This window comes from Anopheles stephensi, chromosome 3 (assembly GCF_013141755.1).
Source record: "Anopheles stephensi strain Indian chromosome 3, UCI_ANSTEP_V1.0, whole genome shotgun sequence".
Lineage (NCBI taxonomy): Eukaryota > Metazoa > Arthropoda > Insecta > Diptera > Culicidae > Anopheles > Anopheles stephensi.
Genome location: NC_050203.1, coordinates 13,156,813 through 13,271,485, shown reverse-complemented (window position 1 = coordinate 13,271,485; position 114,673 = coordinate 13,156,813). Strand labels below are relative to the sequence as shown.

General features: G+C 45.7%; 1 protein-coding gene across 1 annotated transcript; it reads left to right on the top strand.

Annotated features, from left to right (window-relative positions):
• Window positions 1-20,281: 20,281 nt before the first annotated feature.
• On the top strand, window positions 20,282-107,067 carry LOC118514331. The gene is made up of 6 exons (XM_036061138.1): window positions 20,282-21,616; window positions 66,322-66,895; window positions 100,161-100,370; window positions 100,460-100,689; window positions 104,960-106,440; window positions 106,540-107,067. Exons 1-6 carry the CDS (start codon window positions 21,539-21,541, stop codon window positions 106,754-106,756), a joined length of 2,790 nt encoding a protein of 929 aa, XP_035917031.1. The 5' UTR covers window positions 20,282-21,538; the 3' UTR covers window positions 106,757-107,067.
• Window positions 107,068-114,673: the final 7,606 nt, after the last annotated feature.

The window sequence follows — 114,673 nt, the reverse complement described above, 5'->3', positions numbered from 1 at the left end:
CATAATTTGCCAGAGTCGTCATGCTAGAGGCTCATCAACAGCCCTTCTTTGCACACCAGAATCCTTCTCAGCATCTTCCTCTCGAACGTGGCTTTGAAGAATTCGTCATTTTTAGCAGAGTCCATGTCTCACGGGCTTATTATGATGAATATAAGCTGCCCATATAGCTGAAGTTTTGGACGGTTTTTTTGGTACATTTTTAGATGAACGATACAATCACTTATATGTACATAACCCCTGCGGTAGTCCTTTTTTTTTGTAAGCAAGGATGATCGCGGCTCCAAGGAGCACCGGGGTTCAAATCCCATTCGGACCGTCCCTCGTAGTGAGAACTGACTATCCAACTATGTGGTATCTCATTGAATCTAGTAAGCCAGAAAAAGCAGGTTGACCTGAAGAGGCGAAGAAGCGACAGAATAAAATATTGCTTCAGTTAAGACAACACGTAAGAATTCAGCCAAGGCCTTTTAAAATTCCACAAGCTTCATGCCAGTTTTTTCCAGCAATTATAAAATTCAAGTGTGAACAAACATTCTCAAGCATAGCTTTTGTTTTAATTACATGAGCTTGAAACCTAGGTTGAAACGGCTTCAGAAAAACCTTAATCATAATTAAAATAAATTTTTCTTCATTTTCTACTCCCCAACCATCACCCAACAGCGACTAATGATAAGCTTGGACAAAACATCTTTCCCAAATCCGATCAAAACACAATGTTTTCCGTTTGCTATGCTGGCTGAGAACAACAACAAAAAATGAACTACACGAAACGTCCCCTTGTTTCCAATTTGTCAACTACCAAACGCTAAATGGCCGTGTAGCATGGCCCATTTTCCACCAGCTTTTCATGTTTTTTTTTTCGCTCTCTTCTCCTTCATCTGTGTAAAAGGGGAAGCCAGCCGAATGGGAGAAAAGGAGGAAAACCGACAAACGGAAACACCACCAGCCAACGTTAAGCCCGATAACAAGCATAATATAGCTATAAATTATACATCATAAAGTCATCTGTCATATATCCTGTGAGTTATTTGCTGCCAGGATGCTCCTTAGCCTCTTATATCGTATTCATTGCGTTTTCCGACTGCCGGATTGCTCGATGGCAGCAATGGCTTTATGCTCCCGTTTGGCCAGTTTTTTTTTTTTTGGGAGTACAGTCCAGCTGACACGCTTAAGATCGCGGCTCATTTTTGTATCTTGTCTTTTCGCAAACTACACTTTCCACGAAACTCTCTGGGATGGTGCTGCTTCGGCTTTTTTTCTTTTTCCCTCAATTTATACGCTCCGACCGCACACGACAACAGCTCAGCCTCAGATCAACTCGACGACCCGGTTATTTATCGTTTGCTAATAGAAAATAAATCGAAAGATAAAAAATAAATACCAAAGTCAGTTTGGCTGCTGAGATCCGAGTCGTTGCCGATGACGTCCAACGTCCTAAGCTGCCGCACCGATGGCGAACAAGACGGTGAGCAAATAAGATTGCTGCAGAACGGCAAACAAATAATAGGCAAGGCTGAAGGCAGGACAGTGACCTGCAATTCACCAGCTCAGCAGCATCCATTTGTATCGGGCCCAAGGGATCATGGATGGTCAGTTTTCTCCGAACGGTTGGAAGCAGGGAGGAAAAGGCTCTTGATTCTGACGTCGGAAGGTTTTTTTTTACCGGGGCATTTGTTCCGGTTTTCATCGTTTCTGTAACGGTTGCAATTTTGTGTAGTATGGCATTGGTAGCAGGTCACCGAACGAACCGAAGGTAATTGGCCACCGATGGTCGGATAAAGGAGATGGTTAGGTCTTCTCGGTTCATTCTTGTAAGCCGATTTGCTTAAACTGACCCACCAGACTGTCCTTGCCGGGGAAAAGCATTTCAAGAGGCAAGCAGTTTTGGCATGACCGATGACCAAGATGGATAATAAAACATGTGAAAAGATGAGGTTGCCTGTCGGCTTGGTGTTCAAGTGGAGCTCAAGGATATTTGAATCAAGGCAAAAATAAAGATACTTTAGTTGAAGAAAGATTCTTCTCTAATGTATGGTGTGGGATATTTTCTTCAAAAGTCGTCCAAAGATTGTCCTTAACGTACCTTCTCAACATCTTCTGTACTTTATCCGAGGCGTGGACATAGAAAGAAACTCAGCTTCCCAACCCCCCGAGCAATCCTACCAATTGTACAACTGCCAAGTGGATCTAAATATTTGCTCAACTGCCCCGAAACGGGCTACCGTGTTGGGAAAGCTAACTGACGCTTCAAATTCGACTAACGGGGGATCAAGTTTACCCTTCATCACGGATCGTCTTGAGCCATACAAATTGGTATACAGCGTTCGTCCACGGACCTTAATCATCGGAAGAAGCTCGGAGGCCACCGTGATGAAAGGGAAAAAAAGGAACCCAAACTCCCAAACTCTACTCTCCACACACCGAGTGCAAGGTAAATCCCACCCGACGGAGTCCACTCGACTCGGTCTCCGAAACTTCGGCAGGAAATCAAAACAAACATCCACAGCCTCCGACGGTGAGCGCAAACACGAATCGGCTTGTCGCATTCCGGATTTAGGACCGAATGCATTTTTCTCTCTTGACACTCCAGGTTCAGTCCAGGCTACCGTTGGTGCTGATCCCAGAGCCCTTCCGGAGCGAGTCAATCTGTACAAACAGATTCCTGGCCGGTGTGCGTGTGTATGTTTTCGTGGTCTGTTTGTTGAAGCTAATGACCCATTCGGTAGTCGGTCCGCGTGGTCTCGACACCCATGCATGAAGTGCATTCTTGGCGTTGCAGTTGGGTTGTCTGCGGTGTGTGTGTGTGGAATGAAAATTTGTCGAAAAAGAACACTTTTTGAAGGTAATTTGAAACGGAACAAACAACGATGCATCTTTGGTGTCTTTCTCATCCAAATGTTGTCTTGCGCATATGAAGTAGCCCTAATTTGACCGTTACAAAGATTTTTTTTCTTGTGAGATAATTAGCTACATCCAATAATGAACAACTTTGATGGTATAGCCTTTTTGCTTGTATCAGAGTTAAAAAACAAACGCAAGTAACAGATGTTAATGCAATATTATTAAATTTGATGACTAACCAGTTTAAATCCAGTTTGAGTTTGATTTAAATTGTCCTGTGATATCAGGCGGATTTCGTTATAATGAGTAGTGCGCTCGAGTTCTCATTGACTCTTGTTCATTTAATGGTCCTTTAATATTTAACAAGTTCGTTCGTAAGAGTTGATTTTGATAAAAAAAAGTAATACGGCCAGGCTGTCAATAAATAAAAAATAAAAAAATCTATCAAATGTGTAATAGTAATATTAAAAATAATACTTAAACCGGGACGGTCCAGTGCGGTTAAACCGGGGCGGTCCGGTGGCCGAGGCGATTCACACGGCAAGACTGGGATTCTAATCCGATCCAGACCGCCTCCGCCCCAGACCGCCCTTACGTAGGGCTGACTACTTAGCTAGGGATAAAATTAAATCACAGAAAGCTATAAATGGTAAACCGAGACCTCTTGAGGTTTTGGTGCCAAGGAAGAAGAAGAAAATTATCTTCTAATTATTCTTCTTTATTGAAATAATCTTTTCTTTTTCCTTCGTGGAACTACAAACTCGTATGGTCTCGGTCTACCAATTTTTGCTGCCTGTGCCTCAATTTTACCCTCAGCATGATAGTCAGTCCAGCTTACACAGAGAGGGTTCGGATGGGATTTGGATGCTCCGTGTGAAGACAAAATTGCCAACTCAAGTTAAAAAAATTGTTATATTGTTTAAAAAGCGCACAGAATTGTGAAATTTTCGTAAATCATATAAAACTCAAATACATTTATCTCGCCTCGAAATACTCCAACTTCAGAAATTGTAAAGTAGATAAAAAGATATGCGTGATTTATACGGCTCTACAAATAGCACACTTGATACTTCTAATAATAGCTTCTTTAGTAAAATCTTTATTACCTCCCCACTACAAACTATGATTTATACAGCTCGGCCTATTGCCCATCCGATAATGCTTCTTCGATTGCATTTAACGACAGCCTGTGCTTCTTCAGAAGTTGCGTCAATATCGCGATGGAATCGTCTTCCTCGTGTTGTCTTCGGCCACCATCGCCCGCGCTATCAGGTAAGTGTTCGATTGTATTTAATCACTCTATCTCTCGGCATTGAACAGGAACCGACCCGGACCGCCAAAAGACGCGACTTCTACTGCCACTCGAGCCAAACCACAACACACTATACTACACAACCTGGCCGCCCCCTGGATGAAGCTGGAGGGGGAGGTGAGGGTGGGCATATGTCCATCAAAAAGGATAAAAGCGTGCCGCTTTGCGCTTTTCATTATCTTCTTCTGGACCCAACCCAACCCCCTTTCACACACCGCCATCCGCCAAGGCAAACCGGAACCAAGGTAGGGGGGGTAGTCAGCCGTTTGCTAACAATAGTGGGAATGTGTAGAGACGCGTTAAAAGGGGTGGGTAAGCTGTGAAGTAGCGAAACGGAACGAAGCAACAAAAAAAAACCACCTGCCCATACCAAGAAGTGCGCCTTACCGCCAAGAGGTTGTAGTGGAAAATTTTGATTAATTTCTAAAACATGTTCACCTTTACAGCGGGTCCTGATACTACTTAGCGCTTCCCCAGGGCGTTTGGAAAGACGACAAGATAAGATTTACACGAGATGATAAGTATTGGTGATTTGATTTTCGTTTTAATTTAGCCAAACACCTTATCGCCCCACTCAGCACGATTTTTGGGACAGACAAGTGTGTGTGTGTGCGGCCTCGTTAGGCCTTATCGATAGTCTGGGATCAGAGATGATGATTGTTTTAGAGTAGGTTTCGGTGTCATCCAACGATGTCTTCTCGAATAATTTCCATCATATTCGCCAAAACGACCACAAATGCTATGGTCTTTTCCCATTTTCTAATCACTTTGTTTGTAACTCAAAAAGCGTTTAAACAGCTCGTAGCGAGTCATCAATAATTGCAGCTCTTCAGTCTCGGAATGGTAAACAGACCTTGCCGCTGGCATGGCTACGAAACCGTTGGCAAACGGAATCGAGTTGAAACTAGTAAATGGATCACTTAACACGATAAGCAGCGCGCCATCGTGACGCAGGTTGGCCGCACCGATAGATCGCCCGCGTCAAGAACACTTTGCCGCCCAAAAACGCCGCCGTTTGTCGATTTCTCGTCAGGTTGATAATGTTAACACGCTGCCCCACGACTCTTTGCGCTCTCTCGCACACTGCTGTTGCCTTCCCTGTTGCACTTTCTGCTGGTGGCGATCGTTACTCTTGTTGAGCTTTTTATTATTACTTTTGCTCATCCACGTCTCAGGCAAACATTTTCTAATTTCTGTTGCTCCTATCACACTCCGCCGACCGACCGACACAGCCAGTTCCGTTAAAATCTTATATCAATGAAACACTTAAAAGGTGGAAAGTACGACAGTGAAACACTGGGCTAGATAAAGGTGTAGATTGCTATCGGGAATGCATTCTTCACATTTGGATGCGGCAATGTGTCAGTTTTTCTTTTCCTGTGAAGCTATATCAGCGTCACCTTTATCGGTTGGGAGGTTTTCATCGGGCGTAAGATATACACGGTGTCGGAATAGACGGGGGCTACACGATGGGGTATAAGTCACTCAACCAGCGTCAACGTGGTGGTCCAAAAGCGCCACTTCAAGCTTGACTTCAAACTGATTGTGGATCAAACGGATGCGGTGCACCGAGGGGGGGGCTACTGGGGGACATTTGGTGGACTTTTACTTCAATAATATATTATCGATCAAATCGAATCATCTTAGTCCAAAATGGTTAACATCAGGTAAACAGATATTTCTAGAATCTGTCGAAGAATAAGTGGACAAACTAGACTCAGTCGTACTTGAAGGTCCACGTAGTAAAGTACCTGAGTGAGTCCAGATCACTACCATATCGTCCAGAAAACCTTCTAATAATCTTCAGAAACTAGTCGATAAAGGCGCATCTTCAACTAGAACTCTAAATCTAGACTCCTGCACAAACATCTTCGCTCATGTTTCTTGTCCATCTACTCACACAAACCCCTGTTTATAAAAAAGCTGAAGAACTCCACTATAATGCCGAGCTGTTTGAGCTATTCAGTGACCAAAACGTTCTACTGTGCGTCATACCGTAACTGAAAGATCAAGCTTTTTAAGTCTTTTAAGGACATCAAATAATGAAATTAAACACGGAAGGCTTTTGAAATTGGCATTTAGAGCCAAGATCAAGAATTGCGAGAAGATGACGCACAAAAACAGTAGTTATCTTGGGCTCCTTCCATATCTGAGATCGACATTATAAGGACTGTACTGATCGTACTAAAAAAAACCCTTGTGGCAACAACACTCTGATATGTTTTGCAAATAACTCATCCCAGTAATATCGCTGATACAAAATTACAGTGAATTTTGCGAAAATTATATTTATTGTAGCATTTTCTCAGGATCATTCGCCCTTAGCAGCAATCCGCAAGTCTGTCTATCGCCATGCATCACTTTCAATGTACTTGCTCTAACCGTTGCTCCTCCGACGAAGACAACCTACGGACGTCTTTCCCGGACACGTCTCCCAAAGGGCAAAAAGCCACCACCAACCTGCTGCCGATAAAAATACTTCCCAGCGTCCGGAAACCCAACCAAACGACACCCATACTAGGCCGACGACTTCAATGCAAACAATCATTCATAGCACTCCGTTTACGTTTCTGTTGACTTTGAATGGCGCGTACCATTTTCTCCCCCAAAAGCAGCAGTTCAGGCGTTCAGCGCTTCCACGCGCTGGGTCTATTTTGGGTCGCCGATTCAACGCAATTCGGACTGATGGAAACCGTGTGCGGACTACCGCTGTTGTCCTTCAACTTGTGAATCATTTCGAAAGGACAGTGCCACAACTCAGCGCGGCAATCGATACCGGACCGGGTTGCAACGGACAATCCTGCCTGCCTGGTGAAAAAATCAATACCATTTCCATCGGAGGTCTCTTACTTTAATGCCAAAAGCACACACGTGGAATTACTTTCCCGTAAGGTTTGGGGCTTTTTAGGCTGAGCCGTTCATTGGTTGTTGCAACCGTCCAACCCGCATTCCTAGTGTATGTGGCTTGTCGATTTATCTCCACCAGGGATTCGGCATCCAGGGGGGATCGGGAAAAGCTAACCCAAAAGGCAAATTCCAATCGGGTTTTCGGCTAGAATTCAGGGCGGTGCCTAAAATCGTACCGTAAGCGCCTTTTCTTCACAACTCAGCAGTTAGGCGAAGGAACGAAGGCGAAGCCATGGGTGGGTGCAAGGTCGGGCGCACGAATGCTATATGCCACCGTGCACGTCCGTTCGGTGTGTTGGTATTTTTCGGGCTTTCCCAACGAAATGCCAAATCCGCGCATGCTCCCCAGCAACGAAGCGAAGGAACAGGGCTGCCTTAGCACGCTCGAAGACAAGGAGATATGCAAGCAGATAAACGCGCTAGCAAGAGATGATAGCGTTCAGTGGCTCAGCGCTGCCTCTTATGTACTACGCGCGAATCTCCTGATTCCATTTTTATTTTTCCACGCGTTCCATCCTTCCGAGATGGGGTGGCTTATGCTACTTTTTTACCCCGTAGCATCATGCTTGCATTATCTATTGGTTCTTCTGGCGGAGGGTTTTTTTTTCTTGTCTTCTCTTGGTCCAATTCGCTCATCTACACGATCCGAGTGTGGATCATTCTTTCTCCCTCGCATACTTATATCGCCTGCCCGATCGAGCTGTTCGCGTCATTATGTACACTCGTGCAAAACCCCCCCACATTTTACGAAGCGAAAGAACAACGTTAAACATAAGGATGGCTTTATGAGGAGCGAGAGAAGACACAACGAACCAGCAAGAAGGAAGTAAAGACCGGAAAATATCCTGCCAGCTCAGTAAAAGCGGCAGGGCTCAAATGCAGCCGTTTTTTCCGTTGCAAGTGAAACCTCCCGACAAAGTATTTTATCAAAAAGCTCGCGCAATTTTCCGTTTTTTTTCACCTCTACGATACTCATAATGGGGAAGCTTACTCCGAGCAAGATAGCAAGGACACGGCGCTGGCAGCCGGGTGACAGGGAAATAAAACAGAATGGCCGCCCTTACCGAGATTGTTGGCGACTTTGGGGCAAGGTCCTTGGCTGGCTAGGGGGGGTTTTGTATCCTCTATCCTTCATTGGCAGCCCGGAGCATTGTTTTTTTTTTTTTGCTCCTGCTTCTTGAGTGCAAGTACAGGCACATAGAGTTAGAAGAAAAAGGCAGCTGAATGAGAAAAAAAGGCACGAAAACACCGCATCATCCCTACATAATAGGAAAATGGAAGCAATTTTTCTTTGAGTTTTTTTTCCCATTTTCACTGCACTGCTGATGATGATTTTCGCTCACTGCAGACTCCACCCCCAAGCGTGTGGGGCGTGCGACATCAGCAGCTAGCCCCTTTACTACTGCTACTAAGCACACTTTTATTCATTGTAATCTTTCACGGTAAAGCTCCTTGATGGAGCATTTCCTAAAACGCACCATTTTTCTGACGGGACTTTTATTTTTCTTTCGTTACGTACATTTCCATCCTTTTTCTCCATCTCTCTCTGTCTTTCTCTGGATGCCTAAACTAAGCACAGCTTTATTCATTTTGAGCTACAACCTGTTTTTTCCTGGAGCTTGTGATTAGGAAAAAAAGCAAAACGGTGGATACCTTTCGTGCTTCGCTGAAAGGGACAAAAGCTGTTGGCAACGATGTCATCTATTTTTAATGCCTCCGGCCATGTTATGGAGGGAGGATGAAAGTTTTAAGACGTTTTTCGTACGGTACCATAAAGGCTGCAGGAGGATGGCGAGGACTTTATGAGCTTTTTTCTCCTTCTTGTTTATGGGAAAAGGTTTATGGGACTGACCAGCGATTAATGGTGGTGGACGGCTTAGTTTTTTTCTCAAAGTAATGTTTTAAAATTGTAGAAATAAAAAAAGGTTCGATAGCAAATGTTTATTCTATGCCGTGTTTAGATCAATACGTCTGATTGGGAACGTTAAAGCAACTTGAAAGAGTCCGTACAATACTTTTCATACATCTTCTTAAACGCCATTGTGAAGGACTGTCTCAAATGTTGCTTAATCTTCTCCAATAGTACTAAAACCTCGAAAGACCTTTTTAACCGCAGTTAGGACAGTCATTCGTTCTTACGTATCTACGGTATATTTATTTATTATATGTCCAGCCGAAGCTAGGGCTATCTACGGTATATTATAAAAATCAAATTATATTTTAGAGAATTTTAGTTTTGAATAAATTTTTTAACTTGTCTTTTGATCTTAATTATAAAAAATGGTTCTTGATTCTCTTCTGGATGAATTGTGATCAATTGAACTGCTTCTTCAAAATGTTCTTTGCAAAGAGAAATCTTAATACAGTTTATTTACCAGACATTTGTACAAAAAGTGTTGGTTTTCTCGACTTATAACATCAATATTCTATATTTATGGCGCCGTATGTGTGCCGCTACAATGACGAGCTCTACGAGCGGTACGATGATCTCACCATCGTGCAGCGAATTAGACTCGCCTGGCTACGGTGGGTTGGTCACGTCATGGGAATGACACCGGACGATCCAGCCCGTAAAGTCCTTTTAGGCCGTCCACACGGACAGAGGAGGCGTGGTAGGTGCAAATTGAGATGGAGTGATGGCGTTGATGCTTCCGCCAGAACGGCCGAGGCAACGGAATGGCAGACGACGGTGCTAAACCGAGAGCGATATCGAGGATTGTTGCAGCAGGCCAAGACCGCAAAGCGGTTGTAGCGCCTGATAAGTAAGTAAGTAACATCAATATTCAGTAGAAAATGGTTGTATTATACCTAGCGAGTAATTTTATTTTTATAGTTAAAAATCAATATCTTTATGACAATACTCTTCTTCTTTGGCCTAACGACCTCTTAAGTCATCCTGGCTTTCTATACTTAATGAGAGACCACATAGTTGGATAGGCAGAGATCACTATGGGGGGACGATCCAGATGGGATTTGAACCCCGGTCCTTACGTATGAAGACGTTGTCACATAATTTTTTTTTAAATAAAGTAAGACCGACTAATGTTTTAAAAACGTAAAATTAAGATTATGATGCCGATTCTAATCTTTTAAAAACTTTATTTATTTTATTTTAATACAAATAGATTCAATTCTGAGAATCTTTAGGTCCTTGTCAGAAAAATATGACCACCAGATATTTTACAACTATGCATCATATTGAAAATTCGTACAATTTTCTTTATAGTTTTGGCCCTCTTCTTTGTTCATCATCTAATTTAAACACTGTCTAGATTTGTTATTTAAAAAGATAGATTTTCGTCACATTTTTTCATATATTTATTTTTACTCTATGATTTCCTAATTATTAAACGAAATTGAAATTGAACGTTCATATGTTGAGAATGCGCAGTAAACCCAGTAAAAGTATCAAAACCAATAGTTAGAAAAATGGATTTAAATGCGGCCTCTATCTCTATGGATTTTAAATTCCTCTATCTCAAACCACTACTTGAACGTTCAGAGTGATTCAAAGCAAACTTCCGCTCCAGTTTGTTTTCTTGTTATAAAAAATCACACACCACACCCGGGGGCTTAAAGCAATATCCACTGCTAGGCTCATGCTTATACCGAGGAAAAAAAGGCAAGTCTGACTAGATAAGAAGATCCACCGTGATTTACCTAACCAACAATCGAGTGCCGTCTAAATGGCTTCGATAAGGATATCGAACAACACCGGTTCCATCGAGCGATGGTCAATCTCGCAAACCCAAAACCATATGGTGTTACGAAATAGCCGATTCGATTACACTATTGGGAATCGAGTTTGACAATCGATTTGTTTGATTTTCGGTACTTTCTTCCGTTGCCATACCCGACTCCTCCTGCTGTAGCTGTTTGTGAAGAAATCCAAATGCCGGAAGGAAAGGCAGGGTTGCAGGGGAGGGGAGGAGGGACTCGCTCACAAATTAATTTTAGTCTAATGTCGACGTGGAGGCGCTTGGCCGCTGTACAGTACGCAACGTTGTTAATGTGTCGTTTAGCGCACGGCAATGATAAAGACGCACGGTGTGTTCCTCCAGCGCGCCAACCCACCGTCCAACGAGTCCAACACTAACCGAACATGGATTGACAATTAAACTTATTGAAAAGTCAACCGCACCCCGTCTGTTGGATTGAAGCTTCGAAGGAAGGTGCACGATCCTATACCCGGATAGAACATGGCAGCGTAGAGTTTCGACACGAAACAGCCCGTCCCGGCCCGACCGAAGAAGCGTTCCCTGTACTCACTCACCCCACTCTTTTGGTCCCCCACCACTGCACCAGCAGCACACACCACGTTTCAAAGGCTTCGCGTCGCGATGGATGATAACAGCTAACAACAACTCACTCGATAGTACTCGGGGCTCGGGATGTTCTTCGATGGGCGACCCCAAACAGCAGAAAGGTGTCAAAACCGCAAGAGCCGAGATTCCGAGATAGACACAAGACACTGCGCAGCTTATCAGGACTCATCGAGGGGAGGGGGGGGGGGGGTACCAGGTCACCATCAACACACGGTGGGGGACCACTCATCAAAATTGGTATAGCGAAGCAATGTTGTCGGCTGTTGGGTTATTTTTCCACTTTTTTTCATTCCCTTTTCCCTGAACACTTTGACATTAATCGGCAACACCTTTAGACGGGTTGTTGATGTTTGCACCCCTCTGGTAGGGTGCTGGACGGCAGAAGACGATAAACAAGGCTGCAGCTTAGCTCGGCACCGCTTGTAGTGACTGTAGTGCTATATCCAACACGCTTATCCAGCGGCGCATTATCAACAGCCTGTTGTTATCCAGCGTGGTTAGGGTAGGGTTGTTGCTAAAGACGCTTTATCGGTAGGGGTTGATTGCTTATTCCGATTGCACCACTTGTTTGCATTTCGCGATACGACGAACTTGGGCAGGGAGTCGTACGTTTGGCCAACGTTCGGATATAGGATAGTGCACGACACAGGCCCCAGTTGATGGAGCACGTGACGTTTGAATCATGCAATCTTGCGCTTATTGCAGGAATTTTTCGTCCAACGGGAAACTCCCTAGACAACTCTTCTTAAAGTTGAGTAGTACAAAACTGTATGCTAAAGCTCAATACAATTCTCAGGCTGGACAAACCCCATCTACGATTTTGGTAGATGTTATTCCCGATGACAAAACCGGACATGACCTCAGCAAAGGCGGGAAGTCCATTTGAAGTTGGTCTGAAATTGAATTCAGCAATGATAAGATGCAAGTGAAACATATCCTATCCCTATGGTTTAAGTATATTACTTGTTGGTTATTCCATTGCTAAATCATTCCGGTCGTTTTTGATATCTTACTAGTTTATCAATGTTCGCGAGGCTTCATTTTTAGCCTGATCACAGTGCGTCAGTGGCAAATGATTCATGCAACAAATTATCTTAAGCCCACCAGCTATTATGAATCAATTGGGTGATAGACATAAGTTGCACTTGACGACTCGTAGTTCTTATCGATATAAGAGTAATATGTAATTAGTTGATGCAGCGGCGGATTAACATAGAAGCAGAAGAAGCGGCCACTCGGGGCCACATCGGTTAGGAGGGCCTCGTCGCCCAGGGAAATCCTGTTGTTTCACACTAATTTCTCAATTAGAGGGGCCACAACTACTATCCCGCTCGGGGCCTCCAAATATCTTGACCCACCACTTAGTTAATGTCATCCTTGGAGCACTTTTTAAAAAGAGCCAACAAGACATACTGCTATGATTTATCAGTTGATTATGAATATTATTCAGCGAACAAGGTGCTTCAGTGATAAATATATATGAAATCAGAAGTAGATAAAGGCAGAGACATTAGCATAAGAGCATTAATATCAATTTGACTGAGCTCCTGAGGACATTCGAAACAAGAAGTTAAAGCAACAGATTTTACCTCACATTTCTCGTTCACTATTTCGCTGCTGAGATACCTTGCGAGGTGGCTGATTAGGCCAACTAAATTGTGCCTTTTTACATCACTCTCCAAAAGAACTTGGATATTAAATCAAATAAAGATGCTTTGCCGTCCAAATCTCATGAACTGCTAACTAGAATATCTCAACAGTGGTATAATGATTTGATCAATTTATTCATTCAATATTTACTACACCCTGAACATCACCAATATCAAGCACTATTTCTGACCCGGATCCATTTACCACTCGTCGCTCATGTTTCGTAAGCTCCGGTGATAGGCAGTATTCTTCTGCATCTTCATCAAAACAACACACCTATGATGACCAACCATTCAAATCATTCAAATTCTTGTCACAATCCGACGCTGCCTTTCTCAAACCTCCTCCCCCCGGCATAATCAATAGACTTCCTCACATTCGTTAATGTGATTAAGTTTTCAATGGACTCAGCCCTGATTAAGCTTGCATCAATCACCAAGGCTCGTTGGCTCGGCAGACGCACCTGAAGCTCATGTGGACAGCCCATGGCAATCGAAGCGCGCTAGACGACCACGATATCTCGCATTCGAAAAATCCGCACTCTCTGCTGGCATCCAACGGCACGCAACGAGGCAGAGGATGAGGTACCCGATAAGACACCCGGTCTGGACTGATAACGATTATTGGATGAGGAGCTCATCGTCACTCTAATTTGTACGGGAGCTTGAACCCGGGCCGGTAGTGCAACTGCCGGGCCGTGATTGAATTAACATACCGCAAGAGTAACTGATTGACTCGGCGAGTGGGACAAGATAAGCAGCGATAGTAGCGACGTGTGATTGTGGTCCCCAATCTTGCGACCGTAAAGCCCACACTGTATTCCACGATTTTACCATTGGCCTCGTTACAATTGAACCCACTGCTAATTAAAGCATCGATTTACATACTCCCTCGTTCCGTTTCTTTCCCTTGCCCCCTTCAGGGCAAGCCGGTGTCCCGCGCTAATGCAGATTAGATTAGGTAACGCGCATATGTCGACTTCGATCAACTTGACGATCGATCGACCGATTCGATGAAGCAATACAGCAAGAATTATTATGCAGCCGATGAGGAGACAAATATTTGTTAAACTGATAGTCTACACACGTCAACACACCAACACACACACACACACACATGGAGAACCTACCTTCGCGGGCAGCCAAGTTGATCCATCATATGTACACAGAGTCAGCGCGATTGGACAACGCGACGCGACGATCAATCAGACCGATGACGTCCGAAGCAAGGATTGAGAGTTTATTGGGGATTACATACACAAAAAACATTGTTGTTTATGATTTCGGATGAAAACTCGTGATGGCCCAATGCTTCACCCTCTCCTCTCACCCACTCCACACTTCAATCCCTTCGCTTTTGCTTCCTACTGTCGACTGATAAAAAAACCTGGTGGCTCCTAGTGCTTCTTATCGATGACAACTTCTTGTAATAGCTGTTAAATGCCCACCACGCCACAACCACATCTCATCGTCCCGGTTGTCAGGATCACATCGCTGTCGTACATCTTCCTTACAGTTTTTTGGTTAGTAGCGGAAACACGACCCAACCATTTTTGTCCCTTCCTTCGCACGCTAAACGGCTGTCCATACGCCTTTTTGCGGCGAAGCAAGAGCGTCAGCGAGATGGGTCGTTTCAGCCCATTTCGGGCCCGTTTGTACTACGTTCTTACCAGCCAACCCCTGGGTTAATGGGAAATGGTTGGAAAACCCCCGGTCGAAGGGAGGGCAGGATTTTTCATCTTCAAAGCAAAGAAAGTATGGGAGTACGAAATCACCTTGTGCTTGCGGTACTTTGCTGCCCGGTGAAGAAGGAAACGTTTTTGGGAGGATTTCGATGACGTGACATGCCTTATGGTTTATGATGTGATTGCTCATTTGGAACGAAAGGTGCGGTGGACTTTCGCAATTCCTTTGGTAAGGGATGTATTGATTTTGTTGCATGGTTTTGGGTTTGAAATGGTTTTGAAGCATGGAAAAAGAAATCCAATCGATCGAATAGATGCCTCAGGAGGTCTTGCTTAGTTTTATCATGATCAAAAACTTTGGAGAGGTTGCTCATTTATTTTTAAAGGATGAGAGTGTAAGGTAGATGATTTATGAACAAGAATAATGTTCAAGAAATCAGTTCAGTGTAGTTTAAATACAAGAAGAATAGACATCGTGACTCTCACTTTTCCAGCACTATCCGTTTAGTGCTTCTATCCACAATATTGACTTCAGGCAGAAGCATCAGAACAAATTTTAATTGACAGCTCCTGGTACCATCCTGGCCGAGCAAATCCTCAAACTTATAGATCTTGAAAAATTTTAATAGCACGTCCCACAACCGTCCCCATCGAGGGAGGGGTGGGTCCAAAACTTTCCCCATTAAGAACTCACGGGCGTTTGAAGTTTGCAGCGCCTCTTTGTCGCTTTCGGAAAGTGGCAACTATTTTTAATGGATCTGCCGGTGCCAATTAGTCCGGATTGGTTTTTGTATCGAACGCAACGCAAACGTGTGAAGGGAAAACTCCATGCAACATGAAAGAAAGCTCCACCACACAGTACAGCCGAAAAGTCTTTTGTAACAATTTTCTTAACTACCACACTACTTGCTACTTAAAACCCATCTCCTTCTTTGCTGGCCATCAACCGACAACTGGAGCCAATCTGGTTATCGTTTCGCTCGATCCTGTCGGTGTGTTGCCTATCATCGAGGACGAGGCAGCAGCAGTATCATCACCACAGTGACCATTTTCGTTGTAATTTTAATTGAGACAAATACTGGCCATATATCACGCGTTGGTGAGAATTACGTTCCCTACAGCCCCACCGGTCGGCCGCCGTCGAACCAACGTAATAACTCCCAGAACTTCGGATTCCCCGTGTAGTAGCAGCGGACTCCCTCCATCGAGGAAAAGTTCATCTGAAACCATCGTACAAGAAACAAGTTCGCGGGGAAAGGGGACCGAGATTCTTACATCAATTTTCCCACCCGAAAGAAGATCCTTTAAAACTTGCACCCAGCACCAGTTACCGATGAGAAACGCTTATTTCTGTAGAGTAATATTTTCCGCATATTTCCACCAGAAGGAACCTGTTTTTCGTGGCCCGGTCGACATAACGTTCCCGCAGACTGGGTTCCAACGACTGTGAACGACGAACGGCTTCACGCAGGATCCGTCTGTGCTCAGCTCACGTGTCGTGTTGGACGGTGGTCGGCTTTTGGATGGTGGGAGTACCGTTCTCACCCGTAAAGCATATTTATACGCCAGGTGAACTTATTTTCGTTGGTGGTGGAGAAGGTGGTTTTTGCTTAGGGTGATGCTTTGTTGGAGTTTTGCGATGAATTTCTTCTATGAAATGTTTTTTCAGAGAGTTCGCTCTAAGAGCTAAGAACTATTTCTTTAATCATTTTTATTCCTAGTAAAGAACTAAATTAGTTGTCAAATTGCTTCAGTAGAGGTAAGCTTTTGTTTTTTTTTCCTGTGGCATTCTAGAGAACCTTCAGTTCAGTTCAGGCAAATCCGATAGACTCGTTTTCCTTGGCAAGAATAAATTCTCTAGAAGCCCTTAAGGAGTGAGTTATTTAGACACAAAAGACAAAGAAGGTAGTTTAAGTTAAAAAAAAACTTATCGAAATGAAACAGAAACCAGAAGATGACGTAGGTTTAAAAAATATGTAAAAAAATAATTCTTAAAAATTTAAAATATTAACTAGCATTACAGGAAGAAAAGCGATAATGACATTGAACAAAATCAAAGGGTACTATGAAATTAAATATTGAATAAAGAAGATAAAAAGAGTGAAAAGGGAAAGGAAATCTATCATAGTTTAAAATCCTTTCATCACTATCATTTAATGACGTGCTGTTATTTAGCATCCAAATTAATTTTCAACCAAAAAAACTTGACGCTGTCTTGAACATCTGACTTGAAAGGAATATAAAACCAATTGTATAGCCGCCTTTCATTAATTGATCCTTTCTAACTACTTCTCTATACGTCTGATAAAATTAATAATTAAGTATCTAAAACGATACCATAACTAAGTAAATATATTTCATCAAATCGTTTTCCACTTAATAGCTTCAGCGTACTGCAACCTCAGCTCCAGTTGGCTTTTTAAACCCTTAGAAATACATTTTACCATCCGCAAACGTACGACACGAAACACTAATTTCTGCCGCATAGTTTCGTACTAAGCGCATGCAAAGTTTTCACTACCGATCGAGCTTGATTTTGAACTGAAGCACCCCAAAAGCCTTCCCTTCCTGCACCTGAGTCTCACCGACCCACTCACCGCCTGCCATGAGATCGCTTGGCGTGCACCAGGTCGCACGGCTCAATTGCAGTGGCATACACGAAGCGAGTCGCAACCGCTCGCCGGGAAAGTCTGCACATTAAAGAAGATATGAAAATTTACAATGTCATTATATGCGCTGATATAAAACTTTGATTGTAAATAATTAAATTTTATCCCGCTCTGAATTAGATCGCAACGCACCAACGAACGACCGGTACCCTGGGAACATTGGGGAGCTACAGCTCGTCGTGAAGGTGTACTGTGCGGAGCATGGGAAGCTGGTGGTAGTGTGGTTGAAAAGGACATTTATCCTTTTGCCGAACGGTGTCTCGGTGGTTGGAGCCAACGCATAAGGTGGGTACGGGCGGTGTTGGACAGGTGCTTATTAGAAGTTTTGCCACTGTCCTGTGCCGGTTTGAAATTGCTTTTAAGAAAATGTGGTAATTTTACGATGGGAAACCGATGACACAACCGGCATGGCATGAGGATTTTATTTCATTTCGGTGCTAAACAATGAAAAGTGGGAGTTTTACTGGTATCACTTCACGATTTGATGAGAGTCTAAGAAAAGCTACAATATTCAGTAAATTGTACTTCATCAAAGAAGAAATAATTGTAGAACTTACCACTGGCTTACCCGAGAGCATAAAAATGCATAAACCTCTGAGAGCAATAGCGTCATGACCAGGTTTTAATAATTCAAACAAATCTTAGACAAATCTTCTGTGTAAAAAGCACAGTGAAAATAGAATAAATCGACACAAAAATATTTTTCATAATATATAAATGTCCTTTACTTGTCATCCCTTAACACCTACCCTTGTAGCGAAGGATAAGCATAAGAATGTTAAGGCGAAAAAGAGATGCTACAAATGTAAGAAAAAATATATGTACTTCTCGATCTATATCCATCGCAAAGAGAAAAAAAACAGGAAAAAAAATGCATGTAAAACGCCTCACCAAAGAAAGAAGTACATGAAGCAAAGGGAGTATGTGTTCCTAGGAAGTGCTTATTTCTGCCAAAGCAGATAAAACAAAAAACGAAAACCCGGGCATGGGGTTTATCAGACCAAGGACACCCACTACAAGATCCTCCGAAGATGCGACAAAGCTTAGCCGAGAAAGCGTACCGTCAACCAATTGGGGAGCTGGCAGAGTGAGACAATCGGGATAGCGCTGCGTCTGAGCGGTTCCACCGGAAGAACGCCGCGTATTATCCATGCTGCATTACATGGGATGCTGGGTGCTGAGATTTCGGGACCACGAGATGAAAAGTGCGGGAAGGTGGAGCCAGCGTTTAAGGCACGAGACCCTTCCAAATACAGATCCCGATGCAGAAGGTACACTAGCGGACAAATTATTACATACAACACAGTGAAAAGAACTATTTGAGAGATATTTATGCTTAATCAATTTGTAACCAAAGTGGATGGAAATATTGACGTAAAAAGTAAGTCTATGCTAACATTCCTTAACGAGTGTGTTTTTGGGTTCAATTTCGTAAATACGGTGACACATAATTACAATACGCCAACGAACCCTGCACTGGGCAATAAAACACGAATGCACGAATGCACCCAGCATCACTCACGCACACCAACAAGCACCGTTGGGCACGCCCACTTTTCGCGCTGAGCACATGCGTCAACAATTGTGACAGTATGTGTGAGTTCCCCAAGAAATGCATGTGGCCGCAAAAAAGTGCAGCAAAAAAAAGTGCGAACATTCACGATTGTCGAGAACGAATTAAATTACAAAACGGAAGGAATGTTGTCAACCTGAAAGGCGAGCTTCTTTTCATGCGATAAGCACAAAAATCTGCTCGGAACATGGCTTTTGAAAGTAGCCTGATATTTGAAGGAAAAGTTTGAAATAATTATATTCTTTCCAAAATTATCATTAAATACATTGCTTTTCAACGTTCTCTGTGAGCTGTGTTAAAGTAAATAAATACGCAAAATTATTCTGCCTTGAATGAAACCTACAACTCCAAAACATGTATCCCTGTAACATTTTGTAAAACGATTCATTCAGTATACATTTAAATTTATTAAACAATGTCATCCACCATCATGGCGCCTACATTGTTAGCAATTTACAATAACAAATGGCATCGATTATCCCTTCGATTGGAGATCTGCATCCGAATCGGCATTCAAATTTTTGTCGTGAATCCTCGGAACGGCAGCGCCGCTATGGTTGGCTTGCTTCCCCGGTCATGCTATCTCCTTCTCGGCATGTCAAATGCAGTCAGTCACGAAAATGTGCGAATCAAACTGGCTTCGTGCGATAACATTCCGTAAATACAGTGCGGTACGGCAGTGAGTGCTGATGGGATTAGATATATTATGCTAAACTTCTAATGCAATGTGGTTTAGAATATGAACTTTTGTGTTCAAAATCACACATCGGAATAAGAATAGAATATTCATATGAACCACATTTAAATTCAGAAGCTCGCACTCACTGAAGAAACTAAGAAAAATTAACATCGGTCAAAACCTTTTAAGAAGTTCATTACATATATTCTGAATGATGCAGTCGGATTGAAATCATATTTTAAATTCTTGGATTGCTCTAAATCAACAGACTATGACCTTATTTTTTACTCGAAGACATAAAAAATAACGATTTTACAAAAAAATATATCAAATTTGTCTACAGCTTTAAATACTTTAGCAAATTCATACTCAAAAAAGATATTTCTGTGTTTCTTTTCAGAAATTGTTTATATTTCAATCAAATCCAAATGTAACGTGGTAACAATATCCGTCCGTCACTGTTGCATCGAACGAAACGAGTTCGTACGCGCGTCGTGTTCCAAACCTGACCGCCGCTAGCGAGAGCGAGCGCGCACCAACACACCCATCCGCTCATCTCGCTCGGACCCATGCTAGACGAACCCTGCATATGCGTGAAATCTTCCGGATCCGGCATCAGCGTGCGAGTGGAGCGTACATTTTTTTAGTTCCTTGTTTTTCCCGGACCAGAGTGGATCGCTGCGCGACGACCGCTCCGTGTGTTCTTTTGTCGTACGACACGGTACGCCTGTGGCATCCAGACACGCACGGTGCGTACATTTTGCGTGAAGCAGAACATCGGCAAATGTTGCCGTGAGATCGTTCATTGAATCTAGCGAAAATCTCGTAAAAGTTTGTGCGTGCGTGAGTGTGATTTTGTGACAAGTGTCCGATTTGAAGCCTAACCAGAGATTCACGAGGAAAAATGAATTTTAAAAATAAAGAAAAAGGACGAAGATTCTAGAGCCTAGCTAATCCAGCTATTCGTGACAGATCACAATTTGATCTTCGCTTTCGGTGCCGATCCGTTGCACATTAGTTCCTTCCCAAGTACCGATCGAAACCCATCCGTCAGTCAACGAAGGAGGTAGCTTCCCAGGGGGGTGACGATTACATTCCACCCCCATTCCGCCAGTGTGAGAGTGGGATGCACGGGACACACCAATAAGGACGAAACGAGCGTACGAGCGAGCGAGCGAGTCAGCGAGGAGGGCAAGGAGCTGATCCGATCGAGCGAACCGAGCGTTTGGTCGAGGCGAGGCGCGCAAATCGGCAGCTTCCGGGGCGACGATTATGTGCCAACCCCCAACCCCAACATCCTTTCCCTCTCAATCTCACCCCACCGTCCCCAGCCTTATCGCACCCCTCGTGCCGGAGGAATCGTGAGGCTCACTCTTCATGGGTTCGGCACGGGCGAATCGGTTAGCATTTAATCCTTAGCCGTCGAGTCGAACGCAACGCGCAACTGACGTCGGTGGTTGATCGGTTGCTGCGAGCCGATAGAGCAGTTTGGTGTAACATCCCCAAATGTTGATGCCAACAGTGTTTGCCACATTTTAAATCTTTTTGAGGCCGTTTTTTTGTGAGTGCGTGTGTTGAACAACCAAGAATAATGCTTCGGTGAAAATAGTGGGCGAATGTGAGTGCTGTGATCGTAGATGTGATGCCCGTGTGATGACATTTAGCAAGTGCGTTTGCTGCAAGTGTGGCCGGTTTTCGCGTGGAAAACACTGACTTGCCCCGGCACAGATCGTGCCACCAGCACGATCACGACTGTGTGTGCGTATGTGTGATTAGTGTGTGAGGTGAGTGTACAGGTGAAGAAGCAATACGGGGTGCAAAAAGAAAAACAGGCCACAACACACACACACCCACCCTTGCACACCGATAACAGTGACCCTGCAAAAACGGCGTGGTGCATGTTGTTTAGCATGGATTTTCAGAGTGCAATGGAAACCTTCGCTGAAGCTTGGGTCGCCGCCAGCACTGGAGAACAGGTGAGTGTAGTGCGAGGGTTAATTAATGGACGGACCGAACCGGAACCGGCTGGGCGGTCTCGGTACGGTCGAAGGACGAGTGATCCTGCTGCTGTACGTACCTGCACTGCTGTATGTGTGTGTGTAGGAAAAATGCTTCTTGAGGTGTGCAAGGTTTGTCTTTTCGAGTCCATTACCATTTCTGTACCGAAACCCGGCCAGGGATCATCTTCCTGTGGGTAGGCATGGGCAAGGATCAATGGTAATGAGCTCGTAAGTCCGACACTCGGTGCTTGACTTTTGGCAGCTTCTGGGTCATTTGCAAATTTAGCCGTTCATGTTCAAAGCACAGCAGCTTATCGTATAATCCTGTTAACGCTTCGGATTAGCTTGTGTGATCTTGCCCGGGAAGAAGCTTCCATCTTTCCCTTTGGTATCTTCAAGTGTCTAGCAGGATAAGCTGCAACTTTATGCATAAGTGCATCTCTAAAACAATGGGATATTTGGTGCTGCATGCAGGATTATTGAAGATCAGTAGGAAAACACGACTTCAAGAATGAGTTCCCGTGTCTCTTTGGGACTTAAATTCTTAACTCGAAAACAGAAAGGCCTCCATGTTTGCTTATCATCGCATTATGCTGCAACTGAGTTCCAAAAATGCTATCCCTCCGAATTGTGGTCTTGGGCATGCCTCCAGATAAGCTGCCGGGTCAGTTCCATTTCGCAGATCAGATTAGCACTTCCGGTTCTTAAGCGGACCACAACACAGAACAAACAAGCAACAACAAAAAAGCGAATCCGAGACCCACTGCTCTCTTCAACGCACACACGCGCGCCCTCGAAGGGAAGGCCTAATGGACGGATGGGCTCGCCATAATCAGAAACGGTCACTTTCTCCACTATCGGATCGGGTCGGTGCGTTATGCTAAGGATACACACTCGCCGCTCGATGTGTGCGTGTGTGGGTGGAACGCATACCGGGGGCACTGCATACGCTGTTGCGGAACGTTACAGAGCGCTGATTATGCCGCCAAACCGACAGACGGCAGACGGGTCGCTATCTCGGTGCCCCGCAAGGGCACCGCATATTATTCATCGGAAGCGTCTGAGCGGCTGACCTTCGTGTTTTAGTGGTGGACGAATGTGATAAACACACACACACGCACACACACATTACGCTACCGGGAAGAAGAGCGGATCGTGATGCATTGGCGATGATTCAACGCTGTCGTATGATTCTAAGTTCCTAGAACATCACGGCGGGTGAACTAGGGGGATCCAACAAAAAAAAAGACTATAATCCTGCCAGTAGAGAAATCTGCCTCATTAGCTAACAATCGATTAATTGCCATAAATCGAATTAATGCTTCCGTCTTTCCATAATCCCGGGTGTCCCCCGTGCAGTGAAGATCCAACCAACGCGTCGCCGGTTTGGAAGAGACACACACACACACAGACACACAGCAGTTATCCCAAAAGGCTAAAGAATAGGATGGGAATATTTAATCCGTTTTTATACCCGAACGGACGAGAGCTGCCTGCATCACGGTTGATCTTGAAGCGAGCGAAGGGATAACCAGCAGGGTGGCTCAAGGTGAGTGAATGTGTCTAACCCCAGAGCACACAAACGCACACACGGAACAGATCACGGATTATAATCCGATATTCAACCCCGAAAACCGAAGACGACAAACAAGACGGATGTCCGGGATCCGGCACATTCTGATGGGCCGGAGGGCTTTCGGCAGACGCTACCGATCGTGTTCGATCGTGCGTGTCGCGTTAATCGAGATTAATGAACCTACCGGTTCACGAAAACAAGGGACCGAACGTTAAGACGTTGATTTATGGCAGGACACAACACCCTGCGATCCTTGATCGGTGATGTGAAACGCAAACTATTTTTGCCGTCCTAATCGTACCTTCGCTCGAGGTGCGCCGCGCGGACCATGCGAGATTCCTGAATGCTTGGCTTACGCTTTTTTTTCTCTCTCTCTTGATGTTTGTTATTCCGTCTCTAATTCGTCCCAATTCTAGACCTCGTCTTATCCTGGGTTCCAACCGAAAGGACCCATGTTCCATGTACCATGGGTTGGGTCCTAGACTTCCTAGACCTCGTGTGTTTACACTGATAGTTTTATCTTGTGCATCGGTTCGGCTTCGGTTGCTTTTTTCCCTTTATCGGCGCGGTAGAACACGGGAAGGACAAGGTGGCAAAGAGAACACCTTTTTTGGTAGGCACGTAACGAATTACGGTTTTATTACACCGAAAGCAACACACTCGCAGCCCTGTTTAGGGGGCCAATTGTTTTACCGCTGGGCTCGTCCCGTTTTGCAAGGACACTCGGAGCTCACCTTTTCGCACCTTTCGCCTGTTCGGTGTTGGTTCCCGTTGGTTCAGTCCAAGACTTTGTGTTTTTTTTTGTTTCGCTCACCTTAAAGCAGCCCTTTAGAGAGTGTCGAAGGACTCAAAGAATCCTTACAATCCTAATCCATCGGCCGGGTTTTGTTTGGAAGCTGTGTGATACCTTTCTTTGTGTGTATGTCCGTTCTTGATCTGTGCTGTGACCCGATACGTGGCATCCTGTCATGCGGGTACGTACCGAGGTGCAATATCGCAACATCTTTGACTCTCCTCTTAGCTCATTCATCCACCGCGCCGATGTGTCTCTATTTTTGTACATTTCTATATCAAGTCCCGTTGTAAAAATGGCATCCTTCTTCTGTTGTTGGATGGTGTTGCTTACCCTAACAAAAAGGGTTTATTTTCTTTTTTGTTCTACGGATGCTATCCATTTTTCTCCCTTCGGTGTTGGTGGGAAAACCCCCGCAGGGTTCAGTGCACTTTCCATTGATCGGATCCGAAGATGCAAGGGAGGAAGTAGGCGGCAAGCTGATCCTCTAATTGGACGAGTGGTGTGCCGAGTTGCTACGAATTTATTTTTACTTTACATTTTATCACCGATTGAAGTGTTTATGGCCAGCAAAGAGGTATTGTTAGCGAAGGATAAAAATGCAGGTGCAATGGTAGATTGAATCTCGTAACCAGGTTATCAAAGTGCAAGTGTACAGGATTAAGATAGACAACATCGAGGAGTTAGAGCTGAAAATTTGCAATCTTTTAATAAAGATTGATTCAGAGAAAAGTTCCTGATAGGAAAGAATTATCCTTGTTCAACATTTGCTTCAAAAATTGTGGAGACGATTAAGCTTAAAGTGTCTTGTTTTTAATATTCTTTAAGGATTTACACTGATCGTGATTGGGAAGGGCCTTGTAATATTTACGCTGATTTAGTGAAATTTGGGTTGTGTTGTTCACATATTTTACTTGCCAGAGTTCGTTCGATCAGTCATTCTTATTCATGGAAGGGAACCTTACGTTGCTATAAAATACAAAACCCCTAGCCATAATTACACATGCAACGCTTAACCATAAATTCATCCCAATTTTCCCAGCAAAGATCTTCAACTATAATCACAAATGTTTTATAAAAATATTCAGACCTTTAATTTACTGCTTTGAAGTGCGTCACATTTAAAGATAATCTATCCCGATAGCTAATTGTCTCTAATTTTATAACTTATTTTAAAATAATCTTACATTCATGCAGAATTCTCTTTCGCTCAAAAATTGTGTGTTTCGTATCTCCTCTAAACCTTGATAACAACATAAGAGCATTACATGCCAGTAATCCTGCTCGCTTATCGGCCCGTCCCGATTATGCTGTATCGGTAACATTTCGTGACAGGTTCACGCAACCCACCGAATTAACGACAAATTCCTTACCTCTGACATACGGAAAAGCGGGAAAACCTCCGAACGTGACATCAATTACCACGAGGATGTGTGTGTGTTCCCGCCGCCCTCAAGCGGTTAGCGGGAATCAGTGCCCGTGGGTGGTGATGGTGAAGATTTGTGTAGTAAATAAAAACGCACTTACTAACATCGTTGACCCGTAATAGCGCTTCCCCCCACAGTGGAGTGTAAATGATTTTTGATGGGGAAAACATGGAGAATGGGGAAGGTGACCGGGTGACCTCCCAGAGGTTACGGTGCGATGATGTAATCCGTTCCCTCGCGTACAACAATGCAAGCTGATCCATTCGCTTGTGCCCGCCCTTACACCATTTGCCCACCAAACGGTCACAAATCTTAAGAGGATCGCTCACGGTGCACTAAACATCGCGCTTGATCCTTACCGATCCCCACGCACGACACACGAATTGATTTACACCCGCAGTCACACGTATCAATTTTCAGCCACGGAAAAACCCCCTGCCCGGCTCAAGGGTGGAAAACCAAGCCCGACTGTGGTTGGCACAGTGAACGATTTCTGCCTTCCTGTTGCCTGCCGAAGGCAGCTAAAGTTACCACCACCTGCAGTCCGTCCGTGGTTGACTCATTTTTCTCAACGCAACTCTGCCCACAACAGCACTAATCCGCCCGATGGCGGACGGCATTTGGCCGGGTGACCCCCGGGATTAAGATCGTAAAATTGCGCGCCAGTGTCGGGGTCGCCAACGTTTCTTGGTGCTTCCGCGCGATGGTTAATCACTTTTGATATTTTTATGTGGCAGGTTACCCATACCGTTGCAGCACGCCGTGCCCGGCCATATCGGAATGCAATCAATTGCCGGATGGTCGTATATGTCTTGTCTTGACTTTGTGCTCGGACATGGGAAGTAGCAATCCGAAGAAAAAAAACTTCCGATAAGCTGAGGGTTTTTAGAGCCCGATCGAGAGCATTCTTTACCAAGAGATTGAGCGTTCCTGTGAGCGATGATGAATTTTTCACACCGTAAATCTCATTCTACCAACGCCGAGCCGATCTCAGTAGCTTTACCCCACGAATGGAGCTGGTAGTCAGCTCCGAAACCGTGCGCGCCTTAATCCGCTTAATCCTTTTGCTCGCGCCGACGGATCAGGGCCGGCTCCACCGGGTTACCAACGGTACCGGGGACCGTATACCACCACCATCGTTCAAGATGGTCGCTGCCGTTCACCTCGCTTAGAACGCTTACTTTGTGTCCAGCTCGCCATCCGGACTGCACTGCACCACGGCCGCTTGCTGTCAAGAGATTTGATCTGCACGTTACGATTCTTGGTGCGCGCATTAAGCTGGCGCTGGTGTGCTGGAAGCCGTACGTGGATTTAAATCCGCAGCATTAAAGGCTGCAAAACAAAAGGTGACTAGAGAGAATATGAATCTGTTTTTGTGTGTGTTTTTTTTAGTCTGCGGCTTGACATTCTCCGGTGGGTACGTACGTACGAATCGGGAAATTATTGCATCAAAAAGATTAACTCAAAAGAGACGGCTGCAGAAGTTTCACCGCTTCTGGCAAAGACCACATCACATGCCGAGCATCTTTGGGTGTAGTGTTTGTTTTTTGTTCTATTTGGATTGAAATGTATTTTTCAGACCGAAACAGCATATAATTCCTCATCATTCACAACCGCTGCTGCTAACCTCCCGCCAAGCTGCGGTAGCCGCGGACGGTTGAGATAGTGAAAATCGGTTCTGGGATATTGGAGGTTCTCTTTTTTCTGTATAATCCTCCACCGGCTGACCGGTCTGTACGGTGAGGGTTACGGCTTGGAACGCCCGTCGGACGCTTGGGAGGATCGGATTTTGGGTGGGTAAGGCGGGTTGGGATGGGAGAGACCAAGCAGACAGGCCCTCCAGAGGCAGAGATTATTGAATATCTTATTCATTGCCGTTGAAGGAACCGGAACATATGGATACGGTTTGTGACTGCTTGCCTCCTCCCTCACTCTCACATACACACACACACACACATACGGACACCCATACACAGACACGTATGATAAATTATGCAAAGCAAAAGCAAATGGTTCTTGATTTTCTACCGGCGAGCGAGCAATCGCGCCGAGTTGTAATGAGTGCGCTCGGGCACCTCGAACACCTTGGCTTTTGGACCATCTTCTCCGCACTGGGATTGAGTCCCCAGAGGTGAGAGGGGAGAGTACAAAAAAAAGGTGTAAATGACTGAGGAGGAAAGGGTGGGAGGGTCGGTGAGTGTAGAGTAAAAATTAAAGCCGGTTCTAGTGGCGGTGAGTACTAGTGTGTAGTGTACCTCACTGTAATTACAACGCCCCATGCCGATGCCGTTGATGATGGTGGTCGCCATTGCCGTCGTCGTTGGGCACACAGGGCGAGAAGAGCATTTTAATGATGAATGCAATGCATACAGCGATTAGTGATGGGCAGAACGGGAACGGGACGGGTAAAAAGCACATATAAATCCCACATCCAATGCATGTGGGACGAATAATAACAAATTAATGCAGTGATTTGGCGCTTTATGCAAAACAGCAGGAATGGCACCTGTTGTGCATTGGGACATAAGGGAAAATAAGCTCAGAATGTTTGAGGGCTGCTAGTAATCGTTATTATTTTATATCTAAATGTTGAATTCTAGCTCAGAAATATAAAACTGTTACATCAACTTCAAACCTATCTTCAAGGACAACGGCAAAACATTCCGGTAGCTATCCGCCTCGCTGCTACGGTTCGTGAACGCAACGTGCGGCAAAGCAAACACCGAACACCGAACTCACTGTTTATTTCAATCGTCCAAAGCTATAGCTCACTCACTGAGAATAAATATAATCCCGGATTAAGGCAGCGCGCTTGGCGCGGTTTGGCGAAGCTCTCGTGTCGGTTGCCGCGTGTAGCTCTCCAATACGCCGACATTGCGGTTGAGGAATGCTTCATAGCTCGCTTGGGCAGTCCCAAGGTGCGTGCTCGTAGTCTCTTCTTGTAGGGAGTGTAGCGATGTAAACTACTAGCAGTAAGAGTAACTTTCACCTCCAGAAGGTCCTACCAGAAGGTTCTCACGAGCAACTTAAAATCCTTCAACTACCTGCTTTCTGGGTGGCAAGAAGAAAATAATTACAAAATTTTAAGAATGTCTTTTTATGGAGCTCTAGCACACACAACTACCTTGTGGAGGTCAAAACAAAAAAACTTCAGCGAACAGTAATTAGTGGTTCAAACAGCGTTTTATCCGGTCGGAGTTACCACCTTTCAAAGTGCCGTTGTCTCATAAGGTTGATTTGTAGTCACCGTGAGGATTTGTCCAAGAAATCTTCCCGCAAAGGAGGTGATGTGTGTGTGCGTAGTTGCTCGGTTCTTGTTGTGCGATTTACCCGAAAAAAGCACTCACTGTCGCGCAACCAGATGCAATCCCACCACACTGCTACACGCTCGGTATGGGAATAAATAATATACAAAATAAATTAATTATTTAAATCCGATTGGATTATTTTAATTTATTGTATGATTAATATATGTGGGATTAAAATTTTCACGGTCTGCGCTGCTGTCTCTCTTTCTTTCCTGTGTCACGGCGTACTCGGTGGGTCTTAACTCGAAGTTCCCCATTGAACCCCAAGCGAAGCCGGTCGTTGCCGATATTTTGCGTGTCTGCCCGAGTTGCGACACTTTCTTGCGATTGCACGCGAGATTTCCTAACACGATTCCGTGCCGGGTGGTGTTGGAGTTGGGCCGAGGTTGGAGCAAGACCTCAGTGGGAACAGATTATCCGTCCGTCAACATTCGTCTTCGGCTCGCAAACGCAGGAAGCATGTGTACACGCAGCGAAGTGGGAAGAAATGGGAAGCAAGCAGGCGGATAACATTATTTTCCACCCCAAAACCAACAACAAAAAAAAAACCTCCAAGAGTGAGAGAATTATTTATAGGAGCAATGGCTCTACAGTGGCAGAAACTTTAGAACCCTTGGCGTATGCATACTCGGCTTAAAACTCGCTCAATCATACTCAAACGCACAGTGCGGTGAGGAAGTAGAGTTCGTGTCAACGTTGTACTTCGCTGTACATTGATTGTGTACTGATCAATTGTGGAGCAGGAATAATTTTACTCCAAATAGTGCCTCATTCTAGACGAATGTTACTTTAAAACTATCAGAATGCTGGCCAAAATCACACTTCTTCGCCGGTTCGCCCATTGACGCTAATACCGATGGAGCGGACGGGAAGAATTATGATGCTCTTTTTTTAATCCAAGATTATTCAAAATATTCCGAAACCGTTCCTCATCGCGCTGTGGGATTAATTTTATTTCTACCTTACCATCCAAAACTCTTCATCCCTCTCTCTCTCTTTCCCTGCTTTATCTATCACTCATTCTTGCTTCTTAATAAACACGGCAACAAGCTCCCATTCGCACAAGTCGGCGGATTTGGGGTGATTAGTGAAAACGCTAAATCTTTTGACGGATTTTCATACATTAACTACGACTCCGCGGTGCGTAGCTGCTCACGAATGCTTCACGTCCCAAATTCATCTCGTGGTCTCTTACTGACACAGCCGTCGATGCTAAGCTAAGCCGGAATGTGAAGCTATAAGACACGCATACACACACACACACCCAAACACCCAGTAAGCATCCTTCCGTTTGGTTTCGTTTCGGTTGTTTTGCAACGCACTTTAAAACTACAAACATACAAAATCGGAAAACCTCTAGACCTCCTCGTTGAATCATCGCCGAAAGGTTCACGATCACCACCGCGCGAACGTGCGTGAAGATGTTACAGATTAAATGCGGCACTGGTTTCTTCGCAAAAAAAAAGAAAAACATCGAACCCCACTCTAAAGCCTTCCTTCAGGGAGGATCAAAGAGGTTGGCTAATATTTATTGCGATATTAAAGGCCTCGATCAATAAGGCGTAAGGGGAGGGAGGAGGGTAGGGAAGGGTGCGCGCCAGGTGGGGAGGAAAATAAATACAGCTTGGTGAGATTATAATTCGTGTGTCCCCTGTTCGTGCTCTTTATGTGCGCGGTGAGCTACTGCAGTGGACGATCATTCCAGGGGGCGTTAGTTCGCGGTAAGGAAATCGGTAATATATGCGATCGGATCAGGGCCTCCACGTTCCGCCAATGGAACGTTGTGTCGCATCTTTCCCTTCCCCCCGGAAAACGAAATCCAACGCCACCATCGGCAGCAAACGCAACGGCCGCAACCATCGGGCGATCTGTGAAATTAGGTGAGAATTTAAATCCATCCGAAAAGCCGAATGTCCTGCTGATTGTTGGCCGGTTCTTTGACCAGCCAACGTTCCAATCGGATCCGAATCGTCCAAATCCTACCGCCCCATCCCATGGCGGTATTAACTTTACGATCGTGCTTTTGCTTAATGCTCCGGCTGGGCTGAGTTTTGTTGTGCTGTTTTATTTGCAACACTCACACAACAACAAAAAAATGGCTCGACTCAATCATCATCCTCATCATCGATCGAACCGGGAGCTACCGTTCGAGTGGACCGTTTTTTGTTTTTGTTGCTTTTGCCCCTTTGCAACTTGATTGGGTGATTCCGATGAGCTTAATGGAACTCGACTCACTCGCACGATCAATGTCCTACCGGTTCTGGTGGTTTCATCTCTCTTGGTAGGAAAGTGCCTTTCGCCTGATAAGACAGATACTTTCTTCCCGATTAACGTAATGCTTCACCACCGGCCTGGACCCGGGCAGCCGGAGCTAAAATGTTAATCCCACCTTTTGTGGACCAATTACCTGTAGGACGGGGGTTCTCGAGATGTATCGGTTCAGGGAAGAATCCAGTGATGGAGCGAGTTGAAAAGAAAAAAAAAATCGTTGAAGGATTAGCGAAAACCTTCTCCAGCTCGATCGAACGTGGGGAGCAACCTGTGGTAGGCCGCTTCTGATCATGTCCGTGAATGATTTAATCCATAAAGCTTCCAGCTTTTTAAGCCGCATCTGTCGCTCTTGCGTTGGGCAGCTCGCTATAACCTTCCCCGGTGCGTCTGTTTAAATGGTAGTGCAGGGGTGAGCAACTTGCAGCTTTTTTTGGTTCGGATATGGTTCTGTACAGCCGTACAGAACAGTGTACAGTGTATTTGCTAAAGTAAGACAACCATCAACAAAATTTAAAATTAGTATAAACGTTGATGTGAGAGGGACCTTGTTCTCTCAGGGTCTCTAAGGGAGAAAATTCGTTAGTGGCTGTAAAGGATAGCGATACGGCCAAACATGCATCCAGAGTCAAGTTTCAAGTACCGTCTCTGGGTACGCAGGGTCCTTTTTTTTAAGTCATGGACGACATTTGCATTTAAATTCATTTATTTTTTCAAATGCTCGACACTTTACTACAAGCAGTTTGCCGACCACTGCACTTTACGCGGTGAAAAGAAAACGACCAAGTGGCATATAAAATGAAATACATTTTAATAACTAAGCCCCTTTGAACGTGCCTGTATCTCGGTGTGTGAGCGTGTGTGTGTTTTATGGCTGAAAACGCGGTATATCCACGGAGCTAAGAAAAAAAACACACGAAAAAAAAATCCAGGAGACAACGGCTCTCCGGTCAGTTAATGATTAAGATTTGCGATTGAATTTATGTTAATTCCACCCGTGCGCGGAAGATGAGGCTGAGCATGACGATGATGATGATGGAGTGAGAAAGAAACAACGCTCGAACAGTGAGCTGAGCAAGATGAAGCAGACAAAAAACGGAACAGCAAACGTAAAGCTCGTAAATCGTATCACCGCTGTGCAAAGCTTAAAAGCGCAAGTCCGAAGCCTTGCCGTCACTGCCTCCTTGCGTGTCACACTAATCCATCGCGAAGGTCAGTTAAAAAAGGACTTTTCCCGCGTCGGAGCTGGTCGCCACTATTTGCGATCGAGATTGATTCCAGGTATCGCGAGCCGGCATGACGAGAGTTATGATTTGTGGCGAAAGTGTGCTGTTGCTGTTCGAATCTGGTTGACTTCTGGATGATGCTGGTGGTGAGGTTCCCATTTGTCAGCACTTAGCGTGTCGTCGCTAAAGAAAAAAAAAAAGGTGGAGGGGTTTAATTTGCTCGGGCCAAAGCAAAAATATGCACTCGATCTTGTTTCCGGATGTTTTCTAGTTTTTGTTTCGGGTCCGGTTCCGGTGAGTTTGAAGGCACAACACACTATTTGCGCCTGTTTCCGAAGTGGCTGCGTTAAGAGCTTTCCCGCCCGAACCGGGACATTACAACGTTTGCAACAATGCAGTCAATGGGATGGGTCACCAAGCATCGATACGATTCCGCTGGCGGTTGGTCGGTTGGCAGCAAGGTGCACCTAAAATCCTTCATCCTAACAAACACACGCATAAGGGTGAACGGGGAAAAAAAATACAACATGAACACACAAACTAACCTAACCGGCGAACCTCGCGACCACCACCACGCAAACCAGTCGAATGGCATGTCCGTATTTTCCGCGGATTAGCTTCCGTTCTTTCATTGCAACCGGTCGGGCACAGTCGGGTTCGACTCTGAGGTGACTCTTTTTTGTCGCGGCCGTGCGCTGTCCAGCACATCCCACGTGGTAGTCGCGCTGTAGCGCCCATTTATCCATTGAACTAACTGTGCTAAGCTTCTAAAAACGGCACGAGAAAAAGGTGTTTTCGGACAAATAGTGTGAGAGTATTAGAGCCGCGGAAGAATTATGGACACGATTAGGAAGTCGGAATTGAAGTGTACCAAGAATCATATGGGAGGGAAAATGAAGTTGACGCATTGATAGGACTAAAAATTGGAAACAAGACATTAGGAATTAGATGTCAAAATTTTAACTTTAACTATCTTTTCTGATTACACAGATTTTCAAAACACAAAGTTTAAAATTTCAAAACACAAAGTTTGGGGCGGTCCGGTGGCCGAGGCGACAGCGGCGCCGGTCTTCACACGGCAGGGCCGGGGTTCAAATCCCATCCAGACCGCCTCCCCGTACGAAAGGCTGACTACTTTTCTACGGGTAAAATTAAGTCACAGAAAGCCAGAAATGGCAGGCCGAGACCTCTCGAGGTTGTAGTGCCACAGAAGAAGAAGAAGAAGAAAGTTTAAAATGAAAATCTAAAAGAGTTGGCAGCTTCGTCCCAATCCGTCCAATGCAGCCGATGACACCGAATTACAGCGTATTCGCTTTGCTGAGGTTCAATCCGAGTCGGCCTGGTAGAGTCACCATATGGTGCTTAGTTCTCACCCTTTTCGAGCGGTGGCCCCAATAAAGTGACTGCTGCATGTAAACTCATTTCCACGTACACACACACACGCGTCCATACATAGGCTCCCCGATTTTAGCCGTCGTTGTACGCGATGCATAATCCTTTAATACATAGAAACGCGGATTTTATCAGTTTTGGGATTTTAATTTATGACCTACCGGGGTTTCGTGCAGATGCGTTGTTCGCATCGATTCGGCCGGATTCCTATCGGTGGAAGAATTTTTGGTCGGCCGGTCGGTCGGTTGTAAATGTTTGGGATTGTGATTAACAGTAACCGGGACTGGCCAGCTGCAGCTTGCCCATGCAACAACACGATCTGTTTCGCTTGGATCCGTGGATGAGCACCCGGAGGCCTCCCCTGATCTTGACCGGAAGTCCTTCGCCGCCCCTCGCTTCGCGCCCCGTGCATGAAAAACACGAAACGTACGCGTACGAACGCGTACAAAACAATGACAGGAAGCTAAATTGACAGATGTCACTTCGCTGATGAGCCCACGGCATGCATGGTTTGCTGCGATGGAACGCGTTGCATCAATTGACGAACTGATCCGTTTAATGTAAGGGAATTTTCCGGAAGGGGCAAAACAACGGCAGGGCCCATTAGTTCATCCTGTTTCTTCCGACGACGATGCGTGTATGCATAGGCAGGGTAGAGGATCTTGCTTTCTTACCACATTACCGGACGTCGAAGTAGAAGTCTCGCCCGAAAGAACCGCCCCGAAGTGTGTGTTGCAATTTCTGAGTGGGATTCTCGTTCCTTCATGCAAATAGGGGCGATAGGGGCGCGAACTACTCGCCCAACCGAAAGGATACAGTCTCATTCTCAAGCACAGTCTAATGGGAAACTTTCCAAGCCACCTAGACGAGAGAGAGAGAGAGAGAGAGAGGGAGCGAGAGGTCATTATCTCGGGGTGTGCAACAGTTTGGTTGGTCCCTTCGTACGTTGGAAATTAACTTCCTGCTAGGGTGGGTGAGTTTCTACGATGGATGATGAACAATCGGCCCAGTGCTGGACGCAGGATACCGAACTGTGCGTCGTTCCGTCACATTCGATTAAGCACCAGGGCATGGATGGGCGATGCGCATCCCCACCAGGGTTTTGGATAGATCTGTACCCCAACAGACACACGCGGGAGAGGGTGTTCCTTTAATTCGTAAATTTTATTTCGACTCAAACCCCAACTCTGGGAATGAATTATCGAACAGTTCTGTTTTTTTTTGTTGGTCTCCTTCTTCATAGTTCAAGAATCGATCAGCAAAAAACAAAGGTGCGTCAGTGTCCTGGGCTTGTGGACGATTCGGTAACGATTTATAGCGCATTTGCGTCAACCTTTCGGTGGGAAGTTGATGCGCTTGGAAGCGTGCGTATTATGCAACTGTTGGATTTTAGATCCGGTCTTACGGGAACGAACCAACCCATCCCGTGGGCAACGAACCGGAGCGCAGGGAGATGCGTTGGCAGAAGGATGATCAATCGGTAATTAAGGTCAGGAAGTATGGAAAAAAGCTAATTTTTCGGAAACCAAATGACTACGGTGAGTTATTAAGCGAAGGGCGGACAAGGTGCAGTGTTTGGTGCATGGGAAAATGAGCTCGAACCTTTCTTTCTTTTCATTTACGGTTGGAGAGTTCTCGTGTGGGTTAGATGAGGAGCTGAGTAGTATAAATTCAAATGATCGATAGTGGAGGCTATACGAAGAGCTCATCAACATTAATATAACAGTCCAAGGCTTTGCGACTGGTGATTTGGACAAATATCTGCTCCTCTGTTTCAACCAAGGCGTAGTGATGTTCTAATAGATTAAACCTTGTAGTCGGACTCGAACGTATCGGCCTCTTCAGGATTCTCGTCCATAGTTCGGTTCACAATCAACTGACAACAGAGTCAAATATCACCTGCGCACAATAACCTACATTCAAACGACCCATCAGATTAAATAGTCATTCCATCTCTCATAAATAGCTACCGATTTACTCTCGCTTCAATATCCTGAACTCTTCAACTAGCACACGGTCAGACATCAATCCTCGCGCTATCCGATTACAATCATCTCACATTTTCTCACATACACAAACCATCCATAAATGAATACATCGCCTCCCTGGTTAGCCAACGCGCCTGGGCATCCAACTGTCTCGATGGTACTGGCTTCCGTCTTTCGAATTAGCAAGCCCGCAAGAAGCTTAACATCATCATCCCTTACGATCAGCAGCGGTGAGGTAGCCATTGAACGGGTCACTGAACTGGATAGGCTAGGAAAGGATCAGTTCGCTTCTTGTATTTGTTGTTTGTTTTTTTACAACTTCCGACTTAAATTAGTCACCGTCCAAACTGGCCCATCCCTATCCTTCAGGAGTAGACACCCTACCACACGTTGTGCAAAAAGGAGGTCAGCAAGAGAGAGAGAGCGTGAGAGAGATTCGTGCGTATGCAAACAAAGGCGCAACGCAACCGACTGCCCAACTGGCACTCACCGTTTCGCGCAATGAGACAGAAAACTATTTATATGGCGCAATATATAATCATAATGATAATCACCATCATCATCAAGACCCAGCCCGAACCTTTTGCTACCTTTTGCGTCCTACCTGTAATTAACATAATCTATTTCGATATCTATTTAACTGCATCAACCCCTTTCTTTGTTGGTGAGCTGGTGGTGATGGTGAGGACCGTTGAGGTGGACTTTGCTTTCGATGATTTCGGTGCACGTTTGGCATTGCACTGTCGCGATGCACTTGGAACCTTGGTGGGCTGCTGCAATTTGTAACCTTAGCTCTTGACGATGTGTCCCTGCATTTTGTGGAACGTTTCAACGGAGAACTCTTTGTGGATATAGTGCGAGGGTTTGCGTCTGTCAGGATATGGTGGTGCGTAGTGGTCGCGTAAGCCATGCGTGAAAAGCGTCTTCCTGTGAGTGGGTTCTTCTAGGTTGGACTCAGGATTGCTGGAACTGTTCTGTTCCAACAGGGGAACCCGCTCACCGTGCTCAGTGAGATGGAACGCATGGAAGAACATTCTGCTGGCTTTTCTCCCCCCTAGCAAGTAATAATCACCGTACGGCATATGTTGGTGCCTTCCACTCACACACCAAAGGGTCCTCTTTCAATTAAGGGAAAGTGCAATTAAGTACAATTTTTACATGAGCATTACAGCAGCTCAAATGCGAGCTGATCTCTTGATCGTGCGCAACAGAACAGGGCTGAAGGAAAACACCCCGGACAGGTACTTGCTAATTGTCATCTAAGACACATTCGTTCGTTGGTATCGCCTTCTTCGTAATTGTTGTTATATATTTCGTTTTGTCGTTGGATAATCTTTGTCCCAAACCGACAAAAGCAGCCACTGTGTGTGTGGGACGACTGATGAGTAATTATAAGGTGACTGATGACCGTTTTCAACTTGCTCGAGCGCGATACGCGGCGTGGAAGGGCTGCGTGCGCGACGCTGCGTGGCGGTGGTTTGTTTACATTTTTTAAGTGTTTTCCCACCCATCACAAACACACACTCACGCTGTCGTGTGCAGCCATGAGTGTACTGTGTGACATTGATAAGCGACCGCAGTAATGTGTTGGTAGATGACGAGACGCATTTTTGTAGTTCTCGATTTTTTTTATAGTAGGGTGGAAAATTAAGTTCAACTTGATAATGTGGAACCCCTGTTTCAGGTACGCTTATCAACTTGAGGGAAAATTTATTGATGGCTTAAGATTAACGTCCAAAAACGGGGATAATCCAACGGCGTGCTACTTTAACCCCTTGATTTTATTTTATTGCACGATTTCCTTCCATCGTGACGCTACAGAATTTCAAACTCCAAGCTCCTGTACCTTTGATGGATGCGCTTTAGACTCCAAAGCCGATCGGTGGGAAATCAGTCACCACACGGGCTAATTTTAGAACCCACTCACACCTTCAACAAACTTCTGCACAGCGCGTCTGCCGAACAGGTAATCGATTGGCTCGAACAGAGCTAGGTTTCGTTCGTTTAAAGCGTACCGCTGATTATGTCCCGATTAGCGCTTATCAGTACCGAGCAAGCTTATTCGATTCTGTCGCTGTCGGTCTCACCTACAAACAGCCAACCCAAACCGCGTCCCCATCACAAGGTTCCAGCCCTTCTCCCCTATCGATAAGCATGCACCGTTCCAGTTCGCTTTTTTTTCCCTTCCCTACTTTGCGGAAGTGCACAACTCTGGATACGCAAATAGGGCTCCTAACACACACACACACTCAGGCACACGGTTAAAAAAGAGAAATAAATATATAAACACACTTTCGGGGCATGAAAGTGAAACTGAAGCATACTTCTGGCATAATTTTTTTATTTTTCGGGGGCAACACCTTCCGAAGTAAGGCAGCAATAGCAACACGGGAACGCCAAACAGTAATAGGGGGTTTTGAGAAACGAGGAAGCAGGAATAAAAAAGAGAGCCGTCAATCGAATCGATCGTCTGTCCGTTAGTTTTTTTTCCGCTTGAACAGAGCCGATAACGAAAATCCATTACCCAATCAACCCTGACAGCGTGGGTATGGGTCGAGTGCCTCACACCCATCGTATCGCATTGGGCGGTAGCGTCATCACCTGGCCATTCGGCTTCACACATATGCACGATTAATCGATCCTCCCCGGCAGGAACTTCAGTGCGCGCCTTTTCCCCATGCCGTTTGACAAATATTCGTTTGCAAGACGAGCTGCACAAAACAAAAGGCTTCACGACCCTTTCGGCAGGACGGAAAAGACTTGTCAACCAGTGAGGTGATCGAGCTGGGCCGTGCGCCACCACTGATGCACTGACAGGTTTTCGGAGGTTTTTTTGTATTTTCCGAATTGCTGTTAAAATAATTAACAAACAATTAACAGCTCAACACATCACAATAAAACACCCTCCCCCGGGAACCTCTTGTTACTTGCAAGCAGTTGCATTAGCGTTAGAACCTATGCTGGGCGCCCAGCCATTGCACTCGCTGTTAAACGAGAAGGCTTTTTAGCGAAACACGTGCTACGCTCACAGGGAACGAACTCAAGACACTTTCATACCTTCCAAATCACAAAACTTCCCCAGTTTATAACTCTACCATTGACTCACTTTCCATACAACCCAATTCCCTGACAAGCTATTAATAAAACACCCATATCTGTCACGTCGGAAACTGTTTAAAAACTCTTTAATTGCATAAATAATCGCTAACACCGTCGCCCAGTTCCCACTCCCGTTTGCGCTTCCCCGTTCCCACTCGCTAGAAGCGTCTTGCCATTTTGACTGACGCTATCACCGTCAAGACATCGAAGCACTCGCGCATCGAAGATGAAGACTTTAAGCGGTGCGCCGGTATCTGGCACGGGATCTGGGGGCTATCTTCTAATCGGCACAAAACTTTAGCCGACTGACTAATTTATACTCAAATCACATCTAATAAATTTATTAACCTATAAATCAATCCAACCAGCCGGAGGAACTAAGGGACCGTGCCGCTCCGAGGCTGGCTCGGTTAATCATCATCGGCGTCGTCGATGGGGCCTGGACGTGCCTTTTACGAGTGATTATCTCGAAGCAAGCGGGCCGGATTTTTTCGGACCAACCGGTTCGTGGATTGGATTGAGGTGTTTTGTGCGGTGTATAGCCGTGGTGAGCAGTCAAACGTTAGCGGTTGGATGGGCAGACAAATGAAGGGTGACAAATTTTTGTGTGTTAGATAAAGCATTATGACAGTTTGCTACGTGCATTTTTACGTGCTCGTTAGGAATTTTACTCACCCAACGAGGCCACTCTTTCTTTGAAGTGAGCTAACCGGGACAAGGGCTCACTCGTACGGTAAATAGTGTACTGGTTTTTACGCCCCCTCTACATCATGTAAGGCCCGCCAACACCCGTGCAGGTGATGATCACCACCGGCGGCTGCCTTGACGATGCGGAGGTTTCGCTAATCTGGCTGACAATAATTATTGTGGCTTTATTGTACCGCACTCGGGGTGTTAGCTGCTACGAGGGGTTCTGGAGCCGCGAGATCTACATTTAGCGTTATCTTTACCACGCGTTAGTGTGTATTAAGACAAATAAACACGTTTAAAACCCTCAATATCGCTTCGCCCGTTTGATGTTAATTCGCTCCGCTCGACGGCCCGGACGGTTTATCTCTGCGCCCGTCGTGGGCTGTACACACGGCGTATGTGAAAACCCTTCCCAGCTCGAATGGTTTGAATCGTAATACACGAGCAAAGCAGTGTGTCTGTGTGCTGTATTGCGCATTCAATTCATCGCGAAACCTAACGTGACGATCCAGGCCAGGTGTGTTGCGGTGCGTTAATCGCAACGATCCAGCAAAAAAACCCTTCGCGTACGACCCATTTTACGTTCGGTTATCCTACGGTGGGAACCTCCCCATTTCGGTGTACACATTGCCACACGAGTCATTGTTGGTATCCCGTCGCGTTTTGCAAATGGCCGCCAAAAACGGTGAAGTAGTTCGCGCCGGGTGAATCGCGCCACGGATGAGTGAAAGCTGCTGCTTCCTGTCACCCGCGGAGTCGTTGAAGGGCTGCGCATGTTTTGCGCGAATCGTAGCGCAGCTCGTATCGTGGCGCCAACCGGCGAAACTTGCGAAAGAATGTTCTGCGAGGTGAAGTTCATGTATCGGGAGGGATGAGCTGGAAGAGTCGTCTTCCTCTGGTTGAGAGTTGTCTTGTTCTGCTTTTCGGAATCCGCCTGTTACATCGGTACAGCTGCGTTGTAATCCTTGGGTGTGGTTTCGCTGGACCGCAATAATACTGTCAGCAGCTTGTATTGTGTGTACGCTGAGGAAGGAAATAGGCTGGCAGCGGGGATTGGCTATGGGAAGAATAGTAGAATGTGTTATGGAACCAGTAGAAAACTGCTTATCCTGTGTAAAGAATGAAGGTTTTTTTGGAGCAGAACTCATCTTAGAGGCCTTAAGATCCTTAGGATATAAGGTTGAACTGTTCTTTAGATTTTTTATTCGTCTGTGAAAAAAACTTTGTTAGAATACAATCGATTCAAACATTCTATTCAACGCTTGAAGTTGAAAATAACTGCAAAGCGTTACTGAGCGTTACAATCAAGCTATTTCCACAAATTAAAATTTGTCTATTTTCTGAGAGCGAAACAGCACTATCCTTTCTTAAATTATTATCAAAATTATAAATTCTATAAAATTTCTTTCTCAATAAAATACACGCTACAGAAATACCCAAATAATAAAAAAATCCTCTCTCGTAAATCACATTCTTTGCGCAAAAGTTAATCAAACCTCCAATAAGCTACGCCATTCACATTTCATCCACATTCTGATCGTTCGGATGATATAAAGATTTGCCATAATGCCTGTGATAGCGGCAGCCAGCTCATTCCGGAGCTCATCACCAGCAGTTGCGACATTATCGTGCGAGGTGCAAAATTACCTTTCAGTCCTCCAATGTTTTCCCCCCTCCACACACACATATACGATTCCTTAGATCCTTGTACGGTGCTGTGGAGATGGAAAAATTTATTATGGAACAATAAATAATCCCAAAACCTCCGCCGCTAGGTGCAAGCGCCGGTAGGCATTAGTTTAAATTGCTTATGATGATTTTTTTCTTCTTTCGGCTGTCTCGTCTTCTCCACCCGGCGATACGACACTCCTAATGGGGTGTGAAATGGGTGTCTGACGATGGAAAAAGTGGCGAAAAGCCGCAACTAAGCGGCCGTTTAAGTAGCAGCAGCAGCAGCATTTTTTCATCCGTATTGCCTTATTTATTAATAAGCGCTTGGATAGCGGAGGGTGTGTGAAAATCGAATCAGATAACCAACTCGATATGATTATAACGATTATAAACTAATCAACTGGCAGCACATGCAACGCTCCAGTCCCGAGGTCCAATTGGCAAAATCTGTGCCACGACTGATAGGCAAAGAAAGACACATCAAACAACCGAAACTCCTCGAAGAAAAACGGGGGGAAAGAAATATTGAGGTCGCCCTCACCACGAGCGTTTCACGAAAACCGACGACGGCATTTATGATGCCTCATTATGTCTTGGCGTGAGCATTCGAAATCCGAGCGTTAACAATTTAGTTCTTTTTTCGCATGGTTCCTGCTTGGAAGAAGCTCGCGCTGTACCACTCAGCACTCATCAAACAGTCAGCTCTATTTACCTTTGGAAGGGTTTTCACAACTTTAGAGCAAAAAAAATGCAAGATCGCAAAAAAGTTCAACTCTCACCGGTACTGCACACACACTCCGGGGACCCGGAATGAAGCATGCATACACCGTTATCAAACGTACGAGTCATCCATTCGTCCAAACTGTCAGCAGTGTCGTCTGATGATTCCCTGACGTACGTTCGTTCTTGTTCGTCTTAAGCAGGACGAATCCTTCGTCGGAGATTGACGATCGAAATTTGTGCAAATTGAATTCATAAATCGCGTCGTTTGGCAGGCTCGATCAATCCGGACGGATTCGTGTGTCCAAAAGAAGTCATGAAGATCGTATCAGCCAGTCGTCGTGGGGCTTCCTGAGCATATGTGTGTACTTCTCTTGTACAAGGGAGGACCCACCAAAAAGAAAAAAAACTACACCAAGCAACTACAGCACAAAATGGTCCAGCATTCCCTCAATACCATTTCGATGGGCCGAATGTCTCTTCAAAATTCGTCCAAAACCCCCCGATTTCCCCCGAGCTGGTGCGCTCCACAACCCTGGCTCATATCCCTAATGTGACATTTTAACAAGATTTACACAACAAGCACGACCAGCGAATGACACAACAGTGTCATCGTGTTTTAAATCTTCTTCAAACTCCAATGCCTCCGAGATTCGCCAACTAACGTATCCCGGAATCCCCGGAAGATGACAGAACCGCAAATCGACAGAACGGGTAAGGGAGCAAAAAAAAAAAAATGGGGAGAAAATGCGAATCGCTGATGTGATTTCGAGGTCGTTCGGGACAACGGGATGGAGCGAAAAACAAGGGAAAGATGATGTGTGCTTGTTTTTCATCCGTACACCGTTTTCATCATCATCAGCAGCGAGCAGCATCCCCAAAAAGCGTTGGCAGCGAACAAGCGAGGATTGCGGATAACATAATGATCTTCTCCCGATCGGCTCGACTCATTCGGTTGATCATTTAAGCAACCGACCGACCAACCAGCCAGCCACCAGTCTTCGCAATAATTTATCGTACGACATTCGTCGCAGCAAGTGCATTTTCGACCCGCGGTCTGGACAGGGAGGGGGGCATGGAATGTTCCACCGGAGAGGGTTGACGGACCTGGTAACCGAAAAAATGTGGCAGAATGACGAAAAACCGATTTCCAATCATGCTCCACTGGGAGGAGATTCTTGCCAATGGGGGTTTGGCAGAAACCAGCAAACCGGACAAACGCAGCAAGTGTTCGCCGGAACACCCCACACGGGTGACGGGGAGAAGGGGGGTGAAGGGACCAGAGCCCTCTGGAGAATGCAGTAGCTGAAAAATATTTTCGCCCAAGATCAATGATCGATTAAATATACACTTTGCCACCGTTTGTGTGTCCTCCCTTTACCAGCACAATGTCCCTTTTGGCAGGCCTGTATGTCTACGTGTGTGAGTGTGTTTCGGTTTTTTTTTCTTCTGCTGCTCTCAGCCCCGTCCTAGCGTCCCGACAAAAAGCGCGAAAAGAGGATAAGATCATGTATCAAACGTCAAATTATATCAAATTATTTTCGGTCCCTCCACGCGATCGTGCCTTCCCTATTTGCTGTCGAACGCATTGCGAGCTGCAGTGCGACAGATTCCAGGAGGGGTGGAGAGCGATAAAAGAGGGTGGTTGCCGGGTTGCGAAAGGGAAGCCAACGCACTCTCCTTACACACCGGACTGCGTGTCTGTGTGTGTGCGAGTCCGCGAATGATCACATCGTAGGGGGTTGGCCGCGTGTTGATGGGATAGGACGAAGATCGGTGTATGTTTTGTCCGGCGAGCATGTTTTTTGTTGTTGTATGGTGAGCAAGGGGGTGTTCTACTTTGAGTGCTCGCTCTCTCTCTCTCTCCCTCGGTGCGTGTGTATGTGATTTAGGGTGTTGTGTTTTGTTGGGTGCCTGCTGCCAGCCGCTGGAAAGTGTTTTTGCTAACGAATTATTATGTTGATGCGCCAACTCCGCATCTTGATGTAGTACTTATAATAATACGTATCATTGTAAAGTAAAATCGAATTAAACAATCGTTTGAGCCTGATGATGTTGGGGAGTGGTACAAAAAGTGTGTGTGTGTGTTTTTTTTATATTCTTGGCGGGTTATCAAGCTACACACGAATGGGTGAACAGGCGTGCGATGGTCACCGGTTTTTTTTTTTCTCGGTCCGGATAAAGACATTCCGTGTGGCTTCACTCTCTCTTTCTATCGATGGTTGGTTTTTTTTATTCGGTTTTATTCCCCAAAATGCGTAAGTATGTCGCATTAATGTGAGCCTCCCATTTTGCGATCCTTATTAACTGCTTAATAGTGTTCGTGGAGGTCAAAGGAGTGCGATCATTAGCCGGGCAAAATTGATGTGTTGGTAGCAGTTGCGCACTTTAAACATATCGCTTCCTATTAACGGAAACCGTTCATTTTGCTAAAATTAATTAACGAAATATGCTAAAACATTACGATGGGTGGTTTTTACCTTCCTTGAAAGCTTTTTTGATTGCTGAAAAAATATATTCTTGGGCTTTAGTTGAATTATTTTTACTGTATTTTCTTTACTCGTTGCTTGCGTTGCTTTTGTCCTTTGTTTACTTTTTTATTGTTGTTTTTTGTTTTATTTTTGTAGCATTTTTTATCCTAAAAAGCATGTGATGTGTTTTTTTTTTAATTTATCATCATTTTCGTTCTCAAACTTGTTTTGAACTTTATTTTTATCTTTAAGTTTTTCTAAGTTTTATTTTATGTCATTATTTCCTAGTCGATTGGAACGCTTCTTTTTATGTTGTTTATGATCTTTTGTATATTTTCAAATTATGTGAATTTACCATTGCATACTTAAGCAAAACATTTTCTTTAAATTCAATTATTTTTCTATTTTTTTGGATGGAACTTTTATTTTAAATTTATTATTGTATTACAAAAAATATGACTGCTTACTTATCTGTTTCTATAAACAAATTTAAAGCAAATATTTTGCAAACGAACATTCGCATTAGAACACCACCTGCCACCGACTGTCCGTCTGTCTGTGAAAGGGGCGTCCTACTGTCATGTTGTACAAATGTTACGACATCGTCGTCATCGTCGAAACGCTCATCACCGCGAGCCGGACCTAAACGGCCGGAACAAGGTCTGAGAATGTGGTCTGAGCGACAGCCGACCGGCCGACACTCACGCTAACCCGCGGAACGCACACCAACGAAGCGATCCGTTAAAAAATTTGCCAAAAAAAACATTATTCGAACGACATTTATTTTCATTTAGCCGGAATTATGCTCTTGGGAAACAATTCCAGCTTGGATTTTTTTTTTGTTATGTCTTGGTGAATTCGAGTCCGTTTTTCCTCTCCATTCGATTCGATATTTGCCGTCGATCACGATAATCTCGGGTTTCGTTGCGCCCGAAGTTTTTCCGAAACCAGCCCCATCATCCCATTCCCCATGTGGGACAAATTCCTTTTAACGGCGCTGCGGGAAATGTTAAACCGTCGTTCCGTTCCGTTTCGTATTCTTGCTGACTGCCGGTTTTGCTACACACTGCTGTGCGTTCCATTAGCATCGAGCACGCTCTCTTATCTCCCCCGAGGCTGGTGACGATGGCTGGACGATCGTAAAACTTGGGCTCCCTTTTGATGGACGCGTACGACGAAAATGGCGAAAATACAGAAGCGATCATCGCAACTGCATCTCGCCAACGGTTCGCTCTCGGTATTTGTCCAATGCTTCATGTATGTGTTTTTTTTTTGTGCTGCTGTTGTAACTTCCACCTTTACGTCTGATCCCCTTTCCCTTCAACCACCACCATCGCGTCCCACCATGTGCGTGTGTGTGTGTGTGCGTTGATCGAACATTTGCGATTCCGCAAAACCGCGGGGCATTAGCCAAAGCGACAGAGGTGAATGATAATGATGATAAAAGATGCGATACGATGCCTGTCCTGGCCGTGATTGCAGCCAGGTACAGTGATCGTGGTCATCCTCGCCGTCGCCGTCACCGTTGTTGTCCGTTCCGTTCTTTCGCTTCGGTTCGCGGTTGCGGTTGACGCGATCTTGGCTTTACATACACGAAGCGTCAGGATCAGGTAAACGGGACGGGACGGGACAATCGTCGACCGAGGGGTATCGGTCGGTATCGGCAGTTTTGGAAAGCGGCTGATGGAATGTCGCAAGAATGACGGCTGGCCACGGGTCCTCGGCAGGTTGCGTCGATCGTTGTCGATCCGGGGCTCTCGCCAACCTGACAATGCGTCGAACGATCCTGGCTACTGTTTTTATTTGCTGGAATGAGCGCAAAAATGTAGATACTGTATCGGGCGAAAATCGGAAGATTATAGATGGATGTTTGCAGGAATTCTAGGGCTAGGTATTTACGATTTCGCGATCAAGGGGATTTTTTAAGGAGATTTGTTTGTAAAATTTGGATTTTTAAAATGTTGATCGTTTAAAGATAATGGGATAATTGAAAGGATTTGTCAGCAACTATTGTGGAATTGCAAACTTTCTTGAGGACAAAATCAATGTCGTCTGAATACTTGGTAGAGATATCAAGACTGTTGAAATAGGTATTACATGTTAAAATTTTCTATTTCTTTGAAAAACAGAGAGGACCTAAAATTAAGGAGAAATTTCTTTTCAAAAATTTAATACAACAATCCTGATGTAGTTAAAACCTGACCGGGCAATCAATCAGCAATCATCCTCCCAACGCCCAACAACAGATATCCTTTTCGTTACAATCGATCTTCAACGCTACAGTCCTTGTCTCTCTCTCTCTTTCTCTCTTTCTCTCTCTCAATTCCCTCCATCATTTCACGCATTGTTCCTGGGTTCCCCGACTATGATGGACATTTTTATCGGAGCTTCAAATACTTCGCCCATACCGCACTGATAAAAACGGTCCCCCTACCCGTCCCAGCTACCCTCAGCTGCACGCCACCAAGCAGCAGAACTTCTTGGCACTCGTGTAAACACGTAGCGTGTCTGTTGCACGATCAGCACGATCGGTGCCGCACAACCGAACAAGGCAAAAATTACTTCGCACCTTCGCAACTATGCGCCCGGCGTGGTAAACTGCGGTACGTTTACCGCAGCGACAAAGCCGAGTCGCCCTCGCCCGGTAGATAATTGCACCGTCGGCTGACGAGGGGCCGGTTTAATTGGCCACCATCGGCCACCGGAACGTGCATTGTTACCGTGGGGACCGTGAATTCCACCAATCTGTGAAATTTAATCACAGCACATTTTTCGGCGCGTCGGAGTAGTATCCGGACGACGGAGTAATGCGAACCAATTGCTGGCACACACACACACACACACACAGACGTTCGATCGGGTTGGATCGATTGGTGTGATGGGTTTTTGAAATGCAACGCATCGTTCACATACGCAGTACACGCGCGTGAAATGCGCATAGCTGTGACCAAATATTGAGCCAGTTGACAACGCTCGAACGGGCAATCATCCCTTAAGTAGTAAGCAGGTAGGGCCTTGGGTGAGTGTGTTCAGGATTATTACGCTTTGCGATAGGAAAAGTGCATTCCGGTAAAGGTGATTATCAGGTTAATCAGATATTTCGAGCGGATAGCTTCAATGTGTAACTCGATTCGACTGACGATGATATCTAGTAGTAATAATTATATTTAATTCCTTTATTTGAGACATCCATTTTCTGTGTTCAATCAACGTAGAATTTATTGTTAATAAAAAATTTCTATCCTCTTTCCATTGCAGGTATGAACTAGGCTGGGACCAACCTTGCTACAAACTTACTTTGGTTCAAGGTAAACTGGTATTTTAAGTCTAAGTGCTTTACAACATCAATATCGCAATCCTCACTAAGAGACGGACTATGCCTAATGATCGCTAATCATAATGTCTTACAATGGACTCAAGCAGTCCTTATGCTTTCACAACATCAAACTCCCTTTATACTAGCCAATCAAGAATCCTTATGTCTTCAGAGAGCTTCCTTATGTCTAAAGAAGCATTAGTGGTTTAATGCTATCTTCTTCTTCCTTGGCACTACAACCTCGAAAGGTCTCGGCCAGCCATTTCTGGCTTTCTCTGACTTAATTTTACCCGTAGTAAAGTAGTCAGCCTTACGTACGGGGAGGCGGTCTGGATGGGATTTGAACCCCGGCCCTGCCGTGTGAAGACCAGCGCCGCTGTCGCCTCGACCACCGGACCGCCTCGGTTTAAAGCAATAATATGATTTAATTTTAGAAAACTGCGTCTTACTTAGGTATAGTTGTTGATGATGATGATGATATGGGTGGAATAGTTGTAGTTGTTGAACGTGGCAGACTACACACCAAGGTACCACGATAAATTCCTTCCATGGGCTTCTCTCTATGAGCTGGACTTCCTATCCAGCAACGGATAACTTAAGGTGAGGACTTCAGAACGAGCGTCCCAAGACCTCTAGGCGATATAAAGCTAAGGGATAATACAAAGAAAGAAGAAGAAAAAGAAGACAAATGTTAAAGGATATTTGCTTGGTTTCTATGTAATAAATTGAAAAATAATAATGCATTATAGCAAGAAATTAGTTTAAATGCGAAAAATATACCATCCCCGTCGAGCGAAATGTAGCTAAAGCAGATGCCGTTGTGCAAAGTGCATTGCCTCAGCGCAACCTTAAAATCCCTCCGTACGAAACCGCATACAATCTATCCGCTACAATCATTTATCAGCGCAAAGTTCATCAGCTCGACTCTTCCAAAAAAAGCAGGCAAGAAGCGAAAAAACGAAACTTGAAATAATCAACACAAAAGCTGCAACCCGAAAACCAGCTCTAGAACCAGAATCCACTACAATGCACAAGGGTTGCCAGGGTTGCCCCGGTGAAAACGGAAGGCCAGGAAAGGTGCAAGCGAGAGACTTGCACTTGCCGCATCAACTTTTACGCACTCGCACAGTAGCACCCGAAATTGACAGTTGACGAGATTGATTTATAAAGAGTCTGTCTGTCTCATTTTGTCGCTCGTCCGGTTCGGGTGGGTTCGGTGCGGGTTTCGCGAGACTCCAGCAACAATTTCTTCTGACTGGCAAGAAAAACCACGGGCTTGATAAATGAACCACTTCCAGCGGCTATCTCCCATCGCTGTCCTGCCTTTTGCTCGCCCGGGTCATCGTGGCAATTTTTTGGGGCAAGAATAAAGCGAACGAAAAGCTGTATTGAAATGAGCCACAAACATGAACAGGAGAGGTACTAATAATAATTTTACCCTGCTCCTCTACTACTCTCGAAGCTCACCCGGATTGTTCCTCCCGAGGTTTGTGGACACAAAATCAATGCACCAAAGTTGAGGTTTGGTTCCGAGGGCTGTTTTTGGCCCCGGTCAAAAAAACCTGCTGTACTAGCATTCTCAGAATGAATGGCGGCTGTCCACGAAACCCGAAACGGGCAATCAGGTGGGTTTGACCCCGGGATTGCATCGTAGATGAGCGTATTTCAATTAAAAAGACTCGCAAACACATACTCCAGAAGTCTGTGCCTTTCGCTCTGATGGACTGTGCAAAAAACAAAGGATAAAAGAAGTTACGAGGAACTGTTGCGAATCTTCTCGAGAAGGTTAGGAGCGATTGGGGAGCGGGAAAAATTAAACGTTCATTAAGCTTCTCCGGTTCCTTTGCAGCAGAAGAGCGAAACCGGGCAGCGGGAACTGTCAGCCTCGAAAATGGTTAGAACACATGAACGCCTGTGCGGTTGCTCGGCCAGGTACGGGTATCGGGTGACGATCGAATCTAATTCTGATGGCCCCGGGGGATGCATCCCAACTCCCGAACCGCGCCCCAACCGATACGACCGATCATTGCACCGGCAGTTCGGCAGCACACGTAATGATGCCCGGAAGCGCTTCAGGAAGCTCGATCAGTGAGCCCGATTCCGCGTCAGCAGTTCGTCAGCTCGCTCGATCGATCGACGAAGAGCACCCCTATAATCATCGTGCTGCAGGGCCGAAAGGACAGCAGGACAAAATTAACCCTCCCGCTTCACCTCTCCTTCCCCATGCTCCCCCTCCTAACCGGGGATGAAAACCCTGGGTGGGGTTTTGCAATTGCAACCTTGGCCGCACTCGAAGGGATAATAGAAATTTGAATTGAGAATGAATTAAAATTCTCCTTCTTTGCTGTCCCGAGGTTTTTTTTCTTCATCTCTTGCTGCTATGGTCCCTGTAACAGTTGCCACTCTCGAAAACTCTCCAGGCCAATGGCCCCTTGCCAAATCAAGGTTAGGTTAGTATAGGTAAGGGCGGTATGTAGCCGCTTTTCCGTGCTTTTCTTTTGCGCGATCGCACGCCCCTTAGGCGATCCTGGTCGCGACGAATCCATCACGCAATCGACGGAATCAAGAGAGTGCTAGAGAGAGAGAGAGAGAGCGCGAGGAGTGTGAGTGAAATCGGTACACATTTTTAATGGATTTTTCGGGTGCAACGAGACTGCTGCGCACACGTGCATTGGTGAATGCGAAACCATTTGAATGAAGCTGTAGCAGTGGATGGTAAACTGAAATTCAAAAACGAATTGACGATAACGATGATATGAAAACGCGGCGCTGATATGACGAGCTGAGCCTGTCTGACAAAAGCGGTGGAGGGCCTTTTTGTTGTTGTTCTGGTTGCCTTCCGTGTCCCATCCCGATAATCGTCCCGAGGGCTTAAATCGCGCGCATCACAAGAATGCGCGATCCACGGCGGTGCATCGATCGTCGGGACGGTTGTGCGGTAAGGTTTTTGCTCGGAATCGGATGGTAATCATAGCCCTTTAATGCGAAGTCGCCCCAAAAATCGACCAAAGAAAAAAGGCAACCTCCCCAATGTAACGATGAACGCTGACGAACAAAATTTAATAATATGATTAATTTCTTTCTACCCTCTTGCTTTTTGAATCCGCATCTTATCCGCATTCTACCAAACCGTTTTGTTTCCTGGATTTATTTTTTCTTTTTGCTGCTGCTTAGCTACCATTCTTGATTCAATGCACCGTTCCGTTTAATGCATCGTCAAACAAATGCCCAGCTGATGATCCCGACGATCACGATTATCGCCGGTACCGGGGGAATACGCTGCGCCGGATTAAGACTCGGACGCTATCGACCAGCGCAACCGGTTGATTTGTGTAACGAGCTCATGTCTGCCGAAAGATCGAACGTAAGCGCACACGGGGGCTCTCACCTGCCAAGTTGAAATAAATTCGATTAACCGTTTGGCTCGCACTTCATATTTCAGTTGCGGCTGAAGCGATCTGGTTTTTATGGCTACTCAAAACACTTCCAGAGAATATCCAAGGTGTTCGGTTGAGCTTCCACACCTTTTTTTGTTGTTTACGAATGCGTTAATCTTTGTCAGTTTTTTGTAAGGTGTTTGCTTGAAGTATCGGTCGATCGGTTCGGTTTATTGATCGTCATCAATCTTAAACGCAGCTCGAACTGAAAATTACGATTGCTTTTATTTTCTTTTCACACTTTAAAATGCAACAATGTGACGTTTTGTTTGAAGAAGCGGACTATTCTCAGGAGTCTTCGATATCCCTCACGGCTGTTATTTGAATATCTCTTATAATGGAGGTTCATGTGGATGGCCTGTAAAAAAAATTATGGGTTGGGTTGTTCGGCGCCATTCTCATGACATGATCACCCCTCCAGAGCTTAGTTACTTACATATCAGGCGCTAGAACTGCTTCGCTGTCTTAGCCTGTTGCAACACTCCTCAATACTGCTCTCGGTTTAGTGCCGTCGTCTGCTTTTTCATTATCCCGGCCGTGCTGGCGGACAAATCAATCCCATCACTCCATCTCCATTTGGCCCTACCACGCCTCGTCTGTCCGTGTGGACGAGCTAAAAAGTAAGCTAAAAAGGGCTGGGTCGTCTGTTGCCATTCTCATGTAATGATCAGTCCACCAGAGCTTAGCGAGTCTACTTCACTCACAGTGATATCAACGTTTGCGCTTCGCGCATACTACGAATTTTTGAGAATTTTTTGCTGCAGAAAATGTATTTACGATGTCTTACGATTCTAGTTGAATAAGTACAGAAATTTCCGTTTCTTTCTAAAACTAAGTGGTCTTACAATTTATGAGTCCACAGCAACACTCCCATGCCCAATCCAAATCCATACTTTCCACCCTAGACATCAGACACTGGACGCGACCTAATGTGCGCCGGCAAACAACGGGCCCAAACCCCAAAAACCTCAAACATGTTGCAACCGCTTCTTCTTCCTCTTCTTCTCGACAACACCAACATTCCGCCCGAAAATCCAATGAGACGGAAAGGCGCAAACCCGAAAGATCACCATAAAATAAAATACTTCAAAACCGAACATAATCACTCGGGCCCCCGTTTCGTAAAAGGTGATTGCTACTGAAATTTATTTCTCCCCATTTTTATGTGCGTCCCCTTGGTGGAGTACGAGGTGGACCTTCTTGTCTCTGCGATGGGGGTGGAATGCACAGAGGGGGGGGGGGGGTAAGGGTAGCATCCATGTACGCTTTGTTCTCTCGCTCTCGCCGTTGCACTTGCACCGGACAAGTGAAGAAATATTTTTATTTGTTTGATATTTCGATCCACCGTTCGGGCAGGGCAGTAGGGACCGCGTGTGAGGAGCGAAAGAAAATGTGTGTTACGAACAGGTACACACATCGTGCTCGTCATCAGCTTCGTCATCTTCATCACTGTCAAAAGCACACGCGGTGGTAGGCAAGAGTTGTTCGCGATCGTCTTCGCGACCGTGTGTGTGCGTTCGAATGTTGCTTCAGCAAAACATGACGACGCAATGTACATGATCCTGGGCGCGCTCTCAGCTTTACGAGACAAATCGAGAGCGTATGCAATTTTTAATGCATTCTAAATACACACACACACACACACACAACAAGTTTTTCTGCCCGCCCGGCCTGCCAAGCGACCACCGAAAGAAAACATTTTGTCCTTTTCATCCATCAAAACTCCGTCAACGGCTGCACCGTCAGCAGCACCAGAACACGGCGATCGATCGAGTGACGATCGTTGGATGATTTCTCTGCACTCTCTGTCTCGCTCGCCCTCGTTGCCATTCCTTATCCCACTGCTGTCGCATGCGTACAACCTTTATCCCTGTTTCCTTATCCATCGCGCTTGTCCCTTTGGCGCGTTTTGGCGGCAACGGCAAGCGAGGGAAACGGGTCGCTTTAGCACTATCAATCTTGCTCCCCGTGTTTCCTTATGCCATCATCAAATGCCATCGTCAAGCCCTTTCTTATCTGGTGCGTTCGTTCTTTAGCCTGTTTTATACGTGGCCTGGTCTGCGTTTTTTTTTTTGTTGTTGTCGCTGCTTTATACATTTTGTAGCATTTTTTCTCTGCATTCCCGTCGGTCGGCTGCTACGGGGAGCCGTGCTGCGGGTAAGTGTTCCCAATTTACACATGTTCGCTCATTCCATTCTACCCTTCCCGTTTTCCTTCCCCACTTTTCCCCCACCGAGAAACGCATCACAACAGTCCATCATTCTTGGTGGTGGTGCGTTCGAATGGATCGAGTTGGCTTCAAGTTTTTCGAGTGAGGGTTCGTCACTTGAATTTCATACAAAAGACTTCGATCAACGGCTTGCAGCAGAATGTTTCCCGTGCCTTCCAGACCTCGTGTGCGATTTCGTTTATCTCTCCACGAAGCTTCTACGGCCTGATACGGGAAGGGGTTTCGGGGGGACGGCAAAGGGTGTACCACCCCGCGGTTGCCCTTGCGCCCAGTGGGATTGCGGTGATAGTGCGTATCGCGCGAAAAACGGAACAGTCACCGGGTATGGATAAGGAAACCGGAGGGTGACCGTGGATGGGGAGGAGGAACCCCAGGCAGACAAGATTAAGAAGAACGAAAAACACGACCCAGCGAGCAGAAAATAATTACAAATACGACCGACTATTAACTGGATTTCGTTAAATTAAATGCGAATACCCAGTCCGCGACGTTGCATTCGCGCCGTCGACGGTGGGCTGCTTATGCTGAGCCGAATGGCTAGAAGATTGCAGCTACATAGATTTCATCGCGTGTCCATTATGCAGAGATAGAGAGAGAGAGAGAGAGAACCAAAGCGAGAAAGAGAGTAAGAGGAGCGAAGTATCGGTGGATCGGTTTAAGTATTCGCGGCACCGCCACCCGGTTTGAGTGACAGCTTTTGCTACTGACTGACAGCCCGCGGACATCCACCATCTTTTGCGTGGCATCGGATCGGCAAATGGGTCTGTTTGTTCTGCTGCTACCGGTATTAATTAACAGCCCGGTAGTTCGCTCCTGATACGTTCGATAAAGACGGCCAGACGCAGACGTGTTCGTGGGTAATAATTGAGTGTATGATTTTTCGTGCGCTCGATGCTATTTACATGTGGGTATAATGTCCTTAATCAGGAAGACGGTGAGGTAGAAGAGTGAGTTTAACGTTCAACTTTCAATAGCATACCGGTTTAAGCGAATCTGTGCAGATGCAATTATTTCAATCGGATTTTTCCTATTTGTTAGGCAAAGCACATTACACAATAATTGGGATTTATAGCAAATTGATCAAAGCACAAGCAAATAGCACCTTTGCAGTCGCCCAGAATTTCAGCGTTCTATGGTCAAAAGTCAACAGATACGCGTAAGAATTATGTCCGTCAGCCTGTCGTACTTCAGCCTGAGGAAACTTCTCCACTCGAAAAACATATTTTGAGAGTCGAATCAGTGACTGCATGGATTAAGAGTAGTCCAAGTACACGCATAAGCTTCTGGGATAATAAACTTTTGTGTAGTGTCCTAACTTTAGGATAGGCTTTTTAAGATATCACCAAATCACCAAAGGTATTTGTACACTATAGAAATCTCACTATACAGAAGTTAAATCAACAAAGCCAGACAAAGACATTCAATTTATTGCAAACAAACTCACGATCGTTCGTCGATTCTCCAATTTCTGACTCTATCCGCCGTCGATTGTCGCCTGGTATTACCACTTCAGCAACCGTATTCCGATAAGCGTAAACAGTATGACGTTGAACGTCAGATTTCACATCTGCCAGCGTTAACGGATGCCGGCCGTGATGGTTTGAATGCAAAAACAAAATCATTCCCTTGAACCCTAACCCACATGCCGTCTATAGTAAGAAACTTGAGCCTACCGATGAGACGCCAGCTTCCGTTTGCGCAGGAGATAAGCAGAGCAGCAACGTAGACGCTGACTAGGCTCCCGGATACCAGGAAATGTAAAACCGATTCCTCTTCCGTTTGCTGTGCAAAATTGGGTGGAAACGACCGTTGCAGTTTTGGTTGTTGCAGCGGTTTTCGTTTGTTTTTTGTTCTTTTGAAAAGTAGGCCGAACATGATAAGAATTCTGTTGTGCCTCTCGATTGTTGCCCTACCACAAGGTGCAGCAAATGCAGCAAACTACGATCCCACGCTTGCAGTCGTGGATCCACGAATCCCAGAGCGGCGAAAATCCTTCGGCAGATAGTGCTAAAACCCCTTCCGAGGAAGGGTGACGCGTTGTGTTTATCGCACTCCAGTGACAAGTAGTTCCGGTGTTCCGGGTATTGTTCGCGTTTCGTTTTCTCCCTCATTCCAAAGTTCGATCGACGATGGTTGACGATGCATGCACATTAGCGCAACATAACCAGCATAACCGGCCAGAACAGTGGGTAGAAAACGGCAAACGGCACGGATCAGTTCTTGCGAAGGGCACTAGTGTAGCGATATGGAATGGGAAAGGAAGTGGGCATGCAAAGTGCGCAAGATAAACATAGTAAAAAGCGATACACGAGGGAAAGCAGCATTGAAACAATACAGCAACGCATGCACACCCTCCCCCTTTCGGACGTCAGTATCATCGGCTTACTAGATCATCAAGAACAAAACAAAAAAACCGGGAAGAAATGGGTGATCAGCAACGATCAAACTGTGCCTAGGGGTGTTGTAATGGGGTTCGCAGTTACTTCAGTCCCCAAAAAAGGGAGAGTAAAACAACGTGTAACCAGCTAATGTGACAGCATTGTTGAACAAAAGCCCCAAGAATGAAAGCAATCAGCGAGTAACAAATGAACTCTTGCGAGGGTAAGAAAGAAAGATAGTAAAATGTAAAGAACACACACACGCAGAACATAAACAAAACGTTAAAATACGCACTCGGCAGAAGTTAACAAATGTGAAGAAACACAAGGTAGTAACATCAGTTTGAAGACAACAGGAAAATACGTCGAAAACTTGGAAGACAATTAAATGATTATACGTGTGTGTGTGCGAGAGAGTGTGTTTGTGGGGGGGTTAACGATTCTTTTCTTTTTTTTTTGCTTCACTATCGCCTTTTTTTCATGTTGAGCAAGTTGAGGGAGACATCGAAGTGAGAAGGTGCAGCAAAGAATAAAAAAAGAGACATTTGTACAACCGAATGCAATAAACTGCACGCGAAGGGGATGGTTTCGTGTTGCAAACAAAGAAGTAGTCGTTTTTCCTTTTTCACCTCACCGGTGCCTTTATCACCTGAAGAAAACGATCGTTTAGAACATTTTACGTGTTTAGCAATCAATCAGTGGAGAGTGTAGCAAATTAAATAAATAAAGCCATTGTGCTGCTAAAGCTCTTCAACGAGTTTAAGTATCTTACCCTGTTTGGAGATTTTGCTGAGGTACTTTAGGCTAATAATTGAGGATTTAGGTGAGAAGAGGTTCTATTTCTGAAAATGTCATGAGCTTGACCTCATCTCATCTCTTCGCATTAATTCCTCACTTAGGAGATCTTAAAAGGCTCTCGGTATATCGCAACGTGTGGTAGGGAAGGCTTTATTTTGCTCAGCGATCTGGTCAAATTGGTGAGGAACTTGATGTTCTAATCCCCGTCGGCTTGGTGTAGAGGTTCTCCCTATCAGGAAAATATTTGGTGATAGTTACTAAGCTCTGCTCTGCTACAAGGAGAGATGTGCGTTTATCCGTATTTGTTGATTAGACGCTGCAAAGCACTATTCTTGACGATATTACAACTAGATCTCCAACAGCTACAGTGAGCTAACAAAAAACCAAAGAATATTCCTCATACTTTGTTGGACGTCTAGGTCTAGGTTGATGGAGTAACGCTTGGTGATGTGGTCTTTGCCGGCCAAACTCTACATCAATCTATCAAGCGGGTGCAAAGGTCCTTTACCAACTTTGCTATGCAGAAATTCCTTGGTGATCGTTCCTCTGCTCTGCGCTGTTAAAAGGACAGATGTCACATGCTTGGTTTTGCGTCTTTCGAAGATCACGGATTCAATGACCACTTCCAGCTTGTTGACTAGACACTCCAAGCACTTGTCTTGACGTGTGTTCCATACAACTAGATCTCCAACAGTCCAGCGATGCATCAAACGCAAGGAATCTTCCTTCATGTGATAAATCATTGCACACAACCATTCGTGCTACATACTTCAACTACAAATCCCGCTCTCGCAACCAACACCAACCTCACCCGACCAACAAATCGCTTAATTAGCGAGACGAAAAAAACACAGTGTAACGCCTCAGATTACCAGCTCACTTACAGGCGTCTTACGCAGAGCGTCCAGCCAGGGTTAGCACAAGTTCAAAATAAATCACTCGTCCACTTAAGCGGTCCAACGGTCCATTTGCGCAATCGGCGCGCGCGCGCGACGATGCCGCCTGTTCTATTGTTCGAAGGTTCGAACACGGTTTTAGATGACGGTCAAACCACCAACATCCGAACCGTCAGCAGCCGCTAATTCTTGCGTCAGCCCGCGACCGATTTCCTAGTTGCCCGGGGTTCCCATAAGCACGGGTATCATTTGCGGCGGGTTCGGTCGGTGCTGGATTCGAGATTGGTTTTGATTAAAATTGATATCAATCGATTGATAAATTTCAATTGAAGGCAAATGGCGATCGCACGCCGGATCAGATCGCTCGCATCGGATGCTCACACGCGAATGTCAACGACGCACAACAAGGGACAGACAGCGCTGCGGGTAAGAAGATGTTGCAATGTGCACTTGCAAGATGATGCACGGTACGTAAATAGATTGAACATTGAACAAGTTTTAAGCAATAACTAAGCGCGATATGTGGCGCTTCCGTGTGGCGTTTTTTTGTTTTCGCTGATGCACGCGCGCTTTCTGGGAGATGGCTGCAAGGCCGGAGGAATGCGATGGGGACTAGACAATTGGGAACAGGATTCTGGCATGTTCAAGTACGGTAGTTGGCTGGTAGGCTCAATAAATCACGGAAGATCGAACCGCGCAAGCTTGTCACGGTGACGTTGCAGAAAAAGTGTTCCCGCAGCAACTACCTTTCCCAACGGGTGGTAGAAACCAGTAGCAGTTGGGAAGTTGTTCTTCGCTTATCAAAAACCGCTGATCGGGATTCCTACGCTCCGGTGCCGGGGTACAGAGCAACACGGCGAAGCTTACCAACTTCACTTATCACAACAGGTAGCGTTTGAAAAAGTCCTGTGCGACAACAACAAAAAAGAGACGCTCACAAGTTCCTCCAACAATCGCCGAGAGGATGAGTTCATGATGTTCAGCTTCGCTCATCGGCTGAGCGTGCAACGACGAGCGAAGGGTGAAACTTTTATTATTATTCATTACAATAAATCATTTGTCATTAAGATGTTGCTCCTGGTTTTAATTTTTTGCCCTTATCATCCGTTTTGGTCGCCGTGCTCCGGGATGCTCTCCGATTCAGGAGTCCTGCCGTGACGTGTCTTGGTAACTTCAAACTTATTCTCCGTCCGCCAAGTGTCTGGTAGTCGCCAAAGAAGGGGATGAAGAACATTTTCGACGGGAGGAAGGGCCTTCCACCGAATGTCTATCGCCCAGGACACAAAAGGATGCGATAGCTCCACGTCAAAAGCCATCCACCGAAGAGTACGCAAACGCTTCATTAGGGTTACGGTTGGCACCACGAACCACGGTAACAGCCTCCACATCGCTCCACCATTCCAGGGAGGGACAGCGAGCGGCCGGTGTAACGAACGAGCGAGAAGATGCGGATGAAAAAAAGTATGATTATTCATAATTTCATCTACCCATGCGTTCGTTCCCGGCCGACTCGCTCGTTCGCCGTTGTTAACACAGAAATTTTCATAATATTTTAACAAAGATTAGCCTCCAAGGTGTTCCGCGTGCGCGTCCTTTCGCGGTCCCGGTCGCGGGCTGGCAAGCAAACAACGCCCCAAACGTACCCCTCCACCCCATTCGCGAACGTCTCAGCATGGTTCATTAATTAAGCGCATAATAATAATGGCGACTGTTCTGTTCGGGGTTGGCTTCTGTTCGGTAGCTCGGTACGCCAGTTTTTGTTATTGCTTTTGAGTGTCAATTTTGTGATTGATTCGTTTTTTTTGTTGCTGTTCTGGTTTTTCATCTCGTTCCTCCTTTTTTGTGTTCCTGTTTTGGGTTGGAAGAATGAAAAAAGGTGCATCAGCAGCAAGGCGACGGTTCTACAGCAGATCGTTCGGTAGGATTAAATTGTGTAAATTAGTTGGAAGGCGATTTGCGGTTTTGGTCGTGGCCGATTGTCAGAAGAAAAAAAACAGACGCTGGATGCATATTTGGGGTGTTCGATGCATAAAATTAATGATCAATTGGTTGTGGTGGATTATCAATAAAAAAATGCTAAGGTATTGCAAAGCCTAACGGTGAATGGATTAACAATGCTTTGAAGATATCGCAAAGCAATAAATCTTATATTGCACAGCAAAAAATATTTGTGTTGCATTGGCACAACGAATGTGGATCTGATTATTGTGCAAGTTTATTGTGAACTGAATCGAATTTAATGAAAGACAGTTTAAAAGAATCCAGCATAAAATAAGGTCACAAGTATTATACCGCTGATGTAATGTTGAGTTTGTTAGACTTCAAGTCGAAACAATGAAGTGTGCAGAATCAGAATCACTTTTCTTCGTTTTACCCAAAGTAGATTGCATGATTCATTCAAATCCGATTGATTTTTCCTCCTCAAACTTCAAGTAGAACATTTATTTTCACGCGTGAAGCTTACATTCCTTTTAACTGTCTGATTTTATTTTGTTTTTAAAGCTTTTGATGTTTGATGAAGATATAATTTTTTTTTCTTGAATTCTATTACCTTTTAGACTGATTTTTCTAATTTTTGTAAAGAATTTTACTCATAAATATTGGATTTATCTTGTGATTTAAAATGAGAACAGTCTACATTGTTATGGTTACAGAATTCTTTTTTAAACTTCTTTGAAATTTTAGAGAAAATCTTCACGGTCTTGATTATTATTTTGGGCTCACTTTTTTTTTTTTTTTATTCATAAAGAACGGCCTGGCCGTATTGGCCGTATTTTTTTTTTTTTGGGCTCACTTATAACTAAAAGAATGTGGTCCAGTTATCTTTATTGAATTTTAAATAGCATTCATTCGTTCGAAGTATATCTTATCTAAAATTTATTACTGAATAATCTATCAACGCATATACATTCAAGTAGATTCACTTATGAGAAGAAAAACAGGGACAAAGAGCATAATACACCCTTACAACATTTACACACCGTTAACACCTTTTTTTCCGGTGCAATTAAGAAAACCCATGCAGCAAAGCAAAACAAAAAAAAAAACGAAACACAAATCCAACCTTGCACTCCATGCGGACGGATAATGATCCACGGGAGGAAATATGAAATGCATTCACACAAAAAAACCCCTTCAACCAATCTCACCCCGTACCACCCGATCGGTCGATGTTGGCACCCAATAAATGGCCACGATGCGAAGGTTTCCTCTGCTGCTGATTCCGCTCTGCATTACGGGCTATGGGAAGCCGCAAAAAAGTACTCGATTAAGGACCGAGCAAAGCGCAGAAACAAACAGAATTGAGTTGGGCGAGAAGAGAGAGAGAGAGAGAGAGTACACAATGACCCACGAAACCCGTGCCACTTGACTGTATTTATTCAGTTTGTGGTGTGTGCAAAAAGTGAGTGTGGTTGCTCACGAAAAGGCCAGGCAGAGGGAGAGAAAAAAACACACGGTAGCATATGATCGGTGGATGAAAAACAGGAGGTATACTTCATCTCAAATTATGTTTCACAGTATGTTCCGAAGAGGAAATGCAATTGGAAGGAAGCAAACAGTGGACACCAGCAACAAAAAACACACCTTCATACACACACAGGAACTGCAAAAACGTCCGAATCAAACGATATTACAGATCGAGGTGAGCTGGCAACAAAAAAAAACCTCACAGGGCAAACCATCCAACTCCAATCTTTCTCCAGATGAGCGCGCTTTAATGCTGTCCCTGCTCATCCTCCACCGGTGCTGGGTGGAGGCGCCACACAGGTTCACCCGAAAGAACAAACCCCATACGCGGGGTACACACGAACAAAAGGAAGCAGATGAAGACGAAAAAAAACGGCCCAGCCCGGCAAGCATGATCACTCCATCCCCCACCCGAACGCCGAAACGCGAGCGCGACACCACAGTTGACGACGAATTTATGATGCCACTTTTATGCTTCAGCGCCAATGCAGCGCGGCGGAAGGGGCGGGGGGTAGGTTTCCAACCGTCATCACCCAGCGCAGCTCCGAAGGGAGTGAGTCGAATTGCCAGTCGCTTATATTTAAATTAAATAAAATGTTAACCGACTGTTTGCTACTGCGGCACGCACCCGATGTCATCGTACCGGCGCGGGTCGCCGATTTTTTGTTGCTGTTGCTGTTTCGCTGGCCATGTTTATTCTGTTCTGGCGAATTGAATTGGGTGGTGGTTTTTTGTTTTCGCAGTTCTGGACTCCCAAAAACCCCAGAAGTTTTTGCTTCTCTACTGCCCAAAAAAGGTGCCCGGCTTTTTTTTTTGGTTGTTTCTTTACCGCGCACGCTTCTTTGGCTGGGGATGCATTCGTTCGTACGTTCGGTTCGGTGCTGGCGAGATGAAGAGATGCAATTATGCTACCGATTGCGAGCGGGTGGAGCAAGTTCCGGCTTGCACCCGGGGTGATGATGTTTATCATTTTCACACCCAATCATTCTGCCGTTCTTCCGCGGATCGCAGGCTTCCACGCTGATGTGGGTGCGCGGCGAGTACCGTGCAGGCTGTTTGGTTTTGTTTTTTTGGAACATATAGCGGAAACGATCAACACTTGAGGGTACAAGCATCTTGAACGTATAAAGCGGATTTTCACCTCAAATGTTTGAAGGAAAGCAGTGCGAATGGAATTCAGAACGGAAATGGAAATTCTGGCGAATGGATCATATGTTTGTAAAATTGTCTTTTGAATGGGTTGCAGTTTTCTATTCGATTAGTCAAAGATTGCATTAATAGTGAGGACTGACTATCTAACTTCGTGGAATTAATAAGTATTTTTTAGTAAAAAATAGCAGGCATAAGCTGAGCAGTCGTTAAGTCAAGAAGAGAGATAGATAATTCTGTTTAAAAAATTTTATACTAAGGCTTCGTCAGTCACCTGTCAGGCATGTCATATCTTGCAGTTGGTTCTCTGCAACTTGCACTTCTCTGAGTTCTGAGCAGAGTCCATCTTCTTCGAGACTAAACCTAGAAAAACTGGACCTGTCCGTGGAGTTGAATTTCAGCAACCTTACTATAGAGCCAACGCTACACAGGATTTTTATTTATCTGCTACATTTTCTGAATCGCAGGTTATCTATATTATGTCCAATCGAATCCTCCTAATAAAAATATTCTAAAAAATTTTACAAAAAATATGTCCAAAGTTCTGACTAGTGACTTTGAGCTTAAATCCCAAAGATTTTTTTCGAACTAATCACAAGAAACCTTTGAAGTGTTAATATTCAAACATAATTTCATTGGGTTTACTAATCGAATTCTTATAGGATAATCTTCCTTTTCTTAACTAGTTTAGGTAGAGATGCTCGATGACTTCGATATATCTTCTAACATACCTTGAGTGAAATAACTTTGTAATGCATTAAATTTATTTTTAATAACTTTAATGGCTTAAAAGCGAAGCATCTGATGCTATTTCCTCTAATTTTAATAACATTTTGATAAGAGCCTCATAATTGATCCCACCGCACAGTAGGAAGTCATTATGGCAATTACACTGTAGCAAAAATTCTGCAACAACATTAACATATTCACTATTTGCTAAGCCACTTGTTTTGAGTGCGCCAATGATTCATTAATGTTGTTAAATATTCCACAAAAAAAAAAACAAAAAAAAACATACCCATACACCCGGCTCATTAAAATTATTCCTGGCCGGTAGTTATCAATGCGCCTTGGTGTCTGCGTTTTTTTTTGTATCGCTCTTTTTTATCATTGTCTCTGTTCCATCCAAGTGTCCAAACGCCTTAAATCTTCAAACCTCCTCTTTTTTTTGCTCAATCATAATTTCAAGTTTTGGGTGTTGAAAGTTTAACCGTGTTCATCTGTGAAGAGGTAGCTCCATCGTCCAAGTAAGTCGTTAATAGCTGGAAGCAGCTTAAGCACAAGCTTGCAGTTGCACTTGCACTTGCTCTTTACGAACTCGAGTTGCTGCTTGCCCTCAGCGGAAACATCCACCAGCATCATCATCACCACCTTCTCGTCCACCATGGCTGAGCGTGTGGCTAATTAATCCTACATTAACCGACCATCATAAAACCAAAGGTACGGCAGGCAACTAACGGCGCGCAACTTTTGGCACTCCGTCGGTTCGCAAGTTGCACCGGAATGGGCCATAAAAATTTCGACCCATCAAACGCACGGTCAGTAAGCGGTGGTGACAAAAAACAACACACACAGACACACGCAGCACGGTTTTCTAGAGCATCTTGCAAAAGGGCAAAACTACATAAAGCATGCAACAGGTTGCTTCGGAATGTGGTTTGCTGTGTTGGGGCCCGGCAGACCATCACCCATGGTGTCTGTTGGTGATGGTTTAATTCTTGCCCGGTTCTCGCCGCTTCTGGTGCATTGTTCTGACCGGCAACATTGCTGGCAAAAAACACACTCACACACACACCCTTTGCTTTCGCAATAAAACTCACCAATTTGGAGTCCTTTCACTATCGCTCTGGTGTCCCGGTCTGGTTCTGCACGTGTGCGCGAGCGAGACCCTTTGTCAAACGCCTTTATCCATTAGGTGTCCTTTTATTGTGTGGCTGGTGTTTTGGGAGTGAGAGTTTGAGTTTTTTTTCTTACATAGTTTTGCATGCAACCCTTATCCTTTTTTTACACCGAATCCCTCTCACACGGATGAAGCGATATGCAGTCTCCTGACGTTCTGAGATGCATTTTTTATTGCTGCACAATTTGGTTCGTTATTAAAACCATTTCCCCCAACCCTGGAGGTTCCTTTCGGCAGTGGTGCAGAACGGTAGGAAGTGCCACATAATTGTCCCTCATGTCCCGCGTCGCCCGATCCGTTTTGATGATGTTTTATGAGGTGGGCTCCGTGTTTCCTTTGTTATTATGTTGCAATGTGCGCCCTCCGAACTTTTGCTTAGAAGCGGATGGACGCAGCGCGGCTGTGGCGAAGATGACGGCAAAGCGGATCAGAAGGATGCACCCGTTGAAGGATGACTGCGAGGTGCATTCGGTGCCTTAATTTCTAAGGGACACAATGCATTGTGTCACCACCGTTCTTTCGTAGCTTTTCATGTTGCGGTCACAACGGATGAGGGTTTGTAGCCCTTTTTTTCCCCCGTACCTTCCGGTTGTTCGTTCTTTCCCCGGTTGACATGCATTCCAACGGAAAGCGGACGCACGATGGCACAAAACATATGTTTAACCTGCATCGGGTGGACAGCGCGTGTATCCCTGGGATGATGGGGTAGAATTATTCAAATAATTGTCCTTCAATTAATTGCTACTTTGCTGTTAGCACCCTCTGGGGTCTGAGTTTGGATCCAAACAAAAGGATGTAACGAAAAACATATTCGGGAGGAACGTCCCAAAAACCAGTAGCAGAAACGATAAATTGTTGACCCGTAAGAAGGAGTGAAAAATAAACAGCAAAACAGTATTTGGCGAGCCCCGAATAACGACGGAGTTAAGAGGTTGCTCATGGGGTTACCCGACAAGCTGGGGTGATAATAGCTACAATTAGCTAGACAATAGTGGCTAGTGCTCGTACCGAAATGGTCCGGCGTGCACAGATGGCTGTCACACGCTCGAATGGTACGCTCGTAACGTCTTGGGGCATGGGTTGGGTTGGGTTGATAGCGCTTAATCTTAATCTTAACCCACAGGCCGAACGCGTCCACGTCGCCTATTCGAATATCGCTTGGCAGCTGTTTGCAGATAGCTAGATGGTCGGTTGACATTGATGCGATCGTGCCGTTTGGAGAAGTTGATCCCAATTGAAGGCAAATAAAGTTTGCCAGCCTAGTCCACGATGACGGCGGGGATGATGATGTAATGACTTTGAAATGCACATGATTTGAGCTAAAGATAAATGTTGTTGAAAACAACTCGTCGGTTTAGGTTCTATCAAGAGCTCAAATGATATATTTATTTGAGTAAACAGACCTGATTACAACATTGGATGAGAAAATAAAAGAATAGTAATATTTTAATAAAACCGGTGACTTTATTCAAGCCATCACCTCCTTGAGACACGGCATTCCACACGACGACTATCTTCCAACCGATCTGACTGATCTTTTACAGTCGCGCACCATCCGGCCAAGCTACTCCAACCGGTCAATTATGGTCAAAGCCGTTTTGCTCCGCGAGCACTACTTAACATCGATTGACCCGATGAGCTGTGGGCCCGATAGTACGGTGCTGGAGGGTGTAGCTGAGTATATACACTCGCTTACTGTACCGAGAATGGGCGACTTGCTTGAGGATTATTCATGAACCGTAAATTTATGCACGGGAAAAAATAGAACATTAGTAGATTAGTGGTGATCTGCAAGTCCAATGCTGGAGTACAGAAATATTCCTGAAACACGGATCAATACGCCGACACCGATAGAAAACAATTTCATTTAAGTCACCACCGTCAGACGTCACACCGAGTTGGAAAGATTATTCTTTACGCGCGGACCCAACCGTAAGCGTCACCAGTGCAAAGTGATTCTAATCGAACGGTCAATTTATCGCAGCACATCTTCCGCCGGTTGGTTACGATTAAACTTAATTCGTATGACCAACCGATCATGGCTGGATGACGTTTTTGCGCCATTCTAAAAAGAAACTAGTCCAACAATCAATCCGACCCAGAAACCACTTCGGACGGTCGCTCGTTCGCTTCAATCTCCAGTGCGCTGGAATTTCGATCGATTTCATGCCCGTAAGGTCAAGCGAAACGAGGGGTGAAGAGTAGGGTAGGTGAGTGAAGCGGGAGGAAGTGGAGGTGTTTGTTAACTTAATTGAAACTGATTTTGTCAGACGCCACATAAAAACTGAAGGGGTTAGGGTGAGCGTGCATTAAGCGCATTGTGGATCGGCTGGCTGTGGTTGTACTGGGACTGGGGCTTATTCTGATGCGTTTCAAAGCATGGACAATTCTGGATGGGCTTTCACCTTGGCGATCAAATGTTTTCCATATTTCAGTTAAAAAAATATTCTCTCATCTCTCTCTCTCTTTTTCTCTTCCAGACGCAAGCACTCGCCCTGACGCGTTCGAAATCTCCCAAGAAAGATACCTCGATGCCAGTATCCCCGTCGCACCCTACCGGACGTGACACCGAAATGTCCAGCCCGAAGGACCCTTCCGGCACAGCGGCCTCCTCCTCCAGCAGTAGCAGCCACAGCAGCACAGCCTGTGAACCACCACCAACCGACCGTTCCGCACCGGCCGATGTGACAAATGGTTCCGCGAACCACCACCATCTACCGGCACCCAGCAATGGCCCGTCCGGTTCCTCTTCCACCGTCAATCCGGCCACACGGCCAGAACTCGGGGCCAACCTTCATCCTGCCATCAGTGTATCGCAATCGCTGCTGGCAGCCGCCGCCACCGTTAATCGCTCCGTAACGCCACGCATCAGCGTATCCAACTCACTGACCGCGCCGGAAAACAACGGACCGGGACCGAACGGGCCGGGCACCAATCCCGCCAACGGTCCGCACATCGATCGGACCATTCTACAGTCGCCGGTAGCGGCCGTTGCAGCGGCCGCCGCAGCCATGCAGGATCGGAAGCAGGATTTTGACTTCAGCAAAGTGAACGGTTAGTACACAGCGTTTGATGTTTGAAGTGGGTACTTGGGCCGCGGGCAAACTCCATTTAAAATATTAACAATTTATCAGCACCATCCGCTGGACGGCTCGGGAGCAATTTTAATTTTGCCATGCCCAGCTCGAGTGGCAATCGGGCAAAGTAATGTCCGCAAATCGGTGGTTAAGCGAGAGTCCTTGGGCAATGTTTCAGGGCATTTGTTTTTTGAATTTTTATTCCGGATGGAGCGTGTGTTACACCCAATAGACACTTTTATCCACAAAATGATTTGAAAATTAATTTGCTTTATGAAATCAATAATTTAATATTCTATATTCCATCGGAGTAATATTTTTAATCGCTTGTTAAAGCTCTTTATCACAATGATTTCATTTGAACTCATCGAGTGCATCCACACCACGACGGGAATGAGGGTTTAATAATTCGAAAAACATGTTTAGCACCCGCCGTTTGAATATTCCATTGATCGATGAAGTGTTCTAGTTCGTGTCGCATAATTTCCTCTCATTTTGGAGCCAGTTACATCGGCCACGGCCAGTCACACATCACACACACACGCGCGCGAATGCTACTGCTTTAAATTAATCTTCTTACGATTTTATTCATCCCTATTCCCCCGCAACTCCCGTCCTCAGCCCTTTCCCCCACCCTGTTGGGACAGTCCCACCCAAACCTGGATTACATCGATGCGTGATCTTTTAAATTATGACCCATCCTCCCTCAAATCCCAAAAACACCGTGCTATGAGCGCTCGGCAAAGTTTCGACAAAAGCGACACCCCTTGCGCCCGGATTCTCGTGTCCTGCCACCCTTTGCCCGGTAGTGAGTGTTCTACCCTCCGGGGGTGGGGCGGGAAACAAATTTTTGCTCTCCCAGCAACACGTCCGTGTGCGCTCGTGTACGGGACAACAACAATGTACACCCGGCGAGCCTCTGCTGGCTTCCATGTAGCGCATAATCCGTTAAATACATATAAAACACCAATGCGCTAAGCGCGAGACCTTCACGATGGGGGCAGATTAAAGTCTCGCCATGCTGGGGGGGGGGGGGGGGGGCTCGTTCGAAGCAGGGAGTTGGGAGTTGGAAAAATCACGCATCGAGGCCTATTATCCGTACCGTCGCTTTTCACTTTGCACTGCCGCCGACAGGCCGCCCGCGAGTAGCTCGCTGACCCTGTGTCCTGGAGGTCGTGTAAAGTGGAGAGGTCAGACTCGCAAAACTGTTGAACTAACTAATTCCTGAACCAGGATAGTTTAATGGAACTGCCTTGGAACGGGAGCAAGCGCGATACGGCTGCCACCCGGTTTTTATCCCTAACAGAGAGCTGCTGCCGTATCGTAGGCTTTAACTCAGCGAAAAAAATTGCAAAAATTTAATTAGTAGAATTTATTGCTCAAGAACTTGCTTTATTTTTATGAAGAATTGTTACAATTTTTAAAACTATTTTATTTTCTTCTAAATTTATATATTCGACAAAGAAAAGCCAGTCAGGCACTCTTGATTCCGGATTCCAAATCGGTTCAGCTTAGATCGCCCAGCCCATAATCCTACGGCCAACAGTGTAGATTTGATTAATGGAAATGGTTTTCGAAATTGAATCCACGATTTATTTATTTCTGAAGGATTTATTTATTGTTATCCGTTCGGAAGCTTTTGTTTTCCCGATAGATCTAACTATGTTGCTGCGCTTATGTGTACAGACACGCATACAGGCAAATAATTGCATTTGTAGGCTGGAGCAACTGGGACGTTGAAGCTATATTGGCTCATGAAGAAGATACAAATGACCAATGACCAAAAATCAGTTGAATATTATGAATGTTTTATTTAAATTAACAAATTCTTATAGCCTAACACTTCTTGGAAGAATTGAAAACGTAATTTTTCATTGCTGTTACGAGCATTAAGCTGAAACAAAAAATCGCCTCAATAAAAACATAATTTTAAACTGATCACCGTCCTCACCAAGCTTCCGTCGTTAGTCCGGCGACCATGGTGATCATCATCATTATTATCCTTCCAACCTCACCCAAAAACGACGGCCCTTCCAATATCGTGGTGCACCTATCGCAACGCTCCGTGATGTGATATGCCACCCGTTGGACCGCTCCGGCATGCGTGCGTGCCTGGTTGGTGCTGTTGAAAGAGGGAATTATCCTTCGATAAACACAGCCACATCCACCGGTTCGATTTTTGGAGAATTTTAGGGCGCTGGTGGGTAACACGGTCCAACGTTTCGTTCCAAAACCAAATTCCAAACGGTACGGTTTGCTACGTGCCCTTCGGTGCTTGAAGATGCGTTATCCATCGATGCGTGCGGATGAAGATCCTCTAAATCCAACCCGGAGATACTGGCGGCGGACCGGTACCGTCATACATATCGTTTCGCTCATCAACCATCAACGGAGAATGATATATCGATGGGGAAAAAAACGAACGAAAAAGAAACCCATTTCCCAAGATCCCAACTGCCAAACTGCCTTTCCATTAGTGTGGTAAATCTGCATACGCTGCATAGCTCGTTCTGGTTTGCTCGGTTGAAGAATGCGTGCCTGTATAAATCCAGCCTCTTCCCAGATATCAATTTACTCTTCCGGCAATACCCGGGGTAACCGGGCACGGTTGTACACTGCCTCGCAGATCAAAGAGCACGCAATGGACGAATAAACACGTGCTGATGATGCCCGAGCCAGTCACGTACGCCGGAAGAATGGTTTGTGTGCTGCCGGGTGTACGATCCAGTGTTTTGCAAACGTTTACATCATCCTCCAAATTTTTATCACATCTCAATCTTCAATTCCTCAACCTGCTCAATTAGCTGCGAGTACACACGATTTTTTTTTATCATCGCTAATGCTCTCGATTTATGTGATAGGTACACGCTATGCTGCGCTAATTGCACATAATCCGCTGGATAATAAACACAATTGAATGGCCGATATGGTTCTCAACTCCTTTTGCCTTGGACATGGTTTTGGTTGCTGTTCAACCCCGAACTCTCTCTCTCTCTCTCTCTCTCTCTCTCTCTCTCTCTCTCTCTCTCTCTCGCTCTCTGTTATCCATCAACAATCATCGACGTTATTTTAAATCCTACTCATTGAAGCTCAGCTTCAGTAGAATGGGGAGGAAAATACACAGAGCATGGGGTGGTCGTCATGGTGCATTGATTGATGATATTCGGGACACTAGTCGGGTCCAATGAGCTCGACATTACGCATCGCCTTGGTTACAGGGCCTGCAGCGATTAGAAGTCAATGTACTTCTTGAAACGAGAACTTATACGTATATTACTGGAGCTCTTTCTTCAAATTCTTGCAGTCTATTTCTTCAGAACTTCACTAAATGTTGATACTTTGAGCATCACTTCACAAAGGCAAAACAAAAATGCCGATACAGAAATCCATTCCGTCCCATAATGCCACTAGCGCCAGGAAGTGATTTAATCCTCGCATCGACACCAGAACATAAAATGGGACATTGCAAACATTGTGTCTCCACCACCGCCTAGGAGAAGCGTGGAACCAGGATTTAAGAAGGATTTAGAAAAATGGTTCCGCTCCAAGCTGAACGCGTTCACCGCCAAACAGTTTTCCCAAAACCTGGACCAACGTGTGGGACACTCAGCGAATAACGCTGACCCGTCCGCGCAAGAATGTCGCGAATAGAAGGATTCGCACCGTGCATCGATTCCGTGGGCAGTTTTAATCGATTGACCAACGGGGAAAAACGTAAAAACCGATTTTGGATCGTTCGTTGGTCTTTTGATCGTACGCATCCGGATCTAGACATGGACCCATGGACCAAACGGGTGCTCTCTAGCCCTGAATGGAACCAGGCATGGATGAACGAGATTTAGATCCGGTATCATTATTCCGATACTCTCTATTCCTCCTCTCCGGTGTATTTGCATTTTAGCGCCTAGGGGTGAGCAAATTCGCGGAAAAATGATAACACAACGTTGGTGCGCCGGTTTAGAGATTGTGATTTTGGATCCGATAGCAAGGGTGACCTCTCGAAATGAAAAGGATTTGTTCTGAGCCCTGTGTAGTGCAGGTGTACGTGTATTTATTCGAAACATTCTTGTCAGATCGCGATACCGCATCTGGTCGTTGTTAACATCCTATTGACGCTAGTGAAGTATACAAATCGTTTAAAATCACTTTGAGTATACAAATAAAAACAATGTCACAGCTATTCCAACTCAGAATATTTGTATCAATCTTACATGTTTTTACATCCTCCTGCCATCGGGCAGTACCAGAACCGAACCGGGAGGACCTCAACACGAGAAGAACGGTTCGTATCCTGCCACCGTACTCGAGGAAAATCCTCTTCTCAAATCCAATGCAACTCCGACTGCAACAACTCGCAACCCCTGGTGCCCGGCAGGTCTAGCGCGTTGTCATCGTCGTCCATAGATGGCAAGGGTGGCCCCCAAAAATAGCCATCGGGTAGAATGGCCAACAAGCAGCAACAAAAAAACAAGACAAGCCAAACTGCTGGTGCTTAATCCTCTTGGATTTCAAAAAACAGGTCGTCGAATTGGGATTATGCCTACACCTCTACCGACGGATGGTGTCCTCGTTTGGCGCACGGTTCACAGCAAGGTAACGATGATGACGCTGACCAACCACCAGCACTGGTTGGATGGAGCACGGTGAGCTTTTTGTTTGTGTTTGGGGCCATTCCAGTGGCAACGCGATTAGAGTCGCGACCGTTAAACTGGTTGTGAAAGTTCTGGACACGGTTGCTCCTTTCCAATGGGGGTTTTTTGGGATGGTGCCGTTGGGTATAGAAACTTGAACGCATCACCATTGCGTCGGATCCCGATTCCGCGACACCCGTAAGGATTTATGGGAATCGATGAAGAATGAGGCGTACGCATCCCGGACGTGATCAATGCGTGTGCGGGCCCGGTTCGCGATCAACTCGGCCGATCGGCAACCGGGACATGTTTAACATCCATTTTCGACATTTCAATACCGACCGACATAGAGCACACACAGACACACGCACAGCAGTAGCGAATAAAAAGAAGCGAAAATTCGTAACAAACAACGGCAAGACACCCAAACCGCTGGTGGACGAGAGAATCGCGAATCCCGCACCGAAAACGGCGGCTCTTCGCGGTGACCTCATGCCATGGTTGGTGTACCATTTTTCCGCCTTTTTCCCCTAGAATAGATGAAAAGGGGATTTAGACTTTATTTATGTATAACTCGTCGCTCTAACCTATAAAACCCGCGCCAAGCATGAGTGGTCTGGCCGGTGTCGTCTAGCTGTTTGGTTCACTGGCCGCGCACGGTTCGTTCGCGTGATCTGGTGAGATTTTTTCTCACCCACTTCGCGGCCGGGAAATTCTTGGATCCTCCCCGGAGAAGCAAAAACCCCCGATTGGGACTCTCACTCACCAACGACAGTGAAACAAGCGTAAAAAAAAATAGCACCCCAATCCTTCGCAGTGGAGAACACGCTGTTCAGGATACAATTTGTACACCGGTGGGAACGGTGCTGTGCGCCTTTTCGTACGGCCCCGTGCATTGGGACAACCGGACAAACACTTAATCCTCGATAGCCCCAACACGGGCACAGGTGCATCTGTTGATGGGCTGGCTGCACTGTCTGAGAAGCCCGGGCCAAACAAAAACAAAGTGTCAGGCTGATCTTCACCGGAGATCCATCCATACGAACGCGAGCTGCCGCAGCAGCCTTTTTTTATTTCGTCCATGGATTTGCAAAACCGGGGCTCTGCCCAGGCCAGGCCTTACTCAATAATGGAGATATTTCGTGGTACTTCAGGAAAAACGGGGAACCTCTAATCCTCTAGATTGTGCCCAAATCGGGCAAGTGTTTTTAGCGCGACAGAGCACGCTGCACAGCGAGGCCGCACATCAGTGTGATGAATAATTTCTTTTGGCGCGGTTTTTTGTTTATCATCATCACGTATCGGGGACATGGTGGTTCCAACACGTACGTTTGGAGAAGCAATGGCACTGCTGCTACCTTTTGGCCAGCACTCCGGGAACGGGAATCAAATCGTATCGATTTTACCTCTTCAAAATCCCGACCTTCATCATCATAGCCGAATCAGCGAGCCTCCGCTGTAGACTGGGTGTTCCAGAGTAAGCCAAGGGGCGGGCGTGGACGGGGAACTAAATCCAAATGCTCTCCCCGATTCCCTCACCTACATCTGCCAACCGCACTAGCCGTCCTTGTGTGCAAGATACGCCGTACGTACGGCTTTCGCCTCGGATAGCCTTTGGAGCGAAGGATCCTCTCGTTCAAGGATTTCCTTAATCCGAACATACATAAACTCGACAAGACGCCGGCAACAACGACAACGACGCCGACGACGGTGGTCTTAGATTTACTGGTTAAGGTTCTCCCCCCCTCCCACTTCCGGGCGAAGGAAGGATAAGGAAGAACGTTCTCTCCCTTCTCTCCGCCTTCTCCACCACTGTTCAAATCCGCTGGAGTGTGAACCATCACGGATCTTCCCTGCAACGTCTCAGCCAGGATATTGTTCTGCCGTCCCTGTTAGTTCAATGGCTTTCAGCGCGGTTCGGTTCGGTCCGCCTCGGTTTGCTACCGGGATGAGACTAAATCCTTCCTCAAACACAACCGTCAGGCATGCATGCAAACACTCACACACACTGGCGCACCTACCCTGAAACAGGTCCGAGGATTGAGAGGAAGCGTGGCACAGGGAATTCGGCCACGGGAGGAAAATCTTTCCGTCTTAGCTCATCTCTCCGGAGCTACCGGCTTCCCACCCATACAAAGGAACAGGCCTCATGCGCACCCCCCACATATTCCTCTCTTCCCGCCCCCTCCCGTAGTCCTTGAGTTTTTGCCTTCCCGTGCAGAGCGCAAACATCTCGATAAGGCCTCGCTTATACCTCATCGCCTCGTCTTGGAAATGGAAACGTGCACACACACACACACACACACACATGATCGACTTAATCCATCCTTCATCCTTTTGCCGAGTTTTCTTCTCCTTGCGTTTCCTGCACTGTGTTTCCCTCCCCGTTGGCCTGTATCACACTTGCGTTGAGATTTTGAACAAACCCGGCAGCAGTGTCGACGACATTCGTTTCTCCTTTTTATCCGATTCCGCCAAGCCAAGGCGCGTTTTTGTGTTGGTACAGTGGAGCCAGGCACACTGGACGAAATCACTCTTTGGTTATGTGTTGTTTGATGAAATAATCATTTAGTAGCGAAATTATGCAAATTACACATATTGTTTTATTGTTTTATTAATCTTAAGTTTTTCATAATGGATTTTGGTAATTTCATTCTCTTTTGCCAAGATTTGTTATATCTTACTTTACATGTTTATTTGTGCTTTTTTCATTATTGTGTTGTTTTTTTACTACGATTATTTGATCACGAATCAAAGAAAGGTTATGTCTTTTGAAGTTATTTTTTATATCCGTTTTAATAGTGCCTACATAATTAACTTTTATTAAAGAAAAATAAATTTATTGGTACGTTTTTTTTCTCTCATTCATTTCTCTCAGCAATTATTTCACAGTAATTGTTTCCCGCCTAGCTAATGCTACCACCATTTCAAAGGCAGTATAATTTTTAATCACCACCTTAAAGAGTATTCAACACTAAACCGCCACAACCTTCACGGCTAGAGCTCGCGTATATCGATTAAAAATAAAACTCCGAGCATGCAGGTGCCGGTGACGCAAGGGCTAGGAACGCAGAAAAGAAATCCACACAAATCCATTCGCTTTCGCATCGTCTCAGCTAAATCCGCAACCAGCAGCCGGAATATAGACGGGAAAAAAAAACGGCAAAACGGAAAAACGAACCTGCATTTTCGCCGAAATACGAACCGTTCGTCTAGCACGCGGATGATCGTATGCCGGAAGGCTTTAAGGGGAGTGTGTGTGTGTGTGGCGTTGGTTGGTTGGTGGGACCGGCACCGAAATCTCGCTTTTTTCTCTGTTAGCTGTCGGGCGCAAGATAAGATTTATTGTGAGTAAATCCTTAGCCGGGAGACCCGGGAATAAATCCCTCCGCGTTCGCATTTTCATTTCACCGACTCCACTAGGTCCACGATGGTACGATGGATTTCCCGGGTTTTCTTTTTTGGTGTGTGTGTGTGTGTGTGGATCCCGTACTGGTTCCTACCATGGCTTACAGTTTATATCCTTTTGGTTGTAGGCAAACCTTGGATAGAAGTCTGGAGGAGCTTAGCGATTGGGGTAGTCGCGTGTGGAGACGTTGTGGATCAGGGAAAACTTTTCCTTCTCCAGGAGACACACACACACTCACAGTTGGATAGGAATCGGGTACGGAATGTGCCAACAAAGATCTCACACATCATACCGAAAGGAAACCGACTGTTGAGGAGTTTTGTCCCGGATCAGATCGCAAGGACTCGGCGGCGTACGGGATAAAGCGGAAGTAAGGATATTCCAGCTAGATATGAAATACACACGCGGTTGTATGTGTGCCGCATGAGACACGCGGCTGGGCAAGGTGAGAACGGAGTGAAGCGAAAGCGGACACATTCCCTCTTGCGAGCAAAGAATAATGCTTTATCCTTTTATCTGGATTTACTCCTAATCCCATCAAGTCGGAATGGAACCATACCGTAACCGAACGCCCGGCGTGGAATTTCACTCCAGTTGTATGTGTGTACCTTTAGCTACACACACACACACACACACATACATAGAGCTACTTCTTTCTCCCTTTTTGGACGCCTTCCATCCATTACCGATCCAGCGCGATATAGTGAAATAGACGAAAAAAACACACTCACTCACACATAATACATCCCCTAACGCTGAAAGGATAAAGAATTAGGGATAAAGGATTTATATTATTTCCATCTCTCGTGCAGTCCTTTTCAGAGCTTCTTAGTGTGTGTTTGAGTGTGCGGATTTGGAAAGCGGATCGAATCGAATGCTACAGGCAGGCAAGGTCTCTCCCCCTGTGTTGCCCTTCTGGCGATAGTAGGGATGGTTGATCCGCGGCTTTATTATCCTTTTTCCATCGAGCGCCGTTGTTTGTGTTTGCGTCTTTATACGTATGTGTGTGTGTGTGTTTGCTTGCTGTATCGGTGGTGGGTCGCGCGTCCGGATAGAGATAATGATAGGGCCGGATATTCGGCCAACCGACCGACCGTCCGTCCATCCGTCCGTTGCCGTCGTTTCCCTCGGCTTTTTATCGCATCACAACCCGGTGCGTCAGACGACATTCGTGAACGGCTTGAGAATGGCCCTCGAATGCCACACTTCAGCCCATGCCAACCCACGACAATCCTTTTATATCCTGCTGCACGAGGTATCAGCCTGCTGAGCCCTGATCCTGAGCCGAGTAGTGCAAGGAGTTGCGTCTTAAGCCGATAGCAAACAGTGCCAGCGACGGAGAAAACCTCGTACGGACGGTGTGGCCTTTTGTCCTGGGGCTTGTGTTTTCTTCTGCCCCGTGCTACCTTCTTCAAGGGATTAGTGCGACCGGCAAGACCGTGTACGGTTCGCGCACGGGCTTACAGAGTAATGGCATCGGTATCGAATCCGGCAAGCCCTTGAAGAAGCCCCCGATCACCATACGATACCGGGTGAGGGCGTGATTGATTAATTAAGGCAAGCGGACAATGTTGAGATTGATTTTGGTTATGGAAATTTTGCTTACCTTTTTGTGTAAAAACTTGAAGAGGAAAAACTTTTTTTTTAATCTTAAATCATTTTACAATAGTGAACAAATTTTTACTAGACTACTACAATTGGGAAGTGATCTTTGTTTGTACAATCGCTTAGTAGTAAATAATATTTTCGAAGGATTATTGATTTAAAGTTTGTTTAATTATTGTTAAAAAATATAATTATTTATTATATCCATTTTGTTTGTTTTTAAATTAATGACAATTTGGGGAAATTGCTGGAACAAAAAAAAAAAAAAACATGCAAAAATAGTGTACGACCTCATTTGAAGTATAGTCATCATAAATTTCAGAAATAATGGACAAACCGTACATCATACCGCTCGGGCCACATTTAATCCCTAATCCATATCCCTCGCATAAGCGCGATGGCACCCGGGCCGCACGTATCATTTCCTTTCCCTTCTGGTCCCGAAAACACTAACGCATCTTGACGCAAATGCCCCTTGCCAGCAAACACACACACTTACATACACTGCCTACCACAGGTTTCCTTCTCTCTCTTTCTCTTTATTCCCTTGCTGGATAATGTGAATCACGCAAACAATCGCGATAGGTTTATTCGTCCCGTTTTGTGGGCGAAACCCCGAAAAATACACAAAACATTCTCGCACACACTCACACACACACACGGGGCAATGTGAAGCAAAGCAAAAGGAGAAGGAAATCCCTGACTAAAGGCGGAATCGAAATCTGAACTGTTGATGCGTGATTTTAGCGCCCCACTCCCACCAGGCGAGTTGAGTTCGCCTGATCCTGCCGGCTCATTCCGCGGTGAATAACAGCAGCCACAGTGATGGGAGGATGGATTGAAGATTTTTTTCTGATTTATTTTCATTTTAAAAATTAACTGACTGACAAGACTTGTGGTGTTTTGAAGATTTTTAGTAAAAGTCCTTTAGTTTTTGTAAATAAAAAATAATACTTAAAAAGCAATGTCCAAAGTCAACAAGCAAGTGTAGCACTATTTTTGCCCAGCACTGTATCCGCGATGATCTACGAGCACGAAGCATTCTCTACACACATTCATTTTATCCCCGTTTTTCGTCCATCCCAAGCTAGTAAGGGTAGTTAGGGCGCTCACTTCAGTAAAGGATAAGCCCGCGCTGTGTATGTGTGTGTGTGTGTGTGCTGTGTGACTCGCAGCCGTGGTATGTGCCTGTGAAAGCGCTGAATTTCCCGATCCTGCTGCTTCAGCGAGATTTATGGGGTGTGCGTTTCTGACGGATGGTTGACGTTGAACGAAGTGATAGATAAACACAGGCCACCCCGTCCGGTCGTGCCACCCCTCCCCGCCCTACGGACCCTTCGGATGAGTTTAAGCTGGGCGGAGGATTAGAGTGGTCGCGTCGAGATGAAGCAACGAATAGGGATCATCCGAAATGCGTCCCTGCTGCGGCCTGTGCGATTGCACTGATGGCTTTCACATCTCTCGAATTCTGTGTCGATTGTTATAAGGGGGAATGATGTTAACTACCGTTTGGGAAGGATATCCTTAAATGGTGCCTGTGTATGTGTGGGTATCTAACAAGGGTTTCCTTGTTGTCCACCCTACCAGACCGATTCTGGCACCGTGCCTCACAGTACCACTTAATTAATAGTAAACGATAACAATTTATTTTTCTAGCCCTCCGATCATCCTGGGAGGAGTGTTCTCCCTTAAATAGGGATAAGCGTGTCTAGCATGAGAGAGAAGAATGGAAAGGGAACTTTGCGTCTCCTTTTTTCCCTCGCGAAGAAGGCTTTCCATTACAAACAAATTAAGTTGTGCGTATTGCGTTTGTTCGGGTCTCGTGTTCCGGTGGGTTGTTGCTGTTGCTGATTTCCACGACACCGTACGCCCCTCTTAACCCAGGGCCAGAAGGATTATTATCATTCTTCGGTGGGTGGAAAAGAATTGGGAAAGAGTACGCACACACACTAATCGGGCGATGGAAGAATTTGGATCAAGTTTTCTTGCTTCTACCGATATGAGTGCTGGAAAGAAATGAATGCATCTTCTTAACTATAATGATGAGACGAAGACAAAAAAGGGGTTCCAATCGTTACTCCAGCATCCGGTGAAGCTTACCGTAGGGTGTAGCTAGGTAGCACGAAGGAGAAATATAGTGGTGTACTTATAATTTATGATTTATCGTCACCCAATTAGGAAACCGTTCGTGCCACCGTTCGCAAAACGGGGTGTAACGTCTTATGCGGAGTCGAAGACTTTCCGGGAGAGATGGCAAAAAGAAAGCCGTAAAAGAAGTTCACCCATTCGATCAAGGATTGGGGTGGGTAGTGTGAGTGAGCAGTGAGCGCCCGGGACTACTACCCGGAAGCAAACGGTTGGTGCGAATGGATTGTGCGACGTGATTTATTCCGGTTTATGTTTATCTGCTACGACACACCAACCGGTCCACCCAATCCAACTTCCTTGTGTGTGTGCCCTTTCTTTAAACTGTCAACTCTCTCGAGGGGCGCTTGTTGAAGTTTTTTTTTCTGTTTTGTTTTGTTCCACCGCTAAGATCCTGCGACGTCCTGCGATTTCAAGTGCCCAAGGTCGAGAAATGTGGTCGAGAAATCTTATAGCAGGAAGAGATATCACCGCACACCAAATCCGTTCCTTCGCACGGGTGCTGGGTGGAAGTTAAATCCCTTTTTAAACTCCTCCCCCCCCCCCCCCTCCCACTTGATCCCTTTTTTTTCGTCTGACGCACCCATAAGCGTCATCCGTCCCGGGGAGCACAAAAACGTCCTCACCTCGTCTTAAGACATCCGGCTACGACCGAAAGGAACCCGGAGCGTGTGGATAGGATCCGATCCGGGTAGCAGGGAAAAGAAAAGAATCCTTAAGAAGCTTTATCTCTATCCTAACACTGATACTGCACCCTTCGGTACCGCGATGCTCCAAGCTCTGCGTGTGCCAGCCAGCTGTTTTGTGAGAAATTCCTTCTCGCTTATTCCTTCTCACACAACCGACGTATATCCTTTCATATATCCTACGTACCCAGACGAACACACATACATTGGGGCCCGGTTTCTTTGAGTAGGTTGGTGTGGTTTTTGGATGAATCCTCCCAGTCGTACATACTGCCCGACTCAGACTCAGAGTCCTGGGGAAGTATTGGGAAGGGGAGTAGGGAAAATCCTGATCCTTTGCCATTCATACGATGGGCCAGTAAGTGGAGTAAAGACCCCAACCCAACGTTTCTTGTTCCTACTCCTTTACTCATTCTCACTATGTGTACGTGTGTGAGTATGAATGGGAATTTCAGCTCCAGGGAGGACGCGTACATGACATTGAGAATGTGACGAGGCACGAGAGTGAAAATTGGGGAAAAATGCTTCAAGCCGGTAGCGATTGTTGTATGTGAAACTGACGCTCTTCCGGTGGCTCCGGAAGAGTCGAAGACAGTACTGGCAGCAGCAAAACCATGCGGTCGTTGTGTGGTAAAGATTTTTCGAAAACGATCTTGAAGACAACCGTCGTTTCCGTTGGGGAGCAAGCGAAGTGAGCGAGAGAGAGAGAGAGAGAGAGAGAAAGAGAGAAGTGAGACAGTTCCGGAGTGGGATAAAGGCAAAGTTGGCAAGCAAAGGACGATAGGATTAAGTCGAAAATTCTATAGAATTTATAGATTTTGGATTTAAGAAAAGTCGAAGAAATGGATTTCTTCCACCAGCCAGCCGTGCGCCCAGGAGTACGAAAGGCAGTGAGCTCTAAAGCAGCTTTTCCATATCTTGTTGGGGGTCCCGTGAGTATGGGACGAGACAGACGGGACGAGTAAGACAGGCGGCCTCGGTGGTTGAGAAAACTATAAAACGTCACCCTGAGCTACTGAGAAGACGTCACATTCGGGTCGCTTTGAGGAAGGATTATGCAAGGAAACTGATCCGAAGGATAGCACAGTACTTGGTCGTGTGTGTCTGTGTGTGGAGCTATTTTTGTTATCAGTTGAGAAACGTTGGGAAACGCTTGTGGGACTTAAGCGGTAGGTTTATAAGGAAGGATTAAAGTTTGCTTCTTATTTCTCCGAGTCTTGGCGAGTCACTTTGTCTTTGACATCGATTAGAATATGAGGATTAGGGTTTCGGGTTACTTCATATGCATGGCGTATCTTTGTGAGCTAGAAACGATATCATTTTAAATGATAATTGCATTGAATGAAATCTCTCGCTTGTACTAATGGCAATCGGGTACCTGTCATTTTAAATTTTCCAATTACAATATAAGCAACTGCAAAGCTCCAAATATTACTTTTCATACTCCAGGTAAAAATATTCGGGGCGCCAATTTCAAACACCGCCGCTCAAATGAATTGTAACGGTTTCGCAGCTAAAAGACTCGCATTACCTTGCAATGTCATCCCACTCGTCCCAAGTAGGCGAACTCTCATCCGCATAACAACTTCCTGCTTCGTGATCGGAAAGGAAGGATCAAGCCCCATCCATATCTACCGTGTGCCTATTTTAGTAGCACCTTCCGCATTTCCGGTGCACCCGTAGCGCGAAAACTGGTCTCCCCGCTCCCGAGCCACCGGCAAAGTAATCCGGCAAACTCACGAGCTAATGCTCTAATTCTCAGTATGTGTTAATCCCTTCGGCAGCCGGGTCCCAGCTGAGTGAAAGTGAGATTGAACACCGACAATGGAACCGTTCTCTTCGGCCGGAGTGTAAACGAACCGTGCGGGAAAAAAGAACTTCCCATGTGAGGAGTCGTTCGATGTGAGCCGGATGTTGCGCTTTTTTGCTACACACCAACCCCCCACACACACAGCACACAAGCGAACGGGAAGCGCCGGTCTGCTGTTGTGGTGGATGAGATTTAGCGGATGAGAATGCTTCACACATACAAGCAGACCAAACCAACAAAAAAAAAAAAAGAAAAACGGAAGCTCCATACGGTGGTTTGTTTTGTATACTCGCGACCGAAAGCGCGTGGTACACGACGGTACATAACGTCGGTACATAGCCGACCGACTCTAACTCTTTCTCTTCGAACAACAATCTCTCGTGCTTTGCGTTAAATACGAGAGCAAACCATGGCCGGCGTTTGAAACAGACATGAGATTGGTTCTCTCGTGTGAGCTGCGATTAATACGAGTGAGTTTCTCACCCAGCTCAACCGATGTTGAGGGTTAATCGTTTGATGTTTAGAGGGTTGACATTCTTCCAACGCTCGAGCGCGTTGTTCTAACGAGCGTTATTCGCGACTCTGGGCCCGTACATGGCTAATTACACACACCGAAGAAACCAGTCGTCCACCGAGGCGTACCAGTCCACGAGGATTAATCCGTCGCCCATAAACAAACTTCACGGTAAGGGATTAAGCATCCGATGCAATCTTGTAGCCGTCGAGACGATGGTAATACTGCAACTGCAAATCCAACAATCACGCTACACACCTCTCTCGAAGGCCACTGTGGAGGTGGTTCAGACCACTCGCAGGGAGAGTGGAAGAGAGACAGTCTAACAAACCGGGGATTAGAGTGGATTGCTGTTCCGCTTCTTCGCACCCGGAGAAGGTTGAAGCTCGAATAAATCCAGCAAACTCTAGGCGCCGTCATTGACCGATCATTTGGCGCGCACACACACACACATGCACACTTGGCAGGTCTTGACTCTACACCGGAATGTACCCTGTCGCACGTGTCCTCCACCCGGGACGGGACGTGACAAAGTTGACTTGAATGCTTCACTTCGCCACTGCAAATTGCACTAACCAGACTCACCTTCAAGGTACGTCCGGTAGTGTGTTGGTGTGTGTAAGTGTGTGTCTGGGGATCGGGGACACCTAGCGGAGTTGCGGACGACCAGGAAAAGGGGGAAATATGAATATGGTTTTCCGCCACGCTGATAACGGTAGGCCGACAAACCGGCCGCCCCGGCGGACGAACGGACCGAAAAAGGGAATACGTTTCTGCCATAACAAGATAAAGTAGGATTAGAGATTAAGGAAAATATGATATTTGTGCCAATGGGGAACCGAGTGGATGGTTGGTGTAACGTACCGAGCGCTGTGCCCTTGATGGAGCTTGGCAGCAAGTTTTTACATCGCCGACGTTGCGTCTTGCGGGTAGTGGACGAGTTTCGACTTCCAGTAGTTGGCGTGAAGCACGGATTCCGTACGCTTGGTTTCGTCGGTCTTCTTCATCGTGCGGGCCATCGATGCATGGCATCGGGCAGATATCAGTGCTATCGCTTCTTGGCTGCTTGGACGCTCGGGAGTTACTGGAGCTAATCCAACCAGTTGCTTCGTGATTGGTGCATTTTTTACCGGCCGAGCAAACCGATTGCTGGGTGATAATTGTTCACGTTGCTTCCGTAAGACGTGGATGGCATGTTGAAAAGAATTATCGTAATGGGGAACTTTTGTACGAAGAGTACTCATTTACTCAAACAATGCTCAATAATATTGTTTTCCAAGAAACAGAAATTAATATCGTTTACAACAATGCTCACTGACTACAGCTAATCATTGAATGGAAACTTTCGCTTCACAAACAAACAAACAGTCAGCTGGATCCGGCTCCATCTCACAATTAATGTGAACTTTTTCCCTCGTCAATATTGTTCCAATCGAAAAGCATCCAGCGGCCACGGCCAGTGTAATAGCGATAAATATTTACACATCGAAAACTTCACCCACTGCCGGTAAAAACAAAGCATCACTCCGTTCGGTTGAAAAGCCATGCTGACAGTCCAGCTGATCGTGTCACACTCGAGCCCCGGCTAATCAGCACGTTGTCCGCTGCCGCTGGCGGCCCAGCAGCAAAATCTTGAACCAAATGGACGAGTTAATTAATTTCACAAACTTTGCAAACAAACCCCAAACACTAACCAGTTTATCTCGTCGATACAGTGTGCGATCGGAGGGTGTGGGCGCGCTTTCGAACGTGAAAGAAACTCGCTCCGAAACCGAGCCCCTGGGCTGCATCCGTTCTAGCCGTTCGCTTGGGGACGCTTATAGAGGGAACGAGAGTTTGAAGTGTCCAGGCTCTTCGTCTTCACCTCTTTCCGGCCAGATAGACACGGCAGTGTGCATCCGTAACCGAGCCGCCCGCAAGAATGGGTTCAACATCCCGATGTCATCGTCCCCGGTTAGCATTCGAGAAACGGCAAAGACGATCCGGGACCGTGGCACATCTTTGGAAGATGCGTCCCGGTTCTGGCCGTGTCTGTGTGACCCTGCACGCTGTGCCTAAAAGGATTAAAGCATCGAGGACGGATTTGTCTGAAAATCCTTCGATACACGTTCCGATTCTGGTGTCTACCCGTTCGCAGGACATCACTAGACGCACCTAGCTTGGCGAGGGAAGGAGAGGGAGGAGGTTGGCCGAAGGTGGCGAGAGGAAGCTATGTGTCTTGACTAGCGTATCACCTGCTTAGGGTAGGAACCTCCGTTCTGTTCTCATTGAGATCGCTTTAGTTCGTGCAGACGAACGTGTTTATACGACGACGACGATACACTGAAGACGACTGCATTGCTGCCTGCTGTCTTAAGATCTGAAGCTGTGAGCGTCGATGAACGGAATCATGTGTGTGTGTGTGCCTTTGTGTATGATGAGTATTTGCAACGCAAGGTCTTCTGTTTCGCAAGGCTTAAGCTTGCATTGGAAAGAAGAACAACACTGGCCCGGTGACAAGGGAGCGACAGAGAGACACAGAGAGCGAGCGAAACGATGCAGGGGTAGAAATTATAAAGATCTTTTCCTTCCTATAAAGTATTAAACGAATATATATCATACTTAGCATCTTCTGCTGGTGCTGTTGCTGCTCACCCTCACGCCAGTGCCTCCCTGGGCCGTCGTTGCGCTGCAAATGTGGCGCACCTGTCAAATCGAAATCCCATCCCATCGCTTGTAGCGTCTTTTCGCCAGCCACAAAACTCGAACCCAAGCTGACCCGTGCTTGCTGTTGTGTGCCACGTCCACGGTGACACAAAACCTCTGACAGATAATTTCCTTACGTTTCGCTCGGTGGATCGACGACTCTCTTGATTGAATCTTGAATAAATCTTATCTCGTCTCGTTGATACGTTCGCACGACACGGGCGTCCATTTCCAAACACAGGGAGCGGGCGTCAGCCGACTTATACTATCGGTCAGTATCGAACACACCGTACTGCACAGCGACATCGACGTTTCGACAATAAGAAGATCATTTTTATTCCCCTGCTCGAGAGCAGCTCAGGAACCGACGAGACTCATCCAATCATCAGACTCAGGGTAGGTTCTTAAGTTCGCTCCGAAGACGGTACCGAGACTTAAGGCATTTCTGGGAAGACAGTAGCCACTGACAGCACTGCTTTGATGCAATTGTTCTGCACTGCATCATTCACTTTGAGCTTACCAATAAAGGAACCGATACGGGAGCGATTGTGATGATTTTATAACTGAAGGATGCCTTACCATCCGGTGTCCGGATACGCTTATCAATGCTCCCCTTTACTAAATCATTCAAGTAGCATTGTTTTGTGACGCGTTATGAACAACTTTTATCGAAAAACAGGAAGACACTTCTTGGAACCATGAACAATGAACCTTTTTTCTATGGGTTTACATCAGCTTGTCCCAAATCCTTCAGTTTAACTGTGCTGACCTGCTCCGAAGAACCGTCGTGCTGCTTCAACCTAACACGCTGGAAATCTTATTTGTTTAAACAGATTTTCCAACCACCTGGAATGTAAGGCTTACCCCCTTCTTTTACAGTGTCTTAGGCTCAGTTGCAAAACTCATAATCACATTACATCGGGAGGTGTGTTTTTTTTTTTTGTTTGTTTCTTCACCATATTCCCAATCCATGAAGCGACCGGCTGGATCATTCCAGCCCAGTCCGCAACACTTGCTCATGCTTCCCCTATGCGAGTGAAACAATCCGCCCTGAATCTGATTTACAAACCCGTGACCCATAGCTACCATAACTTAAGCCATTTGCCAGCAACGCGGCAGCTCAACGTGTACCTCGGCAACTTCGGCTCGGTAACCATAAACCCCTTCTAGACTTCTTGCAGACACCTTGCACGGATCGATACGCCGAGCTGGTCAATCGTCGGGCGCGGGTAGAGCGAAGCTTCCCCCATAGCTGAACTCAAAAACTCGCCCCACGCTTGGGTATTAAAATTTATAATCTCTTCCTTCGCGTGGCCTTTTATTTCTTTGCACGGTACGTGTCATGTTCTCTTGGCGTATTGATTTTTTAAGCAGACGACAAACGGCATTACTTTGGGTGCAAGCCGTATGTACTAATGCGCTGCGCTTTTAGCTAACCGGTGGAATGGAATGAAGGCATGGAGGCTTTCGCTTACTTACTGGCTGGTTGAAATACCTCCAGGCAACTTAGTTGTCGATGGAATGTCCTTTTGCAATGATTTTTTTTAAAGATAGTTGGACGGAGGTAAGATACTAAAAAAAAATGTTTTGTTGGATGATATGCTCGAATAATAAAACCATGCTTAGTTTTTTTTAAATAAAAATCACAAAATCATAGTTTGTTTGTGTAGGAAATCTTATCAGCAACCTACTAATTATCAACAAAACTTTACAAAGAACCAGGCGCCTCCTCCATCCACTCGAACGATCATCATTTTTATGCTTTAAAATTTTCCGGTTTCCTCACTCTATGCTCACACAGTCGAAAGAAATTGAATATTTAATTATAAATCTATCCAAACGCACATCTCAAACCCCACCTTCCTGTTGAGCCATCGATTTGAGTTTTTTTAATCTCCATTCATCCCCATCAAACGCCACCTGCGTAATTATCGAATCGTCATCATCATCATCATTCCGCTGTGTACCATCAATTGGCCACAAATCCCTTGCGTAATCGGCGGGAAGTATCGAGTGAAAAAGCTTATAAGATTAATCCCTCGACCGATGGGCGAATGATTGGTTTCGCGAATTATGTGTTTTTTTGTTGGTACAATGCCCATTTTTTTGTTGGATTTTTTTTTTGCTGGTGGGAAAACAAAACACGGTGTAGCAGGGAATGAACATTTTTCGCGCGCGCTCTCTCTCTCTCTCTCTCTCTTTTGTATTCAATTATTGACACCCTGCAACTCATTATCACCTGCTGCGCACCGGATGGGTTTCGAAGGTGTTTACGGAGGTGGACGACAAAAAAACGTCCCCGTTGCAGTACCGAACGTTGCAGTCTGCTCGCTTTCGGGCACTTTTTACTCATCCGTTTGGTTTGATTCATCGGTGGCAACTAATTGATCTGGTTATGGTAATTATAGCTCAACCACACACGGGGCAGCTAGCGGAAGGGTATGGCTGGACAGCCGGTAAAGCAGGATTATGGAAAGGATTTTTCACGGTGAAAGTACTCTGTTTTACAAATACGACCGTTGCTCGGTTTGGTATTACTGTTGGAATGTGAGCATTGTTTGATACATGAGAACTTGTATAGTAAGTTTACCAATAACAGCAAACATTTATATAATAACAATTATTCTTACTTTAATGGTGAAATTATTCATAATTAAATGACTTATTTTTGCATCACTGGAAGGCATCAATTTTATGTACATTTACCTTTCAAATGGTACAATTCAATCAATCCAATACGCCGGTAATCCTTCCTTAACTCCCGAACCCAACCATTTCCCCAGCCGATGCAATTTGATAAAACGTCAGCACAGAAAATGAAAAGCAAAGCATAAAGCAACCAATTTGATTCATGCAGGAGAGAGAGAGAGCGAGAGAGGCAAATTGAACACTGGGAGGGAAAAAATGGCCGGCGGAAAACTCCATTCCCGCCAAAATGACACAAACGCCAACGAGTACACGGTTACGCAGCAAGTTATCCGCTTATTATGGAATTAAATTTATATTATTGAACGCGGCAATAAGCAGCAAATGGTAATGCCACTAATATGCATTCCCTGTCGGCGATGGGTACAGGGTGACAGGTGTGTGAAGGGATGGGTAGAGGCAAACGGGAGAAATGCTCCTACTGCTCCCGAGGGCTGATTGACTGTTTCGATTATAAAATCGCATCTGACTTGGATGGAAGAAAAGGCAAGAGAGGAAGGAGATTGAGAGGGGATGAGAAAGAGTAAGCGGGTGAGGGGGGATGGCAAAAGCCAACATAATCACCACCCACTTACGCGAGTATCACTGTGCAACCCGGGGTTGCGAACGCATTACGCGACTGAGCCGATGATGAACTCACAAGCCGCGTCTCACTTTCCTTGTGCTTTGTTTCCATTTCTTTCTCGCTAAAAAAGAAAGCAAACGGGAAAAAAGCGCATTGGGGATAGGATTTTCCACTGCAGCAGCATCGATCGAACAGCCTTCATTTGCTTGCAGGAAAAAAAAGCTAGAGGAAAACACTAAAATTCGCAACAAGAACCAGGAATCAGGAAGAAAGGTCGTGAAAGAGAAATCTTCAATCCAAGCCCAAGAGGACGCCCAAGCGCTTTCCTTAAACCACGGACCAACCAGCACTGAATCTCTAGCTCCCGAGGTATTTTCTTCTTTCCGCGCAGTAATAGGAAACAATAATCGTTATGATGAAATAAATGATATCGCCAATAATCCGCCCGATTGGCATTATTAGCGAGGAAGCGAGAATGGCAAAAAGCAAGGGAAAAACGAATAAACAACCGTGCAGGCGGTGTGATCGCTCATTGCCTCATTGAGTGATATTTCGCTTCCCACGGAATTCACTCTAAACAACTCCCCCGAAGGAAGCTCGTCCTCGTCGCCTACTGCGGTCGGTTGATTTGACCCGAGAAGGAAAGCTTCATGCTCCAGATTTAAGGATTTGTTTTCTTTAGCTCTGGTCCTTGCTTAGTTCGTGGCGACATTTTCGTTTATTTTCTTGCCCTTGGTCTCATCCTAAGATAGGTCGCAGTTATTTATACAGGGAAGTAGGATTGGAGCTTTAAACGGATAAGAAACTAAGCAAAGTGATAAGCAACCAGTAACCGTTTCCTGTTGAAGTCTTAACATTTGAGCAGTATAAAATTGCTAGTCCTTTTTAAGAAATTATTTAAAATTTGTATTAAAAATTAATTTCTGAACCAATTTTGGCTAAGATTTTTTTTAAAATATTTCAAGAAAGAATTGGCATTCAAGTAAAAAAAATCCAATTACTTCTTCTTACACCCAGCGTTTTGAAGGCATTAACCCCTTATAAGTCTTTGATGGACGTCAATTCGTTTTCTCATTTTTTGGTATGCCTCTGTCTAATATGATAATCAGTGGATAAAGTATGGGTTTTGGCAACTCTTTGTACACTGCCGCCCTCAAATCCCATCACCAAGGAACCATCCAAGAACTTTATCATCCAATCGCTGTCTCCAGCACCGAAAACAGCGCAAAGAACGGGGTTTTTGTTTTTCTTAATTCTTATCTTGAATTAATTTTAATGAAGGATTTAATCCTTATCCCTTGCCGAAGAAAACGTCCTCTCTCCCTCGGCCCAACATAACCGAGTGACAACTGGGAGGTAACCTTAGAATAGAAGTTAGCCCAACAAAAAAAAAAAAAAAATCAGCTGCTCTCGTCTCCCAGTTCGGGATGAATGACGGTACATACTTAAGCGCCAGGCCAGGAAGTGTATCAACTGTGGCCATTCGCTTCAATACCGGTGGAAAAGAGGGGGTGGAAGCTGGGCGGAAGGATGGAAGAATTAGCCGAGACGAAATCAATCGAGTCGGATTATGTTTTGTTCCACTTAAAGTCCGCTCCTTTTCCCGGAGACAAGCAGGCTTATTAACGATTCCTGAAGAAGCACGATAAAGCGAAGATATACATTTAATACTCTCGGGCTCTACCGGACGACGCCCGGATAAGGGTGTCCTGCTTTTTTCGGATGTCCTTGTGCACCCGTAGAAGAGCAACAAAAAAAAACAGCGCAAGGCCAATGTTGGCTAATCACACACTTTGGATACGCGTTTTCGTGATAAGGCTCGGGGAAGGCTTTTTTTGTTGTTTAGGATTTTGAAAGCAATTATAATGAATCATTCATTTTATAGTTGCGCACAAGGCTTACCGAATCCCTAAAACGTCATCAGCTCAGTGCGAGACGGACGTTGTCTGGAACCTACGTTGGATTCAGGGTGTATGAACTGGTGTATCATTGAGCCAGTCCTCAGCCGGACCAATCTCGATACACACGCGCTCTGAGGCATAATTCCATCTCTGAAAACCAACAAGTCCGTTCGGTGGCGGGTACGCGAACCCGCCATCATTATCCTTGCTCTTATAATTTTCCATAAATCGCTCCTGAAGTCTCTAATCCCTTCCACTATGGTACCGGTACGGCACTTAGAGCTCATCGGGTGTAGGATGTGAATGTATATGTGCGGTGTGCTCTACAGGAAGGTGGGGGGGGGAAGAGAATTCTAAATATCTCTCCTGACCTCACTTTCCCAACCCCCGGACTGGTCCACGGTGCTGATTAAATCTCCTTCTTCAGCGCTTCCAATAAGAACCGCTTGGCTACTTGCTGTAGAAGCGTCGTCGGTTTGCCGAGCCACGGTACCACGGTATCTCCAAACGCTCGAGAAAGGATTTCGAAGCGCTCTCTAGGAGCCTGGATTGCTTGTCGTCTTCGTAGTCGCCATTAACTCATCTCGCATGTCCGTGGGCTCGAGACGCCCGATAGTCTAGCCCTGCTCTAAATCAACCGTCTTCGGTAGGCTCCAAAAACACAAGCACGCACGCACTGTGTCGTGCGGCCTCGAAAGGATTCCAGGCCTCGCCAAAACCCTGCCTCGAGCCTTTTGAGAGGGAGACTTTCGCAAAACTCTGGGACCTTCTTGTGCGCGTGACAGGGAGTCGGCGGAATAGCGGAATGGCAATGGAGAAAGAGTTAAAAGGTATTATTAATCAAATAAATATATTCTTAAACATCTTCTTAAACATCCGATCCACCATTCGCCTCTTCGCCAGCCAACACTTCCCAGAGGGTTCTATCCGTTCTAGGACACTCTACAATGAAACTCACATCTTAGAGCGAAGCCCATCTCGGGGAGGGCTTTTCCACCCAACCACCAGGAGTCTGGTCTGAGCACAGGTGCACGACCAGTGCGAAAGGTTTTCGGAGAACGAAATCGAAGGAACTGTTTCATCGTCGCAGGCACGATAAACATATCGTAAACCCCCCGGCCCAGGTCACCCTCCGCCGTCCGCACCCTTATGTAGCTTTCTTATCGGAAACCGGGGAAAGCTATCCTACGCGGGCGGCACACAAAACACAGCCAGCAAAATCGAAACAAGCGTTCGGAAACGCACACCGACAAATTGCTTAATCCTTTCCGTTTGCAGATTTGCCGAAGGGCTCGCCGCAGCTGGGCCACCGGCTGAATCGGTGGGCCGTTTGCCAGGAACTGCACCATACCCGGCCCGACTTAACCGAACGCCTTAATAAGATCCTTGTAGCACGGTGGGTGAGGGTGAAAGGGGAACCGAGGGGTCCGGGAGGGCTGCCAGGTTCTTGATCCATCCAATCGGTAGCAGTCGTCGTCGTCGTCGTCGTGACGTCGTTGTCCCGGCCTCCTATCGTTATCGGGCGTCGTCTTTACTAGTTTTACTATTGTTATCATTATTCATCGCACAAGCAACGTGGTTGTGTGTATGTGTATGTGAGTGTGTGGCTCTTAATACCTTCCTCCTCTCCTCTGTCCTTAAAGCTCCAATGCAGGCTTGGAAATCTCGACTTTCAGAAATATCCAAACGAGGTGCAGGAGCCGTGTGGGAACAGGCAAGGAATTAAATGGAAGAAATAATTCCCCCTTTAACCAAAGGCAAAGAACTAACCTCCTAACCCATCTCATTTCCACCCCTGCCACCCCCACCCCTTTCGCCACATAGTGAGCACCGGCTTATCCCATTCTAATTAGTAGAGATTTTCTCCAGAACGCACCACTGTTCTACCCTCAGTACATGGCGCTGGCAGCATCTTAAGACGGCGTCCGTATTTCCAATACTTCAAGGCTCCAACAGAAACGGTGCCTGGCATCAATGTGGCTTTTTGCCCGGGCGGGAAAACGAGATGGGAAACTCGTGTCTTGCCACGTGGTATCCAACGCGTTCTCACATGTTGCGTTTACTGGCCGGAACCGATCGTTGATGCCGGTGAGCCGCACACAAACACATACAGAGCCACCGTTCTGGTTGCTGAAAAAGCAACCGAACGCCGATCCGAACGGGATGATGAGAGTGATTTGTGAGCACCTTATTAGTTGGCAATATCCAAATGTAAATAGCTGGCCGATGGAAAACGGGCGTCCTGGTATCGCGGGGCGACTCCACGTCGCATGTTCACTGTCTCTGCCGCTGTCATGAGCTATATTTGACAAAGTTTAATCCACCGGCCCGGGTCCACCCATCCAGCCATTCTTCCATCCACCGGCCAACACCGGGTTAGGGTGGAAATCCGGTTTAGATGCTCTCGCGCTCTCTCTCTCTCTCTCTCACACACTCTCTATCAGTGTGTGTGTGTGTATTCGTTTGTGTGACTTAGAGGTTGGGAAATCGGGAAAGTAAACTGAGCGTTGGTTTGGGTTACTTTTCTATAAAGGGATTTACCCGAAGGATTAAACCATCGATGGTGCCCCGACCCATCCGACCATACTGCTCGTGGAAGGATATGTTGGAATGGTTTTTGCCGCTCTTTCTAACTATTTCTGCTTTTCCTGCTTTCTATCACACACAAATACAGTACTCTACTACTCCTCAAAGCTTTACTCGAGATGTATGGGGTGCGGATCAAGATCCGAAGGGATTGGAGCGAAAGTTTTATCTCCACACCAACGCTTGTCTCAGCTGTTTTGGGAATTATTTTAATTGACTTTCATGAACTGATACCGGATATTCCGGCTGGAGCACGAAACGGTTGTCACGGGATAGTGTTTTAATGTTATGCTGGTTTGGGAATTGAAACAGAACGCAACAGTTGAAATAGAAAAAACGGTCAGTTTGAATACCTAAAATTGATGTAAAAAAATGTTTTACTAAAATATCTAAAATCGTTGAAGATAGGGATAATAATGCTAGAACCAATTGGATATCCATCTTCAGTAAAGGATAATCAGAATTAAACAGAATTATCAGAATTAACAGTCTAGAATTAGATTCAAAACATTTTGATGAAATATTTCAATTTGAAATCATGAAATATTTCATCTTGATGAAAGATATTAAATTAGTATTTGAAGCCTTCATTTTAATAAGTATCTCTAGTGTTTATTTTATAGAAACAAACAGCTACTCGACGATTAAATTAATTCTAGCTATCGTTTTTAGTTTCGCTCTAGGGTGAATCGGAATCGAAACGGCCAAGTATCATTTCCTTTCCGATGCTGCCCATCGGTTGGGGCACCCGTTAATCTGCATCCGTTCGCACGCGGATCCACATTCCCTAGCCGAGGGATCCGATCTGGCACCTTCACCAAGCTTCCCGTTAGTGTATGGGCAGTGAGCTAAGCCGCCGAGGTTTTTTTTCGTTTCGGAGCGGAGTTCTCCCACCGACGCTGAACTCGGCGACGGATGGGACATTTTGTCCCAATTGTTCCGCTGCGGGTGTTTGGTTGTCGGTCAGGCAATTGAGTGATGAGATTAACTTCCTCGCGTTGTTCCCGCGTGGCATCCCTTTGCACCCAGGAGGTCACTTCAGCGGTGGCTTGAGCAAGCGAACCGATCACAATCCACCATTCGATCCAAACCGTTGTCGTGGAGGTCAACAATGAGCCAACGACCAACCGGCGGGGGTGGCGAGAATATCGACGTAAAACTTTTCTCCAAATCTCCTTCAGCTTCCAGGCCCGTTTCGGAAAGGATGCTTTCGGAAAGTGGCTTTCGTTATCCCGGTCTGGCGATGCTTCCCGGTTCACGAAGCCATGGTGCCGCAACAGTCGACGGTGGCTGGGATCGCTTCTGCCGCAGGCGATAGGATTTGTATCAATCTATCCCTGTCCACCGGCAACCAAACCTCAGCCGTGCTCAGCGGAAAAAGGGGATCCAGTATCGGAGGTGACAAATCTCGAAACCGAAACCTGTGTGTGCTTCTGTGTGTGTGTGTCTCTCCATGACTGTCAGGATGTGGAACTCTGTGGCCGAAGTCTATCGCTTCGAGTTGACAGATTTCCGCCACCGTGAATATATACACACCGAAATGGATTAGTCCGTTTCAGTTGGTTTATTTTGCGAAATCTAATCGGGTACGCTCTTACCGTGGGGCGTACCGAAATCACCATTGTTTGCCTTTGACCCAGACACACACACACACACACCTCAGCCGAAACGGCACCGATGAGGATTTGTGTCCACCGAACCTCCAATCGATACAAGCAGCGCTGCTGATGGAAAAAGGATTTTCGTTCCGCACAAATCCGCATCCCTGTAAGGCTTCGAGGTTTTCCACCCGTGCAAACCCCCGGGAGTTTCCCCGTTTCGGAAAAAGGAAAACAAAGCCCCCCAGAAAGCGTACATTCACAGACAGCACAAGAAGTCTAAGGTATATACTGCTCAAGAAAAGTGTGCTCAAGAAGACGTTCGAATTCAAGAATGGACGGCGTGGGAATGTGCCCGCAGACCCGGAGACAGGGTCGGTGTTTGTTTTGTCCGGCGAACCGGAGACGATTATGTAGCATTAGTTGGTCCATCCCCAAACCGGTTCACACCAAACACCGAATGACCGGAAACACTGGACGCACAGAAACACACACACACACAGCCAGGGAAGCGTTACAGGAACTCGCACCGCCGAGTATCCACCAGCTGGAGCAAGTGACAAATCCTTCACTCCGCTTGCGACCAAACGGTTCCGGTTTTCGGTAAGGATTAAGAAAGGGGCCAACACGGCATCTTTAGCAGGTTCGGTTTCGGTTGCGAACGCACTGCAAATTGGGGCGTTCGGGTGGCAGGGGATACTAAGAATTGTTTTAAGATGCTCCTGGATGCTCCTTCTAACCGCTGTAAGACACCTGTGTGTCGCTTAAGCATACATTCCGATAAATCCGAGGTGGTATATAAACCCAGGCATAAACCGAACCTAGCGATGGTACTCGTAACAGATAAGTCAACCCTTTTTAGCATAAGAACTCCTCGTTGAGGACCGGCAAGTGAGAGAGCAGGTGGATTTGAAATCTGGTTAGGGATTCGGACAGGGAAGCCATTTCGTTGGGATCGATTTGAGTGGAACTGCTCTCTGGAATATTTAAAAATCGTATTTTTATCAAAAATTGGTCACTTCTTTCTAATGCATAGACCGCTCAGAAACGTATCAAGAACTTCCAGAAGAGACAACCAAAATCCCTACCAGACCTCAAATCCTGACCGAGATTCACTGGAGTTCAGCTCACACGGGCTAAAACTTTTAACTCGTCCCAGAACCCCCATGCTGGCCGATATCTCGGTCGTCCAAAGACATACGTTTTGCTTGGTTCCTGATCGTCCTGCTTGGTTGGTTAGTTGAGCAGAGAAGACTACGGAGATGTCCTACCTGAGCTAGGAAAAACCCGTTCCAGCCGCATCGTGCACATGGGGGGTTAAGCTAACACATGTCGACAATCAGCAAGAATCAGAATCAGTTTGTTGTTGGGGGTCCTGGGATTTACGCTTTCGCTTCTCGCATCCAGACACCCGCCCGACGTACTTCTGGAACAACGAGATTTGTTCCCAAGGACCTAAACCTAAACTACCAACCCCTTTCGACCGGGCAGCAGCCATGCGAGTTAAAACGCATCGTACACCACAAAAGGTCAGTGTCGGCGTCCTCCCTACCCCAATCCATCCCGAGCCCCGATTGCTCAGTTATCGGGAGCGAGCACTGGCGGGCTAATAGTTTTAAATTTTTGTGCTCCTTCGAGTCGAGTGAGTCCTGCTGGAGATAGAGGAGATCGGGGGCACCAGGAACATCGGGATTCGAAAGACACATCGAGCGGTGTACCTCGGGCTCGTCCCCCATGGCTAAAGAGGTATTATCGAGTTAACATAGGGGATTACACTTCATATTTCATATCATTTAGCAGGGAGCAACGTGCGGGAACCAGATTGTTGAAAGCGACGCTGACCGTCCCCAAAGAAACGGACTGACCGGTAGAATGCTCGGAAGCGGTACGGAAGCTTCAGGAAAATTCTCCAACCCTACGGTTTTGGGGGATGGTATGCATTTGGGTTGCGACTGAAACCGAGATAGTGGCCCGGCGAGCTAAGCGAGAGAGAAAGAGAGAGAGAGAGAAAGAAGGACATCATACAGGGAAAAGAAGTCACCCGGTGGTCAGTATCAGTGCTTACACATTCGTAAATACTTTAATCTCTCTCAAAAAGGGGTTAATTAAAATATTCTTCACCGCACCGGGTACCTTCATCGTGGCCCCGTATTACGATGATGAATTTTTACCTTCAACCCGGTGGATGGGAGATGTTTTTTCACGGGGTGGTGAATGTGTCCACATTTAATAATGCACCGTGCTTTCGTTTTGTCTGGTACGGTCGGTCGTTCGGTTCGGTGCAGCACCATCATAAGTCTTGCCGGGTGTATGTGTTCGTTTAGGGTAGCGTAGCGCAAGCATTCCTTTCCGCTGTTTCTCTACACTTTAAGAAACATCACCCGCAAAATGGGTTGTAGAACAATAGCGCTACACACAGTCTTGCGCCGCTGCTGAACAGTTCACGAACTTTCAATCCCCTGTTTGCCTTTGATGGGATTCGGTTCGGTGTTCAAATTTTCTTCAAGCTTTACTCCAAATCCTGACATACCGTACTCGTGCTCGCACTGACAAGCACTGACGGCTTTTCTCCGCCCGTTTTTTTGGCGTTTTGCCTCTGCCTTACGATAACACAAAGTTCCCGATGCTTGCAGTGCAACGTACATAATGCTGTTACAATTATTTTGCTCCCCCCAAAAGCGTGTTATGCAAATTAAAACGCTTCTATGCGCTTTTTCTTTCCACCTTTTTTTTGGGGGGTGGAAAACTGCATACAAACCGGAGTACCGGAGGGGGGGGGGAGTAGATTTTTCGGGGTCGCAATCCTGCTGATGCTTCTTAACTAGGGACTTAGCAGGCGGCGCTTCTTACTTAGCTTGTACTCCAGCACACAGCCAGCAGACGGAACGGGTTCTCGATCGGAAAATAAATTTCCCATCCCGGTAGCAGTGCAGTAAGAAGATTTTTGGCCAAAGTAGCGAAAAACTTCCTTTTTAATCATAATAACACTTGCCCTGTTCCGTTTGGCAACCCCGACGATTACCATCATCAGCGTCGTCGTCGTCGTCATCGTCAGAAAATGCCGCTCTGTGTTCACCGAGCCCCGTCTTTTAGCACCATGTCAGATCTTCGTAGCAGTACGGCGCGTACAGGGAGTTGCATCCCCTCCTGCACGCTCTCGAGGCTCGTGGTGTGCTAAAAACTATCAAATCCCCACCATGCTAAGGAAGTGTTTTCACTCCACCGCGTCTCCCATGTGGCCCATGTGGCGGATGAGTTAACACCTTTCGCCCGTCTTAACAACATCTCAAGCATTCTTGAACGAGCATCGTCGTGGCTGCTGTTGTTTCTGAGGAAGATTAAAAAATACACTTGCATGCCACGATCGGGTGCAGCCGTTAGCAGTGTCTGATGGAATCGTTTAGTGACGGTGCTCGGTACGTGAGGGATTTTTCGGAAAGCTTTGTTCTTTCTGGGTGGAGTAATGAATTTACACGATTGGGGTTTTAGGAAGTAAATGGTATAAAATATGATTTTTTGTAGTGTTTGAACAATTTGTAGCACTACATAAATAGAGTATCGAAAAAGAGTAGAATCCTAATCTAATTTATATTGCTGTCGTCTTTACCTTTAATCTTACCGCTCTCCGATCATACGATAGCTGTTATACATAAAACGATCTGTTATACACTGAAAAATTATCCCTAATCGCTTATAATACTGTCTCGAAGCTCAGTTTACTTTGGAGCCGTTCTTCTAAACCTGCACTCTAGCTGTGGTTCACTTTAGGACAAACTTTCAAGTATTTATTCAAGTTTTACTTGCACTTGTTCCACTTCTGATCTAATCTAAACGATAATGATCTGAATATCCTGTGTGTTGAATATTGCCTAACTGTAGGCGCAAATAGTTTGATACTTTCAAACAAGTAGCAAATGGGCAAATATTTAAAATTATTTTTGTAAACGCCATTAGTATGAAGATATATTAGAACAATCTATCCGATTTTATTTAATTTTTTAGCAAAAACTCAAAAATCAGGATTTGGTGGAAAACCTTCCCTCCCCCTATTTTCCTTCCTTATTGAGCAGCAAAATCTCACTTCTCACGACATTCAGTGGTGATTCAACGGCAGGATGGACGGCAGGATATCCTTTTAACAAAAGCCAAAGTAGGTGGATTAGTTTTCATCCCGCCGCTCGACGATACTAAGAGCCACGTCAATAGGAAGGTGGATAAAATAGAGCTGATAGAAGAAAAAACCCTTTCCGTGGATTTCCACACTGTAAGAGCTTTCCACACCACACAGGAACTAAAGGAGACGACGCTAATCCGAATGCCCGAAGACTCGAACCCTCTTAAGTTGGATGAGTGGAAATCTTTCATCCTTTATTTATAATACATTCCATGGAGAGAGGGAGAGTGAGCGAGAAAGCGACAGTAGGTGTGTGTGTGTTGGTCTCCAGGATCGAGGATTTTCCGAGAGAAAAAAAACAGCAGGGGTTGAATCTGCTTTCGCACAAACAACCCGCGCTGGTGTGTTGTCTTCGGTCACCTTTCCTTTATCCGGGGGTTTTTCTTTTACTCGCTTTATCCATTTTCTGTTGTTCGTCGCACGGGACGGGTTTCGTGTGGCTGTGGTTTACAAAGCACAGGGGCCATTGACGTCGGGTTGGAGATGAATCTTGAAAGAGCGCCAATCCTTTAACTATATCCCCAACGGTGTGTGGGGCACGGTGCTAGGCAAATAGACTAACTCCACACACACACACACACACACATAATCACAGAAAGGTATTAGAATGGGATGTCCATCCAACCTGCCCTAGCTTGTACGGTGTGCCGATGAATATAAGATTTTTAAGAGCTTTCCGCGATATGGGAGGCTGGCTGGCTGTGTGTGTGTGTGTTTTTTCCGCATTAAGAGGAAGGCTTAGTCTGGGGTTTTCATCTTATCCTTGTCCGGAAAGGTTAGGCTCGATTCGATTCGGGGGCAAAACGAGTTCAAGAACGAAATAATCCCTCTCTCCAAGGATTAGCTCCTGTACATGTGCTACACCTGTATTTAACCTTCCTGTTAAGGATTTTGAATGAGATGCTTTGGGGGTTTTTGTGATTGAATATTAAATGTTGTATTTATTTTTATTTTAAATTCAAAAGTTCAAATCCTTTAACAGCCGCGGCATGATTGCGTCAGGAAGAGAAATTTATTTCAAGACCTAGTAATGTACATCAGAAGATAAAGATTCAGTACTCCCGTTTTGCTGTTAGGTACCGTAAGAATTATTTTTTTCCTCCATTTTCTAATGCTACACCGATTTTCTGCACCATCAGCTCTGATTTCGATTGACTTCGGGTTACAAATTGTTGACACATCTTCCCCATCATTGCACCGAGCATTCACTTCCCAAGCAAGCGAGCATGCCACGCTCATAGGCACAACTCCCTATCTGGTAGTGCGATCATCATCAGGAAAGCAGCAAAGTGAAAGATATTTACGTGAAAAATCTTGCCCCCCCAAAGAGAGAGAGAGAGCAAAAAAAAACACGCCCAAACAGTCGACCCTTCGTACCTGTCGCGTTTGGTCGTCAAACGCGGAAAGCGGATTGACTGTCGTTTGTGACAGTGCGTTAGGCTAAAAGGCGTACCGTAAGAGATTTTCCAGCCGGCCTATTTTTCACCACCCACTTTTCCCCTCCCATCGGGGGGGTCTTATCACTCCCGAAGGATAAGAGCGATTTGTACCGACATCATCACCGTCACCATTTACCCATCCACCCATCGGCACCTATAAAGATGACTTGAAAGTCTCAATCAAAACCCCGCGTGAACTGAAGGAGGAATCAAATTTAATGAAGAGATAATTTTACCACCCCCTCCCTCCCAACCGCACCAGGATGTGCCGAGAAATCCAAGCGACCCCGGAAGATGAGGGCTTCAACCGAATTTCAGTATTGGCAACTTTTCTTTAAGTGATCTTGCTTTCCGTTCCGTTCCAAAAACTATAAGCTTGCTTGCGCTCGGGAAAAGCGACCCTGATGAAACGGTTTTAAAATGTTGACTTTATGATTTTCGAAATGGAATTAGCCGAACCGAGTCGGCGAACCTTGCTGCCACCCAAAATTTCCTCGATGAGGGATTATAATTTTCCCGCTGGTGCAAAAATCCACCCCGCGTACGAATTGACGTTTGACGGACGGGCGATTGAAACGCTTCCCGGAGACTAACCGGAAGCTGCAGCTGGCAAGGCATCGGGTTCGTCTCGGGGAAAAGATTATTGAAAGATTTTATCGGCAAAAGTGCCGGGACGATGGGCGATGCTTCCGACACTTAGTGACATCGGCGCGGTTTGCGCTCGGTGTCCGGAGATGGAAGTGAGTGGTTTCGGCTATTGATTGTGTGATTCTTTCTTGTCTCTTCAGCTAAATCCCTGCCGCTTCATTGCGTGGTCGAGTCCGTCAGCTCGTTGCAGGCGACCCTCAACTTTGACACCCGCAGCCCCTGGAAGCGACGGCCAAACATCGAAACGGACAGCTACGTCATCATACCGGCTGCGACACCATTTTGTGATATCGTTACGACCGCGCTCCAGCGGCTCGGCTATTCTACAGAGATCTCCAATGCAGCTCGAGGTAGGTGTCACTCGAGGCGATTAAGAATTCTTGGCGGGCCTCCCTATACTAACTCAAATATTATCTACTCCATTCCGTTCTCCCTGTAGGCTCCATATCGATCAAGAACTGGAAGTCCCTCTCGCTCGATGCCATCTCGGACAATCCGCTTGTCTCGGTCAGCGACATACTCGGCGAGCTAACGTCGGTCGTAACGCTCAAGATTACGATCCTGCGCAACAAACCGTCCCAGCTGGCCGAAATTAAGGATAAACTGTTGAAGCTACTCATCCTGCAGTCACACACACTGCTCCGATCGACCGGTTGCCCACTGGATGAGGTAAGCTTCTTCACAAATGGCGTTCCTCCTCGAATGTAGTCCGCTTTGCATATCGCTAGCCAAAATGGTTCCCCCGTGAGACCACGACCAATGGTAAATTCCTTGCACAAATATTTATTCTACAGCAGCTGGATGCCATCTCAGCAGGCGGAATGGTTCACTTTGAGGCAAGCTCCTATCGCTGGAAGGGCTTCTTCGCAGGAAAAGAAATAACATTGGACATTGGGCCTGCTTTCGAGATTCGATTGCCCACATTCCATCTCACTCCACTGTTGCGGTAGTGGTTTTACTTAGCTAATTCTAATTAAATTATTCTTTTCCCGAACGCTTTCACGAAGCGTGTGGATTCCTAGATTCTTTCGTGGGATGACTGGAAATCTTTCCGTTAAACACGGTCTTTAAGTCACAAGAATGCTTTTAACTGCCTCACTCATTGTGGTGTGGTTGTATTTTCATTCGATCTGCATAGAGATTTAATGAATTTTGATTAAAAGTCACTTCGGTTGTTAGATGGTTTTGCATTTTCCTGACTCCGAGCAAAAATTAAGTGTAGCATAGAGGACCTCGTTAATCCGATGCTCACGGAGAATTGACTTGGGGAAAACTGTTAAGCTGCATTAACAATCAAAACAGCAGCAGTCCACTCAACAATTCTTAGTTTGAGATTAGATATGTCAAACACTGAAGTTTTGTGGACATAGTGGACATTTTAAATAATCAAATCACATTCTTGACCAGGACTTAGAGCGCAAAGCTTTCATAGAAGTACAATACTGCGTGCTTCCCAATCGATAATCTTGTCTTATCTGCCGTACTTAGTTATAACCCCTTTCTCGTACCCAAACTCTTGATAAACTTCTGCTTATCAACCCGCTGGTAATGAGCTACTTCTAGCAATGCCCTATCAACCTTTAGATAAAACACACGATTTGTGGCATTGTGCCTCCGGCCGAAAAAAAAAACAACTCCAGCCACCAGCTCCAGCATACGCCAATCTCTCCACAGCGAACCAGATTGAAGTACCTGCCATAAAAGCTGTGCGTTGTGCTTCAGATTCCACGCTCGAAAACAGCTACCGGGCTGTACACACTCTCGTCGCCGTGATTTGCTGCTCTGATTGATACACAGTGGCTTTTACGTTTTATTGGGGTAATTGAAATCTATCATAAGCCACCACGGAACCGCACCGTCTTCCAGGCTAACCTTCTGTAAAGGGTGATTGATTTTATGGCGCTACTACCGTTCGCGCGACTACGAAACAGCTCCACGTGAAGAGGTCGTACCGCTGCTGATTGGTGAGGATGCTTCAAGCCGTAAGCGTTGCCTACGCGCCATTTCGCTAATCATAAGTTTTCCGGACTTTCCACTACTGCTGCTGCTGCTACAACAACCGGATGTCGTGTTCGGTCTCCATGGCCGACAGTTCGGCGAGAAGATTTCATTTTCGCACTGTACGGCTGATGAGCAACGATTTATCCACTTCCGTCTTAACCAGTCAAACGCATGGCTGTGCTGAAGCAGACAGAAGCGAATGACTGAAGTCTTGATCCGATTTGATACTGACGACCGATTTCGTACACACACACACGCACGCAGACTTTACCATCACCGGGGTTCAAGATACATTTCATAGAATTAAGATTTCGAATTTCGAAAGATTATAAGTTTGCCCGGTAATCTCCTACGGGGAGAGAAATTAAAATTAATATCGTTTCTTAATGATAATGATTACACACTCGCACACACGCAAACAACGCCGGGCTTACATTTGCATACCGATACCGACCGGCTTAAGGCGGCATAAGGCAGTGTGCTGGCGATGGAAAGGTCGGCACCGGCATCGGGCACCCGTGTTCGTGAAGCACACTTACAAGCATGAGAACACTTCCCCAGCTGCTTGCTGAGCGTGTGAGCTTGAAAATAGCGGATTTGCAGAAAATGGCGCAAATACGCATTATGAGAGGGAGCGGGAGACACGTGGGAGAGGGAGTAAGGAAGGCGAGAAGGGCAAAGAAGGATCCCGTCTCGACGGTTTTCTATCAGACAAACAAATAAGAAGTATTAAGTATAAGAATTTATCCCAATCCCCACACACACACACACATACACACGCGGGTGCACTGTGGATGGGGCATCACCGGCCAGAGTGCCGTCAAGCTAAGACGTACAGTGATGTGCACATTTAAAGAATTATCGATGATGGGAAGAAATTTAAAAAAACATTCACGTATTATCATTTAAAGTTGAAACTATTGCTGATATAATTTTTGACCGGTTTATTCAAAAACTTCCTCCGGAAAATACAATTTTACATAAATCTTGGCCCTCGCAATTTCTCACCAACATTCACTGTCCATCTTACTGTTTTGAAACATTCCCAGAGCGAGGAGGCTTTTAACAGCGGATCAGTTCCACATTCCCCCCTCCTCTCTCCCTTCTCATCCCTTTCCTACCTTCCTCACCCAACATCCCAACAGTCGACGATATCCCAAGAGATAAACACATCTTCAGGAGTATGGACAAAAGCAGCCGTGCTTGATATCGCTCACTGACGTCCGTATCGCTCGCTGCGTGCGTGTGTGTGTGTGTATGTGAGCAGTGCGAATCCTTGTATGTGAATCCTTGCGTGTTGTTCAGAATTTCTTAAGCGCAAACCGGAATTGGCAAGCGATCCTTAATACCTTTCCTACTCGAAATCACTCCACGCCGCCGTACCGTCTGTCCGTCCGTCCGCACCCAGGACGCCACGGCTTGGATGGCTTATAATACATCAGACACTTGAAATCTTCCTGCCACCGGTTAAGCCTTTTTCCACCCACCTACCTCCAGCCACCCCGTACTCATCCCCACCCCACTTCGAGAGGGAAGTATTTGGATCCCGAATCCGAAAGGATCACCAACCCGAGCGCCAGTGTACGGTGAGCGGCGTCTTAAAGATATTGCAAATGATGGCGAAGAACATGCAAAGTGGGGAGGCATGGGGCGGAAGCTTTTCGGGAAAAACAAATCTATTTATTATGAGAACCTCCTCAGCCCAGGGTTCGCGCTACGATGCTGGAAAACGATGCCGAAGCAAAGGTGAAGATTTAGGATTTCCAACTCTTCCCGGCAGGCACTTATGAGGCACGCTTCGAAGATCGCTTCGAAGCGCTCACGGCGGGCGTCCAATCGGGACGTTCCAACTTCACCGACAATTACTAGGCACCGTTCGTTTAGCAAAAGTTGTAGCTTAAAAAGAAGAAACACAGCTTCGATTATCCTAATAAGATTAGGATGTTGAGCGAGAGAGAGAAGATCCTTCAAAAATAGGGTGGAAGCTTCTTTCCTATCAGTCGAACCAGCGAGATGAAAGATTTTTTTTTGAAGCATCATCAGTAAAGGACATTATTTTTCACCGTAATACACCCATTTGACCTTTAACAAACAAATGCTTTAAATCACCTCTCCGAAGGTTCCAAACGCCACCTGATTGCTTGACGCACTTTGAGGTTTCAAGAAATCACCCCTACCCACAACAACTATGTTTGATTGTCAGCTCAATGTAATGCATACAAAAGCAACCAAGCGATAAAAAAGCTTTTTTCTGAAGGTTGATGCGTGCGAAACGTACCTTGCTAGACCTTCTTTCATCTAGCGCAGACTTCACGTAGTCGCGTATTGACCCACCGTACCGTTTGAAGTGATCATAGACAAGCGATGAAGGAAGAGACCGTGCTTGTGCGTGTGTGTGTGTGGCCAAGTGTGATAAGATAAAACAGAATCAACCTCATCCCCTATTATGATTTTACAAAAGTCAAACAAAAAACACCAACAACCCAAGCCTATTTACCCCAACGGCCAGTCAATTTGTGCTGATTAGGTACTTGAGATACGTGCTGATACAGTAATGCGGATATAGAAAGCGAGCGGTTCAGTTCTATGTGTAGTTTTGCCGCCTTTTACCGCCTCAAGATCACCGTAAATATTATCCAATGTCGTTACGGGCTGCTGTACTGCGGGAATCCGGCCATTCATGTAGGTCGAACCGGACGGTTACTAACCTAGCGATATCAAGCGGAAAGGCTAGTAAATGTCATTATTTACCTTTCGAACTCACCCTGCCTGTGACACTGTGACACCTATACGTGGCCACTAGGTCGTGCGGTAATCCTACCGAGTGGTTGCGGATTACCACACGCCGCCTAATCTCACAGTATGGCGTGAACGCGCTAAAACCGTGCCCCGGAAACTAATCTGCAACCATCTCGCTCTCACCACGGTTTACTTTCAGATAACGCTATCGCAAATATGCCGCAGCCCACTGCAGACTACGTTCCCTTTTACGCCCGAGATTCCGGAGGAAACGCGGCGCAACTTCGACCAGTGGTGGAGCAACCAGCTGGCCCCGCAAACGAACCCGATCGCCCACAAGATACTGCCGTTCGCGAACCCAGCGCAGAACGATCATCTCGACTTTTCTAGTCATGGGTTTCCGAGTTTACACGCGGCCAAGCGGGACGCGGCGCTGCTGGTGGGGGATGGAGGTGCGGTAGCGGCTGCCGCTGCCGCCGCTCACCACGCCAGCCAGCATCACAATCTGGTGGTACATCCCGCACTGCAGACCGTCCACTCGCAGTATCCCAACCAGAAGACACGCATGCGAACGAGCTTCGATCCGGAGATGGAACTGCCGAAGTTGCAGCGCTGGTTCCAGGAGAATCCACATCCCTCGCGCCAACAGATCCAATCGTACGTGGTGCAGCTGAACTCGCTCGAATCACGCCGTGGCCGGAAACCGCTCGACGTGAACAACGTGGTGTACTGGTTTAAGAATGCACGGGCAGCACAGAAGCGGGCCGAGATGCGGCAAGGCATGACCAATGGGTTCGGCACGCCTAGCATGATGCTGTCCCAGGCGGACTACATGAAAAGTTCGCCCAGTGCTCCATCGGAAGATATCGACAACCTGTCGCAGGATGAAATGGACGATGAGCTGGATAGGCCGATGTCACCGCAGCTGCCCCTATCGCTTACGATCCACGAGCGCAACCATCCACTAACGCCCTCGGACCAGACACCGATCAAGCAGGAGCAACACTCCGGATCGGCCAGTCCTCCACCGTCACCTTCGCCGAACCATGAGCACAGCTCGGGCAATTCTAACTCGGGCAACAATCATGGAGCTAGTGCTGGCAGTAACAACAACAATGGGACTGCCACCGGTCTCAGCATCAACAACAACAACAACAATAACAGTAGCAACACGAACAACAACAACGGCAACAACGAGTCCGCCAACGATCCCACCCTGAACGATGAGCCGAAATCGAACTACTCGAACGAGCGAAGCAGTTCACCGCAACGCTCATCACGCTCGCCCGCCTCCGAGGATCTCGACATGGACGAACCGGACGTCAGCAACATGGACGACTACCGGTCGCCTTCACCCGACTCGAAGCGCCAGCTGCCCTTTCCGATGAACAACCCAATGCTGTCCCACTCGATCATGTACATGTCGCACTACATCCCCGCGATGCAAGGTGCCGCTGGAATGCATCTGAAGAGTGACTTCAACCCGGCCGCTCACGGACCGCTCGGGCAGGGTGGACTAAACCTGTCGTTCAACAGCGACGAGCGGCGGAAGCGTAACCGCACCTTTATCGATCCGGTAACGGAGGTGCCGAAGCTGGAGCAGTGGTTCTCGATGAACACGCACCCGTCGCATAATCTCATCCTGAAGTACACCGAGGATCTCAACCGTATGCCTTACCGGTAGGTAGTATGGAGAAGGTGCTCCTTTTTTTTCAAAACAATTCTCCAACATACTCTTATGTTTTTTGGATTCCCTTTCTCTCTCTCTCACACACACAGCCAAAAGTTCCCCCGGTTGGAGAGCAAAAATGTGCAGTTTTGGTTCAAGAATCGGCGGGCCAAGTGCAAACGGCTCAAGATGTCGCTGTACGATCCGGCGCAGTTGGCGAACCTGGGCGAACAGGCCCATTTGGCGGCGCTTCATGATGCACCGCATCTGTCCGGGCTCCACGAAGCATCACAGCTTCATCCATTCCATCATGGCGATCGGGATTAGGCGAGAGTTCAAGGGGACTAGCGATCGATTAAGAACCAAAGACTACAAAACGGAGAACTCTACGTCGGATGAGTAGAAACAAAAAAAAAACGACCCATTCCAGAGGTGTAGTAGCGGTTGTAAAAACAAGCAAAAGCAAGTTCGTTTCCTAACGTTAGACGTAAGTGTACTCCGCCAGTTCCTGCGAGATATGTACGGACGTGTAAAAAAAAACTGGTAGTCATTTTCCAGCATCAGAAGGTGATGTAATTTTATCTAACCAACGAATCGAGATAAAAAAAAAACGATCAAGAGATCACATTCCACTTCTACTACACTATTCCACTTCCACTTACTATCTCACTATCTCTTTTCTTTCTGTTGGGACCTACTTCACACAACTCGTCCACGACTCAACGCGCCACGACGGTTAAATATGCTCAAATTATTCTCCCATGCAAACTAAGCCCATAAATGAGAAGATTATTTTTCAACGCCAAAGCTCGCGAGACTGTTTATCCTCGCTGTGTGGTGTGCCATAATTTGCCATCGCCTCCAACAGCACGAGAAAAAAATCTCCGCTCCCAGACCAGGCTATACCCCGTTTTACAAAAATACACCCCAGGTAATCGTGGAATAATTAAAACAATAATGCACCACTGCCGTGGTGCACATCAATCGCCCACGTGCCCCACAATCGTTAAGCTCTTTTTCGAGCACACCAAAGCATCCCACCAACCTAACCTCACATTCCGCGCTTTATAGCAAAAGAAGGACGGACGGTTCGCCGGAGTTTTACTTGGCCATTTTTAACGTTTCCATTTCTCTCGCAATAATGCATCGTCGGGTTTATAATTCGGCCCGGCAGGTCGTGGGGGCCAAAATTATTTCCCACCTTCCTCCTTCCCCTTCATTTGACGTCCAACCGGGTGCGGCCGATGGCCGGATGCTTTCATCAGCGTATCAACGATCAACGGTTAAAGCTTGCGCTCTTTTCCGCGAATTTTAGCCCAATGTAAAGCCCACTCGGCCGATTTGCACCAGTGTGTGTGTGCGTGTGCACACGCATTCGCACCATTTCTTTGTTGTAATTGTTGTACGCAACTACGGACGCTACTCTGGGGGATGGGGGAGGGCTAGCATTTATGATCGCCATGTTGTACGTATGAACAATTTGTGCGCTATTATCGCTTACGCCCGCCCCCCGCCGATAGTGATGTGCGAATTACGCTCCTAATTATATAATTAAAACCCCAAAATGGAATTGGTAAAAAGCGGTGCACACACACGCGCACATTCAGTTGAGATAAAGAAAAAAAAACCCTCACACACTCAGCTCGCTCAAAACGCACCAACGCGTACCGAAAACACGGGCCCGAAAAACGCCATCGGCCGGAAAACCTGATTGACAATTTCATGAAAGAGCGCACCCCAACGCCAAAAACTGCACTCAGGGGTGACCATGGGTGGATGATGCTTTTGCGATTGATTTACAGGGTTTCCGAGAAGAACTAACGATGTGCGAGCCATTTCTGGGCAAAGGCTAGGTTGAAGTAAACAACTGCCAGGTAGAACTGGCGATCTGTTGCCCTTTCTGGACTATGGCCAAGTTGAACTAGACACAGGCTAGGTTGAAGTGGACGATGGCCAGGTTGAACTGAAATGTCAAATTTGAAACAATTGCTGAAGCGTTCGCAAACGGTTAAGGTAACGCTTAGTTTTAAAAAATATTTAAAAAATGACCGGTAAAAACCATTTTATTTGTAATAATTTTTTTTAAAGGATATTAATTGAAGAGAACGCTTCAATTGCAACGCAGCTCGTATGTAATTATAAAATTATTATTTAATGCGCTTTGAGCTTTAGAATTTGCAATGGCTTGCTTCAAGATATTATATTTATTGAACTCACCTAAATTTAGCGTATATTGCTCAATTACACTGCACTACGAAAGCAAAAATAACATTACAAAAAAAATATTTTTGAGCATTGAAACATGCTCAAAGAGCTGTAAACAATAATTTTATAATTACATACGAGCTGCGTTGCAATTGAAGCGTTCTCTTCAATTAATATCCTTTAAAAAAATTTATTACAAATAAAATGGTTTTACCGGTCATTTTTTAAATATTTTTTAAAATCAAGCGTTACTTCAACCGTTTGCGAACGCTTCAGCAATTGTTTCAAATTTGACATTTCAGTTCAACCTGGCCATCGTCCACTTCAACCTAGCCTGTGTCTAGTTCAACTTGGCCATAGTCCAGAAAGGGCAACAGATCGCCAGTTCTACCTGGCAGTTGTTTACTTCAACCTAGCCTTTGCCCAGAAATGGCTCGCACATCGTTAGTTCTTCTCGGAAACCCTGTAATGATGGAAAGCAACACCATCGGCACACGTGCGCGCTACACCGATCCGATGGAGGCGCCCGGTAGCTGTGGAAGAGATTTTCCGGTTCAACAACAAAGCAACTCGCACAGCGCGCAAAGGCTTACACATTCAACTCGTTGTTCTTGTGCATTCTGGCCGGTGTGCGTGTGTGTGTGTGGGTGTTTTTTTTTCCTTCCCATTGCTCCCCCATTTCCAACCCTCGCTTCCACCAGCTTTTCCGGGTATAAAGCGTACAGGCTCACACAAAAAGCTCAACAGGCACACACCGGCACGGGCGCGATGAAGGGCTACACGCACGCAACTGGCATAATATTTATGATTATTTATTAATTAATAGGCGGAAAATAAACTCCCGTACACACTCCCCGCCCCTATTAACCCCCCACCCTCCGCTCCCCAACCCAAATGTGGGATATTGCGGTAGCGGTTCCATCAATCAGCAGCGAGACGGATAATTTTGCGGTGCATTTCATTTTGATGATGCGGTACCTGCGTACCAAAATCGTGGTTTTTAACCCCATCCCCACCAGCACCAGAAACGTGGTGGTGGGTGGTAAAGCACATCGGTGGGCAATCGATCAAAAAGGCCGCTTCGGTCGTGCGGATGAGTGTGGCAGCAGCGGGGGGGAAAAACGCGCCACGCTTATTACATTATCACGTTATAATAATTTTAGCGATCACTTTTCCATGCACCTTGGGGCCATTTTTCCACACCCCCCCCCCTCCCCCTCCCAACAGCACCGGCAAAAGTGCATAAAAGGATGCACGCCTGTGCATGTGTGCGTGTGTGTGTTAAATCACTGTTAAATAATTCCTTTCCTTCCGTAAGACAGCGCCCGTAATGTGACAAAATTGCATAAAGAGAGCATTTAAAAAGCGGCGCCGTTATTTCATAAACTATTACGAAAGCAAAAAAATCACAGCATAAAAGGGAGGGGGGGTGTTTGGGAGAAGGGAGTGGGAAGGAGGTGGTCGGATGGCAAACATTGCCGGTGGCTTGCGGTGTAGCATCATCGGTTTTTGATAAATCCTTCAGCACATCAAATAGGCTTACGGTGTTACCGCTGTGGAAAAGTGCGGTTTCACTAATTGGAAAATATCTAAATGGGAAAAGCTCGCCGGGGAGAGCAATCGTTTTTCGAGGCCGCTCCCCGGGACCTAAATCGTGGCTTTTGATGGATCCGATGGCGGACGGTTGATGTGTGTGCGAGCGTGCTAACATCGATTACGATTATTGGTGTACAAGCGTGAACCAGTTGCATTTTCCAGCCATTTGTTCGCTTTCCCTTGGTGTGGATGGGCGTCAGAGTGTGTGAGCATAAACAGACCGACCGTAATCCGTAGCCATAGTGAGAATTTTGCCATGGATCACCTATCATTGGAGTCGAACGGTGTGAAGAGGTTTCTGTTATTTATCTTCCTTTTTCGCGTGGCACAACCCTGTTAGTTTGAACTATTTATTTCTTTAGATCATTTGGAGTAAGTGCTCTTGGGTTTGAGTGTGTTATAAAGTAGAAAGACATCGAACGTAAACAAACACACGCAAGCAGACGTAACTGAATGCACGGTATGAAATACCCGTTCCCGTTGATTAATTCTTAACCTGTTTTTCTTCGTTCGTTTATTTTTAACACACATACACACACACTGTTTTGCTGACTTAAAATGCTTGTTTAATTTTATTTTCCACTCCCTTTCTTTATTCATAATTAGTTTAAAAAAGAGGAAATTAAGAATCGAAAATCAAATCATAGAAAACTCTTCTCCTTTTCTTAAAAACATTAAAGAAAATAGAGAGAGCTATAGACGTGTAGGGTAAGGAAAAGACGAAAATAAACACATGCTAGTGATGATAGTGATGATCAAACACTTTGTACATAGAACATTCTAAATCGTAGAAATAATAAAAGACGAAGGATAGGCTCAATTGAAATACGAAGCAACGTAGTTGTAAGATTTAGCTCAAGTTTAAAGTATCACAAATTGGAACACACGTTAGCACGCGCGAAATACATAACAAATTCTACCTACTGCACATGTAAACTATACACACACATACTTTTACACCCTTCACAAGCACACACACACAATAAAACACATGGAAAAATTCATCCAAATAAAATGTAGCTTATAGGAAACATAAGAAGAATGCCCATAAAAAAACACGTATGGATGAAGAAAACTAAATGCAACATGCAACCTACATACAGTATCTCAGAAAAAGCAAAAGAAAAGCAAAATCAAAACAATACAAGCAAATATGATTAAACATTCTTCCGTATGTGAGTGGCATTAAAAAAACACAAACTAAAGCCCCAGATATCGTAGCCATGTAGTTGTGCTGATAAGTTGCAGAAGAAGAAACTATTCCTTAAATCCCCCCTTAAGGAAACACACAGCTAGCAGATACGTTAGAAGACGTTTTAAGCGACATAATGTAATGACAGTAAAACAAAACAGCAAGAAAACAGTTCCACTAAACGGTTTAAAGCAGGCAATATATGTTGTAGGTGAGATGTGTAAGGCCATAAAAAGGGGATGGAAGGTAGAATTCATCGTTTGCCACTACTTTAACATTTCATCCCCTTACGCATAAGTGCATAAGGGTCACAGTTAAAAAATCAAATACGTAAATACAATTCTTCAACTCTGTCAGCAAAAGGAATATAAAACACAAAATCGTACATGAATTATCAAACAAATTACAAGCCGTGTGTTTTCACCGTTCCGTACGCATGATGACAAGTCGTTAGCCATAAGATTTTTTTTTTTACAACAAGCTGTTAACAACATCATATCATTACAGCAGTAAGGACCGTCCGTACAGGGGCCCTTCCTTCATTGTACGCGATCACGTCAAACAACAGCAAATGGTTGTAAGATTATAAATTTTTCTGCACTGATTGCAACCGACTCAATGAGAGGATAATTTTCATTGTTCGCCATCACGCGTAAGTCGTGGTTGCGGAGGGTGAATACTCCTAAACCTCCTAAAAAAAAGAAAAGGTCGTCCGTGTTTAACCCTCAATGCCCCCTCCGTTTAGGGGTGAGCTGGTAAGAATAGGATCTCTAATCTCTTTTCTACTCGGTCTGTCCCTTGGTTTCGTTCTTGTGTGTGCTGGTGTGCCTATTTTCTCATTCCCGTTCTCGATACTTTCGGCTTCGTTCCCTTGACGCTCGATTTCATACGTATGTTGCCATGGTGACAGTGAGGCGAGGATGCGTAATAAAGTAAGGTAGAATGTAAGAAATATCTCATTCACAAACAAACCGTGATGAACAGTAACTCAGGGACAGTTTGAAGGATGATTTTATATCCTTGTTTTGTCTTCAAGAGCTTCCAAACATTTAAATCTTCCCAAAGGAACGGTTTTGTGTAAAACATCCCCCGGACCCTTACTGGGAAGCAGTGGCATGAGGTTTTCTAAAAATTGATAATAAAAACATTCACGCCGCAGTTAATTACAATTACACGTAATTCTTCGGGTTTGACGCGATTTAACTACTGTGCCTTTGGGGAACGTGGATTTACCGTGCGTAAAGGATTCATTGGGAGACCCTTCCGAGGTTTCTAAGACATTCTCCCACCTCATCATCCATCGCTTCTCCCCTCGCTTCCCCCCTCACACCCTCGAACAGAAGCGAGGCGTGAGGTGTAAAAATAGCGGAACAATAAATCTTAAAACTTTCCATACACAGGCGAGAAAATTTCTTTCCCGTGGTGCTGTCTCGCACCACGGCATCACACCGTGATAATCGGAGAAACCCGGGGAAACCCGAGTGGAGAAAGCAGGATTTTTCACCACACACACACACACAGCCAAAGTGTGAAAGAAAATAGAATTAAATTATTATTATCTCCAAACGATTATGTGCATGATTTATTGTCTCATAAGATCTCTTCGGGCCTTCTTAACACCGGCGAACGGTGCCGCAAACACTGCGCCGCTCAAAAACTGGTGTCAGGATAAGGAAAGAAAACGAATCTCATTTCATCCACACCACCGACCCCCACCCATACTTGGCCTTGGGTGGGAGCTGCAAGAAAAATACACCACTTACCTGCTTTTCTGCATGAATTTGTCCTTCGCTCACGGCACACGCTCGAAACTGTCCTGCCGGCGCTCAGATTGATGCTGGGCAGGGTGAGGTGGGCCACATTCCCAGCATCTAGCAGAACCATGGCAGGAGATGGAACCCCTCCCCTCCCCCTCCTTTCGGCCAGCTTATCTACGGGCTGTGAAGTTGCGGGTGGGAGTGTTTGCTCCCACCCGTGGGCTTACTCATCACCGATGTACCGAGGAAAAATGAATGAATGGCGTACTTTCCGAGCGTTTTCACTGCACGGGTTTGCGGTGATCGCACGGCCAGGGCTCGTCGTTTTGCAAGTCGTTTAATCTCACCGGTAGCTTTTGCGGAGTAATTTATGGGTCTTATGAGGTCTCTGGGCTGTTTTTTTTTTATGCGCCGCTTTAAACAGAGCTTTGAGCGTGGTGCTTGTCAACGCGAGGTGCTAAGGATAATAGAGGTAGGTGCAATTTTCTGCGTTTTTTGCGTCTGTTTATTTCAAACGAGTTCAAGTCATTCCTGCATCCCATTAAGCAATCTCGACTGATTTAGGGATGATTAATCTGCGACACATCTAACGAGCGTTGGTGTTTGAGAACTCGAATGGAGAATGTGTACCAGCTATTTTGCAATGAAGTACACACGCTTAATTGTATATCACCGTACTGCTTACCATTAGAGATCGATTGTTTGGAAACATTTCTTTCTCCCTACCGTGAAAGGCCACCTTATCCCGGGTGAGCTGGCCTGACATATTTATCACTAAGGTTCTTTTCTCCGAACATCGATCAATTTCTGTGGAAAAATGAAATACATGCAACTTTACATTTATTTTTTATTTACAACTAAGTATGGCGCTTCAATGGCCTATTTTGTTGTGTTGATTTTGTTCAAAAATCCTAGGGCATTTTTTCTTTCTAATTTGCTATATCCGGGATATGTATTTTTCGAACTAAATTTCTTGATTGAGGTGCAATTTGCATCAAATTTAAAATTGTTTAGTCTGGCTCCAAGACAGCAAATGAAAAAGATAAACACTTACACTGTATAATGTCGAACACATAGAATCCTTTGCATACCTTTAGGCGCTAAACCGAGCTGAATATTCGAATGACCGGATAACTTACTATTCAACACCTTTATTTTTTAAGTTACTTTTAGTTAGTTGTGATTCTTTTTAGTGATTATGTTTTTTATAACTTTTCTTTGTATTTAAAATTTCTATTATTAGTTGAAATAAGGATAGACAATGAATCATTCCAAATTAGTAATCACCAATCACCAAACACACACTCTCCATCGCATCATCCACATTGCTTCACTCGTAAAGTTCTAATACATTTCTAGTGCTGCTGTGAAACTAAATCTACCATATTACCGGATGCCTCATCCTTCGAAAGAACCGGGAATCAAAAGGCTCCATAAAACGTACGTACAGCCCGAAACGAAAGTAAACCGACCCAATCTTATCAACTGTAACTA

What these genes read in the sequence shown, in the direction of transcription:
- LOC118514331 (XM_036061138.1), top strand. Translation starts at nt 21,539, where the DNA reads ATGTTGTTTAGCATGGATTTTCAGAGTGCAATGGAAACCTTCGCTGAA. An exon ending in CCGCCAGCACTGGAGAACAG is followed by an intron (nt 21,617 to 66,321) that starts GTGAGTGTAGTG and finishes TTTCTCTTCCAG; the next exon opens with ACGCAAGCACTCGCCCTGAC. An exon ending in CTCAACCGTATGCCTTACCG is followed by an intron (nt 106,441 to 106,539) that starts GTAGGTAGTATG and finishes TCACACACACAG; the next exon opens with CCAAAAGTTCCCCCGGTTGG.